The sequence below is a fragment of the Hevea brasiliensis genome, chromosome 4, assembly GCF_030052815.1.
Source record: "Hevea brasiliensis isolate MT/VB/25A 57/8 chromosome 4, ASM3005281v1, whole genome shotgun sequence".
Lineage (NCBI taxonomy): Eukaryota > Viridiplantae > Streptophyta > Magnoliopsida > Malpighiales > Euphorbiaceae > Hevea > Hevea brasiliensis.
The window spans coordinates 10,910,274-11,032,169 of NC_079496.1; the positions used below are offsets into that span (position 1 = coordinate 10,910,274).

A 121,896-nucleotide genomic window follows, 5' to 3' on the forward strand; every position below is an offset into this window, starting at 1 on the left:
TGTTGTCTTCTTCGGCAAGACGTCTTCACCGGGGACCGAATCTTCCAGTGACAAAGCAGGCGAGGGCCTCTTGGACTATGTTGCTGGGCCACCTGAACAAGTGGTAGAAAATTTCAAGCAAGGGTAGTCCTTGTAGTCTTTCTAACCTAGTGACCTCTGTTTTTCCTTGATTTTCCTTTTCTTGGAAACTCTTCTTCCCTTTTCCTGGAAACTCTGGTGATGTGAACTGTAAGTGATGGGAAGAGTAGTGTGTTTTATTAGTTATCGGATTATGAAACTGATCTCTATCTCCTCTGTTCTAATTGAATTGAACTTTATTTTATTTTATTTTATTTTTGGAATGAATTAGAAATTTCTGTGCAATTGGTGATTAGAGTTTGAATAATGAATCACTTGTGGGGTAGCATCCATAATTGCATTCTACAAACTGTAATTTTATTTACTATTGATGTGCATTTCTGGTTTTATATATTTTTTTTACCTTATTATAGCAAATACATAAATTTAGGGCGCATACAATCAATTATAAAATCAGTATATACAATCAACTGTAAAACTTACGTTGATAGACAATACGATAAAAAAAATTTTACTATGTATTACTCAAAATTTTTAAATTTTAATGTTATAATATTTTTTTTAATATTTTATATTTTTTTATTATAAATGATAAAATATTACTTACAGTAGAAATTTAACTTTTGAATTGAGTTACAATTTAAAATTATAAAAATATATTCAAAATTTAATCTATATAAAAAAATTAACATACCCAATACTATTTATTTGTTAAATTTGGAGAATTGAAAGTAACTAATTAAAAAAAAATTGCATGAAATTGAAAGTTTAATAGAATAAAACAAAAAGGTGAGTAAATCCAGCTTTTTCGACAGCCCAAAAATTCTGTACCCTGCAGGAATTTACTCAAAATCCTTTGCACCGACCATCATATATATATATATATATATATATATAAATCCTGGCAGAAATCATATATTTTATACAATTAAATCTAAGAAAAAAAATGTATAAGGCCACGTGGGGTATCTAACATAGTACTATCTTTTACTTTAATCATATGACAGAAGTAATTTGTTTTTAATCATTAAACTAAATCAAATTAAACATAATATATTTAATTAATAATTTAGATTTTATTTATTTTATGAACTTTTTTAAAAAATATTTTTTATATTTTTTAATATTTAAGACATTACGAAAAATATTTTTTGAATTAAAGAGAAAAATTAAATTATTTTTAAGGAAAATGATTTTTTTAAAAAATAATATTTTATTTTTTAAATTTTAATAATTTTATTAAAATGAGAAAATATTTATACATATATTAAATAAATATATATCATTAATTTAATGTTCTAATTAAATAATATAAAATATTTTCATAAAAAATAAAAAATATTTTCTATATAAAAATTATTTTTCATAAAATAAATGAGATTTTAGTATTTAAATATTTTTTAATATAATAAAAAAAATCAAATTAGAATTATTTTACCACACAAGAGTATAATGACAAGTAGCATGGAGAGCATGATTAGTATTTCTTGTGAAAATTATAATAATATATAATTAATCCTATGTGTTCCTCAAAAACAAAAATTAATGTGTTTTATAATTATTCATAAGGACGCAAATGCAATAGAAATTATGTAAAATATACATGGTGTCTTAAAATTATTGACATCATATGAAATTTTATATTAAAAATTCTTAAAAGATCAATTGAGATTGAAATTTTAGATTTTGTAGCTGATCCCATTCATCTATAAAACCATGTTATTAGAAAAATAAAATGAATAATAAATTATATTATTATAAAATAAATAATAATAATAAATTATATAATAAATTATAAAATGAATAACCAAAAAAATATTATATAAAATAATAAATTATTTAATGAGAGAAAAAATAATAATACATGAACATTTTTTATATACAAAAATCTAAATAAATATAATTTTATAAAATACTAAATTCTTACAATAATCTTAAATTTAAAATTGTTCTCAATGAATTTTTATTTTTTGAAAGTGTTGCATAATTATTTTATTATTAATATTATCAAAAATATTTTTCTCAATACATGTAATCAAAGAATCATTAAATAAAAAAAGCCAATTGATAAAAAGTGAAACAGAAAGAATTTAAAAAAAAAGAGAGAAATGTGGAAAAAAATATGATTTTTGTAAATATGAGAATTAGAAAGACAAAAAATAACATTAGAGTGAATAATTAAGTCTTCCTAAAAATATAATATTAAAAAGATTTTTATTTTTTTTAATTTTGATTGACATAAAATTTCATATAAATATATAAAAATTTTTTAGTGCATTTTTCCATTTGATGACACTTCATCTTTTATATCATTAAAAAAATATATATGAATTGTTATTTTTTTATTATTAATTTTTGAACGGAGTCATTAATATTTTTTATGAAATTTTTTCATATATATATATATATATATATATATATATATATATATATATATATATATATATATTAACCCCACTCACCTCAATGCAGATTTGCTAGGGATTGCAATGGGAACACTTATAAAAATTATCCTACCGATTAATATTTTCAAAACCTGAATCCATCTCAAATTCAATTATTATTATCCAAAAAATAACTCATTTAATTTTATATATTTTAATTAAAAATTATTTTTATTAATAATTTATATTTTAAATAATTAATAATTTCATAAAATATTTCAATTTTATTTTATATAAATATTAAATTTTATAAATATTATTATAAAAAAATATATATTTTATATTTAATTAAATATTTACATAAATGAATTTAAATAAGAACGGCTGAATATGCAAAACTCGAACCCGACATAAATCTATTATGAGTATTAAATTTTAAATTTGAACTCATCAAAAACTCGATTATATATTTATCTAAACCCGTTCTATTAGAATTCGATCGAATCAGATACCCATACAAACCCAAACCATTGCCATCCCTAAGATCCATCCTTGCGCGGATATATACTTTATAATGTCATTTTTTTTTTCTACACCATATGAGTAGAATTGTATGTGCTTTAAATTCGTATGCTTGTTATGACATATACTCATTAATTTCCTAATTTTCTAAGCTCAGCAAATTTATGCCAGACAACAGCGAAGATGAGAGAACTTCAACTCAGGCAAATCTTAAGATAAATCGAAAATATAGCGTACAACCTGAAATAGATATTGAAAACTCAGGAAGTAAACCTTACACGATAACAATTTTATATAGTTTACGAGTAGATGACCCCATTATGATGCTTCAGATCACCTCTTTGTCTGTGTTGTTTGAGCAAGCACTAAATCAGATGCTGATAAGGTTCCGGATTGATCAACATCAAGATCCTCAAACTCTTCCATTACAAGAGAGATATCTTCTTCTGTAATCTTACCCATCTCTTTAAGCTTATAAATGACAAACTCAGCAGCCCTATGAAATTTTAGGAAATAGAGAATCAGCAATGGAGCTAACAATCTACATAACAATGTGAATTGAGCACAGAAAGACTAACCCATAATGCAAAGTTAACTTACCCAACAACTCCATCATTATCAATATCAGCTGCCTCCAGATCAAGGTTGGTCATCTTTCTAGTAAGGACCCAATTGACCAGTGCCCTTTGTCTGCTTTCAGTGAACATCTCAGCAACGTTGAAGAAAAACTGACCTAAACCAACTGTACTGATCAGTATCCAAAATATGGCAAATGCACGCCCACCTCTAGTTGAGAAGCTCTTATCTCCATAACCTAAGGTTGTGACTGTTGAACAGACAAAATAGATTGCATTCATAAGGTCTAAACCTTCGACTGAAGATATGAAGATGGTTCCAACCACCATAAGCAGTAACATAATGGCTAATGTCAAGAGGAACTTGTATCTCACTCTGTTAGATTCAATATCCTTCATGATTTGACTTGGACCCTTTTTATGATACTTTTTTAAAGCTCTAATCAGCAATATTTCCTGCTTCTCGACCAGGTAATCTGCTGCTTTGCTTAGTATTAATCCAACAATTGCCATACCTAAGAAGACAAAAACAGAGGCAAGCATCTTCACAAAGGCAGTATTTGGCACTAGGTCCCCATATCCTACAGTAGTCATAGTCACAACAACGAAATAAACAGCATCGATAATTGGATTTGTTTTTGTCCCTTCAATATCATCCCTGACCAAGTAGAAGCATAAGGTGCCAACACACATGTAGACAGCCAAGAAAGCAGCTACTTGAATCAAACTCGGACAGAACTTCCCATAAATGGATTCAGGGTGTGAAAGTGAGCGACCAGCATCTGAAGGAACGAACTCTGTTACAGGAGCACTTCTAACTCGGCGAAATCTTCTTCTATTGGGAGCATGTGTATTATTTGTTTGCAGTGTGGAATCCACTAATCCTGACAGCAGTGGCTGTTTTGCACCATTGGAGGCCATGAAAACAGTATGACAAACGTGGAACAGTCTTAGGAGACCTGCAAATTATTAGACATGTTGAGCTATAGTTTAAACATGCAAGTCAGATATGTTAGGAACAACTCAAAAAAGAAAATCTCAGATGCAAAGTTTATCCCCAATTATTAACATAGTCACCATAAAAGCATATCTGGCTATAGAAATGCCTAAACACTCATGCATAGTTTCTCTTTCTACATAGTGCAGATTAAATTTTCTCCATCCAAATCTTCTAGCTCCTATATATTTCATTCCAGTTATGGAAAACAGTTGTTTTCAGTTTTTCTATGCTTGGCATCTCTTCCCCTCCAAATATTAAGCTACAGGCTATGTGTCATACCCAGGAAATTCTATGAGAACAATTGAACACATTATCTCTACAACATAAATTTTCAGATATGAGAATTAAAGACAAGGCTACAAGTGAGCATTGCAACATTATACAAATGCAAATTATTAAACACAAGATCAAAAGTCACAGCATAAAATAAAATAAAAATAAATAAGAAGAAGGTTTTTATGAAGCTAGCTAGGTGCTAAATTTAGAATCCTCGCTAACAAGTGAGAAAAACTCCACTTCACCACAATTGAACTTCTAGAGTGAATTGCAAGGAACTACTGAGCAAGAGTTATGGCAGAAGCACGGTGGATATAAATTTAAAGTGCTCTTTCAGTAAGGAAATTTCCCAGCAAATTCCACCCTAAACCTTCTAAGATCAATGTCACTATAAACCCTGTAGGCAAAACTGTCCTTTACAGCATAGCTACTTCTTGACAATGAAATTGGGTTGCCCTTAAATTTTAGTTTTTGGTCGAATATAATGAATTGGAAGGGTACGGTGTACATGTGACCAGGAAGTTTCGTATACGAATCCAAGAACCAAGATTGTAAGTACCTGATTTTTACCGCCCAAGTCCAATTGCGTGTATATTTTACAGGTGAGAAGCATTCAAATCATACTCTAATGTTTGTGAACAAAGGGATTCAGTGAATGAAAAAAAGAAAAAGCATTCCAATCCAAATTAACAAGAATTTTCACACAGATAATGCATAAAAAAAAAAGGCTTCGAATAGAAAGAGATCTGTAACAGAGGAAACAGGTAGAGACTTTCAACAATGATGCCTCCAATAACCATCGGTGTTTAAGTTGGAAACTTCGCAAAAGAGTCTCAAGACAAAACAAGAAAGTTGCACAGAGAGAGAGAGAGAGAGATCACCTGAGGGAGCAGAATTACATAGAATTTTCAAGAATTATTGGGAGTTGATGAGCAAAATCTTGAGAACATCGATTAAACAGCGTGTAATAATCTGAGAGCTTTTGTCTTCCGATGGGATCTTACGGGATCTTGTGTCTGCTCTTTCTGAAGTGGAATGAACATGGTTTTAATTAAGCTGCTCCTTTCGTTTCTTTGGGATTAGAACAGCAGGTGCTGTTAAGAGTTTTTTTTTTTTTTTAATTTTTTCTTGCTTTAATTAATTTTGATTACTGCATTGGACTTAAATTTCATTCTATTTATTTACTAAATAGTGAGAATTATGATAAAAAAAAAAGTTATTATATAACCATCATCTTCCTCCGGAAGCGCTGCCCATGATCTTCTTTTTTTTTTTTTTTTTTTTTTCAGTGTACATTTTGTTAACTCCGCCTAAGTAGTTTGCGCTTAGCCGGTCCCAAACCCGGATAAAGGAGGAGGGCTGTGATAGGTGACAACCAGCGTAAAAATTTCGTCACACCCTATGATATGGATTCAAATGATATAAACGTTGGGGCGTCCTCTACTAACGACGCACTACATCGGAGCCCGGGTGTTGTGATAAATATGCAAGGGTGTAGGGCGTTCACCGAAAGCGACGCGCCATGCCGGCGCCCGGGTGTGGTGTTAAGTGAGCAAGGGTTCCCACATCATGGACGGGTGTGGGTAAAGAAGTTAGTCCATAAGACAGATAATAGAACAAATAGTGGAACAGAACACAAGATAGACATAGAAAATAATAGAAGATATCATAGAAGGAGACCAATTAGGAAGGAGCAGGATAGGAGGAGGATCAGGGTTGGTACTTGGAATGTTGGATCACTTACAGGAAAATTAATGGAGCTTGTGGATACCTTGGAAAGGAGAAGGGTGAATATTGCTTGCATTCAGGAGACTAAATGGGTAGGAGAGAAAAGTAAGGAAGTGGGTAATTCATGGTACAAATTGTGATTTACCGAAAATGAGAGAAATAAGAACGGAGTGGGCATAATCATAGACAAGACATTGAAAGACGCAGTAATAGCTATGAAAAGAGTAGGAGATAGAATTATATTAGTAAAGCTAGTACTAGATGGAGAAACAATAAATATAGTTAGTGCTTATGCCCCACAAATAGGACTAGACAGTGAGAGTAAACAAAGGTTTTGGGAAGATATGGATGATTTAATGCAAAGCATACCGAATGAAGAGAATGTTTTCATTGGTGTAGATTTGAATGGACATGTAGGAAGTGATAGGCAAGGTTATGAGAATGTTCATGGAGGTTTTGGTTTTGGCAGTCGAAATGAGGAGGGAAAAAGCATCCTGGATTTTGCTATGGCATACGACCTAATACTAGCAAATACCTACTTTATAAAAAGAGAGTCACATTTAGTGACTTTCAAAAGTGGGCAACATAGAAGCCAAATCGACTTCCTCTTAACCAGGAAGACAAATAGAGCTCTATGCAAGGATTGCAAGGTCATTCCAGGAGAGGCTTTAACAAGTCAACATAGGTTGGTGGTCTTGGATGTTAAGTTTAGGAACAATTCAAGTAAGGTCAGAAGAAATAGAGTAGCTCGAACAAAGTGGTGGGAGTTCAAAGGAGTAAAGCAAGTGAAGTTCAAAAATGAGCTTCTTGAGTCCGAAGTATGGAAGCTAGATATGGAGGCCAATGATATGTGGATACAGATGGCATCAAAGATTAGAGAAGTAGCTAGAAAAGTACTTGGGGAGTCTAAAGGACATGGACCACCCTTAAAAGAGAGATGGTGGTGGAATGAGGAAGTACAAAAGGCAGTGAAGAGAAAAAGGGAATGGTATAAGAAATTACCTAAATGTGATAATAATGAGGCATATGAACAGTACAAGATAGCAAAGAAAGAGGCAAAAAAGGCAGTTAGCCAAGCAAGAGCACAGGCCTTTGAAAAGTTATATGAGAAACTTGGAACTAAAGAATGGGAGAAAGATATTTATAGATTAGCAAGGAGTAGAGAAAGGAAATGTCAAGATCTCAATCAAGTTAGGTGCATTAAGGATAAAGAAGGAAAAGTGTTGGTGAAAGATGAGGACATTAAAGAAAGATGGAGAAATTATTTTAATGATCTCTTTAATAATAGTCAAAATGGAAATAGCGTGAATATAGATTATAGAACAATAGAAAAGAATGTAAATTATACTAGAAGGATTAGATCTTTAGAAGTAAAGGAAGCACTTAAGAGAATGAAAGTAGGTAAAGCCTGTGGACAGATGAAATACCAATTGAAGTGTGGAAGTATTTGGGAGATATGGGAGTGGCATGGTTAACTAAATTATTTAATAAGATTCTAAACTCAAAGAAAATGCACGATGAATGGAGGAAGAGTATTTTAGTACCTATTTTTAAAAATAAGGAGACATCTGAGTTGCTCAAACTATAGGGAATTAAACTCATGAGCCATACTATGAAGTTGTGGGAGAGAGTTGTGGAGCATCGACTACGTCATGATACTTCTATCTCTCTCAATTAATTTGGTTTCATGCACAGTCGTTCAACTATGGGCGATCTTTCTCATTAGAAGCTTGATGGAGAAATATAGAGATGGGAAGAAAGATCTACACATGGTTTTATTGATTTGGAGAAGGCTTATGATAGTGTTCCAAGAGAGGTCTTATGGAATGCGTTAGAACAAAGAGGGTATCTATTAGGTATATACAAGTATTGAAAGATATGTATGAAGGAGCAACTACTATTGTGCGCAGTGGGAGGGGACACAAGAGATTTTCCGATCTCAATTGGATTACACCAAGGATCGCCATAAGCCCTTACCTTTTTACATTAGTTTTAGATGAAGTGAAACATATACAAGAGAGTATTCCTTGGTGCATGATGTTTGCGGATGATATTGTTCGATAGATGAGACACGAGAAGGAGTCAATAGGAAGCTAGAACTTTGGAGAAGTACTCTAGAGTCAAAGGGTTTTAAGTTAAGTAGAGCGAAGGCAGAATACATGCATTGCAAGTTCGGTGAAGGCCAAGCGGTGATAGGGAAGGAGTTAGTTTGAATGGAGTGGCCTTTGTCCCAAAGTAATCACTTTAAATATCTAGGCTCAGTCCTTCAAGTAGATAGGGGATGTGAGGAGGATGTTAGTCATAGGATTAAAGCCGGATGGTTGAAGTGGAGACGTGCCACGGGAGTTTTATGTGATCGTAAGATTCCCAATAAATTAAAGGGAAAATTTTACCGTACAGCCATACGACCGGCTATGCTATATGGTAGTGAGTGTTGGGCACTGAAAGAGTCGTATGCATCTAAGATAAGAGTTGCAGAGATGAGAATGTTAAGGTGGATGAGTGGCCATACTAGACTAGATAAAGTTCGTAATGAAAGTATTAGAGAAAAGGTAGGAGTGGTGCCAATTGAAGATAAGTTGAGAGAAGGGAGATTGAGGTGGTTTGGTCATGTGAAGCATAGACATACGGAGGCTCCAGTTAGACAAGTAGAGCACATTAGGCTAGAGGATAGAAAGAAAAAAAGGGGTAGACCTAAATTGACTTGGAGGAGAGTAGTACAGCATGACTTAGAAGCATTACACATTTCTGAGGATTTAACCCAAAATCGTTCAGAGTGGAAAAAACGAATCCATATAGCCGACCCTAAATTTTTGGGATAAAGGCTTAGTTGAGTTGAGTAGAGTTGAGTTGAGTGTACATTTTGTTGGGGGGCCTAAGCCTGGCCCATGATCTTCTTTTATTACTAACAATGGCTCTTTTAATTTTTCATTAGTTAATAAAATAATTTTTTCAGATTCATGAATTTTAATGTGAATTTATTAATTTTTGTTTCATTTGCCCGAGGTTTTGATCTGATATGACTTTTATATGATTTCTTAATATAAAAGAAAAATTATCTTTGTAGCTTTTTATAAAGTATTAATTTTTACTAAAAGTGAATTATACATATATATTTGTAATTTAATTTATTTATATATAATTTTAAATTAATTTATTATATATAATATAATCTTATCATAAAATGTTTATTTTTAATTATTAATTAAATTTATTCCTTTACCATCATTATACTTTACTTATTGTCTTATAATGTTTAAAATATTTTGTATTTTTAAATATGTGTCATACAAATATCATTTTATAATATTATATTATTGTTTTGTAACAATTACATTTTATAAAATAAAATAATCAATAACCTTATTTTTATTAATTTAATTACTAAAAAACAATAATACAAGATCATAGTAGAAATTTTATTGCGCTTTGCTGAAATTCTTGATTTTTAAATTAAAATAAGACTAAAATCAAATAAAAAAATTAAAATAAAAAATAACTTATTAAATTCAAATTGGAATAGGATTTTTTAACATTTGTTAAATAAGGTTTAATATGAATATTTATTTAATAAATTAAGTCTAATATTTTTATTTTAAAATAAGATCTATATTTATAAAAAATTGATATAATATATAAGAGTTATCAAGATTTTATTTAATAAAAAATTATAGATAAATTCTTTTTGTGAATAATTAACTTTTTTTAATCTATATAAAAAGCTGGCTTTCTCTTTTTTAATCAAATTATATTTATATAATCCTAATTTTACTAAAACTCTAATCTTAATATTACTCAATATATTTTTTTTTTATAAATTACTCAACATCTTATCAGTTAAAATTAGGGGTGAGCAGATTTTGATTCAAACTGAAAAATCGAATCGAATCGGATCAATTCGGTTCAATCAGTTTGATTCTAATATTCAATCGGTTTAGTTTTGTTTTATATTATAAAAGTTTCAGTTCTTTTCATTCGGCTAGATTTTGAAAAGAAAAAAATTGGTTAAACCGAATCAAACTGAATAATAATTTTATATATTCAAATCGAATCAATTTTTGAATTGATTTATTTTTATAGGGAATTTATGAACTTTATTTAATTATATTTATATAAATTATTTAATTTCATTGATTAATGGTTATGAGGTTCGAACTAAAGTCAAAATTAGATCAAATAACTTGAAAATCAAGTCTAAATTAAAAAATAATAAAAAATAAAACCGATCAGTTTGAACTGAACTGAACCAAAATAAAGCAGTTCGGTTCGATTCAATTTTTCATCTATTTTGATTTGGTTCGATTTCTAAAATATATAATTTAATTTTCATAATTTAATTCGATCCGATTTAATTCGGTTCAGTTTGAACCAAATGCTCACCCCTAGTTAAAATTATAAACAAAGAAAATTTTTTTAAAGAATATATTTTTTTAAATAAAGTTAATTACTCAAATTTTATTTCTATTTTTTATTATATATTTTTTAAATTCAAATTATAAAATAATTTGAAAAGTTGAGAATACTATATATTATTAATAGAATTACTTATAAGAATGATATATAAATTATAATATAGTATTTCAAATTAATTAAATAAATAATATAATTTTATGAATAATGAATAGAATTATATATCATTTTATTTATTAATAAGTGCTCTTATTATTTATATTTTTATGTATTATAACAAAGTAATAAATACAATTAAGTAAATGTCTAAAGTTTTTACTGCATAACTTAATAAAACCTTAATTTTCAATTTAGTTGAGATACTTAATAAAAAAAAAAAGCAAAAACACAATATTGGTTGAAATGTGGTTTAATTATAACAACAATATTGGTTGTATGGCATTTATATCCTCATAAGGAATTGTTTTAGCCATCATCTTCCATAAAATAGCTCAAGAATTATATGCATCAAGATTTCTGTAGTAGGATTTCTTTTATTAACTCTGTATAGGCAACTCTACTTGACATGAAATAAAATTTCTAAATATTTAAAATAATAATTTAAATAAAATAGAATTAGTTTCAAATGATTAAATTATTATTTCACTAAATCTAGTTCATATATATATATGAATATTGTGTATAATAAAATTCAAGTTCATATAGAATTATGAAAAAAATAATAAATTAATATTAAGTGAAATAGAAATTAAGTCCATGTATGAAAAATTAATGTTAGTATTTTAAATAAATAAAATGGTTTTTTATTATTTTTTTAAGAAATTATTATGGGTATTTTTGATAATCTTAGCATTCTCCCTTTTTCCACTTTTATCTACAATATCTATTTGTCTATAATCTCTTCCTCTCTTTTTTTTCCCACTTTTGTCTATAATATTTATTTGTCTATAATCTCTCTCTATATATAAAGTATGAATAAGAGGTAAACTTATGAACCGTCAAAATACTTATTTTTTAAAATTATTTACAATATAATAAAAATATAAATAAAAAATTATAAAAAAATAAAAAAATTGATCATATATACTATAATCATGACGTACAAATGAGTGTAGCAATAATAGAATTTCTCACAGATATAAAATTTATTTTATAATAAAATTTTAATAGGATTAAAATTTAAGTTTATATATTTCATATATTATAATAAAGTAATAAATTTTACCAATTAATTAAAAATCAGCCTTCATATAACATTGTTATTTCAATTCAAATTATATATATAAACATAAAAATTATTATTTTTTTAAGAAAACATGAATTTAAGATCTTAGTAGAACTCATGATTTAAAAAAAAAAAACGTAAATGTATAATTTCTTAATTAATTATTTTTCATAAAATTAATTATTTTTTTTAAACTTCTATACATAATTGTTTTTAGGAAATATGATTTTTTTTTCAAAATTTATTTTGAATTAAATAGAAATTAAATACAAGTAAGTTACAAATTTTAAATTTATAATAACTCTAAAATTAATTTAAATAATAAAAAATTACATAATTACCTCTAAAATTATTTAAATAATAAAAAAACTTATATAATTAAAAATAATATAAATAATGAAGAGTATTATTGACATTCCCACTAGTATATAGATTTGCCTCAATCTATCTTATGGATAAAATAATTTCTCAATTTTATTGTTAAATTGAAGTGATAGTTATGTTAGTTTCTAATAGTGCGATTAATGACCCCCAACAATTGCAATGTTACAATTTTAGAGTGTAATTATTAAAAAAAATTTAGAATCCAATTATAAAAATTGTGTAAAGTTTAGATTTTTTTTTTTCATTATCCCAAATATTTTTTATTTGAGATTGAAAATTAAAAAGAAGCTTAATATTCACATTCATCATTAACCAAAACAAATTACATTGCAATAGAAACCCTAAATCATTAACTACTATGAAACAAAAGACGGCAGATTTTTTATTGTTTCACTAACTATAAACATCAACCAACCAAGCTGCCAGATGTGATCGTGCAGAATACAGACATTGGTAGAAGAAGGCAAAAAGATAGTTTTCTTCCAGAATAAAAATTCATGGTGCGTATCAGTCAGTGGCAGTGCAGGCAATCAACACCATATGCATTCTTCTTCAATGCAGGTTTCAGTCTTCACAATCTAAATTTTTGGTTGGTACTTCCATCCAAATATTTCTGTCTAAAGTGTTTTATTAATAAAAAGTTATGTGATTGAATGCAAAAGTCTGCTCTTTTTCAGCTGGCTTATTAAGGAATTGTTTACAAACTCTGGTTTTGATAACATTTCAGTAGAATTATATGTCAAAATGTCCCTATTGATTTCTTTTTGTTAAAGAATGTAAAATGTTCAGAAATGGGATTGATTTTCCTTTTCTTAAAATTTTAATTTTGAATTTTGATCCATTCAGTGTTTCATGCTTCAAATACTTGATGAACAATTTCATTGTTACTAGTGGCCTGTTTCTTGTGTATAGAGATATAGTTAGTGTTGTGAAATGCAGACTGGTTGTGCAGAAAGAATTTGCTAGATAACTGCTTAATTAGAATGCTCATGTTTCAAAAGATGTGAAATATTTTAAAACTATATTGCTATAGCAATGGAAAGAAAGTTTAAAAATCAATTTATTCACTTGCTGGATGCTGATATCAAACTGACATACATATTGATATTTTACTTCACTAGTGGAGGAAGGTATGGAATAGGAATTACGTGAAGGTCATTTTTCCTTTTCACTACTGCACCAAAGACTTCAACCATGTCAAGATTTTCTGGCTTAACTCCAGTTGGTAGTTCCCAATCAAAATGGTATAGCAAATGTGCAAGAGGGAACTCCACATTAGCCATGCCAAACAATATTCCTGGACACATCCTCCTTCCAGCACCAAATGGGATAAATTCTAGGTTAGCACCCTTATAATCAATTGAACTATCAAGAAATCTCTCTGGATAAAATCTCTCAGCTCCAATCCAATAATTGGGATCCCTTCCAATTGCCCATGCGTTCACTATAACTTTGGATTTGACTGGAATTCCATAATTGTTAATCACACAATTCTCCCTGCATTCTCTCGGAACTAACAACGGAAATGGAGGGTGTAATCTTAGAGTTTCTTTGATTACCATCTTTAAGTAGTTCAGTTCATCAAGGCGTTCTTCATCAATGTTTCCTTGTGGACCAAAGACCTGTCTCGCCTCAGCCTGTGCCTTTTCCATCACTCTTGGATTTTTTAGCATCTCTGACATTGCCCATTCTACAGTTGTAGACGAAGTCTCACTACCAGCAATGAACATGTCCTGAAATAATTTGTTCAAGTACCAATTTGCAACCTTAATTATAAAGTAAAAACATGATACGAAAGTGGAGATATACTAACCATGATGACTCCTTTTATGTTGTCATTTGCTAAAGGGAATTCAAGGTTTGCGTGATCCTGAAGATTCAAAAGGACATCTACAAAATCTTCTTCTTCACACCTTGCACTAGATTTTCCTACTGCCTTTCTAGCTCTATGTTCATCAATGATGTTCTCAAATATCTTATCTACTATTTGATGAAGCCTCTCTAATTTAGGCCTCACTGCACTAATCAAATGAAGCAATTTGACGGAAGGATAGACATCAGCAAGACTAAAACCGCCAAACAATTGTATGAGTTTCTTGACTGTTGGAATGAATATTTCTTCTCCCTTCCATATCTTACCAAAGGCTGCTCTTGAACTGATGCTATAGGTCAAAGAATTGAACATCCTGCTAAAGTTGATTTCTGATCCTGCCTTAGAAGACATGGATCTAATGAGTTTTGATACCTCTTCTTCCCTGATTGTTCTAAATGACTGCACTTTTTTTGCATTTAGCAGCTCCAGTGTGCAAATTTTTCGCATTTGTCTCCAGTAGTCTCCATAGGGTGCGAATACAAGTTCTGAAGAATTATAACCCACAATACTTGCAGCAAGGAGAAAGGGCCTCTGAGCAAATGTGACATCATGGGTTTTCATCACTTCTTTAGCAGTTTCAGGAGAAGAAATTACAATGTTGGTAACTTCACCAAGTTGAATGTGCATAAGAGGTCCATACTTTTTAGCCAGGTCTCTTAGACGGTGATGGGGCAAGGAGCCAACTAAATGATGCATACTGCCTATCAGAGGCAATTTCCATGGTCCTGGTGGTAGATTTGGGGAAGAGTTGTTGATATTTGATTTCTTCCATATTCTCAACACCATAAAGATAAAGAGGAGGAAGGTGAAAAATATTGGAAAGGAGGGGAATTGGTGTTCCATAATGAAAACACAAAATTTTCATGTAAGGGACTTCACGGTTGATTGCTATATTGCATTTTATTGAAATAAATAGAGGTTAGTATGCTATTAAATTTTTAATTCTGGAATTGTGTCGGTTTTGAGATTCTCGTTTGCTGCTTAATTATAAACTTTATACATCATGTGCAAGGCCTTGAAATAGTTCCCAAGAGCCAGTAGTCAACATCCGTATGCGGGTGTTATTTATTTAAATGTGGAGTGGAATCATTAGCTTAGAAAATCACATTATTGAGCATCATCTCGAGGATTAAGTAGTTAATTAGATATTACTTATCTTTTGATGCCTTTGTCCTCATTATTCCATTCAACCTAACACTGCAAGCTTGAATAGTTTAATTTTCTTCCCCCAGAGTCTACATCAACAAATGGTTCTTCAATGGTTCAGCACGACCCTATTTATTAATAACCTAGATTACTAAATAAACTAAATTATCTCTTTGAATATTTATCTGAGTTATGAAGACAGAGAATCTTGTGTGTAGGAGTTACAATGGGGCGGTGACAGCTCACATAGATCACATCATTTTGCAAGACTAATATTATTTTCATGGATCAATTTCTATTCTTTTCAATATGTCATCAACTACACTTCCTTGTTTTGTTTTGAATTATCTATTTATAGAGTTGTGTTTTGAAAGTGAATATTCATTGTGATGGATGTAAGAGTAAAGTAATGGAAGTGTTGCAGAGGTACTTTATTTTATATATCCATTGATGCTTGAAAATGAATAAATGGGTTTCCAGTAAGCAAACTTTGATTTGCCAATACCATTGCTCATTTTCCTATCCTTTCTGAAAAAAGAAAAGAAAAGAAAAGAAAATTTCTTTCTTTCTTTCTCTTTCTCTCTCTTTCTGGTTCTGATCTCAGTTTAATTGATTTTTGTCGGGCCATGAGTACATTAATTCTGTCGTTATAGATGCAGAAGAAGGGTGAGTAAAAGTGGGAAACCGCCAAAAAATTGTATCAGTTTCTAGACTGTTGGAATGAATATTTCTTCTCCCTTCCATATCTTACCAAAGGCTGCTCTTGAACTGATGCTATAGGTCCAAGAATTGAACATCCTGCTAAAGTTGATTTCTGATCCTGCCTTAGAAGACATGGTTCTAATGAGTTTTGATACCTCTTCTTCCCTGATTGATCTAAATGACGGTACTTTTTTTGCAGTTAACAGCTCCAGCGTGCAAATTTTTCGCATTTGTCTCCAGTAGTCTCCATAGGGAGCGAATACAAGGTCTGAAGAATGATAACCCGCAATACTTGCAGCAAGGAGAAAGGGCCTTTAAGCAAAAATGACATCATGGGTTTTCATTACTTCTTTAGCAGTTTCAGGAGAAGAAATTACAATATTGGTAACTTCACCAAGTTGAATGTGCATAAGAGGTCCATCTTTTTAGCCAAGTCTCTTAGACAGTGATGGGGTAAGGAGCCAACTAAATGATGCATACTACCTATCAGAGGCAATTTCCATGGTCCTGGTGGTAAATTGAGGGATGAGTTGTTGATATTTGATTTCTTCCATATTCTCAATGCCATGAAGATAAAGAGAAGAAAGGTGAAAAATATTGGAAAGGAGGGGAATCGGTGTTCCATGCTGAAAACACAAAATTTTCATGCAAGGGACTTATGGGTTGATTGCCACACTGCATTTTATCGAAATAAATAGAGGTTAGTATGCTATTACATTTTTAATTCTGGAATTGTCTTCTTGTTATTTCCAGGTTTTGATATTCCTGTTTGGGTGTATTTAGTTAGATGTGCAGTGGAATTATTAGCTTAGAAAATCACATTATTGAGAGTCATCTCAAGGATTATGTAGTTAATTATATTTGCCACTTATCTTTAATTTGATGACTTCATATATCCTAACGAGTTAGTGGAAGCTTTGAATGGTAATTATTTTTCCCCAGATTCTACATCAGCAAACGATTCCTTATCTTAAAAGTCTGATCTTGGAAATTAATTAACAAAGTCTGATCTTATAAAGCTTATTATAATTGGTAATGGTGGCCGACTATGATTATTTAGTCCATCCACACAATGCTATTATATGTTAATAACCTAGATTACTAAATGAACTAATTGCAACTATCTCTTTGAATATTTATGCACCTGAGTTAACAGAGAGAATCTTGTGTACAGGAGTTACAATGGGGCGGCCACATAGATCACATCATTTTGCAGGACTATTATTTGATAAATTAACATAAAAATAACTTCTAAATAATTTAAGTATTAGATTAAAAAAGTGTCTAAAACTAGAATAATATAATATTTTATTTAGTTAAAAAATAATTTTAAAATAAATAAATGAGGGTAGTTTTTTTTTTTCTAACTTATAAATTGAACCAAAGGCTAATCTACTTAGCACTTTGGGTCCTAGGTTTGGGTTTATTAGGGAGATGATTTAGTTTGGCTTAATCTATTTAGTTTTTTCTGGTTTTTATTAATAAAATAATTATTTTCAAAAATAAAAAAATACTAATATACTTATAAGTAAGTTTGATTAACTTATAAGTCCAATCAATGCATCTTTTGAGTTTAAGGATGAGGTAGGACTGGTAATTCATGTTCGTAGGTTATAAACATGTTTTGTAAACCTATATGTATAGAATAAAAATGGCTAATCCAAACACAGCCCATTTAATTAATCATGTCAAAATGTTCAACCTTAATATGGATATATTTATGAAACATGTTACACGACATGACTCTGATGCATATTCCGTAAGTATACGGGTCGTTCAAGTATTAAAGAAAATATATTGTCCCACAGAAATTTATTGTTTGAGAACCTAACTATAAAAGTCATGATTATTTGGACTATTGATAATGTGTACCAAAAGTAAAGTAAGAGATGCAGCAAAATAAATTAGGAAAGTAAGGAAATTATAATGAAATAAGCAATTAAATTTCTAAGTACTAAACTAATTTATTAAAATTTCAGTAAGTGATAAAAGATTTAATTAATTAATGGTAAAAATTGATTCCAAAGTTAAGGTTCATAAAGTAAATTTCATTGGGATTTAGATAGGCAAAACCAAGATTAAGGGAAATACAAGTTTGAAGTAAGTTGATTTTGATTTCCTTTAATTTCTCTTTCAAGCAAACTAAAGAGTGTTTTAAAGAAAACTAAACTCCATTCTCATGCGATGTTTAATTATCCAAAACCCTTTAAGCACTTTAATCAACTTGAAATTCCTCTTAACCCACCAGTTTATTTCTAACATTAGATCATTAAGTTCATTATCTTCATTATCTATCATAGATTTTTACCTCTCAGTCCTTCAATCTAAGATTAAGAACAAAACCCTAAGGGTACCAGCAATGGGTATGTAAATAAGCACACAAGATAAGAATCAAAACTTATATGTACTAAAATCTGGTTAAAACCAGTCCAAATCTATAAATCAAACTTAAATCATTACACCAAACTCTGAAATCCTAAATATCTACTCACTCATGCTTGTATTTACAAGTGGAAAATATAAAATAAAGCAAAAAAACATAAAAATAAAACTAAAAATAAAAGAACCCAGAAGAATAGAATCCAAATATCTGAAAATGGAAGCTGAAAATGTCACTCTGTGGGTGTTCTTCCTCAAAAAATGGCGTGATTCCTTCTTTACTTCCTCTTTTGATTTTTTTCTCTCTCTTTCTCCTTTTGGTAAAAATGAGAATATGATGCTTATATATCCCCTCAAGGTTTACCCTAAAAATAGCATCTAAAGGGATAAAGATAAAAGGTGTAAAAGGTGTGAAAAGAGAAAATTTTTCCATGTCAACAAATCTGCCAGCGCTATCCTACATGCCTCACGTTGATTTAAGTTATTTTCCACATGCTTCATATTGATTCGAAGGAGGAGCCTTTAGATTCTACAAGACCAGCTACACGGGGCATGTTGAAGTCCCCGAAACTTTCAGCGTATTTTGTTCCAAAATCTCTGTCTACACAACCTAGTGTTGAATCTATATGCCTTATGTGGATTCCTGCTAGCTGACTCTTTTCTTCACATGACCTTCAATGCAGGGCATGTTGAAGTCCTTGAAAATCTTGGCTGGTCTTCTTCTTTAGGCAAATTTTCTTCATTTTTCATACTACTTTAAACTTCCAAGTCACTTTGAATTTCTTCTATACGGACCTTTTTGCCTTTAAACCTATCAAAAATATTAAAATTTCAAAAATTAAATATAATTGTAACACCCTCCCTGCAGCAATTCCGTATATTCTACTGTTTCGGTGACCAGTGTCGGTTCGGACAGTTAGAACGTCCGGAAAAATATTTAAACTAAAGTGAGGAATCATAATTAACTCAAATATTAATAAGAAAAATTTAGGAAAAATTTTAGAAATAAAATACAACCAAGTTAAATGAGTCGGTGCCCTAGCGATGGGTAACCTAGTGAGAAGTTGCGGTTCTCGCAACTAGAACCCCTAGACCCGGGGAAAAATTCATAAAATAATTTTTGGGACTTCAGAGAAGGGTCATTGAGGTTCCTATGGCATTAGAATGCCAAGAAAATATTTAGAAAAATTTTTCAATCGGTACAGACAATTTTGACTCGTTAAGCCAAACGGAGGGCATTTTGGTCATTTCGCCTTCAGAGGAGATTTTTGGCCGACTTGTCCAGTTAAGTAAATAATTATTATGATCTAAAATATGAATAAATATTGTTAAAAATTGAATTGAAAATGAGTAGAGAAAAGAAGAAAAGAAAATGAAAGAAATACCTAAATATTACATCACATGATGTTATTAGGAAGGCCTCCACCAATCACTATTCAACAAGCCTTCTTAAAACAATTAAAAGAGACAAAATGGACCAAAAATTTCTGGTGTTTCTCCTTCTTCTTCAACCAGCCGTGAGTTTTCTCCTTCTTCCTCCATAACTCTCATTCTCTCATACCTTCAATCCTTTGATTTCTCACCCCAAATTCTATAAAGTCCTTCACTAAAATTTGTCACCCAACCTTGCTAGAGTGTTTGGCAGCCAAGAAAACAAAAGAAAGTGAAGAATTTACAAGAGAAAATTCTGCCCTACTAAGGTTAGTGCCATCTTTCTCTTTCTTTCTTTGGATATCCATGTTAAGACACTAAGTTAGGCTAGGAATTTGTGGGAATTGAAGAGAATTATGCATGCTAGAGTATATGGTCAATTTCGGCAGCCTATAGGGGGTGGTGATTTTGATTGTTTTGATGGGTTTAGAGTGGACTAGAGATGGTGTTTAAAGTGTATATATATATTGATAATGAATTAGTGTGTTTAACTATGTTGTGAGAATGGGAATGGAGAATTAGGATTTTGGAGAGAAATTTGGACTTTGCTTATGAAATGGTGAATGAACATTTTAATGGTCAATTAGTGACCATTTGAGGTAAATTGACCACAACTTGGAGTGAATTGTAGTATTAGAAAACTGATTTGGTATGCTGCCTAGTGAAACCAGCAGGTTTGGATGTGAGTCCAGCCTGATTGGACAGCCATAACTTGGGCTGTGTAGGTTCAATTGGTGTTTGGCCAATTGGACATGAAACTAGACACATAATGGCACAACTTTGGTGAAGAAACCATGCCCATAAGACCAAACCAAGTGGACCAAAAACTTGCCCCAATTCGGATGTCCTGCAACCAGTTTTTGCAGAATGACCAAATGAACAGTGATTGTTCATTTGGCCATAACTCAGTGTAGAATGGCCCAATTGACCTGAAATTTTACCAGCAACAAGCTAAGATATAGACCAACAACTTTCATGAAGAAATCCACCCCAAATTATGACCAGAACCTATCCAACAAGGCAGTTGCAATCACTGTTCACTGCACTGTAGATATGGTCAGTCCAGAAAAATTCCAATCCGGCCAATTGTGGTTTTTGGACCATAACTTGAGCTACAAAACTCCAAATGGAGTGATTCAAAAAACGAAATTCAACTAGACAAAATAAGGAACAACTTTTATGTTTATCATTTTCCCAAATTCCCACTGCAACAATAACTAATGGAACAGTAAAAATTAGGTATGAAAACTGAAAATTCTGCTCCATTAATTTTAAGCTTAGAAATAGTATTGTTAACCAATACCAACAAATTTTGAATGCAAAATGTGGTATGTTGGGAGTGTTAAAACCAATGTACCTATTTTCTATGCAAAAGTCAACATTTTTGTTGACTAATGAAGGGAATAGTAACACCAAAACTTGAAATTAAAAAATTGTAAAATTCAAAAGTATCAAATGCCCTAGTATACCTAACAAGATTGGTTTGGATAGTTTGGCATGCCAATAGGGTTCAGTTAGCAGTACTGCACATGGCATTATATTATTCTGTGATTTCATGGCTTTTAGCCATTCTGACATTGTGTTGAGATTTGGCCTTGTGCCTGATGTTATTACAGCTTGTTAGCTGTTCTGTTGCACACCGGGAGATACATATGTGACCGATGGTGTGACGGCCTGAGGTACTTGATACCCAGTGCCAGTTTACCCGTTTATCCAGTCCAGTCGTCCATTATAGGTTACTTGGGCAACAAAAAAATGAAAGTGGATAAATGTAATGAAATAATGAATATAACCAGTACAAAATAAGTACGACTACAAATACTCAAAGAAAATTTATTTACAATGAGACATTAATACATTCATTACATATTTATTTTCTGTTATTTCTTTTTATTATATTATTGGCACCACTAAGCATTATTGCTTAGCGCGTTGCTTTTGCCAAGCGTAGGTTCTGGAGATCCTGACCGAGAGCCCGGTAGACCACAGACTGGGTGAGACCTCCTGCAGCTCTGCATAGTGTCTGTGTCACCTCACCATCTTCAGTGCATTGGTAGGACACTAGGTTTCATTTTGGTATTTTGTAACTAACTTTTATTTTCTTTTGTGTAAATGAAACTTATGTAATGTATTTTGATGTTCATGTAAATAATGAAAATTGTGATTATGAATGGAAAATTTGAGTATTTACTTATTGCTTATATATGAGTACCATGAGAAATGAATGATTGAGAAATGGAGATGTTGTTGAAAATAAAAATTATATTGAGATTTTGATATTGGAGTTTGAGAATGATTGAATATGATTATTGGAAGTGTTTTTCACAGGTTCCGAAGAACTGTTTTCTTCATTTTTAACCGGTACTCTACCGGATTTTCTATAAAATTTTCGGAACCTCAAATAAATTATAATTTCAATAAATGACTTAAATGAATTATATTTCACAAGTTATATTCAAAACTATGATAAAAATTAATTAAGAAAGAATAAAAATAATTAAGATAAAATGGAGTGTTCCAGTACACCGTGTGACATAGCTTACTCGGATATACTGTAGACGGGTAAGGGGTGTCACATTTAGTGGTATCAGAGCACGGTTTAGGCGTTTCTGGGCCTAGATTGAGTCCATACCATGCATTGCATTTGTAAGAGTTGAGGTGACACTAATGCAGATTTGTTTGTCTTTGTTATTTTGAATAGGATATGGACCCTACATCTCAGAGGGCAGTTGAGGAGGAAGTGGAGAGTCATGCTCCACCTGCAGCAGCTGAGACTGGGGGTAGAGGAGAACCTGCTCCGCCAGCTCAAGTAGAGCCTACTCAGCCTCCACAGGCTATGTTTCAGCAAATGGCCGAATTCTTCAAACAAATGGCTGGGGTAATGCCAGCACCACCACCTCCACAGCAGAAATCACACCTGGAAAGACTAAGAAAATTTGGAGCAGTGGACTTCTTTGGCAAGAGAGAAGATGATTCTGTTGCAGCCGAAAATTGGTTGAATAGAACAGGCAGGGTTTTAAAACAACTCCACTGCACTCCAGAGCAAAATCTAGAAGCTATTGTATCTCTGTTGCAAGATGATGCATATGAGTGGTGGGATACGGTGTCCAGTGAAGTACAACCAGAAGTAATAACTTGAGACTTCTTCCTCTCCGAATTTAAGAAGAAATATGTGGGTAGTGTATACCTGGAAGAGAGAAGAAGAGAGTTCATTAATCTGAGGCAGAGACAGCTGTCAGTGGCCGAGTATGAAAAGGAATTCGTCAGATTGAGCCGCTACGGAAGGGAAATAGTCCCTAATGAGGCCGAAAGGTGTAAGAGATTTGAAGAGGGATTAAATGACAACATAAAGATCATGATCACTGCCTTGGGAATCACCGACTTCACCAAGTTAGTGAAAGCTGCAATAAAAGTTGAAAAAGTAAGAATAAGTGAGCAGACCAGAATAGAGAGACAGCAGAAGAGGGGCCCGAGTCAGTTTAGTTTATCTCCTGCATCTGGGAAGAAGTTCAAGGGTCCACCTGCACAGAGTTTAGGTCAATCACAAGGTCAAGGTCAGTCTCAGGGGCCCAGGCCACAGTTTACTCCTAGGAGAGGTCAGTCCACACCATCAGTGGGCAGCTCTCCAGGGATGGGGTTCAGGGGACCAGCCCCAGCATCTTCTGCATGTCCACATTGTGCGAAATGGCATAAGGGGAGTGTTGAGAGTGACTAGTGCTCGCTAAGGTGTGGGTCGACAGAGCATCGGCTAAGGAACCGCCCACGCAGAACTACTACTACTCCAACACAAGCATGCACCGCTCCCGCACCACAAAGGGGTAGGAAATCGCAAACTGAGGCGGTGGGACCATCACAGAGGCTCAGATCCGAGCCAGAGAGGCCTGAGGGCAGACCACCTGCCAGAGCCTATGCCATGAGAGCTCAAGAGGAGCAAGATGCCCCGGACGTCATCAGGGGTACGTTCTCCCTCTACAATACATCTGTGCATGCATTGGTGGATCCAGGATCCACTCATTCATACATCTGCATCAACCTACCCGTAGAAAAGGGGATACTAGTAGGGGAGAGTGACCAAGACATTCTGGTCACTAATCCATTGGGCCACAGTGTAGTGGTGAACAAAGTGTACAAGGGTTGCCCGTTAAGGATTCAGGGGTATGAATTCTCGGCAGATCTAATTGAGTTGCCCTTCCACGAGTTTGACGTGATTTTGGGAATAGACTGGTTATCACGTCATCAAGCAATGGTTGATTGTAAATTGAAGAGGATTTCTTTGAAAACTCCTGGGGGTAATGAGATCACAGTTGTGGGAGAAAGGACAGATTTCTTGTCCAATATCATCTCAGCTACAGTTGCAAGAAGAATGATGAGAAAAGGCTGTGAAGCCTACCTAGCACATGTGGTGGATACTAGGCAGCTAAGCGGATCTCAGGTGACATATCCACGAAAGGACTTCTGGATGTGTTTCTGAAGAATTACAGTTTGCCATCGTAAAGGGAAGTTGAATTTGCTATTGAGACATCGCCGGCACAAAGACCCATTTCCATTGCTCCTTATAGGATGGCACCCATCGAATTGAGGAGTTGAAAACTCGATTGCAAGAGTTGCTTGATAAGGGGTTTATACGCGATGTGTCACCATGGGGAGCTCGGTCTTTGTGAAAAAGAAGGATGGGACTTTGAGGTTATGCATCGATTACCGGCAGTTGAATAAAATGACTGTGAAGAACAAATATCCGTTGTCTAGAATTGATGATTTGTTTGATCAGTTGAAGGGAGCAGGAGTATTTTCTAAGATTAATCTCAGATCAGGGTATCATCAGTTGAGGGTGAAGGATGTAGATATGCCAAAGACTGCATTCAGGACCCGGTATGGGCATTATGAGTTTCTGGTGATGCCCTTTGGCCTAACGAATGCACCAGCAGCATTCATGGACCTTATGAACCGTATATTCCATCCATACTTAGATCGGTTCGTAGTGGTCTTTATTGATGATATTTTGGTGTATTCCAAGACCAGGGAAGAACATGATGAACATTTAAGGATTGTTCTGCAAACCCTGAGAGAAAAGAAGCTGTATGCTAAGTTATCCAAGTGTGACTTCTGGTTGAATGAGATTGCATTCCTTGGACACATAGTGTCAGCTGATGGGATTAGGGTGGATCCCAAGAAAATAGAAGCAGTGATGGAATGGAAGCCTCCTAGAAATACAACTGAGGTTAGAAGCTTCTTGGGGCTAGCTGGGTATTACAGAAGATTTGTGAAGGGATTTTCCTTAATAGCTGCTCCAATGACCAAGTTGTTACACAAGAACTTCAGATTTGACTGGAATGACAAGTGTCAGACCAGTTTTGAGAAGTTAAAGGCTATGTTGACAGAGGCGCCAGTGTTAACACAGCCAGTGTCGGGAAAGGACTTTGTGGTCTACAGTGATACCTCTCATAATGGGTTAGGGTGTGCATTGATGCAAGAGGGGAAGGTGGTCGCTTATGCTTCCAGGCAGCTAAGGCCACATGAACAGAATTAAACTACCCATGATCTAGAGATTGCAGAAATTATCTTCGCACTGAAGATATGGAGGCACTACTTGTATGGTAAAAAGTACTACATTTACACAGACCACAAAAGTCTAAAATATTTGCCAACTCAGAAGGAGCTCAACCTTAGACAGAGGCGATGGATTGAGTTCCTGAAGGACTATGATTGTGTAATTGACTACCATCCTGGGAAGGCAAATGTAGTTGCTAATGCTTTGAGCAGAAAATCCATCACAGCTTTGAGATCATTGAATGCCCGTCTATCTTTGGTTCGAGATGGAGCTATTTTGGCTGAGTTGCAAGTGAGGCCAAACCTGCTACAATAGATTTTAGATGGGCAAAAGGTAGATGAAAAGTTAATGGCTATTATGAGCCAAATCTCAGGGGGAAAAGTAACTGATTATGAGGTAAAAGCAGATGGGTGTCTGTACTATAAAGGAAGAGTATGTGTACCAGATAATGGGGAATTAAAAGCCAGTATTCTGAAAGAGGCACATGCCAGTGTTTATGCTATGCACTCAGGAAGTACAAAGATGTATCATGATCTGAAGCTTCAGTATTGGTGGCCTGGTATGAAGAAGGACATAGCTGACTATGTGACTAAATGCTTGACATGTCAGCAAGTCAAGGCAGAACATCAAGTTCCATCAGGTTTGCTACACCCTATACGCATACCTGAATGGAAATGGGATCGGGTCACTATGGATTTTGTAAGTGGTCTACCTCTCACCCAGAAGAAACATGATGCAGTATGGGTGATAGTGGATAGATTGACGAAGTCAGCACACTTTCTGCCAGTTAGGACTGACTACTCACTGGAGAAGTTAGCAGAATTGTATATCAGTGAGATAGTTAGACTACATGGAATTTTACTTTCCATCATATCTGATCGAGACCCAAGGTTTACATCGAGATTTTGGAAGAAGTTGCATGAATCCTTGGGTACACAACTCCACTTTAGCACAGCTTTCCATCCTCAAACGAATGGGTAATCAGAAAGAGTAATCCAGGTAAATAATTAAACCAATTGAATTAATACAACTATTGAACTAAAATGATAACAATAACATGAACTATATGTCAGGTCCTTGAGGATATGCTGAGGAGTTGTGTCATTGAGTTTGAGGGAAGTTGGGATAGATACCTCCCACTGGTAGAATTTGCATACAACAATAGCTATCAAGCTAGCATCCAAATGGCCCCGTATGAAGCACTATATGGGAGGAAATGTAGAACTCCAGTGTGCTGGACTGAATTGGGTGAAGATAAATTGGCAGGGCCAGACCTGGTGAAACAAACTGAGGAGAAAGTAAAACTAATCAAAGCCAATCTGAAGGTTGCCTCAGACAGACAGAAATCCTATGCCGACTTGAAGAGAAAATAAATAGAATATACGGTTGGCGACAAAGTGTTCCTCAAGGTGTCACCGTGGAAGAAGGTATTGAGGTTTGGAAGAAAAGGTAAGTTAAGCCCTAGGTTCATTGGCCCATATGAAGTCATTGAACGTGTGGGTCCAGTGGCCTATAGGCTAGCTTTACCACCAGAGCTGGACAAGATCCACAATGTGTTCCACGTGTCTATGCTAAGAAGATACCGCTCAGATCCTTCACATGTCATCTCCATGGGAGAAATTGAGGTACAACCGGATTTGACATATGAAGAAGAACCCAAAAGGATCCTGGCTCGGGAAGTGAAAGAGTTGAGGAATAAGCAGATTTCACTGGTGAAAGTACTTTGGAGGCACCACAATACCGAAGAGGCAACATGGGAAAATGAAGAGATGATGAAGCAACAGTTCCCTCAACTGTTTGCATCAGGTAAATTTCGAGGACGAAATTTAATTAGAGGGGAAGAGTTGTAACACCCTCCCTGTAGCAATTCCGTATATTCTACTGTTCCGGTGACTAGTGTCGGTTCGGACAGCTAGAACGTCCGGAAAAATATTTAAACTAAAGTGAGGAACCATAATTAACTCAAATATTAATAAGAAAAATTTAGGAAAAATTTTAGAAATAAAATACAACCAAGTTAAATGAGCCGGTGCCCTAGCGATTGGTAACCTAGTGAGAAGTTGCGGTTCTCGCAACTAGGAGCCCTAGACCCAGGGAAAAATTCATAAAATAATTTTTGGGACTCCAGAGAAGGGTCATTGAGGTTCCTATGGCATTAGAATGCCAAGAAAATATTTAGAAAAATTTTTCAATCAGTACAGACAATTTTGACCCGTTAAGCCAAACGGAGGGCATTTTGGTCATTTCGCCTTCAGAGTCGATTTTTGCCCGACTTGTCCAGTTAAGTAAATAATTATTATGATCTAAAATATGAATAAATATTATTAAAAATTGAATTGAAAATGAGTAGAGAAAAGAAGAAAAGAAAATGGAAGAAATACCTAAATATTACATCACATGATGTCATTAGGAAGACCTCCACCAATCACCATTCAACAAGCCTTCTTAAAACAATTAAAAGAGACAAAATGGACCAAAAATTTCTAGTGTTTCTCCTTCTTCTTCAGCTAGCCGTGAGTTTTCTCCTTCTTCCTCCATAACTCTCATTCTCTCATACCTTCAATCCTTTGATTTCTCACCCCAAATTCTATAAAGTCCTTCACTAAAATTTGTCACCCAACCTTGCTAGAGTGTTTGCTAGCCAAGAAAACAAAAGAAAGTGAAGAATTTACAAGAGAAAATTCTGCCCTACTAAGGTTAGTGCCAACTTTCTCTTTCTTTCTTTGGATATCCATGTTAAGACACTAAGTTAGGCTAGGAATTTGTGGGAATTGAAGAGAATTATGCATGCTAGGGTATATGGTCAATTTCGGCAGCCTATAGGGGGTGGTGATTTTGATTGTTTTGATGGGTTTAGAGTGGACTAGAGATGGTGTTTAAAGTGTATATATATATTGATAATGAATTAGTGTGTTTAACTATGTTGTGAGAATGGGAATGGAGAATTAGGATTTTGGAGAGAAATTTGGACTTTGCTTATGTAATGGTGAATGAACATTTTAATGGTCAATTAGTGACCATTTGAGGTAAATTGACCACAACTTGGAGTGAATTATAGCATTAGAAAACTGATTTGGTATGCTGCCTAGTGAAATCAGCAGGTTTGGATGTGAGTCTAGCCTGATTGGACAGCTGTATTGGTGTTTGGCCAATTGGACATGAAACTAGACACATAATGGCACAACTTTGGTGAAGAAACCATGCCCATAAGACCAAACCAAGTGGACCAAAAACTTGCCCCAATTCGGATGTCCTGCAACTAGTTTTTGCAGAATGACCAAATGAATAGTAATTGTTCATTTGGCCATAACTCAGTGTAGAATGGTCCAATTGACCTGAAATTTTACCAGCAACAAGCTAAGATATAGACCAACAACTTTTATGAAGAAATCCACCCCAAATTATGACCAGAACCTATCCAACAAGGCAGTTGCAATCACTGTTCACTGCACTGTAGATATGGTCAGTCCAGAAAAATTCTAATCCGGCCAATTGTGGTTTTTAGACCATAACTTAAGCTACAAAACTCCAAATGGAGTGATTAAAAAAAAGAAATTCAACTAGACAAAATAAGGAACAACTTTCATGTTTATCATTTTCCCAAATTCCCACTGCAACAGTAACTAATGGAGCAGTAAAAATTGGGTATGAAAACTGAAAATTCTGCTCCATTAATTTTAAGCTTAGAAATGGTATTGTTAATCAATACCAACAAATTTTGAATGCAAAATGTGGTATGTTGGGAGTGTTAAAACCAATGTACCTATTTTCTATGCAAAAGTTAATATTTTTGTTGACTAATGAAGGGAATAGTAACACCAAAACTTGAAATTAAAAAATTGTAAAATTCAAAAGTATCAAATGCCCTAGTATACCTAACAAGATTGGTTTGGATAGTTTGGCATGCCAATAGGGTTCAGTTAGCAGTACTGCACATGGCATTATACCATTCTGTGATTTCATGGCTTTTAGCCATTCTGACATTGTGTTGAGATTTGGCCTTGTGCCTGATGTTATTACAAATTGTTAGCCGCTGCTGCACACGGAGATACATATGTGACCGATGGTGTGACGGCCCAAGTACTTGATACCAGTGCGGCTTACCCGTTTATCCATCCAGTCGCCCAAAGATAGGTTACTTGGGCAACAAAAAAATGAAAGTGGATAAATGTAATGAAATAATGAATATAACCAGTATAAAATAAGTACGACTACAAATACTCAAAGAAAATTTATTTACAATGAGACATTAATACATTCATTACATATTTATTTTCTATTATTTCTTTTTATTATATTATTGGCACCACTAAGCATTATTGCTTAGCGCGTTGCTTTTGCCACGCGTAGGTTCTGGAGATCCTGATCGAGAGCCCGGTAGACCACAGACTGGGTGAGCCCTCCTGCAGCTCTGCATAGTGTCCGTGTCACCTCACCATCTTCAGTGCATTGGTAGGACACTAGGTTTCATTTTGGTATTTTGTAACTAACTTTTATTTTCTTTTGTGTAAATGAAACTTATGTAATGTATTTTGATGTTCATGTAAATAATGAAAATTGTGATTATGAATGGAAAATTTGAGTATTTACTTATTGCTTATATATGAGTACCATGAGAAATGAATGATTAAGAAATGAAGATGTTGTTGAAAATAAAAATTATATTGAGATTTTGATATTGGAGTTTGAGAATGATTGAATATGATTATTGGAAGTGTTTTTCACAGGTTCCGAAGAACTGTTTTCTTCATTTTTAGCCGGTACTCTGTCGGATTTTCTATAAAATTTTCGGAACCTCAAATAAATTATAATTTCAATAAATGACTTAAATGAATTATATTTCACAAGTTATATTCAAAACTATGATAAAAATTAATTAAGGAAGAATAAAAATAATTAAGATAAAATGGAGTGTTCCGGTACACCGTGTGACATAGCTTACTCGGATATACTGTAGACGGGTAAGGGGTGTCACAATAATAAAACTAAAATTAACAAATTAACTAAAATAAGCACTAAAAGTATAAAATTAGTAAAATAAAAAAGGCAAAATTGATGCAAAACTACCATAAAATACCTATATAAAATGGGTTTATTAAATTCTCCCAAACTCAAACTTTTGCTTGTACTCAAGCAAATTGAAAATAATTATATGCAATTGGGGGACCTCTTTTTCTTAGATTCATGAAAATCACTCATCCAAGCTTTCAAACTTACCTCTAGCCACCAATAAACCATATACCCACCTTCAAGGCATAAGGAATTCAATTCTCACCAAAGTTATCACCGCTTAGCTTTGGGTCAATTATTCATTCCATCAAACCCAAACCAATCAATTACATAGAGAAATCATGCTCAAACAGGCTCTAAAATAATCCATAAACTAAAGTGTCTCAAATGATGATGGAAATAGTTAAATGAATGAATAATGTGCCAATCCCATAGGCAAACTAACTAATCCAATCTCCACTAATGTAGCAAAACACAATCAAGAGATCAAAAGAACTTTTAATGGTTGTAATAGGACTAAGGGGTAATAATGTGGCTAATAAAGAAAAGATAAAAGGGAAGCAAAACATGAGAATAATTAAGTTATTAAAGAGATCAAGATACACTTTTCTTATATTTTTATTTTATTTTATTTTTTTTAGAATCAAATGGGAGGAAGAACTTTACAATAAATCACCAATGCTAGCATACAATATTTAAACTTTTTTAGGGTCTGCATAAATAATATTGAATTTTGCATTGCAATTGTCTCTTTTTAATCCACTCTCAAACTCATTTCTTTGTCTACTTGGGTGATAAATAATTTTTTTTTTTAAGATGATATGATTGCTAGCTAATTTTACTTTAGCACTTCTCCCACTTGATTGTTATATACCTCTTTTTTTTTTTTTAACGTATCTATCACTTAATTAAATTATTCTCATGAAGGGTAGCCAAGTGTTTAGGTTTATGGCTAGGTAAATTATGGGTGCCAAGGAAATAAGGGGTATAAATAAAGGTTCAAATTAGTTTCAAAAGGAAATTTTAAAGTGAGGTTGGTTAAAACTTAAAAAAAATGTGAATTTAAAATTCAAAGAATGCCTTGATCATTTCTCTTTCAAGTGAATACTAAGATTTCGCCTTGAAATGTCTAGAAGGCTTGTTTTAGGATTGGTGAGAAACAATTAGTTATTTTTTACTTTAGAGTTTTCTTTAAGCACTCAAAACCCAATGTAATTAATTGGGTGGCCCTTGGCTAAAACTATATAAACCTATAAGAATCTTATAGTCTTATACCAATCCGGAACTTTCAATCCATCAAACCCATCTAGAGGCAAGCTTAATTGTTTTTCAAAACGATTCTCAATCTTCTAAGAATTAGGTAGAAATTTATTTTTTATGTATGCATGATTCCTAAAAAGAATGCAAAACTTAAGTAGAAAAAAATGAAATAAAAACTATATATAATCTATATGATATCTATATGCAAGTGTATATATTTACATGGTGTAGGTGTATGGTGTATGTGAACTAAGTAACTAAGTATAAATGAAATGCAATTTAAGTAATGTAAATAAAAAAAGGATTAAAAATTTTACAAAAATTTTGCCCTCCCCCAAACTCAAAGGAGACAATGTCCTCATTGGCTTAATCGAAGTGGCAAAAATGTCAATTAAATTAATAAATGATAGCTTGAGAGATATAAACTAAGAAAGAGTGAAAAAAAAGTTACCATATAGGACATATATGCCTAGTGTTGAATGATCAGAATATGTACATGAGGCATATGAGTTATAAGTATTTGGAGCATGAGGCATGTTGAAGTAAAAGTAAATTGACATGCCCTATGTTGCATGTTGAGCAACTGACACTGGGTACCAATATGGGGCATGTAATGCTTCATGAAAATTTCGGTGGGTTTAAAAATTTTTTGAAATTTGAAGCAGTTCAAATAGTTCACATGGCAGCATCACCCTTAGTACGAGGCATGTTAAATAAAGCAGTTTCAATATGTGGCATGTAAATGTCCAAAAGTTACCTTAGATGCTGAATTGTCATAGCTAACAGAAGAGCAGGTGCTGTACTTTCAATAATCCAGTTATATGACTATCAAAGAGCAACATCAATAATGCTATTACAATAGCCCATAGAGATTGAGATTAAAGAAAATAATCAACGCAATAGAAATCTAGATTATAAAGATAATGTATGCAGCACAGCAAAAGAAACTAATGTAGCCAGCAACAATGAACAAGCCAACTTAAGATGCATGAAACAAACAGAAATAAAGAAAAACAAAAATTTAAACCATTCACAAATAGATAAAATATGTAGAAGTTCAAATAACTAGGAAATGAATAGTTCAAACATAAACAGACTGACCAAATTACACAATTAAAAACTAAATTTTCATAAGGTAACTGAAACTAACAAAAACAAAGTTCTAAAACTAAACAGCTGGTTGGTCTTCTTCATTTGTGGATTGCACTGGCTCATTTGCTGCTGCAAGTGCTTGCTCATTGGATTTCTCGGAAGTAGTATCCAGGTTTTCTACCATAGCCTTCATCTCTTTAAAAATATCTTGGCTCCATTTGTACAGCTGGTTAAAAGAGGCTGCTAGCTTGTTATAAATGTCAATCATTTCTTTGTCATGAATTTTTCGCTTTTTTCTGAATGAAGAAATCTTCTTTTTAATCTTTTTCTCAAGTTTGGCTTGCTTCTATCCAAGTGCATCAACCTTAGCTTCTAAAGCTTTCAGAAAAACCACAAGATCAGAACTATCATCAGAAACAGGTTGCCGTGCATCACTCATTCTGTCAATTTTGGCTTCCAAATTTTTAAGAAAAGCAAATAAGTCTGATTGCCCAACAGTTGGTGGGTGAGAGCTAGAAGGACCGGCATCAGTTTGCTGTCCTATACCCTGTGATTACTACTACTCTTCACCCTTATCTCCCCCATTTACCAGCACATAAACATCACCCCTTTTTATACAAATTTTCATTTGAGTCATGATAATCCTGTCCAGAAAGGACTGGCCAACCATAGATACTATAGCATACTGGTCAGGGTTAAAACCAAATGATTTGGCAATTACAGTCACCATCCCTCCAACAACTATACTACCAGCTGAATGTTTATATACTATGTGTTCCATATGAGAGCAAAGAAAATGAGCACCATTTATCTTTTTCTTCTCTTTCATGCACCATAAAAAGAATAAATCATTCTTTCCTACAACTCCATTACTGTGCCCTCTGCCTAGTATAGTGTTAGACATGAACCTTTGCAAGTATCTCAGAGCAGGGTCTTGGATAGCTGAGGCCTTAGCAGAACTAGGGTTGTAATATTTTCCATATGGTGCAATTGACTTCCAAAATGAGAGGGGGTCATAAATAGTCCTTTACCACTCAATCACTTTTGCACTATCATTAAAAAAAAACAAATAAAGCATTCACTTAAGCAGTGTTAAGTTCTCTGTCCTGACCCAAACACCTAAAGGAAATGGTATCCTTTAGAAGCACCTAAAGGAAATGGTGTGCACCAAACAACATTCAATCCAAACACCTAAATGTTATTTTTCATGGGTTGGAAATTCTATTGTTGTGAGCTTAAAAATTCAAATGTCAATTCCTTAGAAGCAGGTTCTTGAATTTTAGCAAAATCATTCCAATCTATATTCTCTAAATATTCACTAACAGAATCATAAAGCCCTATCTCCCTGAGACTGTGTTCATCAATGTATTTAGTGGCTAGAATTTTCTTTTTAACAAGTGCTTCATAGTTTTTCCTCATTTTAAATCTCTAAAAGTCCATGGGTAAAATGAATTTACCTTCTTGCCAGATTAAGGGATAACTGGAGCAGTTTGAGACTTGCGGCGACGATTGAACCCTAGTTGGAGCAGAAGAGACTTGCAGTGAAATAGGACTTTGGGCAGTAAAGTGGGTCCTAGTACTGATTGGTTTTGGAGAAACAACCCTAGGTTGTTTCGGTGGAGCAGAAGAGTTAAGAATTGATTTTTTTTCTTTTTCGCGTCTCAACACAACTGAAGGGGCAGATTTTGTGTGTTGTTGTGAGGAAGGTAGTCTTGGGTTGCATTGGCAGGATTAGGGGTAGAATGAGAGGATTGGCGAGGTAGAGAATTAGGGTTCATATTGGGGATTTGGGGTCGAAATGGGAATTTCGAATGTAGCATGGGGTGGTGTAGGATTTGGTATTGGGGTTGAAGAGTTGCTGTTACTAGCCATTTTTATGGCTTGCAGCTTGGGTATGTGGGTTGAAGGTTGTTTGGTGGGCACCATGGGAGGAACAGTGAAGATTTTGAGTCGTGCGGCTGATGAGATGAAATATAATGAGATGGCTAGAGTAAAGGTTTAAGTGGTGATATACCTAGGGTCTGACATGAGGCATGTTGAGAATAGTTAGGGGGTGACATGTCCCGTGTGATTTGGTGTAAGATGAATAACATGAGACATGTTGGAATAAAAGAGAAAAGTGATGCGTCTCGTGTGATTGTACATGAGGTGCTACATGAGGCACGTGAGACCCCTTGAACTTCTCGGTAGGTTTTACATTTTTAGCAATTTAGAGGGCTAAGAACAGGTTTTGATGGTGACACTACCCCCATCATACATTATATTAAACCTAGTGCTAAATGACCTGATATACAACCTAAAAATGTGATCCTAAACACACCAAAACCAAACCCAAAACACAATTTACACAAAAATTTCACTCAAAATCCAATTGAAACCCAATTAATTGCTAAGAACAATTAAAATCCATCAATCCACCAAACACAAACTAAAACATCATTAAAGTAATATTCACATTAATAATCACACCATAAGGAATAACACCCAAATTCAACCCCCAAATTCAACATTAAAAATTCATGAACAAAGAACAAAATTCTACTGCAGAAACTTTTCACATAACTAAATTTCTGCAGAATTGTATAATAAAATTTTACAAAATATCCAATAGCAAATATGTCAATCTCGGTGCAATACATCAAAATTAATTACCCAAAAGGTAAAATCAAAAGCATGTTGCTATTGATTACCATGAAAGTTACTATATTTCTCACCAATTTCCTCAAAATTTTGAAACAAAATGGCCTTCCACTCCACTATGTTGCTGCAATAAGATATAAAGCTCAAATTAGTTCAGATTTAACTTTGTAAAGAACAACATGCATTATAGAAAACAAATATAAGGTTCAGCAACTTCCCAAACACTTATTCCTTTAATTCAGCATACACGTTTGCTTAAAAATCTCCACTACCTGTAGAGAGAAATTTTAATGTCAAATTTGAGTTCAATGGGGTATAAAATGAAACAAAATGAAAGAAAAATTAAGTATAAGGAAAAATTTTGGAGTGCATCCCAAAGAGCGCTAATTTTAGGTCATTAGCTTGACCCTCCTTAGTTCAGTGAATTGGTGGATCATCAAGGAAATAACTTGTTCCTTTCTCAATTGGCTAGCCTGTGATATAAATCTTAAGCCTTTGATCATTAACTTTAAAAATCTCAGAATTTTCACTCCAAATATCCACAGTTCCATGTAGATAAACTTTGACAACCTTGAAAGGACCAGACCATCTTAATTTCAACTTCCCAGGAAAGAGTCTAAGTTTAGAATTGTCCAATAAAACCAGGTCACCCTCTTTAAACTCCTTTCTTTTAATATATTTATCATGCCAAAATCTAGTCCTTTCCTTAAAAATCTTAGCATTCTCATATACATCCAACCTTATCTCTTCAAGTTCATTTAATTGAAGCAACCTTTTTTCTCTAGCACTTTTTAAGTCAAAATTCAAAGTTCAGATTGCCCAATATGCTTTGTGTTTCAACTCAACAGGCAAATGACATGATTTCTCTTAGACTAGCTTAAAAAGTGTAGTTCCAATGGGTGTCTTGTAAGCTATCCTGTTCGCCCATAATACATCATCTAGTCTCAATGACCAATCCTTCCTTGAATGATTAACAATTTTTTCCAAAATTCTCTTCAATTCCCTATTAGATACTTCAACTTGCCCACTGGTCTGAGGATGGTAAGGTATAGCTACCTTATGAGTAACCCCATATTTCTTAAAAAGATTTTCAAACTGTTTATTACAGAAATGAGATCCACCATCACTGATTATAGCTCTTAGCGCTCCAAATCTAGTGAAAATAAACTTCTTCAAAAATTTCACTACTACCCTTTCATCATTTGTAGGGGAAGCAATGGCCTCTACCCATTTTGACACATAATCCACACCTACCAAAATGTATTTATTCCCAAAAGATGATGAGAATGGTCCCATGAAATCTATGCCTCAAACATCAAATAACTCGATCTCTAAAATTCCTTGTGGCATTTCATTTTTTCTTGAAATATTCCCCACTCTTTGACATCTATCACATCTCAAAATAAATTCTCTCACAATTTTAAACATGTGTGATCAATAAAATTCAGCTTGAAGTACTTTAGCCACTGTTTTATCCACACTAAAATGACCTCCATAGTCAGAAGAATGACAATGCTCTAAAATGTTTTCTATTTTCTCTTCAGGCATGCATCTTCTAACTAGGCCATCATTACATCTCTTAAATAACAATGGATCCTCCCATGTATAAAATTTAACATCATGCAAGAATTTCTTCCTTTGTTGATAGCTCAAATTTGGTGGGAGAACTCCACATGACAGGTAATTGACAAAATCTGCAAACCATGGCATTGCAGCAACAACAACTAGCAATTGCTCATTTGAGAAGAACTCGTCAATTGGCAATTCTTCTTCATTTCCATCTTTACTCTCATACTTAATCCTTGATAGATGATCCGCTAAAACATTTTCAGCTCCCTTTTTATCTTTAATTTGTAAATCAAACTCCTGTAGCAATAGAACCCATCTTATCAGTCTTGGCTTTACTTCTTTTTTATTCATCAAATATCTTATGGCGATATGGTCTGTATAGACAATCACTTTTGATCAAACTAGATACGATCTAAACTTTTTCACAACAAATACCATAGCTAAAAATTCCTTATCAATGGTAACATAATTTACTTGAGCATCATCTAAAGTTTTGCTGGCATAATAGATTGCATAAGACCTTTTCTCTTTTTTCTAACCAAGTATAGCTCCCACAACAAAGTCACTAGCATCACACATAACCTCAAATGGCAATAACCAACCTAGAGGTTGCATAATAGGGACTGTTGTTAGAGCTTCCTTCAACTTGTTAAAAGAATCAAAACAAGCTTGGTCAAAATTAAAAGGAACATCATGATTTAACAAATTTGTGAGAGGTTTAGCAATTTTTGAAAAATCCTTTATAAATCGCCTGTAGAAACTAGCATGCCCAAGAAAACTTCTAATTCACTTCACTGAAGTTGTAGAAGTTGGTGGAGGCATCTTCTCAATCACTTCTACTTTGGCCTTGTCCACTTCAATTCCTCTATGTGATACCAAATGTCCAAGAACAATGCCTTTTTGCACCATAAAATGACATTTCTCCCAATTTAGTACCAAATCTGTTTCTTTACATCTTTTAAGCACTTTAGAGAGGTTAGATAGACAATTATCAAAAGAAAAATCATATATAAAAAAAACATCCATGAAAACTTTCATAATTTCCTCAATAAAATTAGAAAAAATGGCCATCATACACTGCTGAAAAGTAGCTGGTGCATTACATAAGCCAAAATGCATTCTTCTATATGCAAACATGCCATATGGACATGTGAATGTGGTTTTCTCTTGATCACTAGGATGTATTGGGATTTGAAAAAAACCAGGATACCCATCCAAATAACAAAAATATGAATGTTTTGCTAACCTCTCTAATATTTTATCAATAAAAGGTAAGGAAAAATGGTCTTTCCTAGTGGCACTATTAAGCTTCCTGTAATCTGTGCACATCCTCCATCCTGTGACAATTCTAGTAGGTATCAACTCAATATTTTCATTTTTCACAACGGTCACACCTCCTTTCTTAGGGACTACATGAACTGGGCTAACCCAACTACTATCATAAATGATCCCAGCTTCAAGCAGTTTCAAGACTTCTTTCTTCACCACCTCTTTCATATTAGGATTCAACCTTCTTTGATGTTCTATGATGGCTTTAAAATGATCCTTTAAAAGAATCCTATGCATGCACAAGGTAGAGTTTATATCCTTGATATCATCAATGGTGTAACCAATAACTTTCCTATGTGCTCTTAACTCTCTCGACAATTTTTCAACTTGTACATCACTCAAACTTGCACTAATAATGACCGGATAAGTTGAATTAGGTCCAAGAAAAGCATACCTTAATGTAGATGGAAGTGGTTTGAGGTCTACCTGTGGTGCTTCCTTCTCATCTAGCAAAGGTGGTTGTGCAACTTTATGTTTTAACTCTTCAACTTGCAAAACTTGATCTCCTACAACTTCTTGAGTAGCTTCCAAAATTTGAGCAAAAGCTGTAACTTCAGGATTTTCATCCTTTGTTGTTCTACTATGTACCAAATAATTCTCTAAAGGGTCCTCAGGATATCTTTTCCTAAATTCTTCTTCCACAATCTCAACAATAACATCCACACTTAAACAAGGGTCAACTTTATGATGTTTCTTCAAAGCTTGATTCAAATTAAATTCCACCTCCTCTTCTCCAACTTTTAATGTCAATCTATCATTCTTCACATCAATTATAGCCCCTGTTGTGACTAAAAATGGCCTTCCTAAAATGATAGGTATGTGAATATCCTCTTCAATTTCAAGAACCACAAAATCCACAGGAATAAAAAATTTCCCAACTTTTAAGGGTACATTCTCCAAAATTCCTACTGGATATTTGATAGATCTATCAGCTAGTTGCAAAGAAATGGTTGTTGGCTTCAATTCTCTAACCTTCAACTTTTCACAAATAGAGAGTGGCATCAAACTTCCACTATCTCAAAAATCACACAATGCTTTATCAATACTAGTGTCCCCAATATGACAAGGAATAGAGAAACTTCCTGGATCCTTTAATTTCAGTGGGAGCTTATTTTGCAAGAGAGCATTACACTCCTCTGTTAATGCCATAGTTTCATAATCTTCTAGTCTCCTCTTATTTGACAAAATTTCTTTCAGGAACTTAGCATATGAGGGCATTTGAGAAATTGCATCTGTAAATGGAATGTTGATATATAATTTCTTCAAAACTTTCAAAAATTTCTTGAACTGCTTATCTAGCTTTGCTTTCTGAAACTTCTGAGGATATGGCAATGGTGGCTTGTATGGTAGTGGAGGCACATACTTTTCCTCTTTTTCTTTTTCAATTCCCTTCTTTTTGTTTGCTTCCTCATTAACTTCATCATGATTTGAAGTAGATTCATTCTTGTTTTCATCTTCTTTCTTCTTTTCCTCTTCTACCTCATCTTTCTTTTCATCTCCCAAAATTTTCTCACTTCTTAGGATCACTGCCTTGCAATGTTCTATAGGATTCTCTAGTTGACTTGGAAGTTTTCCTTGTGCTTTGCTAGAAGAACTTGCTTGTTGAGCTATTTGGTTTTCCAACATCCTGTTATGAGTGGTAAGCTGGTCTATCCTTGAAGTTAATTATTGAATCATTTCTCCTTGTTTTTGTTGAGCAGTTAAGAAATTCTCCATCGTAGACTTCAAAATTAAATCTTGGTCTGAAGACTGAACTGGTGGTTATGGAACAGGTGTATTTTGATTCCTTTGTTGTGGAAATCCAAGTGGTACTCTGTTTTGCTGAAAATTTTGATGTTGTTACTAGAAATTAGGAGGTTATTAATAATTCTGTTGCTACTGTCCTTGTCGACCTCTCCAAGAAAAGTTTGAGTGATTTCTCTATGCTGGATTATATGTAGCCGAAAATGGATTACCAACTGGTTTTTTATTGTAATTCCTAATAAAATCAACTTGTTTATTTCCAAATTCTTGCCCATAAGAAGGAAAATCATTGATACAATGCATATTTCTTGCACCAACATCTTTTACGTGACTAGATCCTCTAAATTAAGAATCAACCTTCATGCTTAACTTATCTATTTTTCTCGTCAAAGCATCAAATTTGGCATTGAACATACTCATGGCATCTCACTCATATACACCAACTGATGTCTTCTTCATTTCATTTCTTACACAGCTCCATTGATAATTATTGTGAGCAATTTTATTCAATGCTGAATAAGCTTCATCTTCTAACTTCTCCATAAGATCCCTTCTTGAAGATGCATCAATTATACTTCTAATTGCTGGAGAAACACCATCGTAGAAATGTTGAACTAGCATCCATTTAGGGACTCCATGATGTGGACATCTCCTTTGAAGATCCTTGTATCTCTCCCAAGCTTCATAGAGACTCTCATCATCCCTTGTTATGAAAGAAGTTAATTCATTTCTCAATTTTGCAGTCTTGCTAGGAGGAAAGTATTTAGCCAAGAAAGCTTGTGACAACTCATCTCAAGTAGTTATTGAACCCGAGGTAATGAATGCAACCACTCCCTAGCGCGATCCTTCAAAGAAAAAGGAAATAATCTCAGTCGGATGGCATCATCTGACACTCCATTTATCTTCAGCATGTCACTAATCTCAAGAAAATGTGCAAGGTGCACATGTGGACTCTCAGTAGGACCTCCCCCAAACTGTGATTGTTGAACCATTTGACAAAGTGAGGGCTTCAACTCAAAGTTGTTTGCTTCCACTCTAGGCCTTGTAATACTTGGTCTAAAATCTTCAAAACTAGGGAAAGCATAATCCTTAATTGATCTGTTGTTGTTGTTTGCCATAGCTTTTATCACTTGTTGCTCTTATTGTTGCTCTTGTTGTCATTGAATTTTGAGTTCAGCTTTTCTTCTTTTAGACTCTGCTCTTAAAGCTTTAGCTGTCTTTTCGATCTCAGGATCAAAAATTAAATTAATTTCTGCACTTTTTGTCCTTCTCATATAAAAGATATGTACCTGAAAAATCAAAACAAGAAAATCTCAAAGTAAAATAATAAAGAAAAGAAATTAAAATAAAAAATATAGTGCCCAAATTAATCAAACAATCAATCGTCTAATATCAAACAAATACAAATCCCTGGCAATGGTGCCAAAAACTTGATGTGTACTCTACAAGTATACGGGTTATTCAAGTAGTAAAGAAAAGATATCGTCCCACAGAGATTTATTATTTGAGTACAAAATTATAAAAGTCACGATTATTTGGGCTATCGATAATATGTACCAAAAGTAAAGTAAGAGATGCAGCAAAATAAATTGGGAAAGTAAGGAAATTATAATAAAATAAGTAATTAAATTTCTAAGCACTAAACTAATTTACTAAAATTTCAGCAAATGATAAAAGATTTAATTAATTAATAGTAAAAATTAATTTTAGAATTGAGGTTCACGAAGTAAATTTCATTGGGATTTGGATAGGCAAAATCAAGATTAAGAGAAATACAAGTTTGAAGGAAGTTGATTCTGATTTCCTTTAATTTCTCTTTCAAACAAACTAAAGAGTGTTTTAAAAGAAACTAAACCCCATTCTCATGCGATGTTTAATTACCCAAAACCCTTTAAGCACTTTAATCAACTTGAAATTCCTTTTAACCCATTAGTTTATTTCTAACACTAGATGATTAAGTTCATTATCTTGATTATCTATAATAGATTTTCATTTCTCAGTCCTTCAATTTAAGAGTAAGAACAAAACTCAAAGGGTACCAGCAATGGATATGTAAATAAGCACACAAGATAAGAATCAAAACTTATATATACTAAAATCTTATTAAAACCAGTCTAAATCTACAAATCAAACTTAAATCATTACACAAAACTCTGAAATCCTAAATATCTACTCACTCATACTTATATTTACAAGTAGAAAATATGAAATAGAGCAAGAAAATATGAAAATAAAATTAAAAATAAAAGAACCCAGAAGAAGAGAATCTAAATCTCTGAAAATGGAAGCTGGAAACGTCACTCTGCAGGTGTTCTTCCTCCAAAAATGGTGTGATTCCTTCTTTCCTTCCTCTTTTGATTTTTTTTTCTCTCTCTTTCTCCCTTTTGTAAAAATAAGAATATGATGTTTATATATCTCCTCAAGGTTTACCCTAAAAATAGTATCTAAAGGGATAAAGACAAAAAGTGTAAAATGTGTGAAAAGAGAAAATTTTTTCACATCAGCAAATTTGCTAGCGCTATCCTACATGCCTCATGTTGACTTAAGTTATTTTCCACATGCCTCATGTTGATTCGGAGGAGGAGCTTTTAGATTTTGCACGACCAGCTACACCGGGCATGTTGAAGTCCCTGAAACTTTCGACGTGCTTTGTTCCAAAATCTCTATCTATACGACTCAGTGTTGAATCTACATGCCTCATGTGGATTCCTGCTGGTTGACTCTTTTCTTCACACGACCTTCAATACGAGGCATGTTGAAGCCCTTGAAAATCTCAGCTGGTCTTCTTCTTTAGGCAAAATTTCTTCATTTTTCACACTACTTTAAGCTTCCAAATCACTTTGAATTTCTTCTATATAGACCTTTTTGTCTTTAAACCTTATTAAAACCTATAAAAAACATTAAAATTCCAAAAATCAAATATAATTAAACTAAAATTAACAAATTAACTAAAATAAGCACTAAAAGCATAAAATTACTAAACTAAAAAGGGCAAAATGAATGTAAAACTATCCTAAAATACCTATATCAAATGAGTTTATTAGACTCATATAATCCGTTTAAATAAATAGGACATTAACATTTTATGTGATACCACATGGCATGTTTAACCCATTTAAATAAATAGGTTATTATAAATCTCAGACATGTTTAATCCATGTGGCATGTTTAACCTATTTAACATACTAAAACACATATTAAGAAACATCATCAAAATATATAAATATCATCTAAATATTCAAAAATCATCTTAATATACAAACATCTAAATATTCAATTATCTAAAGGTCGACCAACTATTCAAATAGCATACAAATATAAAATATCCAAATAACAAGGTTAAGTAAAATTACATGGACACAGTAAATGTTCAAGTTATGAATATGAGTTTCACAACATCATTGTTTTATATAAAATTGTTGATGAAATTAGAATATTGAATATGAGGTAATTTAGATTTAAGTTTAGCTCTTTATATCTGTGCTCTATAAATAAAATTATATAGTTTTAATATGTAAATAACATGGGTTATAACATGTATAAATGGGTTAAAATTAATCTATTAATTTATTAACCCGATTAAATAAACAGGTTATTTTGTGTTTAATTGAGTTAAATGGGCCAATCCGATTAAATTTCCATTTTTAGCATGTCATAAATGGATTAATTCATTTATAATTGAACCTATTTAAGTTAAACTCAAATCCGTTTAACTACATTTCGAGTTGTGTCATGTAATCAGGTCATGTTAAAAATTACCAATTCTAAGGTGACGTCAAGGAAAAATAACTTATTACTATCATGGACAAAATATTCCATATAGGGTCACATTCCCAACCCATCAAATAAAAATTTTTTAAAATACAATGGATGTATGCTCAATAGTTCTGTTGTGCCATTAATCATTGAGGGTTTCATATAATTTATATCATAACCAATAATCAAAATGCAATCGTTATATATACAAATGCTTGATACCTAAAACAACACCAATGGTATGGAAAAAATCAGAATCTAATACGTCAGCCGCCCCTACCACCGGAGGGTGCTACTGGAGCCGCCGACATTGCCTCCACTTACTGCCAGTCACAATCCATCAACATTGCCACCAGCCTCTTCATAATTTAGTGATTGGAAATATTTTGGTGGGTGATTAGAAGATATTTTAGGAGGTTCTATTAGATGCATTTTGATCCTCTTTCTTGTTGAAAAGGAATGACGCCAAATTATGGTAATTATTAGTAAATAAGTATTATTGCACTTCGAATTGAATCATTTTAGCCACGACGAGGAGTAGAAGGGGACCTTTAACCTTTATTGAGTCTTGGCATTGTCAAGGTCACTTTCCAGTAAAAAAAGCCACAATTGGCACCAAAATTTTGTAACAATTTTCAAACCACATGCAATTAATGTGTTTATTATATTATAATATACGTTTTTTTCATATTATGAAATAGATATTTTATGACTTTTATAATGACAAAAGAACATGGGCGGTGAAGATTTAGAAAAAAAACAAAAATGTCTTTCAACTATAATTTCATAATTATGTTAAATATTTGATAATTATTCAATTTAGTTATGAATTAAAATTCATTTATTATTTTATAATATAAATTAATAATTAAATATTTATTTTATAATGGTTGAAAATTTGATACTTGATTGCATAATATGTATTTTTTTTTAATAGGAGATTAGAGAAGTAGAGTTTCAAAGTTAACTCTATCAAGTGAATGATACCCTTTCAACCACTAAACCAATACACATAATATATATGTATCACATTGATGAGACCATTTAGTTTGAGGATAACATTACAAGCCTATACCTGTCCATTAAGCAAGCACTTTCTTGAGCAAAACAATTGCTTGAAAGTTTCTAGCTAAAGCAATTGATGCCTTAAAGCAATTGATGAGGTCAGTTTGATGTATACATTTATCAATTCAATCTCCAACTTGCATAAGATCCTGTGGACACATACAATTTGAACATGATATAGATAAAATTGGCTATTCAATTCTGGATTTTGCAATCAATTCCCAGAACCTGTTACCAAATTAAGTTTCCAGAACCTGTTATCTATACAAAGAGTTGGGAATAATAGTAATTAATAATCAATTAATATGCATACAACAAAGTGATAGGACTAAATTGAAACCCTGATATGAAGGGTGTTTAGGGTTTCTGGCTTAGAATGGTTTCCCTTCCATATAGTTACACTTACATCAGGACATAATAAATGTTAACTACAAAATGGCAGGACCTAATTCTAACCCTTTCTTCAAGGGCTAATTGTCATGTCTTGCCATTATTAATGTCATCTAGCTTCAGACATTTTTTATGTTCTGAAAATGATATTTTTGATTTTCTATCTTTCAAAATGTGTAGTTGTTGTTATTTTGGGACCTTCCATTTATTGCTTATACCCCACATTCATAATTGATCATGCAATACTATTATTGTTCAATGAATTGGACAAATCAAGCATACATTGTTAACTAGTAGCTAGCCCATTGCCCATTATTTCTATCTTGCTTTTGTAATTTTGTGCATTTTGGTGGTTCATACTTGGTTTAGTTGCCTTCAACCAGATTACCATCAAACCCATATGTCCAATTCTTGTTTCTTCTAACAATCATCATTAGCTTCATGTACAATGTGGGTAAACAAAAAGTTTTTTTTTTTTTTTAACACCAATTGTACACCTTTCATGTGCATTATCTTGCAAAGTTATAATACCTAGAGTTATATGACTGAAATATATAATTAATTTATAAATTCATAAATTTTAATTTTTCTTTTTTTTTTCTTTATTTTGACGATTATATATAAAATAAATACAATTATATGTTCATCATGTTTAATTTTAAAATAAAAATAATTATTATAAATAATCATTATAGTCTCTTAGTAAAAAAATAAAATATGAGATATATTTATATAAATCAAACTAGTGGGTTATTTTCTTTAGATATGGCTATTACTCTGATTATGATTGGATTGCAGGCCCTTCTAATTTTAATTTTATTAAATTTTGAATAAATAAAATTTTTAATTTTTTAATACATGAAATAATTTTAATTAAATTAATTTTAATCGATTTTAACTTAATTTTAAAGTAAAAATAGATTGATTTTATTCCAATGAAATTAACTGAACGGTGAGCATGTCTGCAGCGTGAATGCACAAAAAAAAGTGAAAATGAAAGCATTTCAATTGATAACCACATAAGTTTATGGTTAAGAGATTAGCAATTCAAGTCGTCTCTTTCAACCTTGGAGAAGCAAATGTTTCATCCTTTTTTCTAGACATAAGCAGCAAAGTTAAAATTATTAATTTAATATTTAATAATTAAAATTGAAACTTTAAAATTAATTTATAAGTGCTAAAATTATTTGATAGCTAGCAATTAGTAGGGCAAAAACTAATATCAGAAAATCTAAACTTAATATTAACTTAATATTATGCATTATAATTTTAAAATTATTAATTTTTGAAAAAAAATTAAATATCATATTAATAAAAAAAATAAATTAAATATATATTAAATATTTCAAATCAAAATTTAAAAGTGTAAAAATTAAATAAATTAACATACCCAAATGCTCAATCTAATAAATATTAGAGTGACAAATTATATTAACAAAGTATCCTTAACATTAGCGTGGGATTATACTGATAATGAAATCTTAATAAACCATATATATGATTAATTCCGCCAACCATGATGAGTGTGTTGCTTTGCCAAATGATGAATTATTGCTTCCAAAGTTCCCAAGTCCAAGGAGCAATTGTGAAGAAGCTCTCTAAGTGTTCAAAATTTAATAGTTAATTTTGCTTATAGATCTTGTACGTACAATATATGCCAAGACGAAATTAATTCATCATCAATTCATCTGTATCTCATATATATTCAGCAGAGCCCACAATTATCACTGTCCTATGGCCCTCTCGTGTCTGAAATAATCATACATATATATACAACCTAAATATTAATTCCTAAATAATTTAACCCTTTAAAAACAATACAAAAAAATGTTAAAAAATTTATCATAAAATAACATCCATTTGTTTAGATATGAGCGTATCTGTGATCTCTCTTCTTTTTATACTCAATAATTAGGGTTGATTGCTTGTTCTGAATCAAATCATAATAATTTACTTGCACACCAGAAGCTGTAATTGATTTGTATTGGAATAAGACTAATTAACAAGGTAAATATTGCAACAAGAAGCAAAATGCTTTTACATTTACTGAAACTACAGAACTCCCACAGGAAAATTACATAACCTTTTTTTTTTTTCTTTAAAAAAAGAGAACAAAATATATCTAGATTTCTCTGGTGCTTGTTATTTAATTCTTAATTTTATGATATTTGCTTCTGGGATGATTATTTAATTAACCATGACTAATTGTTGTTGAGCTTCAATCCTTATTTCTTCTTTCGTCTTTCTGATAAATTCTTCAAATTTCTTGTTTAATTCCTCTGTGCTCAACATCCCATTTTCTTCTTCTTCTTGGACAGGAAACTTGTCATCGAACTCTTTGACGACCTCTCTTTGATAATCATCATCTTCTTCGACGAAAACTTCACTATTTTCTTTTACTGTTGTAATCAAGACCCTACTTTCTCTACTTTCTTCTGGTTGATCATCGTCCACAATGAACTGCTGTGTTTCTAGATCTCCTACTTCTCCAGTGATATACTCGTCATTTTCTCTTCTTTCTTCACCAGCTACTTTTTCTTGGGCCATTTTATCTTCATTCTCTAGCAATGACTCCGTCGAGTATTGATCCAATACTAATGGCAGTGCATCATCTTCATAGTTATTGGCAGACTCATTAATGCTGCTACGATTCTTATACTCTGAGGAAGAACTAATCAAACCCGAAAATGCGGCGACAAAAACTAGAAGACCATTACAGAGGAGGAACATGCAATTCTTGTTTATGGTGTGGCTAAAGAGCTGGACAGGGACAGTGGAGAAGTAGAAGTTGAAGGAATGGAAAAAAGAAAGGCAAGAGGAGTTAGACAATAATAGCAAAGAAAGCACCGAAACTGAAAGCAACAATTGAATTATTTTGTTTAGAAACTGATATCTAATTAAGAACTGACTTAAAGTTTGGAGGTTTTGCCGATCTATTTGTTCCATGTTCTCAAAATTTTCTTTTGGAATTGTTTGAATGGAAGGAAGCTACAGTGGAGTGTGCACTTGGTAGGGTTGTTGGCAGTGTCAGAAACCCATGAAGTCCATGTCTTATATAGAAGTTTCCCGACTCAAGACCAATTCTAGGCGGTTTTAATATTTAATTCTGGCGAACCCCATTTGCTGGTTTATTTTATTTCATATATTTGTGGGACCCCAATCATTATGTGGGGGATTGGGTCCGTCTACATAAAAAGACGAGAGTGGCATGGTTAATTTTAGAACTTGAGCTTCCAGAAGATGGTGTCAGTGGGCGGGAAACGAGGAGTGGCTGCAAGCCTGCGAGGCCCGCAACACCTCTCTCTGATGAGAAATTTTAGAACACAATTTTTGTATACAGCGATTTTATTGCAATAGCTATGATAAATTTCATATAAATTTTATCTTTATTAATGATGAAAATCTACAATAATTTTTTCCTATCTGATCCTTTCGAGTTTTCATATAGTCATCCTTCCTTGGACTATCCTCCAGCCTCATCGTTCATAGCCTGCTGTAATTTTTTTTTTTTTACTTGTTTAATAAAATTTGATAAGCTGACACGGTCAAAATAGAGCAATTAGGGATAGAAAAAGAAAAAAAGAAAAAAAAAAAAAAACACTCAATGGGAAATGAGCAAGAATGGTCACAACTTACATTAGTGGCTAGCGCATATCTTGGCCTGACATCCTTATCGCTTGGACGTTGGACCCTTGCTCTTGGATCAAGCTTGTTGCACACTTTGGTTGCTAGGTTTGGTAGATCTATGGCAAGCAAATGCCTTGAAATGTGACCCGATTTGTCCTTCGGCTCGTTCGCTTTAATTATGGTCCTATTGCACTAGTTAGAAATCAAACAAAGAGCTCTTATGCGCTTCAGAAAAAGGCTCTTCGGTTCGTAAAGCAATGGCTTCTACACTCCCTTGGAAATTTGAGGCGACAACGTGATATTATTATGTACTCAATATCGGAGCCTGTTGCTGTTGGGTTTCAGAATCTATCACGCTACGGTACTTAAAACAATTCTCCGGGAGCATGAGCGTTCCCCAATGATTACGTTGCTAATTGCTCAATTCCTCCAAATCAGCAAACTTTAGTATGAAATTGAATTTCAATTACAATGAGATTTTTTTTTTCTCATCAATCAATGACCTTGTTTGGTTCGCAAATTGCAGGTTAAGCATAGTATAGAGGGTCCCATGCATGAAACTTTGTGACAAATAAAGGTTGCCCATATGAAGGGTATCCTGGTTTCCTTGGGTGTTTTGAACATTCTAGGTGGCAATCCATGAGGCGAATAGATATCTTCTAGTTTACCAATTTGAGGACTAGATTGGTCTCTGTATTATTGGGAGTTAGATGGGGCCTAAAATAATTGAAGAACGGTTTATATCTCAAAGTTAATTGCCACATATCAGCATTCACTTAATAATAATAGTAATAATAAACAACCCTCTGGAGTGGACTATATTACAGATTAAGGGGTGAATATATCATATTATCTGCCCATAAGATTGAATAAAAGCTCATTTTTTTCCTTTAATTTTTTTTTAATTATGTTCAATTTTGTCATTTTTTAATTTTTATTCAATTTATCTAAATTTTTTATTTAAACTTAAATTGGCCTCTTCTTTATAAAAATAAAGCATAAATTAAATTTTAAACATTCTTTAATATTATTTAATAAAAAAATATGGGTTAATTAGTTCCATATGGAGAGAGGCTAATTTCAGTTTAAATTTAAAAATTTAAATTAATTAAGTAAAATATTTGAAAATAGAAAAAATTGAATATGAAAAAAAAAATTTAGGGGCAAAAATGAACTTTCTTCCCCACAAGATTACAAAGAGCTTAATTAAGAGCTATTTTAGTTTTTCTAGGGATAATATTTTTTATGCTCAAATAAAAAAAAATTATATTTTTGAAATATGATTCCGTGCATAAATTATATATATATATATATAATATATATATGTAATAATGAATTAATTACTAGCGGGCCAGGAACCAGTACTGGCTAGGGCTGAGCATTCGGTTCGAACCGAACCGAACCGAACCGAACCAAAAAAACCGAATAAACCGAATTACATAATATTATGAACCGAACCGAACCGAAATATATAATAAACCGAACTGAACCAAATCGAAAAATTTCGGTTCGGTTCGGTTCAATCGGTTTGGGCTCTAAATGGGCTTATGTTTTGGGCCCGATTTCACCTTACTTTAACTTAATTTTTGCTTTTTTGATTTGATTTTTACCCCTTACTTGAACCTGATTTTTGCTTTTTTGATTTGATTTTTACCCTACTTAGACCTAATTTCACATTAATCAATAAAATTAAACATATAGTACTCAAAATCTCTATAAAAATAAAATAATTAAAAAAAAAATTCATCATAAAGCAAATGGATAAGTCCTTGACAATCTAAATACATAAAATGAAAGCCATCCAAACCAATAAAATAAAAGTTCTTATACAGTCCACATTAAACAAACTCCATAAAATACATCAAACATGAAAGCAAATAAGCAAGTGTCCAACATAAAAAATCATTCAATTACAAATTAAAATATTACAATAGTTCCATCACTTTGTCTCCAACTAGCAAGCCTGAATGCTTCAAATACCAATTGATGGATATGCAAACATGAAAAGGATTAGAATTGGTAAAAAAAATTTAAAAAAATAAACAAAATAAACAATTATAGCCATATTTACCTGTAATATCAAGTATCCCGGTTCACAGTGTTATCATTGATGCTATTTATTTCACAAAGTGAAAATGCTGAAAAATAAATAAAAAATAATTTAGCAAATAAATTAGAAACAAATAAAAGTAAATTAATCGAAACACATACCCTCTTCAAGCCTTTCAAGGTCAGGAATTTGCTCTTCAATGGATTTGCAATGGGACTTCCGCAACCAATCTTGTGCACATATTAATGCTTCAACAATTTTAGGAGTTAAAGAACTTCTAAAAGGATCAAGTACTCTACCTCCAGTACTAAAGGTCGATTAAAGCAATCAGAGATATAGGCATTGCTAATATATCTCTTACCATGATTGAAAGGATGGGAAACCTACCAGAATTAAGTTGCCACCACTTTAATATATCAAATTCTTCTTTTTCATCCACCACTTTAATGCCCTCATTCAAATAGCAATCTAAGTCAGACTTGCTATTAGCTTCTCCAGTCTCTATTTTATGTTTCAAGAATTGATCCCCCAAATTCAACCGTGATTTCTTTTTTGCTCCTTCACTTTCATTATTTTCACTTGTATTCCCAGCTACATTGCTACCACGTTCATGTTCAGCTTGATATGTTTTCTTGTATTCATCAAACAACTCATATACAGTCAATTTAATTTTCTTTGCCAATTCCATACCTTTTTCTTTCCCATACACAGTTGAAAGAGCAAATTCCATAAATTCCAACTTATATCGAGGATCAACCACCACTGCAATATAAACTATTTTATTCATCTTATCAGGATCCCCCCAATATTTATCAAATTTTACCTTCATCCTTTCACCCATACATGCCAATTCTACGTCATTACTCCCTTGCCACTCTCGCAATAAACAATCAATCGATCTCATTAAAAAATATCTTCGAAGTTACATATCGAGATCCTGATATTCTCAAGGTAAGATCATAAAAGTGGCCCAAAAAATCTACAAGTCTCCTAACATTTTCCCAATCCAAACTATCTGGCAAACCATCACTTGACTGAAGATCAAATTTAAAGCATGGATCTATAGTAGCATATCTATCAAATGCATTTTCAAACTTTTGTGCAACATTTAACATCAAATAAGTAGAATTCCACCTAGTGCACACGTCTAAGCATAAAGAACTTTTACTTTCAATCCCCTCCATCTCACAACATGATTTAAACTTTTGCAACCTAGCAGGAGATTGCCTAATATATATCATCGCTTCCCTAACCCTTTTCACTGAAACATTAGTTTCCTTCAATCCATCAACAACAACCAAGTTAATTATGTGTGCAATGCATCTCATGTGAAGGTACTTGCAATTTAAAATGCTAAACCCCCAACCAACTATTTTCTTTTTCAAATAGGCAATAGCAACATCATTTGAACTTGCATTATCAACAGTTACTGTAAACACTCTCTTAATTCCCCAATTTAGCAAACAACTCTCAACTGCCATGCCAATATCATCACCCTTGTGACTAGTAATTGGACAAAAATTAAGAATTTTTTTATGCAATGTCCAATTATCATCAACATAATGTACAGTGATACACATATAATTGATTCTTTGCAATGAAGTCCATGTATCTGTGGTAATGCAAACCCTTTGATTAGAATTTTGAAAGTAATTCTTCAATTTTTTTCTCTCTTCCATGTACAAGTCATAACAATCCCTTGAAACTGTCCAACGGGATGGAATTCGAAACTTAGGTTGCGTAACTTCCATAAATTCCTTAAACCCTTCCCCTTCCACAAACATAAATGGGAGCTCATCAACAATTATCATTTTAGCTAGGTTCCGCCTTGACCTCTCTTGATTAAAATTCCAAGTATTTAGTGTACCACAATGACTTCCCCCTCCCTCTTGTATACTAGAAGATGGTTGTAAATACAATTGTGATTGCCTAGTAGTCATAACATGTGGGTTCTTTATGCATGCAAACATGTGATTTCTAAGTGGAGTTCCATTTTTTTGGGTCACGAAAAATTCTTTATAGCGATAATTGCACTTGCCTTTTTGTGTGCCACTACCATCAACAAACTTTGAAAAGTGATCCCAAACAGCTGATCTTGGCTTCATGCCCTTCCTCTTCATTTTAGAAGTTGCTTCATCAACTTCGGTTTGACTTGAAGCAACTGGAGGTGGATGAGAAGGTTCCACAAGAAGATCATTTGTTGTTTCTTGTTGTGCCATCTTTGAAATTTAAAAATTAACCTGCATATGAAATCAAAATATATAATTACATATAATATACAATTACATGTCATTTAATATGTTTTATGAAGGATTGAAACTTAAACATAATACATCTACTTATATATATATTAGCTCATTAATCTAATCAAAGACAAATAATTAATTGAATTTCAGCATTCCTACTCCTTAGATTAAACATAGAAGTGGCATGAGTTTTGCAACCACAAGGGTATAGGTTCAATTCTTAAGAGCAGCAACCACTTCATGCAAAAATGCTGAAGTAGGATCATAATTCAATATTGGAATTTTATATGACTTATTTCTGTTTAACCACTTCTATATGAACGTGCTTTTGGTTTACATGCTGCTCTATCTAAATGTTGTTTGTACTATCAGTCATTTTAAATCAGTTATGCATTGCCTTCTGATCTTGTAGGTCTTAGGGGCATCGTGGTATTTGTTGTCAATTGAGCGTCATGCAACATGCTGGAAATCTGTTTGCACACATGAATTTAGTCCTGTAAAGTGCAAACTTCCTTTGTTGCATTGTAGTAGTTTGACCAAAGATGAATGCAAACTGTGGCAAAAAAGACTCGTGTCTTTAGTCTGCTGCGATCCGTAAAGCGATCTTTTTCGGATTTCAGCTAAAGACTGAGTCTTGTTTTGCAAGCTATCTTATTTTTATTATGGGATATTTGCAAATGCTGTGACACAGAATGTTGTCTCCTCTGAATTTCTAGAGAAGTATTTCTATTGTCTCTGGTGGGGCTTACAGAACCTACGGTACAAATTCATGAAAATGTGCCTCAATGTTTATTTATTTTCCAATGATAATAAACGACACAATATTGTTATGTTTAACTGAATGCTTGGAAATTATCTGAAGCGTTTGCTTCCTTAGTGCTAATGCTATACGTATAATATGAATATTTTCACATTCATCATTCTGCCCTTAAATTTCACAAGTGATATTCCAAATAAAGCAAGAATTTTCCATGTCTTTCACACACAGAGGGATGGAAGGAAGATATATAATCATAGAGAAATTTTAGTATAAATCAAGCATTTAATTAAACATGCAGTAGATATAAATTTATAATATCATGTATCAAACATTCAAACTACTCAATTGTATTTCAGATTGAAAGTAAGAAAAGAACTAAGGAGAGTTGAACCTACCGTGGACTGGAGAATGAGAGCGAGAGACCAAGCACTCCAAGACAGTGACGACGGCCTCAAGTTGCAAGAAGAATGAGTCGAGAGAGAAGAGAGAAGAGGAATGAGCAGAGTGAGAAGTGTGAAGACTGACGAGACGACAGACGAGTCGCGCGGCGAGTGAGAATCGAATGACTGGCTGCTATGTTCTCCAGAATCGCGCGGCGAGCAAGTTTGGAGGACTGACGAGACGACAGACGAGTCGCGCGGCGAGTGAGAATCGAATGACTGGCTGGGCTGCTATGTTCTCCAGAATCGCGCGGCGACGGCTAGCAAGTTTGGAGGAAGGGACTGAAGAAGTTAACGACACCTAACCCTAAATCTCAAGGCCAAAACGATGTGTTTTAATAAATTTCGGTTCGGTTCGGTTCAACCAAACTTTTTGGTCAGTGAAACCGAACCGAACCGAGATAACCGAAATTTTTTAAAAATAAAACCGAACCGAATTGAACCACTCCTAAAACCGAACCGAAATATCGAAATAGGGCGGTTCGGTTCGGTTAATTCGGTTTAAACCGAATAGTGCTCAGCCCTAGTACTGGCCTCATCCAAATATCAAGTTACGCATTTACAGTTTTGGCAATTAATTAAATTGATCTGCTGTGTCCAAACGTTAGGACTCCTTGAGTCCATGATAAAAAGCGCTAATTAATAGTTCCATCCAGTCCTCCATATAATCATCATTCTCAATAACTAAATTAGTTTTATTAATGATAACTTAGAAGAAGACCCAAACCCTTATTATCAAGACTGAATATTACAATTTACAACACATAAAATGGATTAACACTTCGCTTCAAGTTTACAGCTGAACGCATACATCAAATTTCTAGCATGCAAGGTTCAGAATGCATCTTCTTCTTTCCTTCATCAAGTCTTCTTCTGGTAGTCTGGAGAGACAGCACTACTTTGTTTCAAAGTTGGTCAGGCCACAGGAATGCCCCCATCGCAAACGCCCTTTTCTCGTCAAGACAACCCTTAAAACCAAGTCCATATTCATTGAGAAGCATGTCAAGTTTCCATTCCTCCATCTTCTCATAGTCTGCTTTTGTGTACCTTGGGTAGTGAAGAGGCATCTGGAACCCATTTGGGCTTTCTTCTTTTCTCATTCTAATCCCGGTAACAGCACCTTCTTTTCCATTCAAGCTTCCGACACATTCTTGCACCTGCTGCAGGCCTTGATTTTTTGGACATGCTAGCACATCGCTTCTCTGCATAGCAACAGTGTCCACGTGACCAAAAACTTGAGTAAATGCAGAGTTTAGAAACCATTTCAAAGCCATCTTATTCTGCTCAAAGAAGAGCTCAAACTACTAAGCTAGAGAGCAGACTGCACCTGCATCATATATATATTGTACAAAAATAATTATAATAATTGAAAGTATATCGCTGTTACTGGGGTTGTATAAATGCTGATTGTCTCTAGACATTGTTGTAGAGTCGCTTTTGATCATTCAATTCTCACCAGCTTGTTGAAGTTGGCATGGAGAGATATCAGCCACTGGTTGGATTTTCAAAGTTGTTCAAGTGGCTGCCAATAATAAAGCTTGATAGTGTTATTAAGTTTAGACTTTGTGCTTATCTTGGAATTATATGTCGTGCTACTCATAATGTGATAAGGCCAAAACATTTTACGGATAATTACAAAAAATATGTGAAGTATGTGGTGCAGTGGTGAGCATAGTTTAGTGATAGATATGTATAAATGTGGGAAATCCAGGTTCAATTCTACATTCCTTATCTACGTAATCATTTATATAATATATAAATATGTGAAAGAAGGAAAATATTAACTTTGTCTAAATTGCTCTTCGTTATTTATGATATTTATAATTATATTTTTTTATTATTTAATTTAATTTTATAATTTATATAAATTTAAAATTTTTAGGATTTAAAATTTAGTTATTTATATAATTTTAGAGTTTATATACATTTAAAATTCTTAATCCTACTAATCTTTAAATTCTACTAAATTGAATTTTTATTACTTTTATAATTTATATTATTTACAAAAATAAGAAGATATTAAATCATTTTTTTAATAAATCATAATATATTTCTATCTCTCAACTCAACTCAACTCAATTAAGCTTTTATCATAAAAATTTGGGGTCGGCTATATGGATTAGCTTTCTCCACTCTAAATGATGTTGAATTAAATCCTCAGAAATGTATAATATATTTCTATCTCTATCTTATAATTATTTATATAAAAAATATTTTAATACAATTATATTTAAATTTACATAAATAAATAAAAAAATAAATTAATTTTTGCCAACCAAACATATAAATTTTTTATTAATATTTTTAAAATTTTGTTTTAATTGAATTTCTTATACGTTCATTTTAAAAATATTTCATATAAAATAAATTTATATTTTTTTAATTATAAATATTTTTTTAAATTTCTTAAATATTGCATTAATATAAGTTAGTTTTAAATAAATTTGAATTTATAAATCTTATGTAAATACTACTATATTTATTAATAAGCTTCATATATATATATATATATATATATATATATATATATATATATATATATATATATATATATATATTTAACATAGGAAAAATATTATAAAAAAATTCATATTCATTAACCTATAATAAATATGTAATTAGTATGTAATATATAATAAAATTATATGAATATAAAATTTTTAAATAATATATAATTACATATAAAGTACATAAAATGAATTATATATATGAGAAAAAAATTAAAGAGATAAATATATTACTTAAAAGATTAATAATTAACATATAATTAATCGAATGATTAAAATTTATAATACTGATTTTTTTTATTTTAAAATGGTATATTATTAAAAGTTTAAGAAATGTGTAAACATATAAAAAAATAATATTTTTAATCTTTTAATACTATAATCTTATTTTAGCATGTAAAATAGTGAACACATATAAAAAAAATTAGAAATCATACTCTGAATATAAAATTTTTATTTTAATTAAATAAATTTATATTTAAGTATAAACTTAAATTAATATTTTTGATTTAAAAATAATCTAATTCTTATATGAATATAAGCATTATATATATTATTTAGAATTTTTATTTATTTAGATTTAATAATTTTTTTTATTGAAATATGACGTTTAGCTTTTAAAAAATAATTATAAAAAATTAATTTAAAAATGCGTTATAAGTTAGTTTGATAAAATATTTTATTATAAATTAAATAATTATTTATATGCTTTTAAATATAATTATTTCAATTAAAAATAATAATATACTAACGTCAGTATTTTTTATTTTATTAGCAATAAAAATTATAGTTATTAATTTATTATTTATAAATAATTTATTAGTATTAATATATTTATCAATTTTATTTTTAAAAATTTGTTTATATCATAAAAAAATATAAAAATATGTAAAATATTATATATTAAATAAAAATTAATAATGTTGATATTTATGAATATGAGTGTATATAAATAATTTTATCAAATAAAATTTAAAAATTAAATAAAAAATAACTAAAAAAATAATATTATATAAAATTATACTTAATTAAATTTATTTTACTATTATATGTAAAAACTTTTAAATGGTGTTAGAAACAGTTTAGATTTTTTATGCTAATTATATATATTTTATAAAAATTATATAATGTTAAAAGATAATTAATTTTGATAAACTCATGTATTTCATTATTGAAAAAATTTAACACGAAAGTATATGAACCAACAAAATAACAAACAGTAATTTATATATTTATAAAACACTTACAATTATAAAAATATATTATAATAATAAATTTACATAATAAATTTCATCAAAATAATTTTTTATTTTCATTAATACACTTTCATTTTCATTAACTTAATATAAAAATATATATAAGAAAAAACTTAATATAAAAATAATATATACTATAAAAAATAAAAAAAATTATTATATTATCATAATAATAATTATAATACATATAACGAATATAAAAAATATATATAATATATATTTTAAAAATAACCAGTAATAAAAAAAAAAAGCATGTGATCGGATTCAATTTAGGTTTTTGTTTTGGTCATTCAAAATTACTGCTAGCCTGAATTGGATCATAGTGATTGAAATAGACAAGCGGGCTTCCAGGCCTTGCTTGATTTGCTCGGAGATCGACTCAGTCTTCTGTTACTCTCCAAGGCCCAAAACTTCAAAACAAGTCCAACTCAAGCCCCAAAACTTAATTTGCTCGATTTTTTAATTATAAAATTTTAAATTTATTTGAAAAATCAATTAATTTTAATTCTAATGTCTTATTAATTTCACATTTATTTATAAGTTTATAAATTTCACAGAATTTGGTTCTCAACATAATTAATTTCCTGAAATTAATATTTTTAAATAATAAATAATTCTTTTACATATAAAATATGATAAATATGAATTTATAAATAAAATTTATATCTTGCAAGCTTCTAGATAAGCAGCAAAAACGCTAACCAAACTGGGGAATTTCTAATCCTCACCAGTTTTATCGATAAACCGACTTCCAAACCTCTTTAAACTTAAACTCTGAGTCGACCAAATATTCTCTCAATTCTCTTCTCTCTCTCTCTCTCTCTCTCTCTCTCTCTCCATCTATCTCGTAAAACCCTATTTAACCCCCTGAATCCCAATACCCCGAAAAGCCCTAACAATGGCTTCACTTTTACTTCGATCTCGCGTTTTATCATTGCTATCGAGAATTAAGAAACCTAATTGTCGATTTTTTAGTTCTAAGGCCGACAAAGAATCGATCATCTCTTCTCAGTCTATCATCGCTGAACAAGCAGCTGAGGTGACAGCTGCTGCTGCGGAGCCGCCGGCTGAGGCTGTTGCTGCGGGTTCGCAGAGGAAAGGCTGGAGCTTTTTTAAGTTTGGGCTCATTGCCACTCTTACTGGAGCTACTGGTTTTGCTGGCTACGCAACTTACGGTTGGTTTTAGTCTTTTTTGCTTTTCGTTTCGAAATTTATTCTGAGGCTTTTGGCAGCAGAGTTTAGTTTAGAGAAAGAAAAGTTGGTTGGAGCAAGATGAATCAGGATGGCTATAATTGGTGTGGATTTTTTTTTAGAATCTGTATTTTTACATATTTTTGTTGAATTGAAGTTAGATGAAGTGTAATTTGGTGTAATTGGATACATTGTGAAATCAAATACATTTGATGCTATTTGAGTATCTAAGCTTTTCGTGGCTATAGTTAATTTGGTTTGTTGGCTATTGTAATCATAACCAATATTATATTTCACGCGTTTGCAGCATATACATTGGATGAAATAGAGGATAAGACAAAGGCATTGCGACAATCAGTCAACTACAAGGTGGGTGAAGATGCATCCTCCATGGAGGTAAGTCTAACCTAGAGCTTTGCCTTAATATTACACTGCCTTTACCTCTTCCTGAGTCCTTTTTTCCTTTCTCAAGATGATTGGTTTGGTAAGAATTATTCATGGGGGGACTTTCTAAGAGTTGTATGTTTTAAAAGCTATACATAGCTTTGATACGCCATAGGAAGAAATTAGTGACAAGTAGAAGGCGTGTGTGAATATTTGTTTTGAGGCAAATGTTTGTTTAAAACTTTGAATGACTATTATGACTGTAATTGAGGAGAATTTCACGGCCACATCATTTTAACTCTGCCTTTCTTTATACAGGAATTCTGTTTAATGGTTGCTGAACTGCCATTATTAATAATACTTGGAGAAATGCCCTAAAAAATTTTAACATTCTTTGATCATTCTCTTGTTGCAGAAATACCAGGGTTTGCTCTATTCTGCTGCAATGACAGGTGAGATACCCTAGTGTTTTCTGTCTGCAACCCTTCTCATGATATGGGTTTTTGCTCCTTGTTTCACGCATATCCATCTTGTGGTTTAAATTTCAGCAGTTATCTTAGGATTTTCTTTTCTTCTTAAAACACACCAAATAATGGAAGAAAGCATTCAGCATTTCTGGAATATAGAATGCTGCATGGTCAGGATCAGCTCTGGATGGAATGTCACTTTGGTGATTAAGTCCAAAACTTCAATGTGATTATGCCAGCTTATGATGCGTAAAAAGTTGGGACTCACTGTCTTTATTTATTTATTTATTGTTTTAAGAATTTTATAGTTATAAGTAAGCCACAAGTCTGTTGGGACAGCAACTAAGCGAAGATTTTTCCCAAGTATCAACTACTAAGCTATTATATTTATAGTATTTAGTGGAGGATTTTCTCCGCATTTATGATAGTTTGTAGATTATCTATTTAATGGTTGTCCACAATTAAGTTAGGACGGCAATCAGGTGCAGATTTTTCCTGAATCGCTTTCCCCTGAACTATTAAATTATAATACCAACTAGGGAAGTGAGGTTGTACCCGTGACGAAATGCCCTCCAAGTTGTTGAATAGCAGTTTAATAATGCTTGTGTACTCTACTCTTACTGCAACATGCTAGAGACTTTTTTCTTTGCATCTATTTTTACTTTGCCATTAACAATGTTGTTTGCCTGCATATGATATTTCAGTTCCTGCTAAAGCAGTTGAACTTTACTTGGATACAAGGAGGGCCATTGAAGAACAAGTTAAAGTGAGTCTGTTAATGCCATGCACCACCATCTTATAGTTTACTCCATTTTTCTAATATTTTATTGTTGTTGACCCTTTTTTGGCTTTACATAGGGTTTTACTGAACCAACCTCAGATAAACTTCTACCTGATTTGCATCCCTCTGAGCAACATGTTTTTACTTTGGTTTTGGATCTTAATGAGACAATCATTTATAGTGATTGGAAGGTAAGGCTTCAAGGCTTCTAGTGGAAATGATATTGTCAAACATCTACTAAATTTTTTCATCATAGAATTTAAATTTTATTAGATAGGTTTGCTTGATCTTATAAAGTCGTTTGGCTCTCATATATTATTTCATAGCTTTAGAAAAACAAATTCTCTTTACCCCTGTGGTCTCTGTTTATGTCTTCATAGAAGATTTAGCACTTACAGGCAGTTTTACATGTTTATGAAGGATTTGTATCAGATGTGATTTTAAGAATGACTTCTTTATTTTGTTTTGTAAAGCGTGATAGAGGTTGGCGAACTTTCAAAAGACCTGGGGTTGATGACTTCTTGCAACACCTTGCAAGGTTATATGAAATCGTTGTGTATTCTGATCAGCTGAGTATGGTAAGTTGAATTCGTATTAGGTCGCCTCTCTCTATCATGTATTATCCATACATTTTGTATCCCTCAAATTTACTGTCATTATGAGTTATCTTTTTTGGCTTGTGCAGTATGTAGATCCTGTTGTTGAAAGGTTGGACACCAGCCACTGCATACGATATAGGCTATCAAGGGGTGCTACGAAGTATCAGGATGGAAAGCATTATAGAGTATGGTTTATTGCTTTCTTCATGCCATTTCACCATAAAATATTTTCTCTTTAAACTGCTTATAGATGTTATATTTGAAATGAATCTCACATTCTGGATAGATGATTATATGTTTGGAATTGTTAGCTTTTGTTAGCTTTTACCAATTTCTGGTTTTACTGACTTGAGATTGCTAAACTTTTGCTCCCTCTATTAGTTATCCAGTTAAGGGTTTTTGAAAGTGAATTCCTTGCATGTGTCCTAGTGTTAGGAATTGGAAATTGTACCTTGTGTTAGGAATTGGAAATTGTTCATATGATTCTCTAGCCACAAATGTTGAGCGGTTCCATGTGTGCTTATGATATTGCATATAAGGCTTTGGCTTTAATGTGTTGTATTGCAGTGCATGACTTCTCTAGGTTATGTTAAATTATGGAGAATTACTTGACGCTCATATTAGTTAGAAGGAAATTCACTGGGGGAGCTTCATCGTGAGGTTAGAATGCAAATCCTATTTGCAGGAGGTTAATAGGAGGTTGTTGATGGTTGTTTTTACTATTGGGATAGTTATGTAAAACTTATTCGTATTAAGAATCCTGGGTTTATAAGGATTAGATAAATATAAATAGGGCTGTAATATTCTCATTCTCTATAAGGAAAAAGCAGGCTATTTTCCATGGATGTAGGCACGCTTGCCGAACCATGTAAGCTTCTTTTGTTCAATTTTCTCTCTCTCTCTTTCTCTCTCTCCCCCCTAATCTGCATGCATGTGTGTGCAAGGGTATTTCTGCTAACATTACTTAGCTACCAAACCAAATCAATTAGCTCAATTCTGTTATAGTTCATGAACCTTGTCTACGATATTATGAAACATCGACTTTTCTGGTGGGGAGCATCTAGACATTGCATAGGGTCTGTTTGCATTATTGTTGTAGTTGTTATATGTTAATTATATGGTATTAAAAATTAGTTTAAAGTTAAATTTGACATGTTCTTGTCATAAAAATAGCTAAACAGCTTTTCTCAATATCATATCAAATGGTGATTTTCTGAAAAACACTCTCTTGGCCTCCCAACCTCATCCCAAAACAGGGCCTTTGAACGAGAATGCCCTGCACATTTATGTTGGAGTTTCTTGGTCTGCAATATTCTGCTTGGAGAATCAGAAGATGAACAAGAAGTTTCATTTGTTTTTCACATGTATGTCATGTGTGTATACGTGGTTTCATTTCAAAACCGAAGCGAAAATAAGATATAGCATTTCTACGTTGACCAAAATAATCAACTCCTGGGCTATTTTGTTTCTTTTTTTATTTGTCTTTTCCCCCCTTTTTGTTTCACAGTTTGCAATATACATATGATTCTCCAAGATTTGTGTGCAGCCCATAAATTTTCTTGACCAATGAGAATCACATATTTCTCGTTGCTACTAAGACAACTTGGATGTTGCTTGGGATTGAAGTAGTTTCCATCATTGGTGCTGGGGGTGCTCAGAATTGCACATTAACCCACTGCACTTATAAGCCATAATCTAGGGACCTTTTTTTTTTTTGAGGTTTAGTTCATTGGTGAGGCTTTTTCATCCCATAGATCCCACTATACCCTGCCACTAACTCAACTTGGGTGGAATTTGAATTTGAGACCTAACTCATATTCCAAAGATGTCCAAACGGACTTTTTTTTTTTTCTTTTTCTTTTTTAATAGCATCAGGAGTCTTTCAAACTATTCTGCATTAGGGCAATACTGTGATAAACTTTGATAATGATTACCCTTGCTTAGGATGACTATCGAACAGGGATTTTATTTTAGCTGGTTATTCTTGGCATTTATAAGGCTGCATAGCGCATAATGAGGTGGATGATAATCAAATGCTTAATTTTAAATGAAGGCATAAGCAATTCAATAAACTAAGTGATTGCTAATGCTTGGTCTAGTTGCAATTTTAGATGCATATGAGCTGCTTTTCAAGTTTCAACATATTTCCATTATATTTTGTAGCTGGTTGCTGCTGCTTGTTAATATGTGTTGTTGCTGTTGATAAGATACAGTTCCTTCTGAAGCTTTCTGCTGTTTCGATTTTATTATTTATTCAATTTTTTGTTGGTGTTTGTAGGGCTGTTACTATTGTGACATCGATAATTGTAAATAATTTAATTATTGTTTGCAGGATCTCTCGAAACTTAATAGAGATCCAGGTAAGATTATATATGTGAGCGCTCATGCTTTTGAAAATAGCCTTCAGCCAGAAAATTGTGTCCCTATCAAGCCTTTTCAGATTGATGAGAAAGGCGAGGGATCTGTGGATACAACACTTTTGGATCTCATTCCATTTCTTGAATGTAAGTATGTTGTTTTTATTGGGCACATCAAATTAGGGCTCTTTTTGTTGTCCCGTGGAAGTTAAATGTCTGTGATCCTTGTTGTTTTTAATCTGAGGCGCAAATGAACTTCTCTGAATAGCTGCATGCCTGCATCTGAAAAATAATATGGAAACTCTTAACATAAATTTTGAGAATGTTTTAGATGAAACATCAACCAAGAAGGGCCAAAAAAAAAAAAAAAGAGGAAAAAACTTGCCCCCTAGGCTTGCATGATATGTAATACCTTTCTGGTTTGTGTGCAGATGTTGCTCGTGCAAGTCCAGCAGATATCAGAAAAGTGCTAGCATCTTATGAAAGAGAGGATATTGCAAAAGAGTTTAAGGAACGGTCTAAGCAAACACAGAGGTAAATTATATTGTTGCTTGCCTATCATTTAGGCTTGGTGAAGTTTATCAAAATTTATATGGCTGCTTGAAGCCAATAATGATGCAGCCATATATATGCAAAGTAAACGAACAAAATGACATTAACTGAATGGCATATTAATATTACTGAATGATGATCCAGGCGAATGCAAGAACAGAGGCAGCAAGGTTTTTTCCGGCGACTGTAAGGATCAGGCTAATGTAGAATATGGTCAACGAATCTTTAGGAGATGAATGTGAAGATATTGCTGTTGAAGCAATGAAGTTCATTTTGTTCTTGCCAAGAAGCAATTTCTGGTTAAAGATTGATTATAAATTGATGAAATCCCTTTCTCTTCATCATTTAAATGCCTGACATGAGATTTGTCATTTTTGTCTCGGCTGGTAGCACCATAATTATCACTCAATTATCTTGAACATCGAGTATTTTGTTTAATCTTTTTTTCTTGTTTCTATTTTCTATAGCAAAAGTTTAATTAATATATATGTCCAATTTTCTAGTATTGAAACAAATGTAGTTCCCTTGCCAATCTGTGCTATCAAGGTTCAGGTAAATGTGTTTTGCTCGCATTGACTTTACATGTTATGATTTTTGAACTCTAATAATTTCCTTCCATCATTTGAATATTTTGTCAAATGCTGAATAAACTGTTTCATATCTGAATTTTACTGACGCCTTAAATTTTTACAATATCTCATTATATACTTGAAGTCTTATAAATTTTTCATGATATAATTTAAAGTGAAATTAAGACCATTATGTCAACAAATCGAATAATATTTTAATTTTATTTTATAAGAGTTTAAATATATTATAGGATGTTTAAAAGAGTAGCGGGGTGTCTTAAAAATTTAAGGTGCGATAAAGTGTTTTTTTTTTGTAAAATTCAGGGGTAAAACTTTGTATTCTGCCTTTTGCCAAATGTATCCATCAAACTTCGATTAAAAAAAAGAAAAGTGTCCATCAAACGTTACCCGTGACAAGAGTGTTCTCTACGCTTATTGGTTTGGTTTTTCATGAAACAAATTGAGATAAGTCTGTCGTTTCCATTAGCTTTTAATTGAGCTCACATTTATTCTAATCGTGGGTCCATAATCCTTTGAATGCAGTTAACTGCGATTGGTTTAGGCAAGCTCCTCATGTTACACTGCAGGTCACTGTCCTGAGGACCAATGCCAATAAATTGGTGAGGCCAAGCCAGCGTGACGTAAAAGCCAATTCGAAGTGGATCCCACCTTGAACTTTGTTTTATCAACCCAATTGAAGTTTACATTTCAAATTACATAGCTAACCAATTGCTCAACGGCCACTCTCACATTTTAAACCTACATCCGAGCTATGCTGAAAGATCTTGTAAATACATCTAGAATTTCTGATTGTATTCGTGTAATTTTGGCCACTCAGGATTGGGAGGCCATCATGCGAAATGTAAATGACATGCTTAATATCAAACGCGAGACGGCAAGAGATTCCAAAAGGAAATGGTGGACTGAATCTTGTGCAATCAAACAAAGCAAGTAAACGTCCATAGCAATGGCACGTAGCAGCAGGCCAGAGATGCTAATGCTAGATTTGGACAATCTTTCTTGTCTTCTTCTTCCTTCTTTAATCCAATATTTGCTCTCCAGATTTTAAAATTCATCTTCTGTCATCCACCTCGCACAGCCCATCTGAATCTAGTCCAGTGACACATGCATGATACATCTGTTCAAAATTTTTATGAAGATCTTAGATTTTAACCCAACAGATATTTTACCAGTTAAGAATATTTTACTTTTGATTGTAATGATGTCTTGAATATTGTAGGAGTGATCAGAAAACAATCAATGAGTGCACTTATCCTTTGTAATAACTTCATTGTTTTTAAAACATTAATTCGCAACTAATCAAAACTTCATGATGTATTTCATGTAGTTTGCGACAATGACACAAAATAAAATATTTTTCATGTTGGGTCCTGGCGGTTGGTATTTAAGTTTGCTAACTCATGTTTCGAATTTCATGTTTTATGTATTTTGTTGAAATAAAAATTAAAATTCAATTAAAAAGATTATTTTAATTGAAATTAATTATAATTAAAATTAACTTCTATTAAATTTATGAAATTTGAAATAAATTTCATAAAATTTATATAATAATATTTTTTGACATCTATCTTCCTTTATATGGCTGAATTTTTTTTTTTAACTATGAAATTTTGACCATCAATACGGTCAACAAGAACTTACTATGCTTAATAATTACTAATAATTAATTAAATAAATTAGGAGTGGTATAATAAAGATATGCAAAGGAAAGATAAACTCACAAGTACTATTAATTAATTAAAAAAAAATTAAAAATAGAGATTTATTTTATCTCATTATTATTTCAATTTCTTATTAATTTTTTAGACTTAAGATTTTTTATAGAGTAAAAAATTATAATTTTCTAATTTTATTTTAAGCACAATTTTAAAAATATGTACAGGAGAATTTTAATTATAAATTTATATAAAATATAAATTTTATGAAATTTAATTAAATTTCACATTTTAAGTGGTATTATACTAAAAATAATAATTTAAAAAAATAATAATTTTAGCTAAAATTTAATTGAATTTCACAAATGCTATTAAATCAAACGCTACGTTGGAGAAAAGGGTTGTCATTTGTCAATCATTAATTGGCTTACCCAATTTTCTCACGAAATTTTCTCGCAAAGTGAAGAACAACCAGCAAGCAATGACCTGTCTTTGTATTAGGCAATTGGTACTAACTTTCTTTAATTGTCTTGTTCCTCCGAGTACTACCCCCTGTCTCTCTCTGCAGTACAAGTATACGACAAACTATTTAATGCTTCACCTATATATAGATATGAATGGAGGGAAACTATGTTTACAATTCCCTACGGTGGATTCATATTCACCATTCTTTTTACTAATTTGTTTCACTACCCAGTGCAAATGTCTCGCTTTCTCTTCTTTCTTTCCCTCCTGCTCTCTCTCCTCCTCCTCGCCACCGCACACGGTGGTGGGCACGATGACGATGATGCTGATGCTGGTGGTAGTGATGTTCATGTCAATCTGCGGGAGAAGTCATTAATCTTGGTGAAAATATGGTGCTTGATTTTGGTGTTTGTAGGGACTTTCTTTGGTGGGGTTTCACCCTACTTCATGAAGTGGAACGAGGGGTTCTTGGTGCTGGGAACTCAGTTCGCTGGAGGGGTGTTCTTGGGGACTGCTTTGATGCATTTTTTGAGCGATGCAAATGAGACCTTCGAGGACTTGACTAAGAAAGCGTACCCTTTTGCTTTCATGTTGGCTAGTGCTGGTTATTTGATGACTATGCTTGCTGATTCTGCTATTTCCTATGTGTATGGCAAGAAAAGCAGTGAGGCTAATGGAGATATGGAGCTTCAAGGTCAGTAATTTTACTCACATGAATGCATTTTTTTTTTTAATTGCTAATTCCTATATATGAGATGCTCAATCCCAAACATATTGATCATGCTTTCAGCATAGAAAATAACTGTTTAAAAAATAATATTGACAATTCCCTTTATTCTGAAAAGATACGGTAATGAAATAACTTATTCTTAGTTTAGATTTTCATTTTCTGACATAAAAAGCCATTAGCAAAAAGGGTTTTTCTTTTCCCCTTATTTGCATACCTTTTCATATATATATATGTTGGTGTGAAAATGACGGGTTTTCTTTTAGTTTCCTATGTTTTCTTGTTTATCAAGCACTCGGTTTATGAATCTGATTTGAGGGGTGAAGAGCAAAGGCTTTTGTTTATTATTATGAATTTAAGATGGCATTTTGTTGAAATTTGGCCCCAAAATACAAAATGAGGCACAACTTACTCTTATCCATTAATTGTGTGCTTGATATCCTTCACCAACCTTATCAAGAAGGAGAAAAAGATTAGTCATATTTTCCATTAATCATGTGATTATGTCTGCTGTTGACTTCCTAATTCCTAATTATCATACTTTTTTCTTTTCTTCTCTGCAGATAGCGTTGAGCATGGAAAAACAAGCCACCATGGAACTTCACAGCCACATTTTCAGGTAGCTTATAAATCTTCAAGTTTATAATATACTCTTGTACTCATCTGTGTCTTGATCGCTTTTCTTCTTGGTGGTGGAATGAATTTCTTGTATTCATAGATGCACAATGGTACTGATGCTGCCTCTGCAAAATCTTCGTTTGCAACTGTCAGCTCATTTGGGGACAGCATTTTGCTTATAGTTGCCTTGTGTTTCCACTCTGTCTTCGAGGGCATTGCGATCGGAGTTGCAGAGACGAAAGCTGATGCTTGGAAAGCTTTATGGACCATCTGTCTGCACAAAATATTTGCAGCCATAGCAATGGGAATAGCTCTTCTTCGGATGATCCCTGATCGCCCCTTTTTTTCGTGTGTTGCTTATGCTTTTGCATTTGCCATTTCAAGTCCAGTTGGTGTGGCTATTGGGATTGTTATAGATGCCACAACTCAAGGTCCAGTGGCAGACTGGATCTTTGCCATATCAATGGGACTAGCTTGTGGAATATTTATCTATGTAGCAATAAATCATCTTCTAGCCAAGGGCTACAGGCCCCAGAAGGAGTCTTCAGTCGACACACCCCACCACAAGTTCTTGGCAGTGTTGTTGGGCGTTGGGATAATTGCTGTTGTGATGATATGGGATACCTGATCATGGAAATTGGTTGTTTGGTTTCTGTGTCGGAGGCTTAGCTTCATAGAATTGCTACAAGTAGGTCATAGAATTGGTTTCAAGTTTTATTCAAGATACGCTTTATCAGTAGCCTGGTAAGAGATTGTGGCTTGCTGATCATGTTGCACAGCTCAGCTCTATGTAAAAATGCAATAGGTTACCGATCCTACCCCAATAATTGCAAGATTGCGTATAAAAACTCTGTAATTACACTAGATGATTCATTCTTCAACAGAAAATAGCTACATAAAAATGCAGTTTCAAGCCCTTTCTTTGGCTCATTACAATTCACAACATCAAAGAAAACAAATTAGTAGAAATTTATTACGAGGAGAAAGTAACTAACAATGGCCTTGTGGGTGAATTCTAACCAACAGCTTAGAAAAATGTTCTGCCACAAAACCTGGGGTTAAAAATGTTCTGCCACAAAACCTGGGGTTATCTAGCTTCTTACATAGTTCTTTTCTTTCCAAGTGACGGCTTCCAAAATATCGATATTAATCATGCAGAATTATACCATCAAATGCTCAAAAAACAATTGTTATAAGCCAATCAAGTAAGAAGCAGGTGCAAGTACATCAAATGATGTATTGCCACTGCTCTAGAGTTCGGTATGTAAAACTTTTTCAAGGCACAGTGAAACGACAATTGGCCCAGCCAAATCCCCAACAGCACAGCCTGAAAAAAAAAAATCATAAATTAGCTCATGGGATCACAATAAATATAACAAATTTAGACAAGTCGTATGCCATGATACCAAGAAAACAAAAGGAACTAAGTAAAAGCTTGCTCACCAATCCACTGGCCTGTTGAAGGACGAATTAGAGTTGCACCAATCCCTGCCCCAATGGAAGCAAAAGCTAATGATGCACTACACCTGAGAGTAACACCAGTAACCTTCTTCCCGAGAATTATAACTTGTTCTGATTTGTCAACCTTACAGTTTTCTTCTTCAGATTCAGACTTGGCTAGGCGATTAAAGAATCGGTAAATCTCAATACCAACTTGTACAATCCATGATGCAGCAACTCCTAAAAAGTGTCCTGCTTAAACATACATAAATGAGGCACCAGAGAATTTAGCTTGAAGAAAAAAAAAACAAGAAAGTTAGCTCAAAACTCCAACAACTAAACATGAGGAATGGAATTTGACCTCTAAAAGTTGTCCTGCTAACTCTGAACAGGTAGAAAGTAGTAGGCATTCCGCGTTCAGCTTTGCGCACAGCTGATTTAGGAACATCTGTAAATATTGATCCAATAGATTAGTTGCTAAACATTAAGTTCAGTAGGTTGTAAAAATAGAAACTGTTCTTGATAGAAACCACACTACTTGATAATTGTATGTCATTGGTTCTTCACATGCATCAATTGGTGTAGGATAAAAATATCATAACAATTATATTCCTGAAAGAAAATGAATTCTAAAATATCACATTGATTATGTTACAAAAGAAAAATACCTTTTAGAAGTTTCCAAGCCAACCTCTGTGAAACATAATGCACAGCAAGCCTTTCCAGAATCCTTCTTGTGGTAACAACAGTAGTCTGAGATGACAAACAAGACATAATTCAGTTAAGTGGTCTTCAAAAATACATTATAAAAAAAAAAAAAAAAAAAAAACTAAACATGTGCAAAACTCATTCATTGTTTTCTATAGACTATAGGTGTGTTACGTGTGTACAAGGTAATATTATTTGCATATGGTTATAGAGATCCACTAGGAAAAAAAAAAAAAAATAGAAAGGGTGTAGAGCTTCACTAAATCTTGAAGTAGGATCCAGAACTTTGACAAGCAAAATGTGGTAACCTGATTATTTCAATAGGTTCCAGAATCAAACAAGGATGCCTCCTTAGCGTCAGTTTATTTTTCAAAGTTCCAGAACTTTGAGAAGCAAAATGTGGTTCTGGAAGCCCTAAGTAAAAACTGGAATAACCAAGGCCAGGAAGTAGCAGATGCATCAATAATTTGAATATTGAGAAAGTAAAGTCATATTGATAACAACAGTTCATAAACTTGGATGTACATAAAACAGCCACAAGAACACCCAAGAAGTGCAACTGTGGAAATGCAAGCCAAATAAGAACCCAAATTCACCATAGATCTTCATCAAGAAAGGTTCATGATAAAAACCTAAAGAAAATAAAATTCCAAATATAAGAAAGCAATGCTGCCAGCCAAAAGAGATCAATAGTTCATAATAAGCAAGCAATTAAAGGGATGATCAAAATTCTAGGCCCATCTGATCCACTTGTTTCCTGTTGTTACAATCTCATCCAGTGCAAACAATGGCCAGCTCAGCACTTGCAATGTTTTATGTATATTTCTAATATGTTAACAACAAATCTTCCTATGAAATCCAAACGAATTTTGCCTAAAATAATTTGATGTTACATTAGTAACTGAAATTACAATCCCTTGCCCCAGTTACAGCAGTATAAAGACTGAAGTAAGAGCTCATTGAATGAAATTTGGTCTAAACTTGTTAAATAGATATTCATGAAATTGAGAGGCAATAAAACTCACCTCACGAACAATTTGCTTCACTGATTTTTGAAAGGGAACAACCAAATCTACATGGCGCTCGTCTGGAGCATCCTGCAGAAAGTCATCATCATCCTCTTCTGTATTTGAAGCAGGCTCCAGAAGAGGCAAAAAAAACAACAAAAATGACCTCAAGGATGTCATAGCTAGTTGCTTCCATTCAAAAGCTGACAAGAGAGGTTTTAACTCAAAATAGTACTCCTTGGTGGTGTATTTCAGAGAATCATGCTGGAAAATATCTCCAGATGCTTTTCGTATATTAGAAATATAATCATCAGACAATACTGCACCAGCATCACAATGAGCAACTCGTGTCCCAGAATATCTGGCATGGCATTGGAGAAAGTTAATATGAGGCCAGTGATAAAGCTAAAAAAGGCAAATGAAAGATAAAATTTTTGGTGCTAAAAACATTTACCAATGAACTAACGATGACCACAAATAGATAAACGTTAAGCTTCTAGTGACTGGAGAACAAAAAGGAAGACAGCTGATATAACTTAGGAGTAAACTAAATCAATGGACATAATATCCTATTTCTAAAGCAAACATTTATATGCTTGATCATGGCTCCAACTGATACTACAATCCCCAACAATTAGGTCAGACATTGAGCATTGCAAATTCTCCCAGTTTGACAATCAATCATATCATATTGACAATTCTAAAATATACCCAATAACACATGTAGTAATCTACATATGAAAGCTCAAATTGCAAACATATTCACACTCCAGTCTCCACCCATACCATTAACAATATCTTCATCAAACCATAGTTCTACTAGTGAACTATGAGCAATTGAGCTAAACAACGAAGGCTAAATCAACTCCCATTGTATATAGACATAGCAAATCAATTATCATAACCTAATGCATAAATGTGAGTACCCAATACCCAAAAATCAATAGTAGCAATAGCCAATGTATCATAGAGAGCTCATGTATCTATTCACACACACACACACACACACACACACACACACACACACACACACACAAGCATACATATCTCATGGAGTCAGTGAGGGGAGGAAGGTACCCGAACAAGAATCTAGAAGCAAAGGGTGTCCCTGCAGCTGCGACGGAGGCGGCGGCAGCCGAGACGGCCGCAGAGGCAGAGAACTGGCATGAATAAAAGTTAGGATTTTTCCTCAACAGATCTAATACTATAGCTATACCCGCCATTGTTACTTGCTCTAAAACGAACCAAAAAGATAGAAAACCAACTCCCCGGTTATGATCAAATCATAAGAAAAAAGACAGTGAAAGAGAGAAAAACTTTATGCTTTACAGAGTAGAAATAATTTTCTCTGGAAAGTAACAGCTGGGTTTGATAGAACTTAAAAGGACGAGATTTGGGACACTGCAAAGATTGATTTTTGGCAGGAATTAATGGGTAGAAGGAAGGAGAGAGATGCTATAGAGCTGCAAAGGATATCAACGGCTGAGCTGATGGGTAATAAATTGGACCAGTTATTTTCGGTTAATTATTATCATATCTTTATATTTTATCAAATTTAATTACTTAAATTAGTTTTTTTTTTCAAATTTAATTAAAATATTTTTATTTTATAAAATTAAATTATTTAATCTCTCTCTTAAATTAATTAACTTATTTTTCTTAATCAGATAAATAAACAGTATAAATAATTAAAATTATAATGAATATTAAAATTATAAAAATTAAAAGATATAAAATAATTAAATATTTTAATTTTATAAAATATAAGTAAATTAATTGAATTAAAAAAAATAAAAATTAAATAATTAATTTTTACAAACTAGGTAATTTATCCATTATTTTATGTCACCTTAATCGTTTCCATTTGAACCATAGCAGTGAAGGGATTGGTAGTACACTCCAACTCCAAACCCTTCTATTGCGAGCTAAAATATAGCTGAATAATTTTTAATTCCACATAATTATTTAATTTATTGGAATTTTATTTAATTTAATATTTATTTCGTTTATATAAACAGAGCTATATATCAAATGAAGGATAGAAATTCATGTACATATTATATTTTATAATTTTTATAATTTTTTTATATATGTCATTATTTTTTTATATATATTTTTCAATTTTTTAAAAAATTGAATTAATTAAAAAAATTATTTTTATTGAATTATGATTTATGAACATTATAATTTCTTTGGACTCACCAATCCTCGTTTCCAAACAGCATGACAAAATAGAAGGTTCTGCGAACTCAACTCACGTTGTACTCGAAATCCCGGCATCCCGCCAAGTCGTCATCCTCGATCATAACGAAATCAAAAAAATTGTGGACCAATTGCGATACCGATTCTTTTCCTTTTATTTTCGATTGAACAAATGAGAATTCTGAATCTGATCACAACACTTGCAACAATGACGGCGATGGATTTCAATTAACGAATTTTTTTGCAGCTTTTGAATACTCCGGGTTTATTAGGGTTTTGATTTTTCCATTCCAAAACAAGAAAGGGATGAATTTGGGGGATTTAAATAAAGTATGGGAAATCAAAGCCCTGAAGAAACCAGGAGAAGAAGAAGCGAGGAAGATGCTCGAGAAAATAGCCAAACAGGTTCAACCCATTATGCGTAATCGCAAATGGCGTGTCAAGCTCCTCTCGGAATTTTGGTACTTGCATTTTCATTTTCTTTTTATTATTTTTTAATTTTATTTTGGGTTTTTGAAGTGTAAAGTTTGGTTCTTTAATCCGAAACTAATTTAACGAATCTTCTCAGATGCATAGAGTTTACTTTTTTAAGATGATTTTTGTTTTGTTTTACTCTGTTTCGTGTTTCCTCTCCAAATTGATTGATGAAATTATGCATGGAAATGGAACTGCAGTCCAAACAACCCAGCTCTTCTGGGGTTGAACGTGGGAGGTGGAGCGCATGTGAAACTCAGGCTTCGTAGACCAAACAGAGATTGGGATTTCATTCCATTTGATCAGGTTCTTGATACGATGCTTCATGAACTATGCCATAATGTTCACGGTCCTCACAACGCCAATTTCTACAAGCTTTGGGATGAGTTGAGAAAGGTACCATATGTTTTTCCCTAATTTAGTGCTTGTATAATGATTAGTATGATTGTTGCTATGGCCGTACCAATCAGTTAGAATTTCCTTTGTATTTAATGCAACTTCAGAAGCTAATAATCTTTGCTTGTTTATAACTTAAACCCAATTCAGGCGGCCTTCATATGCATTGCTCATTTTCTTTTACTGCTTTTGATAGGAATGTGAGGAGCTGCTTTCCAAGGGAATAACTGGGACAGGGGAGGGGTTTGATCTGCCAGGGAGGCGTTTGGGTGGGTTTTCCCGCCAACCTTCTCTTTCATCTCTCCGTAAAACTGCCTTAGAAGCTGCAGAAAAGAGGGCAAAATTGGGTTCTATGGTACCATCTGGACCTAAACGGCTTGGTGGTGATAGCACCATTATGGTTGCACTCAGTCCAATACAAGCTGCAGCAATGGCTGCAGAAAGGAGATTGCAGGATGAGATTTGGTGTGGTTCCCAGTCTGCTGAGGTTTTTGAGGAAGGAGAAAGTAGCACTGATATCACAGAAGACCTCTCAAATATAGGGCAAATTCCAGGAAGCTCAAGGCCAGAAAATGGTAAAAAAAGAAGTCGTGAACAAAATAACAGTACAAATTCTCTATCTTTTAATGGTCATTCAGGGTCCAATACTGTAGATTTGTCTACAGATGTTTCTACTTCTGGTTCAGTTCTTGACCATGACATCAGCACTAAAAAGAGAATTTCTATCTCATATCAGAATTCATCTTATGATTTTAATTTTGTGGATTTAACTGGTGGTTCATCTTTAGGTTCCATACCTAATCAGGACATGGTACATAATCCAGAGGAACATGATATGTGGGAGTGTGGGGCATGCACATTATTGAATCCGGTAAGTGATTGGTTTAATTACTTAGGTTTAATTAATTTATGGATAAAACATCGTTCTGTTTGGAGGTGCTTTGTGGATGTATTTTATTTGAATATATGATTTTAGACTTACATAATGTGTTCTGTATACTTTAAACATAGATCTGTGCTTTAACTTGTGCTGCTCATCTTTGTTTCTTGTGGGTATGTAAAGGTCTGGATTGTTTATCTTTCAAAGATGGCTACACTGGACATTATTATGCTAAAAAGGGACCTTTCTCCTTTTAAGTAGATTACTTCTTACAAGATCTAACATATTTGCGTGTGAATAATGTTGGCTTCATGCAGTCATTAGCTCCAATCTGCAAGCTTTGTAGCGCAGAAAGACCCAAAGATGCAAGCACCAAGTATAAAACGTGGTCCTGCAAATTCTGTACCTTGGATAACAGTGTGGAGTTGGACAAATGCTTAGCTTGCAATCAATGGAGATATTCATATGGTCCGCCAGTATCAACTCGCACACCCTATCATGGCACTTGAGAGGTGCAATCAAGATGGTATGCGAACTTAGCTGTCCAAAAGAATTGAACATTCTTGTTGAATTGACTTTGAAATCTTTGGCATTGCAGTACTAGATCTGTGTGTGTTTGACAACAACATTGGCTTTATTTCTTAAAATGGGCATAGTATGTCTTGTTCGCTCTCCATATTTCTTAATTACTCAAGAGGTGTTAAATACAATAACTTTCTCCCTTACTTTCGGTGTTAATGAATTGTTGTCTAAATGCAGTTAATGCCTTGGTGGGATGGGAAAATTGCATAGATTTCCAGAAACTAGTTGCTCCTGTGACACACTGGCAGGAGCACGCAATTGCTCTGCCATGAAGATATAAAGAGTAGGACGCCAATTGGGTTGCCTTGTTGAATCAAAAGATAATGCTAATTAGAATTGGGAGCCATGGTTATTCTAATGGACCGATATAAGCTAATAATCTTTGACTACATTGATGAATGTACATGTCACCATTCATTACTGCAATTTTCATGGTGAATGTGCATCATATGCACTCGGCTTCTGGGTGTACCGAATTGATTCGTCCAATCGAGCTGAACATAACTAATCTTCAATTAATTTCACCTCCTTAAACTTGTCAATGGATATTAAACCGATGTTCATAATCATATACAACTTCATTAGCACTTACCATATAGCGTTGTATAATTGCAACATTTTTTCGTTCTATTGAAATTTCAGTAGTTTTTCATTGAAAAAGCCTCCATGTCAATTTACACGACTGAGGTCGTAAAATAATCCTCCAAGTTATTGAAATTGGTCTTTCATTCATGTACAGGCAAGGGAGGAAAAATCAAGAAATCATAAATTTGAAAATAAAAAGGGAAAGAATTCTATTCCAATTATTGAGGCTCAAGCCATTCATCAGATTCCCAGTATTTATCACGAAGTTTATTTAGTTGCATAAATTACATTATGAGCAATTAATTAGAAAAATCTGATGAATGAGTGAAAACTATAACGGAAAAAGAGATCGCAAGTACATACAGAGCAGCTCATCCGATTCAATCCTTCCAGCGATGGATCAAGAAGTCCGGCAAGGGCATGTCTTATTCTTCTTCAGCCACTCTACGATGCAGTTGGAATGGTACACATGCGAGCATGGCAACCGCCTAGCTTCTGACCCTATCGACATTTCATCCAAGCAAACTGCACACACCATTCCCGATCCTTCCATTGTCACCTCCCCCAGCTTTTCTATGTATTCAATGCTTGCGCCCCGAGCCTCCACCTTTGAAGCATCTTCATGCCCATTTGCTAACTCTACCATGATCAAAGCCTCGTTGTCGTCGCCCATCAAAAAGAGTAAAGGGATACGTGAAGCGGGGGATGATGACTCATGGCCACTCTCTATCTTCCTCAGCCTTGCCATAAAACCTTGGAGTTCTTCGGCCAGAAAGCTTTCAAACTCTTGATTATCTCCAAAGAGTAATGCAGACACGAACTCAGAAATGGTTGCGAAGAAAAGAAACCCAAAGAAGAAGATGAGTAGCTAGCTAGATGAGTGCGTACAGAAAGAAGAATAAATGTAAAAGAAGAAGATGAGTTTACACAGAAAGAAGAAGATGAATATATGTGAAAGAAGAAATTAAGAACAAGTTTAATTTGTTGTTTAGGGTAACCGACTTATTGTTAGGGCTTCTCAATCCTGACGAGAAAAGGATTAATATTTATTAATACTTGCTATCGAAGTAATTAAGGATTAAAAGATAAACCTCAGTGCAGAATTACTAGAGTCAGTGGCTCTAATATGTTTCTGCTTGACTCATGAAGGATAATAAAAAAGAAAGAATATTCTCATCATCACATTTTGATCAACAAATCATATAATTGTATATAATGTAATTATAATATATGCTGCTTTTTTCAACTTTTGAACATGTGATGCTTGGAGAAAGAATCCTGATTAGTGCATGCCTGAGCAAAAACAAACAGTGTCATAAACCAAGTTGGACTCCACAACTCCAGCGGCAGGACCTGGACCTGAAAATGGAAATTCAATCTGGCTTGAAAGAAAGGCTTGAAAGAAGTGATAAAATTTGCCTTTCATTTGAATATATGTTGATCATATTTTCCAGTTCGATTTTAGAGTTGCACAATGTATTCTGCCCACGTTAGTGCTTGAGCATAAATATAGAGTTTGACTTTTAACCAAAATAGTAGAGATTAAAGGCAATGGATGCATGGTTACAAGCAGAAAGAGATCAAGAAAAACAAAGACACGAGAGAAAGAGTGAGTTTGGCACACTTTTTTTATAAGCATAAATTTTATTGATAATAATTATCGAAGCAAAACTTAACATATGTCATTCGCCTACTATCAGGTCATCAGACCTCCCCAAAACACCAACCTAGGACGAAACATGCTAAGTAGGAAAACCTGAAGAGATACACAATACAAGAACAATTACTGCACAAAATTAAAAGAAACAAAGGACTCAAGCACATATAACATGCAATACAGCAGCAGGACACACAGTAATCAAACACACAAAGTCAATAATCTAAACCCATTCGCACACAACCAAAACTAAGACCAAAGCTCCTTGCTTACATAATCTAATTAATGACGAAGCACGCTTATAAATTACATTAATACATGTCCACAATTGCAACTGCATTAATTGATAAGAGCACAAAAACAACATGCATGAAAAATTAAATCACACTCAAATGTTACTACCAGCAAACGCAATTCACATGGCGTCTTTGACGGCGCTTTGGGACAACATCGAAGTAACCAATGACATAGAAAACCAACACTGTCGACAAAAATCCAAAAGGAAATCCAATTCCGGCCATAACCCACGAAAACCATGTCTCTTGACTTCTACTTTCCTCTGGCTCTGGGATCGCCTTATCACATGGTACTTGAATTTGCATTCCACACAATCCACTGTTATTAGCATAAGAATTTGGATTGTTCATCCTGTCCATTTGAGGGCCACTTGGAATGGAACCCGTGAGCTTGTTGTTGCTCAACTCCAGGGTGGTCAACTGCAAGAGCTTTCCAAATGTCTGAGGAATTTTTCCAGAAAGATTATTGTGTGACAAATCTAGACTCTCTAGATTATTCATATCACCCAGAGTTGTTGGTATTCCACCTGAGAGCTTGTTGTGAGACATATTCAGTACTTTTAAATTTCTCAAACAACCTAATGTATCAGGAATTCCGCCAGATAATTGGTTGTTTGATAAATCTAAAAAAGTATACAGATTAAGGTTTTTGCTGGGAAGATCTTGCATCTTATTTTTCCAAGATACTTCTAAGTTCGGATAGTTAGCGGAGGAAATTTGCCCACCCCGCTGGTAAACGGTTGTAGGAACTTCATAATAATAAAGTAATGAGGCATCGAGATTAGGATTAATCATTCCACTAAGTTTCCCTAGGCTAGATGGCACTTCTCCACTAAAGTTGTTGTCAGAGAGATCAAGTATTTGAAGACTTTTCAAATCTGTTAGATCGTTTGGAATTGACCCATGAAATGAATTATTCCTAAGATTCAAAATTTGAAGAGAGGAGATTTGAAAGAGGAAAGCTGGGATTTCACCTGTAAAATTATTGTCATGGAGATCGAGGCAAACAAGTTCACTTAAATTTGTCAAGTTCCGAGGCAGGATACCAGAAAACTCATTATGGCCCAGTAGAAGGACCGATAAAGGATTAAACTTCTGAGGATAACAAGGAGCAAAGGCATAGAGAGGATCACAGCGTGGCGCCTTAAAATTTGGGAACTCATTACTTGAAAGTCTGTTCTTTGACAAGTCAAGTATTGATAGCAATGACATATTTGAGATGGATTTGGGGATTGGTCCAGAGAAATCATTGCCCGACAACAAAAGGGTTGTCATATGTGTAGCTTCACCTATGTTATCTGGCAATTTGCCTGAAAAATTATTCCCTGATAGGTCAAGACGCTGTAAATAAGTTAGAGAAAAGAAATGGAACGGAGAACCTGAAAGATTGTTATCAGATAAAATCAACTCAAAGTATTTTGTATGGTTTAGCCACAGAGGCAAGGTTCCTAGGAGATTATTCCCACTCAAGTCCAAGAAAGAGAGATCAGTAAAGTTCGAAAGGAAAAAGGGAATATGCTCCGAAACACTGCAAGATCTTAAAGATAAAGCAGATAGCTTGCTTTTTGGTACTATAGTTGAGTTTTTCCACACAAGCTTGTTTCCCCCAAGTTTCAGATCTGTCAAATTTCTGAAATCAAACAACCAGGCTGGAATCTCGCCACTAAGCTGATTATCTTCCAAGTTAAGCGTCTCCAATTGTCGCATCTTTTGCATTGAAGGAGGAATCTTTCCAACCAACTCGTTGTCATTTAGGGACATATTTGAAATTTCTGAAAGGTTACCGATCTGAGCTGGAATCTCCATTGAGAAAAAATTAGAATGTAAATCCAAAGTTTGCAATTCTTTCAAACGGCATAGTGATGATGGAATTGCTCCAGAAATTCTGTTATTAGCAAGATTCAACTCTTGCAAATTGGTGAGGTTTCCCAATGACAAAAACTTCGAACTTTTTGTCCCCCCAATAAAAGTTCTATCCAAAGAAAGTATCTCCAGATGCGTTAATGAAAACAACTCAGAAGGAATGGAGCCATCGAACATATTATTGGACATATAAAGTTCAACAATTTCTGTTAAATTGGCAAACCCAATTCCTGAAATTTCTCCTTGAATATTGTTACTTGAAATGTCAAGTGTCTCGAGCGTTCGAACATGAAAGAGCGGAGTTAAAACATGAGACGACAAAACAATTTCTTCCGAGTTATGAAAGATATTGCTGAGATGAAGATCAGTCACCTGTTGTTGTGGAGTGTTGGAATTGCAACCGACTTCTTCCCACTGACAACAGTCTGTAGAAGAGGAGTTCCAAGTCTCTAAGAAAGTGAGATTCTGGTGTGCAGGAACGCTTTCCAGTAATAAGAGTTTGAATTGGAGAAGGGCTTCTTTCTGATATTGAGGACAGCAAAGTGACGGAACGAGGAAGATGAATAACAAAGAAAATGTTTGAAGAAATGAAAGGATCATTTTGGCCATTGGCGTTTCTAGTTTTCACTTCCCTGCTTCAAAACTTGTCGTATCTTTTATCTCAATAGTTTTCTATGCGTCATTCATGGTTTGTAGTTCAATCTGGAGGGGTCCACGCGTCGAAGACTTGACTTCTTGACTTTTTTTGTTTTCATAGAGCGTCGAAGACTTGACTTGGTTGTACAAGCTCGGCCTTCTTAAAAAAAAATCTAAAGAATAAGTATGTAATTATTATTATTATTATTATTATTATTATTATTATAACTAAAAGATATTACAGTTTTTCAATTAAAAAATAAAAAAATATACACTTTTACCATTCTTATAAACAATAAAAATGTGCCCATCAAAGAAAGCATTAAAAAAAAAATAATAAAGACAAGTAAAAGATAATAGATGATTGTCACGTTGCTGCACCTGCACTTATATAAAGTGCAACAAAGTTATTGTTTCACTTGATGGTTAATTTAAAAATATTATATTGTTAAAATAATGAATTCTTATTAATTTAAAAAATCTCAATAATTAGGATGTTATAAATTATCAGCATTAAAATTTATAGTTTTACAAATTAAAAAAATAAAATTAGGAAGGAAATATATATATATATATATATATATATATTATCAACTGATAGGGGATATTTTTATCAAATTGAAAACTCTCAAAAAGTAAAAATAGCCAAGAAAATGATATTTAAAAATAAATAAATAAAATAATATAATTAAACTCAACTTTTAAATTAGTGATTTTTTTTCTATTTATTTATCATTATTTTGTTATTTTTTCTTAAAGAATGAATATTATTTACTGTTTTAAAATTACTATAATTTTTCATCAGAAAGTGTTTTAGAATAATCTTAAATGTTAATCAATATGTTATCGTTAATTATATAAACATTTTAACTAATTTATATATTACTAAAATTTTATTTATTTATTTAATTTTAAATGAAATGGAATTTAAGGCATGTGTAATATATATGTTTTTTTTAATGTTAAGTTATTAAATCATAAGAGTAACTTATTTAATGTGATTTAATATATAACTTATCATGTCAATATTATTATTAGTTTATTGTATTTATATTTTAATTTTAATTTTAATTTTTGTTTTCATTTAACTCTAATTACAATTCAAATTTGAAGCCCAGCAGATTTAATTTTATTGATTTAAAGTTGTTGAATTATTTTATTACTAAACAATGAATATTAGAGTAAAAAATATAATATTATTTCAATATTTTCATATAATTTAAATAACATCCAATTAAATTATCAATTGAACGTAAAAGACATTTTCATCTTTTATTTTCGTAAATAAATACTCTAACAATTTTTTCGTAAATAAATATTTTAGATATTTTTCTTTACCATTCAATTTTTTATTATTATTAAAAAATAGCTATTATTTTACAATAAATAAGAATGCAATTTATATAATAACACAAAAATAACTGTATTATTGAATTCTAATGAATACGAGAAATTATATAATAAAAATATAACACAAAATAAATCGTGAAGAGTTGATAAAAAAAAAAAGATTTTACATTTTAAAAATAATAACTAAAATTTAACAAAATTCTAATGAAATAGGTATGTAATAAATTTTTTTCATATAAAATATGTTTATTCTAATTATATTTATATGATTGAAAGAGTTTTTATTTATTATTTTTAATTAATTTTATGTTTAGTGGTAAAATATAAAGGAAAAAAGATTTATAAAATTTGAGATTGACATGTTGATTGATCAATGTGAGCTGCAGTTATTCAAAATTCAACAAAATTAATCCCCCTCATTTAATCATTTTTTAATATATTTAATCAAGTTTTTATTATCTTTTTATATCTTTCAAGAGGATTCCCTTTTCTTTACTTTATTAATATCATCATTAATTATAAATATAATTATACATATTATTTTTTTTTTACAAAAACTAATAATATATCTAAGCTTAACATAATTAATAAATCTTAATAAAATTAATAAAAAATATTATTTTAAATATTATTAGAAAAATTATTTTAATATTTTAATTATTAAAATTAATAAATTTAATTTTTAATTATCTTTTAATTAATACATTTAAAAAAATAATTTTTTTAATAATAATTTCATCAATAATATCAAATAAATCTTTACTGGCCGATGACTCAGTGCTCTTCGCGGGCCTTCTTGGTAGAAGCAAAGAAGCATTCATTAATTAATGGAATAAAATATCACCTCTTTTCTTTTAATAATTTCTATCTTTTTATTTAAGGAAGGAACGAAAATTGAGAATTCCGATTTTTTACATTTTTTAAAAATAATAATGACATTAGTTAATTAAATTTTAATAAAAATATAAAATTTATTTTATATTAATCATATTATATTATGATATGGAGTAGATTAGGAGAATTATTGAGCATAAATTAATTGGTAGGGTAGCTATTATTTTTATAATATTTTAAATAAATTATACAAAATTATGTTTCTTACTTTTTTAAATTGGAGATCTTAAAAAATTATTTTTCATGATTAATTATTGTTATTTGACAAAATTTGCTACTATAAGTATTATTTAACTATTTTTATTTAAATTAAAATTTTAAATAGATAAATTATTTTATTAATAAAATATAAAGTTTTAAATTATTTTTAATTGAAAATAATACAAGAATATTTTAACCATTTAATATGAAATTAATGATGAGAAATTATTTTATTAATAAAATTAAATTTTAGAAACTAAATTATTATTAAGCATTATTATCATATATTAAAACAAAGGCATATTTTCTACTACTGGAAGCTGTATTGGTGGTAGAATCTTAAATTTTTGCACAATCAATGTAGGTTATTTTCAAGGAAAAATATACTAAATTTTCATAGTATTATAATTGTAGTGTATTTTTTTAGTATAAAAATTGTCTATAATTATTCACTTTGGCTTAATAATTTATAAAATTATAGCACTATAATTTTTTTTTACTATAAATGGATGTATTTTACGTGTGTCAAAAATGGATGCATAGATTTCCAGAAATTAGTTGCTCCTGTGAGAGCACGCAATTGCTCTGCCATGAAGCAATGAACCAAAAGATAATGCTAATTAGATTTGGGAGCCATGGTTTTTCTATGGACTACATTGATGAATGTACATGTCACAATTCATTACCACAATTTTCATGGTGGATGTGCATCATATGCACTCGGCTTTTGAGTGGACCGAATTGATTCGTCTAATCGAGCTGAACATAGCCAAATCTTCAATTAACTTCACCTTCTCCTTAAACTTGTCAATGGATATCAAACAGATGTTCATAATCATATGTAACTTCATTGGCACTTACTATATAGCGTTGTCTAACTACAACATTTTTTTCGTTTTATTGAAATTTCAGTAGTTTTTCATCGGACAAACCTCCATGTTAATTTACATGACTGGGGTGGTAAAATAATCCTCCAAGTTATTGAAATTGATCTTTCATTCATGAATAGGCAAGGGAGGAAAAATCAAGGAATCATACATCGTAAATTTGAAAATAAAAAAGGAAAGAATTCTATTCCAATTACTGAGGCTCAAGCCATTCATCAAATTCCCAGTATTTATCACGAAGAAGTTTATTTAGTTGCATAAATTACATTATGAGCTATTAATTAAAAAAATCTGAAGAATGAGTGAAAACTATAACGGGCAAAAGAGATCATAAGTACATACAAAGCAGCTCATCCGATTCAATCCTTCCAGCGATGGATCAAGAAGTCCGGCAAGGGCATGTCTTATTCTTCTCCAGCCACTCTACGATGCAGTTGGAATGGTACACATGAGAGCATGGCAACCGCCTAGCTTCTGACCCTATCGACATTTCATCCAAGCAAACCGCATACACCATTCCTGATCCTTCCATTGTCACCTTCTCCAGCTTTTCTATGTATTCAATGGTCGCGCCCTGAGCCTTTGCTTTTGAAGCATCTTAATGCCCCCTTGCTAACTCTGCCATGTTCAAAGCCTCATGATCGTCCCCAATCAAAAACAGTAAAGAGATGCGTGAAGCGGAGGATGATGAGTCATGGTGACTCTCTATCTGCCTCAGCCTTGCCATAAAACCTTGGAGTTCTTCAGCCAGAAAGCTTTCAAACTCTTGATTATCTCCAAAGAGTAATGTAGACATGAATTCAGACATGGTTGCGAAGAAAAGAAACCCAAAGAAGAAGATGAGTAGCTAGCTAGATGAGTGTATACAGAAAGAAGAATAAATGTGAAAAAAGATGATGAGTTTACACAGAAGGAAGAAGATGAATACATGTGAAAGAGGAAATTAAGAACAAGTTTAATTTGTTGTTTATGGTAACGGATTTCTTGTTAAGGCTTCCCAATCCGAACGAGGAAAGGATTAATATTTATCAATACTTGCTATCGAAGTAATTAAGGTTTAAAAGATAAACATCAGTGGAGAATTACTATAATCAGTAGCTCTAATATGTTTCTGCTTGACTCATGAAGCATAATAAAAAAGAAAGGATATTCTCATCGTCACATTTCGATCAACAAATCATGTCATTATATATAATTTAATTATAATATCTACTGTTTTTTTCAACGTTTGATCATGTGATTCTTGGAGAAAGAATCCTGATGAGGAGCAAACACAAACCATGTTTGATCAATGTCATAAACCATGTTGGACTCCACAACTCCAACAGGAGGACCTGGACCTGAAAATGGAAATTCGATCTGGCTTGAAAGAAAGGCTTTTAAGAAGTGATAACATTAATGTATTTTTTTTTTGGGAAAAAATTAATATCATTTTGGGTGGCTATATTTTCCTTTCATTTGAATGTACGCAGATCATATTTTCTAGTTCGATTTTAGAGTTGCACAATGTATTCTGCCTACTTTAGAACTTGAGCATAAATATGGAGTTTGACTTTTAACCAAAATAGTAGAGATTACAAGCAATGGATGCATGGTTACAAGAAGAAAGAGATCAAGAAAAACAGAGAGAGAGAGAGAGAGAGAGAGAGAGAGAGAGAGAGAGTTTGGCACATTTTTTTATAAGCAGAAATTTTATCAATAATAATTATCAAGAAAAAACTCAACATGTATCGTTCACCTGCTATCAGATCATCAAGCCTCCTTAAAACACCCAACCTAGGACAAAACATGTTAAGTGTAAAAACCTGGAGAAATACACAGTATAAGAACAATTACAGCACAAAAATAAAAGAAAAAAAGGACTCGAGCACATATAACATGCAATACAGCAACAGGACACACAGTGATCAAACATACAAAGTCAATAAGCAAAACCCACTCCCACACAACCAAAACTAAGACCAAAACTCCTTACTTACATAATCTAATTAATGACGAAGCACACTTATAAATTACATTAATACATGTCCACAATTGCAACTGCACTAATTGATAATAGCACAAAAACAACATGCATGAAAAATTAAATCACACTCAAATGTTACTACCAGCAAACGCAATTGACATGGCGTCTTTGACTGCACTTTGGGACAACATCAAAGTAACCAATAACATAGAAAACCAACACTGTCGACAACAATCCAAAAGGAAATCCAATTCCAGCCATAACCCACGAAAACCATGTCTCTCTACTTCTACTTTCCTTTGGCTTCTTCTCTCGCTTTGGCTCTGGAAACGCCTTATCACATGGTACTTGAATTTGCATTCCACACAATCCACTGTTATTAGCATAAGAATTTGGATTGTTCATCCTGTCCATTTGAGGGCCACTTGGAATGGAACCCGTGAGCTTGTTGTTGCTCAATTCCAGGTTGGTCAACTGCAAGAGCTTTCCAAATGTCTGAGGAATTTTTCCTGAAAGATTATTATGTGACAAATCTAAACTCTCTAGATTTTTCATATCACCCAGAGTAGTTGGTATTCTACCTGAGAGCTTGTTGTGAGACATATTCAGTACTTTTAAATTTCTCAAACAACCTAATGTATCAGGAATTTCGCCAGATAATTGGTTGTTTGATAAATCTAAAAAAGTATACAGATTAAGGTTTTTGCCGGGAAGATTTTGCATCAAATTTTTCCAAAATACTTCTAAGTTCGGATAGTTAACGGAGGACATTTGCGCACCCCGACTGTAAAAGCCTGCAGGACCTTCATAATAATAAAGTAATGAGGCATCGAGATTAGGATTAATCATCTAAGTTTCCCTAGGCTAGACGGCACTTCTCCACTAAAGTTATTGTCAGAGAGATTAAGTATTTGAAGACTTGTCAAATTTGTTATATTGTTTGGAATTGACCCATGAAATGAATTATTCCTAAGATTCAAAATTTGAAGAGAGGAGATTTGAAAGAGGAAAGCTGGGATTTCACCTGTAAAATTATTGTCATGGAGATCGAGGCAAAAAAGTTCACTTAAATTTGTCAAGTTCCGAGGCAGGATACCAGAAAACTCATTATGGCTCAGTAGAAGGACCGATAAACGATTAGAGACAATATCAGGAATACCACCAGAAAATGCATTGAAAGAGAAAGATCAAGGTATGATATTGACGCCTTAAAATTTGGGAACTCATTACCTGAAAGTCTGTTCTTTGACAAGTCAAGTATTGATAGCAATGATATATTTGAGATGGATTTGGGGATTGGTCCAGAGAAATCATTGCCCGACAACAAGAGGGTTCTCATATGTGGAGCTTCACCTATGTTATCTGGCAATTTGCCTGAAAAATTATTCCCTGATAGGTCAAGACGATGTAAATGAGTCTGGAAAAAGAGATGGAACAGAGAACCTGAAAGATTGTTTATGAGATAAAATCAACTCATTGAAAATTGATTTGTTTGACTTTAGCCACTGAGGGTTCCTAGGAGATTATTCCCACTTAAGTCCAAGAAACAGAGATCAGTATAGTTCGAAAGGGAAAAGGGAATATGTCCCGAAACACTGCAAGATCTTAAAGATAAAGCAGATAGCTTGCTTTTTGGTACTATAGTTGAGTTTTTCCACACAAGCTTGTTTCCCCCAAGTTTCAAATATGTCAAATTTCTGAAATCGAGCAACCAGGCTGGAATCTCGCCACAAAGCAGATTATCTTCCAAATCAAGCGTCTCCAATTGTCCCATCTTTTGCATTGAAGGAGGAATCTCTCCAACCAAATCGTTGTCATTTAGGAGCATATACGAAATTTCTGAAAGGTTACCGATCTGAGCTGGAATCTCCTTTGAGAAAAAATTAGAATGTAAATCCAATTGTTGCAATTCTTTCAAACGGCATAGCGATGATGGAATTGCTCTAGTAATTCTGTTATTAGCAAGAGACAACACTTGCAAATTGGTGAGGTTTCCCAATGGAAAAAACTTCAAACTTTTTGTCTCCTCAATAAAAGTTCTATCCAAAGAAAGTATCTTCAGATGCTTCAAAGAAAACAGCTCAGGAGGAATGGAGCCATCGAACATATTATCGGACATTTTAAGTTCAACAATTTCTGTTAAATTGGCAAACCCAATTGCTGAAATTTCTCCTTGTATGTTGTTACTTGAAATGTCAAGTTTCTCGAGTGTTCGAACATGAAAGAGCGGAGTTAAAACATGAGACGACAAAACAATTTCTTCCAAGTTATAAAAGATATGGCTGAGATAAAGATCAATCATCTGTTGTTGTGAAGTGTTGGAATTGCAATTGACTGATTCCCACAGACAACAGTCTGTAGAAGCGTTGTGTGGCGTGCAGGAACGCTTTCCAGTAATAAGAGTTTGAATTGGAGAAGGGCTTCTTTCTGATATTGAGGACAACAAAGTGACGGAATGAGGAAGATGAATAACAAAGAAAATGTTTGAAGAAATGAAAGGATCATTTTGGCCTGGCGTTTCTAATTTTCACTTCCCTGCTTCCAACTCCGTTTGTATCTTTTATCTCAATAATTTTCCATAATCCATTGGTCATTCATGGTTCGTAGTTCAATCTTGAGGGTCCACGCGTCGAAGACTTGACTTCTTGACTTTTTTTTTTTTCTTTTTTTTAGCGTCGAAGACTTGACTTGATTGTACAAGCTCGGTCTTTTTTTTTTAAAAAAAAAAAATAAAGAATTCCATAATTATACAGAAATTCTCCATTTTTTTTATTTTATTTTTTAACCAATATGTTTTAATAACATGATTTTTCTAATTGATATTCAAACTTCATAATAGCATCTTGTGATAAAATAGATTTGTATATCTACTTCATATATTATTTACAAAATGACTTAATTAAGTATACTATTTATTTGATTAAGTTTTATTTTTATATTTTAAAATTATAATCTTAACTTTATTTATATTTTCTCTTTTATATTGTCATGTGATATAAGTTATAAATTATTTAATAATTAATTTATTAATACTATAATAAATAGTCATTATTATAAAATAATTTATAATATATTAATATATGTTAATTACATATATTTTTATTTATATTATAGATAAATTAATTATTTTCATGATGAAATCTTTATTAAAAAATTTAAGAGATAAAAATAATAAAAATAAAATTTAAAATAATTAATAAAAAATTTAAAATTATTTTTATATATTAAAATTAAAATAAAATATATAAATTAAAATTATTAATAATTATATGCATTAACTTTTATATATATATATATATATATATATATATATATATACTTATTAAGCTTTATTATTTTGAGTTACTTCTCTTACATAATTATTATTAATTTTTATTTTTTAAAAATTATTTTTTAAAATTAAATTATTTTTATTTCAAACTTAAAAATTAATAAAAAATAATTGAATTAAATTCTACTAAAATTTCAACAACCGAATCAAATTAATTAAAATAATAAAATTTTAGTTTAAACTGAATTTTTGAATGAACATGAAAGCCCAAGGTTACAAAGGGATATATAGTCCAAAAGGAGGTGGCTTGGGACAAAAAATCATAGGAGAGATCCCACTGGTCAGTTTTCAGTTTGAACTCATTTTATTGGGTTGGGCAATGAGTTTTTGGACATCAAAGTTCAAACCCTAACCAAAAACTGGACTGAGTTGAGCAAAGCCCAACAAATTTTTTGTTTGGTTTGCAGGAAAAGCCTCTCTATGCAATCATCATTCATTTTACCAAACTGTTTACATTTTTTTTTTTTCATCTTCCATTTGTCCACCCTCGCTCCCTCACCCTCTTATTTATCTCTCTTAATATTCATCATCTGCATGCCTAACCTCTTCAGCTCTCCAAACACTCTTGAAAATGGCTTCTTTCTCCACCACTCTTTTTTCTCCTCTCACCTCTTCACTTTTCCTTCACTCTCTCTTCTTTTCATCTACCTTTCAACGCCCACCAAAAATGCTGTACGACCTCATTTCTTCACCAATTTCTTGAACCCTTCACAACCACCGTCACAGGGTCGTGTTCCTTCTCAAGAAAGACTCTCGGAATTCTTTTTTGTACTCAGTATTTTGTTTAACTGCGTAAACTGAGATGCCCATTTTGTTTTTCTGATGATTCTGTTTGTTGATTCGGTCAAAGCCATATCTTGGTGCTGCTTGGTGCTTTCGAGTTTGGATTTCAGTTTTCTTGACTTGGTTACTGATCTGCTCTCAGATCTTCAAAGCTTAGATTGCTTTCTCTTCTGGTCAGTCTTCTCCAGCACCTACTTATTTGGTAGAGTTCTTTGAGCTTGAGTTCAAACTTCGGTGTGGGTTCTAGGGTTTATCGAATTTCATAACTGTAAGCCAATCTTTGCTTTTTCTTTGATTAGATTTGCAACTCTCTAGACCCTTTTTGAATTATTGCTAGGGAAGTGATTTTGAAGACAACCGAGTCAGTTGATTGGCTTCCTCAATCTGTCTCACTTGTTAGTTATATGGAGCATTTCTAGCTACCTGATTAGAGTTTCTGATGTAATTTTGTTGTTTAAGCGACATTGTAATAATGGCATCCGGTCAAATTTGTGACCATTCACTTTTTGTTGCTTTAGCTGTTTCGCTTTTGGGCAGATGAGTCATGGGTGTGCTAGGATTAGCCTCTTTAGGACAACAATTTATTGCAAAATTGTAGCTTAGTTTGAAAATTGTGCGATTCTAACTGTTTAGGCATCCATTGAGTGGGATTTTAACCCTTTGCCATTACCATTGAGCATATTTGGCTATGTAATTAGGATTATTAGCTGGTTTCTGGTGTTTTATAAGCTTCCTCTTGGTGCTTTCTGTCAACATGACTGGAATTGGTCACTGTTTCGTGGAATGGAAAGAACAATTTGTTTCACAGGAGCGGGGGAACCGTGTGGTTCACTATTTCCTGAAGGACTCTGCTGGGGAATCTATTCTTGCTGTTGTGGGCACTGAGAGGAGTGTTAGGCACATGTTCTATGTTGTAGCTGAGGAGTTTGTACAGGCCTATGGTGCGGACAATTCAATTCATGCTGGTTTCAAATGGAGGTCAAGAAGGGAGGTTGTGGATTGGCTTACCTCTATGTTGTCCAAGCAGCATCTGCAGGGTGACCGTTCCAGTATGTTTTCTCCTCTTTTTGCTTTTTCTGGTTCCTATGTGGTTATGCTTTATCATGGAAATTTAATATGACACATCTCAGTTGTTGGTTTGAAATATGTATAGCATGATAATTTGTGAATTGATATCTGATGGAAAGTTTAAGTCTTCTAATGTTCTCTGCCATTAATTGAGCTCAAGACCATAAATTGTCATCTCAGTGCGTCCTTTGTATTCAGGATGTAATCACCTAATTCATTGTTTAATGTCATGCGATATGCATTTACAATCTCATACTTCCTCCATTATGCTCAAAAAGTTATGTTCCTTATGGAGTTTCTTACAAAGTTATTAACTTTCTTTCTTTCGTTTTTCTAAAAATAGATTGAATTGTTTATTAAAGGGAACATTTATTTTCAAAATTTTGCACTTTTGAACTCTCTTTTCCAGGATAGAGTTTGTGTACTGCATATGGCTGTCTCATTCAATCTACTATCTTCAGACACGCGCAGTTATTCAAACAAAAAGTTTTTAGCTAGCCTACATCATAGGCCTTTCCAATGCAATCTTCAGACAAATGCCACTAAATCCGGTCATTATACCTCTCCATATGTGTTTCTTGAAAAATTAATTATTGCTAGACATTGTCTGTTATATTATATTTATAGCTATGTTTTGAGTATTAATCATGTGCACCTACTCACAAATAGGGGTGAACACGAACCTGCATAAACCAATGGGCCCTATGAAACCGTGTCAATTCAAACCGAGAGTAGTGGGTTGCTATTTATATGATTCTGCTGTGGTTTTAGAAAGCTCAAACCGATAATCCTTTCGGTTTGGTTTGGGTTATGTTGAACAATAAGTCATGGAAACTGACCCGACCCGAACATCTAATTATTTAATCAAAGCTTACCATATTGTGGTTATATATAAAGCTCTTGACCTAAAAAACCCACTGTAATTACTTCAATTTGCAGTTGCAGCCGCTAGCATCCTCTTCTTTCCTCAAATCTATCTTGCATCCTTCCCCTCATCTTTCATCTAAATCCTCTAATTCTCTCATAAATATCTTGATGGCACATGAAAGTGGTTTTCTCCATTTTGATGTAAGAAATGGTTGCAATTTAGAGATCTTGCAGTTGCAGACATTACAAGGTATATGAGATTGCTAAATTTAGTTTTCATGTGGCTTTCTCCATTTCTCCTCCATATGCTTTTGTTAATGATATCATAAAAATCCTAGAAATTCATGAGAAATTTATTATGATATCATAAAATTGCTTTTGCATACTGCAAATTATTTGTTCTATCTTTCTTTTTATGATACTGTTTTCTGAGACAGCTACTACAAGGAAACACTGCTCTCTCTATTTTCTGTTAAGCAGATGGCTTGGCCTAATCTATGACTTCTAGCCACTCTGCTAAATATGCCTTTTCTTTGTTTGCTGTGTTCTATTTGTTATTGGATTCATGCATGTTGGGGATGAAACTGAAACTGAAATTCAAGCCCAAAACTGGCATACCTAAAAAATATCAGTTTTTCTGCTTTTATGAATGGTTGCCGTTTGAAATTTCTAATAACCGATGAGGTCGGTTCGGTGTGGCATTCACAAAGCTAAGAATAGATTGTTACTTAATTATTTCTGAGTTTGATTACTTTATGCTTTCTCAGCAACCATTAATTAGAATATCTATTGATGCAGAATCACCAAAACATGATTCAGTGCAAACTTCAGAATCTCCTCAATATCCCATGAATGGATTTGGTGCTCAACAGACACAGGTACCGGATGTGGGATGTTGTGCTGGGGTTTTCTTCTTCTCTTTCCCTTTTTTTTTTTTTTGGATATCCTCTTAAAATTAATGCTCTGATGTACAACTAGCACATGCATTACAGGGTCGGCTTTCTAGGAACTTGACTGGACATAATTCGGACATCGTGTGGTCAGGCGTTGCATGGACATGTGGAAAACAGCTCAAACACTACCCCGCTTTCTGTAGAAATGGGATTAGAATAGCGGTAAGCAACTTTTGTTGTTAAATCAAAAAAAGGAAAGCAGGATGTTAGGTATTAACTCTGAGTGTGTGAGAAGAAATGCATTACTGTCCTTGATCAAACTTCCTCACCTTTGTATAGAATTCTAATATTTAGTTTTTCATCAGTTAATTTGTGGAATGATGGAAGTATAAATATCTGAAATTAATTTATTGCTATTCCTTTAAAACCTAGCCAGAAGAAAGGGCCTCAACAAGCAAAACTCAAACATGTGAAATTGAAAAAATGTAAACATTTTTATTATTAAATGTTTGAAAAACAGGAAAATGAACTTGCTTTTAGGCTATAATTATGGGCTGGTTATATCAATTTGTGTGTGATTCACTCGAATAAGTGCTAGGAAAAATTGATCGAGTTGAAGTCAGGAGATGTATCGTTAACTATCAGGTTGCAATACGCAATTTGACTTCTATGTTCTTGGCATGAAGTAGGCCATATTCAATTTAATAAAATGTGCGGCAGAATGGTAGTAGGATTTAATTCAAATATTTTGAATGTGTTTCTCATCTAGCTTGAGGCATGATGGTTTATATCTCATTTGTCATGTGAGAATGATGACATGCAATTGTTATCCTGTTACTATTTCAATTCACTAGCCTTGTAATCCTAAGACTTTTTTTTCCCCCTTATTTGCATTCCAGATCCAATCCTTTGTTTTTGTCATGGCTAAAGGAGAGAATCATTACCTTGCTTATTTGGAAGATATGTATGAAGACAAGAGGGGACAAAAGAAAGTCAAAGTGAGGTGGTTTCATCATAACCAGGAAGTCAAGGGTGTGGTTCCTCTAAGAAATGCTCACCCAAAAGAAGTTTTCATCACACCTTATTCACAGGTCATTAGTGCCGAATGTGTTGATGGTCCTGCTACTGTCTTGACATGTGAGCATTATGAGGAATGCTTGGCTGCTTTTCCTAATGCTTTATCAACCAGAATACATTTGTGCTTTAGGCAGTTCAGAAGCAATAAAGTAAAGCCTTTTGATTTGAGTAAATTGCGTGGGTACTTTGATCAACCAATTCTCTCTTGTTTGAATTCCAAACCATTTACTGGGGCTGACTCTATGGGCTTAGACTATGGCCTAGCTGGTGAAGAAGATGAAGGATTGAGTCCAGATGAGAATGTGAAATTGGGAGCCAAGAGAACTAGAAGTGGTAGGAGTGAAACATTTGTGACTGATCATTCAGGAATTGGAATTTCTGGAAGCCAGATGATGACTTTGGAGCCATCGTATTTCAACCCAAGATATGGTATGCCACATGTTGAGTCTCAGCATCGATGTAGCCCACTATTTGACTTTGATGAAAAGATTGAAGTGCTGTGCCAAGATAGTGGTATACGAGGCTGCTGGTTTAAGTGTACCATCTTGCAGGTGTCTCGAAAACAGATAAAAGTTCAATATGATGATTTGCAGGATGCAGATGAGTATGGCAATCTTGAGGTATGCTTTGACATTACGAAGCACTCTGCATAATATTTTCTCACCCAACTTGTTATCTGTGTATACCGGATAAGACTAATAATGATAAAATTGCTTTGGAAGTATTCATTATGAAACATTGATGATTTTCCTACCTGGTATAACATTTTCATAAGTGGAAATTGGGGTCAATGTGGAATTTTAGAGTTTTTTTTACTAAATTTACTCCACTGAAAATATCAAACAAAACAAAGATTTTTATTTTTATTTTTTTTAATTTCTAAACCTTTAAATGGTATATAATTTTTGTAGCCTTTTGTTTTATGATATTATTTAGTTATTCCTAGCTCATTAAATTTGTTCAAAATTTTGATTGTGATTAAAAAGCTTAAAAAGTGTGTATGTGATTTTTTTTACTGGTGATTTGTAAGTAATTATTTTGTTTATATTTATAGATTATAATTGTAAATTAATTCATTGAATAAGTGACCCAACTGAAAATATTTGTGGCTACAGCACTGGTATTTGGTTTTTACCATTGTTACAGCTTTGTTTATTCTTCTTGCTCTTCCTGCATGAAAGTTCCATTCATCAGCAATGAATTGCAAGCTGGTAGATTTGGCTCTAACTAGCCTAAGTGCCTGTAACATTATATTACATGTTATCAACTTATTTGACTAATTTTCTTTTGAGGTTGAATGTTGAAACTCCTCTATGAAAGGAAGTTTGACTTGTCATCTTATTTGTAGGAATGGATCCCGGCTTTCAAATTGGCTGTGCTTGATAAGCTTGGCATGAGGTGCCCAGGCCGTCCAACAATTCGACCAGCCCCTCCTGTAAATGAACAAACAGGCGTGGCTTTTGAGGTTGGCTCTGCAGTTGATGCGTGGTGGAGTGATGGCTGGTGGGAGGGGGTGGTAACCGGAATCAACAGTAGCAGTGATGATATTCTGCATGTTTACTTTCCTGGTATGCTTATTTTAATAAAGTGCTATTTTGCACTAATTTTTTTCCCTTCTTTATGCTCTTCTTTCTGTTCTCTTCCCTTATTTGCACCATCAATTGCTGTGGCATTAGGTGAAAGATTTTTCTTGAGCATACACAAAAGGGATCTAAGATCTTCCAGAGATTGGGTGGGAAATCAATGGATTGATATTCAGGCAAAACCTGATATACTTTCAGTCATATCTGCAACAATTAACCCAGATGCCAAAATGTCCATGTCTTCAACGATTGCCAAGGACATGAACCCCAGTGGTTTTTCTTTGTCCTGTACTGAAGTTCCTACAAGTGCTGAAGTTGATAACGCTGAAGAGAAAAAACCTGATGTTGTCATCCTGGAGGATATGGACTCTGATGATAAGGCTGATGAGGATGGTGGTAATGATATTAATGTTGGTCATGATAAAGTAGATGAAGTTCAAGGCAATGATGACGATGATGTTGATGATGATGTGAAAGACAATAACGAAAAAATAGAGAGAGGTCTTTGAGTCTTCTGAGAAGGAATGCAAGGCTGTGGAATTCATGGAAGTGACGGCATAAGATGCTTGAAGCGGACTTGTATTGCATCATCTCATGATTCCCATGGTGCTACTAATGTGGGTAGGTTTCAGTTGGTGGTCAGGATGCCTTTGTAAATATTAACATGACAATCGGCAATCTCCAACTCAGTTTGGCGTTCATAATCACAGATGTACAGGAATTATATTTGATATTTAAGGTTCTCTTGTAACTGGTTATATAAGAATTGGGATTGGCATTTGAATTCCTTTGGTTAGAAGCCCCTAATTGAGTCAGATTTCCCAAAGTGATTCCTCAATGTGCTTCCAGCCTGTATGTTGTACCTTGATGATATTGAAATTGCTTATATATTCTGTTCCCACCTGAATTGCTGGATTTTTACTGTTAAGAGGTTTGAATTCATGGTCTGGGTTATAAATCTGTTATTTTGTGACATTTGAAGTAGAAATGATTTTGCTTTCTGCATTAGTATTCTCACTTGTGACCATGCCTCCTTTTTTTCGTTTTTTTTTTATTCGTCGTCAATGAATTGACGACTTTAATAGGTACATGCTGCTATAATCTGGACCAAAGCAGAAAGGGGAAACGATAAATGGAAAATTCACTGTGATGCTGTGTGCATGTTTTGGTCCTATAACATAGCGAATCCCCTGTGTGGCCACTTGCATTAAGGGAGTAGCTTAAAAAATGGAATTGGAAAAGAATAACTAATTAACAAGCTTAACAAGAAAAGATAAAGGAAAATTAGAGTTTAAGCCACTGGTCTCCGTTTATGAATTGCATGCCTAGGAAAGGCTTTACTTCCTCGTAAGTAAAGGTCTTTAACCATGGCACTCGACCTCTAATATCTGCTCCTCTTCCACTACACTCGTATTCCCCGAAAACCACAGTCCTGCAAACGTGAAAATGTTGTAATTTCTCTGTTAAAAAAAGCTTTCATCAACTCCGAATAATAGATTGTTTTTGAGGATATAAAGACTTGTACTTTTGCCTGTATGGGTTGTTCCAGTCACTCCACCCTGCAGGAATTATGATATGATCAAAGTTACAGAAAGAATATATTGCCCTTGAATAATTCCCCCAAGCTCTTCCTAGAAGGACTTTCCCAGTTCCATTAATCACGCATCCTACGAAAGAGAATCCCGTATCGTCATATGGTGAATCCCTGCGGTGAGCTGCAATTGCCCCTGTTTTCTTAGCTGTTGATTGAAGGATACAATCCTGTTCCAAACACCAGCCTCAGCATCTACAATATTAAAGAATTGTCTAAAATCTAAGGAAAAAAAAAAAGATAATAGAACTCTAAAACCTGAAATAGTGATTTTCCTCTACCAAATATGTAACACCCCTGATTTTTTATATATTATTATTGGGCTTCGTGTAGGTATCCTCAATTCGCGGGGATCTGTGAATTTCGGCGAACAGGAAAAGTCTCCGAATTGGATCGAGGTTTTGGCTACCCCACCATCGTCAGGCATCCCGAGCGCGTTCCCGAAGTCGGAATCGGCAAAGGTAAACCCGAACCTTGCTTTTCGTAATTTTCTAGTGCTTAAATAGGATTAAAAATTCATAAAATATTCGTGGTAGCTTAGAAAATTACGATTCTTTTTGCAATAGCTTAGTAATATTGCTAAGGACCGCGGGGCAAAGTTTTATAATTTTTAGAGCTTATTTGGGCAGTTTTTGCAAAAATGATCAATAATAAGGACTAAATTGAAATTTTGCGTATTGTGATGGATGATTGATTTGATGGGCCCAGGAGGGGCTGTGTGATATGATTGAACTGTTGATGTATGGATTGTGAGTATAGAAGTGCGTTTTTAGCCCTTTTGCAGGTTGGGTAGGTCCTAGGTATAGGGGAGACTCTGCCGGATTTTCGGCACGACTTAGGACGTAATTGGTCTTTTTCTTTATTTGTATTGAGTCAGATTGTATTAAATAAATGTAATATGATTGTCAGGTGAGCCGACCTTTCTTCCTCCGCCCCACGGTAATTTGTCGTCAAGTCTGTGAGTAAAATATTAATTTTAATTATAATTTCGATATTATTATATGTTCGATGCCCATGCATCACTTATATGCATATATTTATGTAGTTAAACTCTAGGCACGATTTATGTTGCATTCATAATCGTTGATGTACCATGGATGTTGTTGTGGTAATTTGGAGCGTGCGTTGGCGTGCGTGTGATGTGGTGTGGACTATGGAAAGGACGGGGTAGTCACGGCTTGAGTAATTCGCTGGGACCCTCAATTTGGTTATTAAGTGGAAGTCCGAGCTTGAGTAATTGGTTGGATTTAAGAGAGTGTATAGGGGATCGGCTCCCATATGTTATGATTGATACTACAGGTGTGTGAGTGCTCCAAATTACCTTTTGATGTTATGATGTGAAAATGTTGTGTATGTTGCATTTCACTCGTTGCATTAGTTTGAGATAGTTATAGAGATTATAGTTAAGATTGATATTTTACTCTCGAGTCGAACGCTCACTCTGTTCAAAATTTTACAGCCACAGGAGGATATTTTGTTCAGGTTAACTCGCTTTTTACCTCGCAGTTGTTTATCAATATTGTGTAATTTTAATTACTCCTATAATGTCCGAATGTGTTAGCAGTCATTATGAGAACGTGGTCTGTAATCTTATATTGATGTTGGACCAGTAAACATAATAGTTTAATTCTGTTTGATGGATTGGATGAGGGAGCTCCCATTTATTATTATGTTGATGAGTATGTGGAGGGTGGTGAGCTCCCCAATGGATTGTTTATTGTGTTTACAGTCGGGTGAGTCGAAAACTCCCGTTGGAAAGTCCATTTTATGGGGACGTTTGTTTTCTTGATATTGGGCCCAAATGGGCCTTAGAGTTGGGTTAATGAATAGTTAAGGCTTACTACGGGCCTCGGGGCTTTAGAGTCCTAGTTTGGTCCGCCTATAGGTTGGGTCGTGACAAATGTGGTATCGAGCTTAGGCTCCAGTTCTTAGGGAATGTTTGTCTAAAATGTTGGGAAGAGTCTACTAGGAGTCACATGCGGAGTATAGGATTCATTTCGTCTTTTCTGTAATTCTTTGTTTCTAGATTCTACGTTATACCTGGAAATATAAGATTACCTCGGTTAGTGTCTTGATTTTCGTGGAGTACAGAAATGTGAAATAGAGTTAGTAGACATGTGAGATCTATCATGAGGATACGTACTCCAAGAAATGTTATATTTTTGTCGGTATGGGTTTAAATGGTGTGCCCATTAAGACACGAGTACATAAAAGTGAGTCTTAAAAATACAGTTGCCTAGATAAGGATGAGGATACCACTTGGCGGTCATCGGTAGATGACCAATAAGTTTGTGATAATAGAAGATTCGAGAGATAAGAAATTAGGAGACCTAGACGTATCGTAGTAACTATACAATGTTCTCGATGTCCGCTCTGCGACATGAGATTATTGTGTAGAGCTGCGTGCATCCGTGGTGCTCCATAATGAGGGTGTTTGAGATGGCTTTTATGCCGAGTTCTATATTTGCAGAGGAGTTGGGAACTCGGTTAAGAGTCTAGAGTTAGAATATTGAAAGGTCACGGTTGGGTGATAACTAGAGTCATGACTCATGAGCTAGAGTTACATCAAGAGTTGCCATCACTGCAGGTTTGGACTAGTTGCAAAGTAAAGGTGACACTTATAGAGTGAGAATAGTATACCTTGTGTGTATCAAGATGGAATAAAGTACAACTCTACTACCTAGAGAAGGTCGAAACTATGAATTGATGATTTATAGAGCTATGATATGATAAAAGAGTCATTAACTTGACATGGTTCGGCAAGGTGGTAGATGTAGTACCTTTGTTGCGCAAGTTAGGATATAGTCCTATCTTTGAATGGATCAAGGTTATTGCGATAATGATGACTTATGGAATAGTGTCCCGGATGGTAGAGTGTGGTAGAGAGTAGTTGGCTCGGGTATCACGGAGAGGATACAAGTTCCATTATAGGAATCATATATAATCAGATCACGATGGATGTAAATCCTTTGAATTGGATGACGGGTTTGGGTGAAATCTTAAGTTTTGGAATTGAGTAAACATGGAAAATAATAATAATAATAATAGTGTTAAGAATAATAAATTAGCGAAGATAAATCACAGAAGGCCAATGGATAAAGAAAGTGCAGAATGAAAGTTTGGGCAATTGATTGCAGATGCAATATAATCTAAATGCTAGTGGAAGTACTAGCTAGAGTGGTCAAAGGACCAAATCTGAGTAGCACAGACATATGATAACGCGATAGAGACTCGAAAGATATAGTTAGCAATATTATGTTAGGAAGAAGAATGGAACCAGGATAGAATAGTCAAGTTCTATTTTGGGTAAGACAAAGGAAATAAATGAAAGGACAACCTAAAGAGCGCATAATAAAAGGAACAAAGTTAAGATATAGGATAGGCTAAGTGTTATTCTTGGCAAGGAGAATGACAAGGATGGAAAACCCAAAATGGGACCACATTAGTGAGAAAAGTGATGGAGGTATGGAATACAATAATAATGAGTAAATGTTAGAAGGTGTGCGATGGTATTGCGGACTACCTAAATAGGTAGAGAAAGAGAAGTTAGTAAGCAGTAAGTTGAATAAAAGTCAGTCTAAGGGATCAAATAGGTATGATGAGAGGAAAAGAATGATAGATAATGACACATAGGTTTTAGGTTAGACTTTTGAGATAGTGAGAAGGTAGTTAGAGGTTCGTTATGAATGTCCAAACATTTTTAGTGTGATCGAATCACTTTGTAGTGAAGCAATAACGACAGGACAATAGTAGGGTAGAGCGAAAAGTGACAAGTCCGGATGGTTATAAATCGTAGAAAGTTCAAGGATCAAATTAATGACCCTAGATAAGGGTGGAATTTGTGTTTGAATAATTTATTAGTGAGAGATATCTTTCAGAATCAACAAAAGTTAATGGCACAATAAAAACGATGATAGATATGAATCATAGGTCGAGTATAAGTAAAGTTAATAAATTATAAAATATTATGTCAAGAAGGAAAATGGTACGGTAAAGGGTTCATGCAGATGATACCTTATAGGTAGAGCATAATTGTGCTAGGAGATGATGAAATTTGGAGAGAAAGACCAAGAAACTTAGGTGAAACGTTATAATATGACAATCGGGTGTAGTTGAATATAAGAGGATATTTTCTTTCTTTTCAAGTTTAGCTTGTGCTTTTGGTTCTAGAAGGTTATATAAGGAACAAAAACTGAGTCAAGGAGACCTAGTTATTGAGAGTTTAGTAGGCACAAATTCATACATAATTTCCTGATATGAGAATGACAGTAAGTGCATACCTAGTATTAAGTATGAAAGGACAGAGTAATGACAGAGTTAAATTGAGTTAGCTACTAAGGCTTGCATTTAAACTATGAGTGGAGGAAGTACTTTTTATGGTTGAGATTCAATATATTAATTTGTTTCTGATGGGTAATTTGATGTTGAAGTTTAGAAAGATATGTGCATTATATATTATTTTATTATGTATTATGATGACGTGATGTATCTTTTTTGGTATTTAGGCATGACACATATTTACTACATAGTGTTAGTTCGGATGGAACTTATAGTTTATGGGGCTCATATTCATCCAGATAAGCAATTTCCTACTAAGGTGATAGGGAATGATAATGTTACGATAGTTAAGTTGGAAAAAAAAAGGGATACAAAAAAAAAAATTTCTATGGGTAATTATAAGTGTTACATAAGGTGAAGAATGTCTGGTAGGAGTAAATCATAGGGTTAGAATTCTTGAAGTAATGAAACTAGTATTCAAGATAAGACTAAGAAATAAAAGAAAGTTAAAGTTGATGATGGGATAGACATCTTTGAAGGAAAAGGTGTAAGGATGAGATAGGACTAAAATTAAGGAATAAGGAGTTGAAATGATACCAACAATACCAAAAATAGGAAAAGGGAAGTGGATAAGATGCAAAGGACGGAAGAGAGCTCGATAGAGTCGGTTATAATGATGAGGATAAGGAGTGTCTAACCATTGCCCCGTGTTAACACTACCTATGAGCGGTGAAGGATACAGTGTACTGTGACGCCTCCAGAGTTGGCCTAGGGTGTGTTTTGATGCGGAATGGAAAAGTAGTGGCTTATGCTTCAAGGCAGCTGAAGAGGCATGAGCAGAACTATTCCACCCATGATTTGGAAATGGCGGCTGTATTCTTTGCACTAAAAATGGAGACACTACTGTATGGTGAAGTGTGCGAGATATACACCGACCATAAGAGTTTGAAGTACATCTTCCAACAGAGGGATTTAAACTTGAGACAGAGGAGATGGATGAAGCTTCTGGAAGACTATGATTGCCCCATCCAGTACCACCCTGGGAAGGCCAATGTTGTAGCAGATGCTTTAAGCGTAAAAATCTTACGCGGTTTGGCGCACATTTAGAGAAGAGTTGATTCAGGAGGTACATGAGTTGATGGATCAAGGTTTAATCCTAGATCTTTCAGATGATGGGGTATTGTTGGCTCACTTTTGGTGAGGCCGGACTTGAGGGACAGAGTTAGAGTTTCCAGAGACCAACAATTGATGAAGATCATAGAAAGAGTATAGCAAGGTGAAGGTGGTGAGTTTGGGTTTGCCAATGATGGCGCCTAGTGCAAGGTTCTAGGATATGTGTGCCCGATGTGGACAACCTCAGAATGAAATCATGCGAGAGGCACACTATAATCCACCTGTGTTTCACCAAGATGTACCATGATGTGAAAGATAGCTATTGGTGGAATGGCATGAAGAGAGACATAGCCGACTTTGTGTCCAAGTGCTTGACTTGTCAGAAGGTGAAGTTTGAACACGAGACCGTCAAGGAAGTCGCAAGAGCTCCCTATCCCGGAATGGAAGTGGGAAATGAGTACTATGGATTTTGTGGTTGCCTCGTACCACGCGAGGATATGATTCGATATGGGTAATTGTAGACCGCTTGACCAAATCAGCTCACTTCTTACTGTAAAGACTACATACATGCGGCTCTACATTCGAGAAATAGTCGATTGCATGGAGTTAAGCTTCCATAATATCGAGGGTCCCAGTTCACTTCGGTTTTGGAGAAAGTTGCAGAGGCACTTGGCACACAGTTGAACTTCGGCTTTCCACCCTCGAAGGACGATCCAAACATCAAAGACATGCTTCGCATGAGTGTTTTGGATTTTGGAGGTCAATGGGATGAGCGGCTAGCTTTAGTGGAGTTTGCCTACAACAACGATTATCACTCATAGGGTTGGCACCCTATGAGGCACTATATGGAAGAAAGTGTAGGTCTCCTGTTGGACAGAAATGGGGAAGCAAGGGTGCATGATGTAGACCTAGTGCGGTACACTTGAGGTAGTTCCTTTAATCGAGCAGAAAAGTTATGCGGACCCAGACGGAGGATGTGGAGTTTGCGATGGCGACTATGTATTCTGAAGGTATCTCCAATGAAGGGAGTCATGAGATTCGGAAAGAAGGGCAAGTTGGCACCTCGATATCGGACATTTTGAGGTTACGGATAGAGTTGGAGCGATTTGCCTACGGTTGGAGCTACCACCCAACCTCTCTCACGTTCATCCGTGTTTCACATCTCCATGCTAAATACATTCCGATCCTTCTCATGGGATGTGATAGAGCTAAAAGAAAATTTGACATTTGAGGAGCACTGTAGCCATAGTGGACTACCAAGTGAGGCAGTGAGATCAAAGCAGATCCCTATGGTTAAGGTTTTGTGGAGGAGTCGATCGGTGGAAGAGTGCACTGAAGTCGAGCGGGACATGCGTAGCAAGTACCCTTATTTGTTCAATGTATAATCATGTGCTTTATTACGCCTTGTGTAAAATTCGAGGACGAATTTTCGTAAGGGGAAGAATGTAACACCCGATTTTTATATATTATTATTGGGCTTCGTGTAGGTATCCTCAATTCGCGGAAATTCGGCGGTTGTCCGGATGCGTGAATTTCCGGCGACCCTCTAGGAAAAGTCTCCGAATTGGATCGAGGTTTTGGCTACCCCACCATCGTCGGGCATCAGCGTTCGAAGTCGGAATCGGCAAAGGTAAACCGAACCTTGCTTTTTAATTTTCTAGTGCTTAAATAGGATTAAAAATTCATAAAATATTCGTGGTAGCTTAGAAAATTACGATTCTTTTGCAATAGCTTAGTAATATTGCTAAGGACCGCGAGGCAAAGTTTTATAATTTTTAGAGCTTATTTGGGCGCTTTTGCAAAAATGATCAATAATAAGGACTAAATTGAAATTTTGCGTATTGTGATGGATGATTGATTTGATGGGCGGGAGGCTGTGTGATATGATTGAACTGTTGATGTATGGATTGTGAGTATAGAAGTGCGTTTTTAGCCCTTTGCGGGTTGGGTAGGTCCTAGGTATAGGGAGACTGGATTTTACGACTTAGGGCGTAATTGGTCTTTTCTTTATTTGTATTGAGTCGATTGTATTAAATAAATGTAATATGATTGTCGCCTTCTTCCTCCGCCCGCCACGGTAATTTGTCGTCAAGTCTGTGAGTAAAATATTAATTTTAATTATAATTTCGATATTATTATATGTTCAGCATGCCCATGCATCACTTATATGCATATATTTATGTAGTTAAACTCTAGGCACGATTTATGTTGCATTCATAACTGTTGATGTACCATGGATGTTGTTGTGGTAATTTGGAGCAGTGTGCGTGCGTTGGCGTGCGTGTGATGTGGTGTGGACTATGGAAAGGACGGGGTAGTCACGGCTTGAGTAATTCGCTGGGACCCTCAATTTGGTTATTAAGTGGAAGTCCGAGCTTGAGTAATTCGCTGGCACCAGGTTGGATTTAAGAGAGCTGTATAGGGGATCAGCTCCCATATGTTATGATTGATACTACAGGGTGTGTGAGTGCTCCAAATTACCTTTTGATGTTATGATGTGAAAATGTTGTGTATGTTGCATTTCACTCTACAGGTTGCATTAGTTTGAGATAGTTATAGAGATTATAGTTAAGATTGATATTTTACTCTAACGCTCCTCTGTTCAAAATTTTTACAGCCACGGGAGGATATTTTGTTCAGGTTAACGCCTTTTTACCTCGCAGTTGTTTATCAATATTGTGTAATTTTAATTACTCCTAGAATTTCCGCATGTGTTAGATAATTATTTGAAATTGGTCGTAATATTATATTCATGTTGGACCTGTAAACTTAATATTTTAAGTCTGTTTGATGGATTGGATGAGGGAGCTGAGCTCCCATTTATTATTATGTTGATGAGTATGTGGAGGGTGAGCTGAGCTCCCCAATGGATTGTTTATTGTGTTTACAGGTCGGGTGAGTCGAAAACTCCCCGTTGGAAAGTCCATTTTATGGCCGGACTCTGTCCGTTTGTTTTCTTGATATTGGGCCCAAATGGGCCTTAGAGTTGGGTTAATGAATAGTTAAGGCTTACTACGGGCCTCGGGGGCTTTAGGCTGGCCCAGGTCCTAGTGCCGGTCCGGCCCATAGGTTGGGTCGTGACAAAATATGAAGTCTACACTTCCTTGAATGTGACATTGGTAAAAGTAGTGCGATCCAGTTTCATCCAAGAGGGTGTCCTGCGTCCCCAACATCCTGACCTTGTAGAAGAAGGCCTTTTCACCGGAAACCCTCAAAGCTACTGCTTGCATTCCATATCCTCCAGGCACAGCTACTACTGTATTCTGCCATTACCACCCACCATCAACATAGTACTTCAAATACAAATGCAGCAGGTTGCAAACCAATGCCAAACAACTACGATCTTTATTACCTCAAAAGTGATTCCAGTAGCGCAGAAGTAGTCGGATTCTATGGTGACTGATGCTGATCTATAGGTTCCCAGTTCAACCCCATTGCTGTCTGTATCAGAAGCTTTACTGTTCCAAGTAATTATAGTATCATAGATTTGGCCTTCCTGGCCAATCAATGAGATATATGGCTTGGTCCTTGGTACAAGTACCTTTTCTCTGCATCAAATTTCAATGGATTGTGAAATGCGCATGAACTGTTGATTTAGAATTTTTCATATTGTATCAAGATTTTTCGCAGTTTGAATGTTTTTCAGTTTGATTTGCAGGAAAAGAGTCAATAACCATATTTAACAGGAGGTCCATGTAACTACCTCAAATTAACCACGTAACTAAAATCAAGTGGCCACTTAATTACCCCATAAAATTAGCAAAACTGTAAAAGAGTGCACAATTTGAAAATCTAATTTTACCGGTTCAACTAGAGGGAGTGAGAAGAATTAATCTTATTTTTATGATCAAATAGGACTCTAAACCTTCTAACTTGGAGATTTGGAAAACGTATTTTTACACTAATTCAAAAACATGATACCATTTTGACATTTATATACAAACCTGTAAATTCCTGGAAGAACGTAAATTTTTACTCTTCCTATGTTGTTTTCTGGTACCATGTCTATTGCACCTTGAACTGTTAACGAATCTCCTCCACCATTCTTGTCAACTACAATTACTCGGCTTCGATTGTAATTATCTCTAGAACTCAACCTTGCTCTACCCTCATCTACCTTCATGTCATCCCAAGTAATAAAAGCCTTCATATACACTTCACTTTGCGATAAACCCAGTTGAAAACAACCCAGAAAAGACATGAAAACCACAACAAGAACACCAAGAACAGACATTTCCATAGTTATTCCTGTCCTGTACGATAACAAGCATCTGGGTATCCCTTTATTTTGGCGTCAAAGCAGTTCTAGGCGAACCTAAAACAGAAAAGAGTTGGATAATAAGCAGAGAAACCAGGAACACACTAGGTATTGTAAACGTAAAAATGTTGTTATCTAGAGAGTTAAAAGTTCTTGAAGTTGAAAGGGTGTGAAGACAGGAGGGAGTAATAAATAAGGGAGCGTAGGTAGTGTTTCTGTTGTAGTCCTTAAGGAACTGAAATAATGACAGTACCAAGCAGTAGCAAGGAGCATGGTGGTGATAAAATAAATGCAAGAAGAGAAGGAACAAGCTAGGACAAGAACAAAGATTAGGATTGTGTTTTCTTTGTTTAAAGAAATGGGAAAGGAAATGGAAGGTCAGTCATGAAAGTTATGCTAAGTTCAGAAGTAAAGACTGGGTTTTTAATGGAGTTTTTTTTTTAAGCAAATATTCAAAAGGTGTTTGTTGATGGGTAGTTAAGAGAAGCAAGTAACAAAATAGCGGTTGTGGTTTTCTTCAGCTGAAACTGAAAAGGTGGAGGAATGGCTCTTTGATTTTAATTTGAAAATATAGAGCCAGTGGAGATCTTGTCACGAGGGTTGAAAGAATCAGTCATGGCTATTGCCCTAATGGAGCATGTAACTCGACCTTAAACATCAGTCATGGGTAACTGCTGCTTTAGGAGAAGATGAAAACCATTTTCTTGTGATATTAAATTTTCTTTTTTCAGTGGTAAAATTTAATCAGCACTCTATCAGATTGAAAATTAAATTTTATAAATTAAATTTTATTAAATATCTCTTTTAGTGAGTATATATGTAAACTTCATTATAATTCTTCCATGAGATTAGTGACATACCTGATCTTGGACAGGGAAAGTTTCCCCTTAAACATTTTCCTCATAAAAGGAAAACTTTATAACTAAACATGACTGAATTTGATATCTCATTTTATTAATAATTTTTAATTTTATATATATACCAAATATGAGAATGAATGTATTATTCACTAAATTAACATTGACTTCACCAATAAAATTTTCATTGTTGTAAACAATCCATAACTTCAAGTAGAAACATGTATATAAATGACGTATCTTCCAATTCAATACTAAGAAGTAAGGAAACATTACAAACCAAAATCTATAATTATCCTCAGTTAATGGATTTATAATTTTTTTAAAAAAATATATTTTTAATTACTTTTTAAGTATATATATATATATATGAATATCACCTCCCTAAAATGAAGGAAACCCTTTTTTTTTTTTTTTTTTCTAAGAGAGCACTACATATAATAATTCTCCAATCTTTAAATGTTTGTGTCATAAATATGAGAATAGAGGTGTAATTTTTCCTTTTATAACTCAGCCAGCATAATTAAGGAGTGTTTGGGTTAGAGGTTTGAGGTAGATGACACAGGTTTTATACTCATCCACTAATCTAAATTCATTTGATAAAAATACTAAATAAATGGCTAATACATTGCTTAAATTGCTGCATTTTAAAAAAAATTATGAAATTAGAATTATTCTTAATTAGTTATTGTTTCAAATTAAAAAGACTATTATACACTTCTTTATATATATATTACACTTATACCCATATTTTATTATATTATTTAAAATTTATTTATCTATTTCAATAATAAAATAAATATGATATAATAAATAAAATATTATATATTTATTTAAATAATAAAATAAAAAATATGATGTAATAAATCAATAATTATATATTATTTTAATTATAAAATAATATAATATATATAATTAGTAATCATTTTATACTAGATAAAATTTATAAAAAAAATTAATATAAATCAAATACTATTTATTATTAATTAATAATTATTAATTATTAGTTATGCACTGCATCTAATGATTAAATTAAATAGTTTTTTTTTTTTAAATAAGACTAAATTAAATAGGCTTGTGGCAAAGTAAAGTTAATCCAAAACAAGGAACCCACAAGGCCTAACCCATGTAATCAAAATCCACACCAGATTGGGCCTCAAAACCAAGCAGACCAGTGAACTAATTTAATAAATTTTCTTTTTTTGGAAATGACAAAATAATTGGATAATTTCACAAAGAGTTAACAGGTTTTCCGTACTCCCACAGCTTGAAGAGGCTAGCAGGAGAAAAAGAAAAGAAAATTCGAGAATGGCAATATCTTCACTGGCTCCGACGCTATTCCCTTCTCTTGCTACTTCGCCTTCTTTCTCCTCTAAACCAACTATACTGACCAAGCTATTTTCTTCTTCGTCGTTGCCTTTACTCTCCAATTCTGTTAATGGTGCCTTTGGCTCCCTAAAGCTCTCGTCTTCAACAAGCAGGGTTTTTGCTGCTCCTGAGACTTTGGATTCTGAAGATACTCTAGACCCACCTCCAGAAACCCTTGATGAATCTGACTCTGATACTTTTCAGGTCTGTTTCGATTTTATTTTTCACCTGTTCATGTTTGGTTGCTGAGAAAATGGGAGGGAAATATCAGATAATAAAGCTAAATTTTTGCTTTCTGTTGCAATTATTGATGAATTATTAAGTTTTGAGGTTTTTCTTTTTAATTACTGGCGTATGCATATTCTTTTTGCTTTAAATTTTCCGGTCTTTTTCTCTCGCACTAACTTTGCCAATTCGGTAGTTGGAGTCCCACATTTCTTGAAAGTGAATATATAACAAGGGAACCAAGCCAAATTGGCATTTGGTGAAGACGACCCGGAACTCGAACAACTAAACCATACATGCCGCCAGTCTTCAGGGGTCAAAGCAAATTTCACATCGGTTGTCTACAAATTGTGAAAAATAAAAAAAATAAAAGACTATAAAGGAAAAAAAAAAATTGGGGATAAGAAAAGCACTTAGCTTGGTGAGGTTTAGTTTTATTTTTTCCCCCTATTCTTCCCTTCATTTCCTTTCTTTTTAAATATTCTTGCTCAAATTGCCTATTGTTTCTCATTGTTGATTACCTTTTTCTCCCTCTCATGTCAATGCACTGGTTGGCTGCTGAGGAATTATGGGGAAAGAACAGAAAATAATCACTGTACTTTTTATTTTATTATTGACTTTGTGTGTGCTGCAGATTGGAGATTCTGAGACACCAACTTCTCCATCACTCAGCATTTGAGCAGATGCAGATAAGGTATCTTTCTCCTGACATATTGTAGGGAATAAAAAAAAATAAAAACATCATGAAATAACTTGGGATCACAGAAGAATAATACTATCATGCTAACGGACCTAGCATATATGCCTTATTCTCTGTGCGAACATGTAGTGTAGTTGAAGGAATCAAGGTAGCAAAACAAATAAGATGTTGAGCTTAATTTTTAAGTTTGTTCCTCACTTTGTCGAGAATGAATCAAGGGTAACTTTGGTAGCTTCTCCATAATATCATCAGTGGCTCTTTTTGCACATTGTAAAATTCCCCCCTCACCTATGTCGTGCTAAGGAATAGAAGATATCTTCTTTTGTAAGCCTTTGTCTAACTGCCAGTGATGCTGGAATTTTCTGTTAAGGTGGTGTCAATCATTTAGCAAGTTTTTTTTTTTTTTAATGCATTAGGCACATTATATTGAATAATGAATTGCATGAAGCTGCATGAACTGATTTATTTTCTGCATCTAAATGTGATTGCATATTTGATTAAGTTGTTTGGTAATTAAAAAAAAATTGATGTAATGAAATGTCAATTATATAATGTAATTAATTATGCTTAAAGTAACGTAATGATCATTATATACAAAATTGAATATAATAATGATTACTTGTATTAGTTTTTTCCATTTATTGTTAATACTACCACTATTACCACTATCCTGTCACTATTGCTACTACCACTACTATCCACTTTATCCTCACTACCACCGCCACCATCCCCCTTATCACTACAATTACCAACATCACCATCCTGTTACTATTATCGCTATCACTACCACTTGACCACTATTATCACCATTTGGCCACTGCCACCTCTACTTTTACCTAGCCACTACCACCATCACTATCTTATCTTTCCACTGCCACTACCACCTAACCACTACTGGCCACTACCACCTAGACTATCAATTATTGCAACCAATGTCACTTATTATTAACATTATAAATAAATTAAATATTAAAATCAAAATTATCATTACATTACACTATTTATATTTTTATTTTGCAATCAAGCATAAGAATATAATGAAATTACATTCCATTATAATGCAACTTTGATTGTATTACATAATTGATTACATTGCATTACATTACACTCTACCAAATGTAACCTTAAGTCATAATTCTACATAGATTTCCATTTTTGTTTCACTTCTCAAGTTCTGATTGTCAAGTCTCCAATTGATCATTATTATCTGCAGTCATTATTTGTTAAGTAATCAAAGGATCAGCTGCTCTGTTTAGGCAAAAATACTACTTTGTTCTTTTATTTTGAAATGATGTGGGAAAATTGATTTTCATGTAGGCATCAAACACCTTTTCCCTTGGCAAGAGCATTGGCTTGAAGAAATTAAAGCTTTTTAATTGCTGAATGCAGGCTAGCATTTTAAATATTAATTGTTTCTTCATTAGTTAATTCCACTATGTTGTTGAATGTTGATAAAAAAGACTACACTAGCATTTTAATGTTAATGGTTTCTTCATTATCTAAATCCACAATGTTGTTTATGCAATATAGTTTCTGGTGGCAAAATTAGCAACCTGGATGACTTAAAATCAGCTTCAGATCACAATGCTACTACCATGATATTTAACAACACTGACGTTATTCTCAATTATCATAATATCTTCTTTCATGTTGAACTATCTCTTTGTTTTTTTTTTATTCATGTGTTTCAAAAGAATGTTTATTCTCTTTTGATGTTGTTTCTGTTCTTAGATGGCCCCAAAGCAGAAAATTAGGATTAAGTTAAGGTCTTACTGGGTGCCCTTGATTAAGGACTCCTGCAAGCAGATAATGGATGCTGCTAGGACTACCAATGCAAAGACCATGGGTCCTGTACCATTACTGACAAAGAAACGAATCTATTGTGTTCTAAAATCCCCCCATGTGCATAAGGATGCTAGATTCCATTTTGAGATCAGAACTCACCAACGTCTAATAGATATTCTCTACCCAACAGCTCAGACAATTGATTCATTGATGCAACTTGACCTTCCTGCTGGAGTTGATGTGGAGGTCAAACTCTGAAGTAGCAAGCACAAAGGTAAATTTCTTGAAGTTTTCAACTCGAGTAACTTTATGTATGCCTTGTTTTTCTTTCCTTTGAAATTTGGCCAAATTGCTTAGAAATCCATGACCGTTGACCCTTGTTGAAATTTTAAGCAAACAGATTAAGTCATGAACTTTCGTTAGTTATACAATTATGTGTTAGTAGTATGCCCTAGAGCATATCATTTAGTATGTATCTTGTACATGTTTTATTAATAAAAAGGTATTTTCACTTTTCCGTTTACATAACATATTTATGTGTAATAAAAAAGGTCCATTGATATTTTGTTAGAAATTCTATTCTTAAGTTGTTAAGAATATGAGTGACAATATTTCTAGCACAAAGTATCATAAATTGGTTCACAATCGAGGATACTTCACACAGGACATGACTTATCCAGAAAGATTGTATTCATGTTTGTTCCCAATGTGTTTATATGAGATATAAATAAGATAGAATGGTGAGTCTCATGTCATATAACAAACATGATAGGCACTTATGCATGATAAGTAGGCCGAACCAGTGACATTTATAACAAGCACATGGAGTTTACTCTTGTCAATACATTGTCATAAATCATATCAGTGCATATAATCTTTAGACCTGAGATAGCACAGTTAACTTGTATATAGGTGGTTTGAGTTTGATACTGCTTTCATACTTGTACTGTGTATGGGTATATGGGCATATGTTGGCTCCTACTAGTTATATATAGAGGTAAGTGTTGATCAAGGAGGAATCTGTTACCCTAAGTAAATAGGGATAAAATCCTATGTTCATTTAATTATTTTTGATGTTTCAAGTTCCTAGCCAGGACAGATAGATTTAATCGGAAAAGAGTTTCTGACGAGAAAATCTTTTTAATCAAGAACTGAAATTAAGAGGGAACATAATATTCATAGCAAATGGAGTTTGACATAAATCATAACTCCAGCTCGAATTGGGATTTTGTAACAGAGAGATTCTAATGCATGATAACATATGATTATAGGTTCATTAAAGGTAAACCTTATTACTGATTGGGTGGCCATGACATGCTATGCTAGGTGTTAACCATGGTCTATGAGGTGCATAAAATGATTTAGAGAAATCATTTATGGTAAGAAATAGTTCTGATGATATTAAGAGTTGATATCATATCTCATTGCCAATTAGTGATGAGTCTAGTAAGTCACACACAAGTAATCACCAAGTTAATTGTGATTTAATTAATTAGTTAAAGAGTTTAATTGATTAATTAAATATGTTTGGTTTGCAATTAGATTGCAAACTCCCTAGCATGATTTGAAACCAAATCTAGGTTATTGAATGTATAATATAAGTTAAATTTATATCTGAAGTGTTTAAATATGAATTTAATTATGAGAAATTAATTAATAGAGATTAATTAATTAATTTATATTTGATATAAATTGATTAGAAGAAGAGAAATAATTATTTTAGGTTAAAAACTCAAAATTAAGACACAAGGGTATTTTGGTTATTTCATAGGGTGATGTGTCACCATGCACCATGAGATGGTGACACATGGCACTACACATAAGCTTGCCATTTGTCTTTTAATCATGTAAGATGATCAAAGTTAAGATTAAATCTAAGTTTGACACTTGGCACAATATGATTGGGTCAATTAAACTAAGAGCCAATCAGAAGATGACGTGTGGCAAGGGTTTTAAGTGATGACCTAGCTATATAAGGGAAAGGATGAAAAAACAAAATGCAATATGCTATTCTCTCATTTTGTGCCGCCATCTTTGAGCCTCTCATCCTCTCTTCTTCTTCATTTCTCATTAATTCAAAGAAAATTGTCAACATTCTCTTGAATTAAAATTGCTAAAAATCGTTTATAGTGTCCTATACACATTTATAACATCTCTAAAGGCAAAACCTTAATTTCTAATTGATTGGAAAGGCTGGAGAAGCTGTTCAAGGGGCTGCCATTGGTGATATTGGTGTGGACAAGCTAGAGGGACAACATCTGATGTCATAAGTGCATCCCAAAGATACCAAACACAACTACAGTGCATCAAAAGATTAGTGCACATGTTCTTGATTTAATTTAGGATTCTAATGAATTAATCTGTTAATTCTAAAATCTTAAATGGCAAATGTAGATCCAAAAACATATTAAAAGTCTTTTAATATGCTGTTTAACATTGAAATCTATTAGATAAATAATGAATCTTGCATGATGCATGAGACCCTAGAAGAAAATTTTTGAATTCAATGTTCTAAACTAATATTTTTTATGCTTCCGCTCCTTCAATTGGTATCAGAGCCACTATATTTGCCATTTAGATTGTTGATTATATGATTTAATTGTGTGATTTAATCAAAAGTTGATTGAATCATTGCTGGTTGGACCAACAATGTGGCGGCATGAAGATGAACACCATTGGTGCGCATGGTTTGGTGCATTCAATCATGGGCATGGCTTTTGGGCTTGAATGTGAGCTTGGTTTCAAGGCCCATAATTAGGCTCATGACTAATTAAAGTGTTTAATTAGGAGTTTTAATCACACAATTAAATTTTAATTCAAATCTGAATTTTTAAATTTGTTTGAATCATATTCAAATCTGGATTTTTAAGTTGAATATGAGATATTCAATTTAATTTAAGTTTGTATGTTTTATTTAATTGTTAAATAGTGATATGCATGATGGATGATTATGGATAATAAAAGACCAATGTGATTGGATTTATTTCTTTTATGTTTTTTTTGGGTTGTAAATTAATTAATTTATTTTAATTTATTTTGGTGGCATATATTATAAAGATTGTAATATTTTTTGGGTTGTAATTTCATTTATTTGGTTCTTATAAATTTGCTTTGGTATGCCAATGATTACTATGTAATTGGATTGCAAGAGGATCAAGTAGGTCAAGAGCATTGGTGGGATCAGTAGAAGGAATTCAAGATCAAGTGTTGATTATGTACTCTTTTAGCAACTCTTGTAATATGAATGAATGAAATGCACTTAGAAATGCCCTAATTTAATTCTTGGTGGCTTAGAATTGAATCTCTTAGAAAGTCCATGATCATACCATATTTATTGTTTATCCATGAATGCCTGAGATGTGTGGGATTGTATGCAAGTATATGATATATACATGCTAATTGGATAATGTGCAAAGTGAGACAAAAATAGTAATTAGGCCGACCACAAAATCTTTCGAACAAATGATTAAGTTAGAAATGGTATAATTAAAGGTAATTATATTATGTGCCCTCCATTAAGGCAATTATTTTAAGAAATTTTAGGTACTTGCATATGATACAATTAATTTAAGAGATTTTCTTAAGAATAATTGTTAAATATGAGATGTTGTAAATATGTAAATGGTTTGGTGGCCAATAATGGATGTGCCTGAGGACATTAAATTTATTTGCATGTTTACTGGCTCAATGAGATCAAGTTAACTAATGCAAGATAAGTCAATAATGGATGTGTCTGAGATTTTGAGCATTAGGGGTTAGGTAAAAGGATTGAACCTCCCATGAGATGTGATGGGCAAGGAGATGTTCACTTATAGTTTATTGTAATTTCAATAATGGATGTGCCCGAGAATGATCAATAGGATTATAAGAATTCAATCACCCACTAGAAATCCATTCAATTAGGATTTTCGTTTTCTACTTTGGAAGTGTAGGATTCGCTAAGTTAGTGAGAGGATCAATTTGATTAAAAGACCATAATCATTTTGGTTAAATGCATGATATATTTACTAATTAATATGGTTATTTTCTACAGTTAATTTTTTGATAATAATGAGCACACTACAACTAACATTATCCAATATCTTTGCAAGCATACTTGATCGCAATAGGTTGACAAAATTTAATCTATCTGATTTGCTAAGAAATTTGAAACTTGTCCTGAACCTTGAACATATAAGATATATTCTAAATTCAAATGTTCCTGGTCCCTTACCTTCAGAGGTCACTCAAGAGGAACATGAAACTTTGGACAAGTGGAAGGAGCATGATATAAGAGCCAAGTGTTACATGCTTGCTTCTATGAGTAATGAGTTACAGAAACAGCATGACAACATGCGAAGTGCGAGTGAGATTCTCTTTCACCTACAAGAGTTATATGGTGAGCACAGTAGAAATGCTAGGTATGAGATATCTAGATAGCTATTCTGCATGAGAATGTCTAAGGGATAGAGTGTTGGGGATCATGTCCACAAGATGATTCGGTTGATTGAGCAGCTGGAACATCTTGACTTTAACATGGATTTCCAACTGCAAACGGATTTGATCCTTCAGTCCTTTCCTAAGTCATTTGGGAATTTTATGATAAATTTCCATATGACTAAGGAGGAATGCATCTTGGCTGGTTTACTCAACATGCTGGTTATTGCATGATAAGTAATGTCGGGCAATAAAGGAAAAGAGGTAGTTTTGATTGCATCTTTTTCTGCTGGAAAGTACAACAAAAAGAAGGGCAATAAGAAAAAGAAACCTCAAATTCTTTGTCCTTCCAAAAAAATAGCTAAATAGAAGGGAAGACTAAAGCTGATGGAGGCAAAAGGAAAGTGTTTCCACTGCCAGCAGGATGGGCATTGGAGAAGGAACTGCCTAGAGTATCTTGCTTCTCTGAATGACAAGAAGAATATACCTTCGGAAGGTATGTCCATATCTTGTTATTTAGATTCTGATGATACTCATAGTTCATCTACAACTTGGGTTTTAGATACGGGTGTCAATTCTCACATTTCTTATGATATGCAGAAACTAGCAAAAATAGCTGTTTGCGTTCTCGAGATGTTAGACTCCGGATTGGCGATGGCTCAACTATTGAAGCTTTAGCCATAGGATCTAAATCTTTTTACACGTCTGGACATGTTTTGTGTTTGGATAATATTTTATATGTACCTGATGCTTTTAAGAACATCATTTTTATATCTAGTTTGACTAGAAATGGCTATGAATTTCAGTTCACAGATGATGTTTGCAATATTTATTTTGAAAATAAATATGTTGGTTTGGGTTATATGAATGATGGTCTTTATTATTTAGATAATAATGACAAACATAAATTGAATGCAAGTTATCTAAATGAATGCAATGCCATGGTGAAAATCAATATTTGGCACTTAAGATTAGGTCATGTTGCAGAAGATAGGATTGCAAAACTAACGAAAATGGGGATTCTATCCTCATTGGGTTTTGAACCTACTTCAACCTGTGAATCATGCCTTCAAGGTAAAATGACTAGATCACCCTTTGTTGGACAAGGGCTAAGAGCTGAAAATATTTTGAAGCTAATACATAGTGATGTATGTGGTCCATTTAAAGAAATGACTAGAGGCGGTTTTCTTTATTTTATTACTTTTACTGATAATAAATCAAGGTTTGGGTATTTGTATTTGATGAAATATAAACATGAATATTTTGAAAAGTTCAAAGAATTTAAATATGAAGTAGAAAATCAAACAGAAAAAAGTATTAAAGCTCTTCGATCAAATCGTGGAGCTGAATACTTGAGTATTGAATTTGATGAATACTTGAAAGAGCATGGCATTGTTTCTCAGCTGACTCCTCCAGGAACACCACAGCTGAATGGTGTATCTGAAAGGAGAAATCGTACCCTATTGGATATGGTACGTAGTATGATGAGCTATACTGATATGCAAATCTCCTTTTGGGGATTTGTATTAAAATCAGCTTTGCATGTTCTCAATAGGATTCCATCAAAATCAGTATCTTCCACATCTTATGAGATATGGCATGGAAGAAAATCAAGTCTTAAGTATGTTAAGATTTAGGGTTGTCCAGCTTATATCAAAAAGTTGAACACTGATAAATTGAAAACCATATCAGAAAATGGTCGATTTGTTGGATATCCAAAAGATAGTTTTGGATATTATTTTTATTTGCCTACATCACAAAAGGTTGTGGTAAGTAGAGATGCCACATTTCTTGAACAACAGTTTGTTCAAGAATAAGGCAAAGGAAGGCAAATAGAGTTATAATTGGATAATTCTGACCAACCAACAGATAAGATGGATATAAATCCATCTAGTCAACTTATACTTGTTGATGAAACATCTACTGTAATTCTTAGCAGATCAACCAGGATATCTCACCCACCAGTGAGATATGGTTTTCTTCATGAAGAAGAACAAGAGTTGTCTACTCATGAAGAAATAGATCATAGAGATGATCCGCTTACTTATGAAGAAGCTATATCAGATATAGTCTCTTCAAAATAGATTGATGCTATGAAATCCGATATTGATTCCATGTATGAGAATCAAGTTTGAAATCTTGTTGACCCACCTTAAGGTATTGTACCTATAGGGAACAAATGGGTTTTCAAGAAGAAAATTGGTTCTGATGGGAAGGTAAAGACCTATAAAGCAAGGCTAGTAGCAAAAGGGTTTCGCCAAAGGCAAGGAATCGACTATGAGGAGACTTTCTCGCTTATTGCCATGCTTAAATCAATTATGATTCTATTAGCAATAGCTACATACTATGATTATGAGATTTGGCAGATGGATGTTAAAACAGCTTTTCTCAATGGATACATTGAAGAAAACATTTTCATGGAACAACCTAGGAGTTTTGAATCCTAAGATGGTTCCAAGGTATGTAAGCTAAAGCGATCCATTTATGGGTTGAAACAAGCTTCGAGGAGTTGGAACATTCGTTTTGATGAAGCCATTAAGTCATTTGGTTTTATCAAAAATGAGGATGAGCCATGTGTATATAAGAAGGTTAGTGATAGTGCTATCACTTTCCTTGTCTTATATGTGGATGATATTCTGTTGATAGGTAATGACACAGGTATGTTGACAACTGTAAAGGTATGGTTGTCAAATACATTCTCCATGAAAGACTTAGGGGAGGCAGCCTATATTCTTGGAATTTGCATCTATAGAGATAGAGCGAAAATAATAATTGGTTTATACCAAAGTCTATATTTGGAAAAGGTGTTAAAGAGGTTTTAACATGCTTGATTCCAAGAGAGGATTGTTACCAGTGAGACATGGTGTCCACCTTTCTAAAGAGATGTCTCCAAAGACTTCTAAATAAAGAGATAAAAAGGCCAGGATTCCATATGCTTCGGCTATTGAAAGTTTAATGTATGCAATGTTGTGTACTAAACCGGATATCGCATATGTTGTTAGTTTGACTAGTAAGTATCAATCTAATCCAGGTTTGGAACACTGGATAGCTGTCAAGAATATCCTTAAGTACTTGAGAAGAACTAAGGATTTATTCTTAATTTATGGAGGTGGTGACTTGCAACTGGATGGTTATACTGATTCTGATTTTCCATCAAATATCGATGATAGAAAGTCTAACTTTGGGTTTGTGTTCATTTGTAATAGAAGTGCAGTCAGTTGGAAGAGTTCCAAACAGAGTACGACTGCTGCTTCCACTACAGAGGCCGAGTACATTGTTGCATCAGATGCTGCAAAAAGAGGCTGTTTGGATATAAAGAACTCCGGTCTCACCAGAAATCCAAACACATAGAAAGGCGCTACCACATTATCAGAGAGATAGTTGGGCGAGGTAATGTAGCCATGCAGAAAATAGCATCAGCTGAAAATCCAGTTGATCCATTCACTAAGCCTATGTCACAAATTCAACTAGACCGACATCTTGAGAAAATTGGTCTAAGATATCGTAATGAATGGCTCTAGTGCTAGTGGGAGATTGTTAGTAGTATGTCCTAGAGCATATCATTTAGTATGTATCTTGTATATGTTTTATTAATAAAAATGCATTTTCACTTTTCCATTTACATAACATATTTATGTGTAATAGAAAAGGTCCATTGATATTTTGTTAGAAATTCTATTCTTAAGTTGTTAAGAATATGAGTGACAGTATTTCTAGTACAAAGTATCATAAATTGGTTCACAATCAAGGATACTTCACACAGGACATGACTTATCCAGAAAGATTGTATTCATGTTTGTTCCCAATGTATTTATATGAGATATAAATAAGATAGAATGGTGAGTCTCATGCCATATAATAAATATAATAGGCACTTATGCATGATAAGTAGGCCGAACCAGTGACATTTATGACAAGCACATAGAGTTTACTATTGTCAATGCATTGTCATAAATCATATTCGTGCATATAATCTTTAGACCTGAGATAGCACAGTTATCTTATATATAGGTGATTTGAGTTTGATATTGTTTCATACTTGTACTGTGTATGGGTATATGGGCATGTGTTGGCTCCTACTAACTATATATGGAGGTAGGTGTTGATCAAGATGTAATCTGTTACCCTAAGTAAATAAGGATAAAATCATATGTTTATTTAATTATTTTTTATGTTTCAAGTTCCTGGCCAGGACCGATAGATTTAATCAGAAAAGAGTTTCTGATGAGAAAATCTTTTTAATCAAGAACTGGAATTAAAAGAGAACATAATATTCATAGCAAATGGAATTTGACATAAACCATGACTCCAGCTCGAATTGGGATTTTGTAACAGAGAGATTCTAGTGCATGGTAACATATGATTATAGGTTTATTAAAGGTAAACCTTATTACTGATTGAATGGCAATGACATGCTATATTAGGTGTTAACCATGGTTTATGAGGTGCATGAAATGATTTAGAGAAATCATTTATGGTAAGAAAGAGTTCTGATGATATTAAGAGTTGATATCATATCTCATTGCCAATTAGTAATGAGCCTAATAAGTCACACACATACACAAGTAATCACCAAGTTAAATGTGATTTAATTAATTAGTTAAAGAGTTTAATTGATTAATTAAATAGGTTTGGTTTGCAATTAGATTGCAAAGACCCTAGCATGGCTTGAAACCAAATCTAGGTTATTGGATGTATAATATAAGTTTAATTTATATTTAAAGTGTTTAAATATGAATTTAATTATGAGAAATTAATTAATTAATTTATATTTGATATAAATTAATTAGAAGAAGAGAAATAATTATTTTGAGTTGAGAACTCAAAATTAAGACACAAGGATATTTTGATCATTTCATAGGGTGAAATGTGGCACCATGAGATGGTAACAC

At 33.4% G+C, this 121,896-nt stretch overlaps 13 protein-coding genes, 1 long non-coding RNA gene, 1 other non-coding gene and 1 pseudogene across 17 annotated transcripts; 6 read left to right on the forward strand and 10 right to left on the reverse strand.

The window, feature by feature from the left end:
* Positions 1–3,168: 3,168 nt before the first annotated feature.
* LOC110632782 (two-pore potassium channel 1) lies at positions 3,169–5,935 on the reverse strand. 3 transcript variants are annotated; one of them, XM_021781110.2, is made up of 3 exons: positions 5,717–5,935; positions 3,585–4,518; positions 3,169–3,480 (listed from the first exon to the last, which is right to left on the reverse strand). In XM_021781110.2, the coding sequence occupies exons 2-3, from the start codon at positions 4,478–4,480 to the stop codon at positions 3,318–3,320; spliced, it is 1,059 nt and encodes a 352-aa protein (XP_021636802.2). In that variant the 5' UTR covers positions 4,481–4,518; positions 5,717–5,935; the 3' UTR covers positions 3,169–3,317. The 3 variants fall into 3 exon arrangements, with proteins under 3 accessions (XP_021636802.2, XP_058001296.1, XP_021636804.2); XM_058145313.1 differs by having other exon boundaries at positions 5,735–5,929; XM_021781112.2 differs by lacking the exon at positions 5,717–5,935 and adding an exon at positions 5,058–5,674.
* A 7,726-nt stretch (positions 5,936–13,661) lies between these two features.
* Positions 13,662–15,298, reverse strand: LOC110632781 (premnaspirodiene oxygenase-like). Its single transcript, XM_058146405.1, has 2 exons — positions 14,396–15,298; positions 13,662–14,315 (listed from the first exon to the last, which is right to left on the reverse strand). Exons 1-2 carry the CDS (start codon positions 15,296–15,298, stop codon positions 13,692–13,694), a joined length of 1,527 nt encoding a protein of 508 aa, XP_058002388.1. The 3' UTR covers positions 13,662–13,691.
* Positions 15,299–40,935: 25,637 nt separating this feature from the next.
* On the forward strand, positions 40,936–41,042 carry LOC131179820 (small nucleolar RNA R71). The gene has a single exon (XR_009148706.1). It is a non-coding gene; the product is annotated as a small nucleolar RNA R71 (small nucleolar RNA).
* Positions 41,043–47,702: 6,660 nt separating this feature from the next.
* LOC110632753 (uncharacterized) lies at positions 47,703–48,995 on the reverse strand. The gene is made up of 2 exons (XM_021781076.2): positions 48,923–48,995; positions 47,703–48,367 (listed from the first exon to the last, which is right to left on the reverse strand). Exons 1-2 carry the CDS (start codon positions 48,993–48,995, stop codon positions 47,703–47,705), a joined length of 738 nt encoding a protein of 245 aa, XP_021636768.2.
* A 6,317-nt stretch (positions 48,996–55,312) lies between these two features.
* Positions 55,313–56,018, reverse strand: LOC110632763 (uncharacterized). Its single transcript, XM_021781088.2, has one exon. It carries the CDS (start codon positions 55,910–55,912, stop codon positions 55,544–55,546), a length of 369 nt encoding a protein of 122 aa, XP_021636780.2. The 5' UTR covers positions 55,913–56,018; the 3' UTR covers positions 55,313–55,543.
* Positions 56,019–59,211: 3,193 nt separating this feature from the next.
* Positions 59,212–65,247, forward strand: LOC110632784 (mitochondrial import inner membrane translocase subunit TIM50). Its single transcript, XM_021781113.2, has 10 exons — positions 59,212–59,576; positions 59,900–59,988; positions 60,392–60,428; positions 61,148–61,209; positions 61,302–61,415; positions 61,698–61,802; positions 61,910–62,008; positions 64,156–64,327; positions 64,612–64,714; positions 64,877–65,247. Exons 1-10 carry the CDS (start codon positions 59,300–59,302, stop codon positions 64,920–64,922), a joined length of 1,104 nt encoding a protein of 367 aa, XP_021636805.2. The 5' UTR covers positions 59,212–59,299; the 3' UTR covers positions 64,923–65,247.
* Positions 65,248–67,573: 2,326 nt separating this feature from the next.
* Positions 67,574–69,704, forward strand: LOC110632776 (zinc transporter 11). Its single transcript, XM_021781100.2, has 3 exons — positions 67,574–68,136; positions 68,733–68,788; positions 68,888–69,704. The coding sequence occupies exons 1-3, from the start codon at positions 67,608–67,610 to the stop codon at positions 69,413–69,415; spliced, it is 1,113 nt and encodes a 370-aa protein (XP_021636792.2). The 5' UTR covers positions 67,574–67,607; the 3' UTR covers positions 69,416–69,704.
* On the reverse strand, positions 69,632–73,453 carry LOC110632777 (uncharacterized). Its single transcript, XM_021781102.2, has 6 exons — positions 73,020–73,453; positions 71,961–72,303; positions 70,896–70,980; positions 70,589–70,675; positions 70,231–70,479; positions 69,632–70,114 (listed from the first exon to the last, which is right to left on the reverse strand). Exons 1-6 carry the CDS (start codon positions 73,163–73,165, stop codon positions 70,038–70,040), a joined length of 987 nt encoding a protein of 328 aa, XP_021636794.2. The 5' UTR covers positions 73,166–73,453; the 3' UTR covers positions 69,632–70,037.
* A 684-nt stretch (positions 73,454–74,137) lies between these two features.
* On the forward strand, positions 74,138–76,619 carry LOC110632758 (DNA-dependent metalloprotease WSS1). Its single transcript, XM_021781083.2, has 5 exons — positions 74,138–74,605; positions 74,819–75,014; positions 75,211–75,589; positions 75,803–75,885; positions 76,212–76,619. The coding sequence occupies exons 1-5, from the start codon at positions 74,451–74,453 to the stop codon at positions 76,401–76,403; spliced, it is 1,005 nt and encodes a 334-aa protein (XP_021636775.2). The 5' UTR covers positions 74,138–74,450; the 3' UTR covers positions 76,404–76,619.
* Positions 76,620–79,116: 2,497 nt separating this feature from the next.
* Positions 79,117–81,486, reverse strand: LOC110632756 (receptor-like protein 46). The gene has a single exon (XM_021781080.2). The coding sequence runs from the start codon at positions 81,484–81,486 to the stop codon at positions 79,117–79,119; it is 2,370 nt and encodes a 789-aa protein (XP_021636772.2).
* A 3,738-nt stretch (positions 81,487–85,224) lies between these two features.
* On the reverse strand, positions 85,225–85,653 carry LOC110632752 (E3 ubiquitin-protein ligase SIRP1-like). Its single transcript, XM_021781075.2, has 2 exons — positions 85,468–85,653; positions 85,225–85,425 (listed from the first exon to the last, which is right to left on the reverse strand). The coding sequence occupies exons 1-2, from the start codon at positions 85,651–85,653 to the stop codon at positions 85,225–85,227; spliced, it is 387 nt and encodes a 128-aa protein (XP_021636767.2).
* Positions 85,654–86,691: 1,038 nt separating this feature from the next.
* On the reverse strand, positions 86,692–88,180 carry LOC110632751 (receptor-like protein 46). Its single transcript, XM_058145315.1, has 2 exons — positions 88,042–88,180; positions 86,692–87,285 (listed from the first exon to the last, which is right to left on the reverse strand). Exons 1-2 carry the CDS (start codon positions 88,123–88,125, stop codon positions 86,950–86,952), a joined length of 420 nt encoding a protein of 139 aa, XP_058001298.1. The 5' UTR covers positions 88,126–88,180; the 3' UTR covers positions 86,692–86,949.
* A 2,391-nt stretch (positions 88,181–90,571) lies between these two features.
* On the forward strand, positions 90,572–97,320 carry LOC110632767 (uncharacterized). Its single transcript, XM_021781090.2, has 6 exons — positions 90,572–91,974; positions 93,659–93,738; positions 93,853–93,975; positions 94,653–95,450; positions 96,179–96,398; positions 96,507–97,320. The coding sequence occupies exons 1-6, from the start codon at positions 91,680–91,682 to the stop codon at positions 96,920–96,922; spliced, it is 1,932 nt and encodes a 643-aa protein (XP_021636782.2). The 5' UTR covers positions 90,572–91,679; the 3' UTR covers positions 96,923–97,320.
* Positions 97,321–97,431: 111 nt separating this feature from the next.
* LOC131179200 (uncharacterized) lies at positions 97,432–98,289 on the reverse strand. The gene is made up of 2 exons (XR_009148184.1): positions 97,939–98,289; positions 97,432–97,845 (listed from the first exon to the last, which is right to left on the reverse strand). It is a non-coding gene; the product is annotated as an uncharacterized LOC131179200 (long non-coding RNA).
* A 5,376-nt stretch (positions 98,290–103,665) lies between these two features.
* Positions 103,666–107,903, reverse strand: LOC110632795 (pectinesterase QRT1). Its single transcript, XM_058146207.1, has 4 exons — positions 107,340–107,903; positions 106,748–106,943; positions 106,478–106,658; positions 103,666–103,676 (listed from the first exon to the last, which is right to left on the reverse strand). The coding sequence occupies exons 1-4, from the start codon at positions 107,633–107,635 to the stop codon at positions 103,666–103,668; spliced, it is 684 nt and encodes a 227-aa protein (XP_058002190.1). The 5' UTR covers positions 107,636–107,903.
* Positions 107,904–109,710: 1,807 nt separating this feature from the next.
* Positions 109,711–115,889, forward strand: LOC110632799 (30S ribosomal protein S10, chloroplastic-like; annotated as a pseudogene).
* Positions 115,890–121,896: the final 6,007 nt, after the last annotated feature.

What these genes read in the sequence shown, in the direction of transcription:
- LOC110632756 (XM_021781080.2), bottom strand. Translation starts at nt 81,486, where the DNA reads ATGGCCAAAATGATCCTTTCATTTCTTCAAACATTTTCTTTGTTATTC.
- LOC110632758 (XM_021781083.2), top strand. Translation starts at nt 74,451, where the DNA reads ATGAATTTGGGGGATTTAAATAAAGTATGGGAAATCAAAGCCCTGAAG. An exon ending in TTTGGGATGAGTTGAGAAAG is followed by an intron (nt 75,015 to 75,210) that starts GTACCATATGTT and finishes TGCTTTTGATAG; the next exon opens with GAATGTGAGGAGCTGCTTTC. An exon ending in CATGCACATTATTGAATCCG is followed by an intron (nt 75,886 to 76,211) that starts GTAAGTGATTGG and finishes GGCTTCATGCAG; the next exon opens with TCATTAGCTCCAATCTGCAA.
- LOC110632751 (XM_058145315.1), bottom strand. Translation starts at nt 88,125, where the DNA reads ATGATTTCTCTGGACCAATCCCCAAATCCATCTCAAATATATCATTGC. An exon ending in GTCAAAGAACAGACTTTCAG is followed by an intron (nt 87,286 to 88,041) that starts GTAATGAGTTCC and finishes AAGCTCTTGCAG; the next exon opens with TTGACCAACCTGGAATTGAG.
- LOC110632781 (XM_058146405.1), bottom strand. Translation starts at nt 15,298, where the DNA reads ATGGAACACCAATTCCCCTCCTTTCCAATATTTTTCACCTTCCTCCTC. An exon ending in ACATAAAAGGAGTCATCATG is followed by an intron (nt 14,316 to 14,395) that starts GTTAGTATATCT and finishes AAATTATTTCAG; the next exon opens with GACATGTTCATTGCTGGTAG.
- LOC110632752 (XM_021781075.2), bottom strand. Translation starts at nt 85,653, where the DNA reads ATGTCTGAATTCATGTCTACATTACTCTTTGGAGATAATCAAGAGTTT. An exon ending in ATCATGAGGCTTTGAACATG is followed by an intron (nt 85,426 to 85,467) that starts GCAGAGTTAGCA and finishes TCAAAAGCAAAG; the next exon opens with GCTCAGGGCGCGACCATTGA.
- LOC110632795 (XM_058146207.1), bottom strand. Translation starts at nt 107,635, where the DNA reads ATGGAAATGTCTGTTCTTGGTGTTCTTGTTGTGGTTTTCATGTCTTTT. An exon ending in GTTCTTCCAGGAATTTACAG is followed by an intron (nt 106,944 to 107,339) that starts GTTTGTATATAA and finishes AATTTGATGCAG; the next exon opens with AGAAAAGGTACTTGTACCAA. An exon ending in CTACTGGAATCACTTTTGAG is followed by an intron (nt 106,659 to 106,747) that starts GTAATAAAGATC and finishes TGGTAATGGCAG; the next exon opens with AATACAGTAGTAGCTGTGCC.
- LOC110632777 (XM_021781102.2), bottom strand. Translation starts at nt 73,165, where the DNA reads ATGGCGGGTATAGCTATAGTATTAGATCTGTTGAGGAAAAATCCTAAC. An exon ending in GGCTTGGAAACTTCTAAAAG is followed by an intron (nt 70,676 to 70,895) that starts GTATTTTTCTTT and finishes CAATATTTACAG; the next exon opens with ATGTTCCTAAATCAGCTGTG. An exon ending in TTCAACAGGCCAGTGGATTG is followed by an intron (nt 70,115 to 70,230) that starts GTGAGCAAGCTT and finishes TTTTTTTTTCAG; the next exon opens with GCTGTGCTGTTGGGGATTTG.
- LOC110632763 (XM_021781088.2), bottom strand. Translation starts at nt 55,912, where the DNA reads ATGGCTTTGAAATGGTTTCTAAACTCTGCATTTACTCAAGTTTTTGGT.
- LOC110632782 (XM_021781110.2), bottom strand. Translation starts at nt 4,480, where the DNA reads ATGGCCTCCAATGGTGCAAAACAGCCACTGCTGTCAGGATTAGTGGAT. An exon ending in GATAATGATGGAGTTGTTGG is followed by an intron (nt 3,481 to 3,584) that starts GTAAGTTAACTT and finishes AAAATTTCATAG; the next exon opens with GGCTGCTGAGTTTGTCATTT.
- LOC110632784 (XM_021781113.2), top strand. Translation starts at nt 59,300, where the DNA reads ATGGCTTCACTTTTACTTCGATCTCGCGTTTTATCATTGCTATCGAGA. An exon ending in TCATTTATAGTGATTGGAAG is followed by an intron (nt 61,416 to 61,697) that starts GTAAGGCTTCAA and finishes TGTTTTGTAAAG; the next exon opens with CGTGATAGAGGTTGGCGAAC. An exon ending in TCTCATTCCATTTCTTGAAT is followed by an intron (nt 64,328 to 64,611) that starts GTAAGTATGTTG and finishes GTTTGTGTGCAG; the next exon opens with ATGTTGCTCGTGCAAGTCCA.
- LOC110632767 (XM_021781090.2), top strand. Translation starts at nt 91,680, where the DNA reads ATGACTGGAATTGGTCACTGTTTCGTGGAATGGAAAGAACAATTTGTT. An exon ending in TCTGCAGGGTGACCGTTCCA is followed by an intron (nt 91,975 to 93,658) that starts GTATGTTTTCTC and finishes CTATTGATGCAG; the next exon opens with AATCACCAAAACATGATTCA. An exon ending in TTGGTGCTCAACAGACACAG is followed by an intron (nt 93,739 to 93,852) that starts GTACCGGATGTG and finishes CATGCATTACAG; the next exon opens with GGTCGGCTTTCTAGGAACTT.
- LOC110632776 (XM_021781100.2), top strand. Translation starts at nt 67,608, where the DNA reads ATGTTTACAATTCCCTACGGTGGATTCATATTCACCATTCTTTTTACT. An exon ending in TGGAGATATGGAGCTTCAAG is followed by an intron (nt 68,137 to 68,732) that starts GTCAGTAATTTT and finishes TCTTCTCTGCAG; the next exon opens with ATAGCGTTGAGCATGGAAAA. An exon ending in CTTCACAGCCACATTTTCAG is followed by an intron (nt 68,789 to 68,887) that starts GTAGCTTATAAA and finishes TTGTATTCATAG; the next exon opens with ATGCACAATGGTACTGATGC.
- LOC110632753 (XM_021781076.2), bottom strand. Translation starts at nt 48,995, where the DNA reads ATGAGGCTGGAGGATAGTCCAAGGAAGGATGACTATATGAAAACTCGA. An exon ending in TCAGATAGGAAAAAATTATT is followed by an intron (nt 48,368 to 48,922) that starts GTAGATTTTCAT and finishes TGTTGCTTTCAG; the next exon opens with TTTCGGTGCTTTCTTTGCTA.